Here is a 123,225-nt window from a genome sequence, read left to right on the forward strand (position 1 = left end):
AAGCTTTTATTTTGAAAAGTTGGTCATTTGGGTCAGAAGATTGTGCCGGCCGTTTTACAGACCTCTGACCTAATTGACATGCAATCTATAAAAAAATAACAACAGTTCATTAAATCATTCAAACTTATATATGAAACACACCCATGAACAGTAATGTAGAACATTCAGTGTCATTCTAGGAAAAACATTGACAATAAAACCTTGATTATGGATAAACCAGGTAAGATAAACACAATGTTTTCTAACTTCATTCTGCACCATAGACTGTTTATAAAAAGCTCTGCACACGATGTCCAGCACACAAACAATAATGAGTGAAAATAAAGTGTGGAACTGTTGGAGGAGGACTCTAGCCTGACGTTGTCAGACTCACAATTCTAGTCAGAATGTGAGTCTGAGACCGCCCCATTGGGCTGTGATTATGGGGCGTGTTTCAACTGACCAGGAACTAAAAGCAAACAGCGAAGTTCTTCAACATGGATGACATTAAATTAATAATTGAAGTGGAGAAGTACAGTGAGTTGTATGATCCTCGGAACTAGTTGTATAAAGACAACATCAAGGAGGACACATGTTGGGACGCTATTGCTAAATTTCGGAGCAACAAGTAAGTATATGCTTTTAATCTACTGGATCAACGTGCTTTGGCGTCGCCTCCACGTTCTCTGTTCCTCTTTCAAAATGAATGCCCTGTCGATGTCTTCTAAAACAGACTCAATGGCAGCATCTACACATCTCAGCTCTCCAGCGGCAGGCATGTTTGTTGAAAACGAATTCAACCCAAGGGCACTTTGATGACGTGGTTGATTACGTTGCCGTTAATCATCTGTCCATCATCGTATAAAGCCCGCCCTGACAATCTGATTGGCCAGGTCGGGCATAATTTCTCCTCAACGGAGCGACTCTAGACCGAACTTCCCGACCTCAAATGTTGTGGGCGGGACTAAATTCGTCTGGCATCCAGGCTAGGAGGACTCACTAATGATAAGGAAATAATCTGAAGCAGCTCCAGAGCAGCAACACAGCTTCTTCTGAAGCTGAAGAATAAATTATACATGGTGATATATGATCATGAAAAGATGCTGCAGTTGCTGCTTGGAGGGATTGAAGGATTTCCAGAATTGCAGAGTATATAGCAGCATGGATTTGTGAATGGCTTTAAAAGGCCCGGGGGGCAGTGAAACTGGCTAAGCATATAGGAAATTGACTAAAGGAGCAGGTAAGAACATCATATAAAAATGTTTGGGATCCTGAAAGTCTTATGTATTCCACGCCATCTGCTGAATGGGCGTCACAGTACATCAATAACAAACTGAACTCGAGGTCAGGCATGGAGCTTCACACATGACTGCCTCCTCACATAATACAGCTGAAGTCTATTTTATCCAACCTTGGGTGCGAATAATCCCTGCATATTAATTTTCCTCAAAGTCGGTTGCATATTGAAGCCTTATTGAATGTAATAGACACTGAAAATATATATATGGAGGGACAGTCAAGGTCTCTGTGGGATTTCTTGTGCACTGCGTGTTTTACTTAAGTTCCTAGACGGCCATATTTACCACACTCAGCACAACTTTCAAGCACACTTTCTCAGCAGCGTCTCTTGATGTGGCCCGAGGCCGTGCTACTTCTCCTTTTCATCACTGAGCTGTTTCTGACACACAGCAGAATGAGAGGCCAACTCCAAATTAGTGTCCTAAATCCACTCTCATTCACTCCCAAAGAAAATAAATCTGTGTCAGAGCGTCTGCGACCCGATGTTTGCCTCAGATTATGAGCGTTATAATTCAGCCTTGTTTACTTGGTAATCTGTCTGTTCCAGGATTTGGAAAATTATCTTCACCGTGTCAGGTGGTGTGTAAATTCAGACCGAGAATAGACAGTCAGGCCAGGCTGAGAGCTGCAGGATAAATAGTCACAGAGGATAGTAAACTGTGGTTTCAAGACTGGGTGTATTTCTGCAGTGATAGACATTGCTGGTGATACATAGATGTAGATGTTTCCTTTGGGAATCATTCATGTGTCTCTGTATTGATTGGTGCTGGCTGTCACAAGACCCCATGGTGTCTGCAGCTTCATCAACTGAGACAAACATAATTTGAAATATTTTCTGTGCTAATGCATAGAGATTATCATTCAAATATTTTGCCATCTAATCTGCGAACTTAATCTTTGGATCATAATCCTCAGTCTTGTGTGTTATTACATGTTTTTGTCCTCTCTGCTCTGCTCAGGATTATGTTTCTTACTTTGCCACTATTCAGTGTCCATAAACAGCCAGTTTAAAAACAAAACATTAAAACGATATTGTTGTTAGCCGTGTGTATTTTGTATTCCAGCAGTCACAGCTTCTTTATTTATTCCTTTAGCGTAAATTGAGTTAAAATGGGTCATTTATGAGTTTATACGTGGAAGCATCCAGAGGAAAGCAGCTTGGAGAGCAATCAATGAAGTTTTATCCTAGAACCAGGGAGATCCTTGTGCAGACTGCTGTCATGTCGAAAAGATGCTTCAGGCCTCAAACCCTGCATTTAATAAAATCAGATTATTGATCTTTTTCATTGAAAAGAATATACACAAGTTACATTTAGTTGAAGTGTCCCTGAGAAAATGGATCAAAGACTCAGAAACAACAGATTTTTTATTTCATCCTTGGTTTCATTTTTCTCAGTTCAGTCCAATAACAGTGAGGCTAAATTATAAAATGGCTCTATTAATGCTGTATTGATCCTTTGTGGAATATTCTTCTCTGCTGCAGAAGGACAGCATAAGGCCACATCCATACTTCTACATTGTTGTTTGAAAACGGATCAATTCTGTCACAAATAGGCCGCCAACATGACTGCAACCTTTAGTCAATGGAAACCATGAGGTAGACACTCACAACTGCTTGCTGATTGGGTCTTTTTCAGTCAGGACTTAGCCTTCACTAATTTTGTCAGGCTCCCATCACATGATCCCTTCAGGAAGAAAACAACCAGCAATGGCCTCAGCTACCAGTGTAGAACGCAGCATAGATAATCAATTAAAAGCATTGCTGACCTTGTTGTGCAGGTACATTCTGTGTTTTACAGTGTTACAGCTGTTTACATTACATAACATTTCACTTAGCTTACGCTTTTATCCAAAGCGACTTACAATAAGTGCATTCAACCATGAGGGTACAAACCCAGAACAACAAGAATCAAGCAAGTCCAATTTTCTTCAAGAAAGCCAAACTACAAAGTGCTACTTGTAATATGTAGACTTCCTGCTGTCCTGATGAAGCAAACAGTCTTGATTTTGTTGAGTGTTTCGCTCTCAGTGAGGGAGCAACCAGCTGATTGTCAGATGCAGAGCGGAGTGAACGGGCTGGGGTGTAACGTTTGACCATGTCCTGGTTGTAGACCGCATTCTGAGTGAGAAGGGGACGTATTCTCCTGATGATGTCCAGCATGTACCTACAGGAACGGGTTGTCCCAGTAATGTTGACAGTAATGAAGAGTTGACTGTGGAGTTTACACATGCAATGCAGGCAACAAGCCTTTATCTGAGCAATCTGCAACAATTCCCTTGTCCAGTGGGACGCACATGCCTTCCTGTTTATCACTGCATGAGCATGTCCAGGGTAAGTGACTGGTCACATGGTGTTTTTTCAGGCGTGTTATGGACTGGGATTGAGATTGACATGGAGCCAAAATACTCTTCTGAACAGAGATAGTTTGATGATAAAAATACACATATTCAAACAAAAATGTTGTAGTATGGATGTAGCCATGGTTTAGGTTCGGAGCTGGTGCCTTGCTAATTGGTACTCCAGTAGGGCAGGAAGTGGCGGAGAACCAGACGCTCCAGTGTAACAATGGTCTCTTTCCAGGCCACCCTGCTCCACAAAGTGCCTGTGGGTGCCTGTTAAAAAGCGACCCCTGGGTGTCTCGGGGTCAGAGCCCAGGTTGGGAGGCACTTTGTTTGAAAACAGACCGCAGCTCTCTGCCAAATGAAGCTGTCTCCATCAGGCAGCGTGGCCGCTGGGGCCCCCCGCTCGGTCTATGCCGGGGCCCCTCGTTCAGAGAGGCTAATGGGCGGAGACCTGGTTGTGTGCCTTTTTTGAAATCCTCCCTGGTGCCTGCTGTGATGCGTACTGCAGGAGTGGTGGGCTGGGGGCGCACACACGCTGCAGCTCCGCGCACACACACGCACACGCACTGTTTCCAGTGGGGGTTGGCACATCACGCAGCGCCACGGCCACTCCACTGTGTGTTTGGTGCGGACCGCTGAAACTTCCTCTGCGCAGGGACACGGAGAGCCGGACAGATCCATCCAGCTCGTCCCACACAGAGGATTGAATTCACGCTTTTTCTTTTCCTTCTTTCGCTCTTCCCGTTCCCCCCTCTCTTTTCGCTTCTCTCTCCTCCCTCCTCCTCCGGTTTCGTGTTACAAAGCCTTGGGAGGGAGTTGCGCGGAGAGCCAGTTTCTCTGTGTGGAAACTGAATGACAGGATCAAATGGCTCGATTCGCCTCACAGCCGGAAAAACAGAGAAAACCATAACAGAGGCGAGAACTGAGACACAGAGGGAGACTTAAAGAGAGACTGATGAGGATGTGGAATAATGTCTAACTCCGATTGAGAGCGAACCGGCCCGAGATAACGGAAAAGAAGAAGGGATAGTGGATGTGTCGGGGAGGAGAGCGCAGGACGCGTCGGCTGGAATCATCCCCACCATCACAGTAATAATAAGGTAAGTTTGCAGCCCTCGTTTGTTCTAACGGTGCCCGTGGTGCTGTGGGGACTCAAAGTGGACTGAACGCAGCGCACCACCATCCTCACCCCCGAGACTCCACATCTCCAACTGTTGCCACGGAGCCTCCGGGTTTTTTCTTGGAAATATACGACACGTTGCGCTGCGACGCTTTCTCTCTGCTCGGATGACCCGGGTGCTGTGTAGGTTATTTCGTGTGTGTGTGTGTGTGTGAGTGTGTGTGCGCCTCACACCGACGTGCTGCAACTTTATCTGCGATTTAAGCGCAGTGTAAACACAGCGCAGTGCGGTCATGAGCTGCTGGACCGGGATCAAGTCTGTGGATCTACAACCAGACTGCTGCTCCGCTGTCCACTCGTGATACTGTGTTAGTGCTGAAGCCACTTCTCACTTCACATCTGCTCACAGTTTATGATTATCCAGCATTAATTCACTATGTGTGTGTGTGTGTGTCTGTGTGTGTGTGTGTGTGTTTGTGTGTGTGTGTGTGTTTGTGTGTGTGTGTGTGTCAGATGCCCCTGTGATGAACTTTAAGGCTCCTCTCTTTGTTGGATAGTGTTTAATAGTTAGCCATCAGTATAATATTACATGTAACTGCAAACAGCACATGCAGTATCCTAACTGTCTTATCCCACTGCTCAGACTGCAGTACTAAGGAAATGATTTAAGTAGCATCAGGCACTGATTTAAAATGTCAGTATAACTTCAGTGGCATCGACATCAAACGTATTCTTAAATAATAACATGAGATATAGAAACACATAAAACATGATAAGATAATTGATCCCACACTTTGGAAATTCACTTGTTACAGCAGCCGAGATCGGTCAGAACCAGTAAATGGTGTAGAGCATTTGAAAGTGTCAAATATAAATAAATATAATATCTTCCTCTTTAACTATAGTAATCTGCCTGAACACAGAGTTTATACTTTCAGATGATGTGCTGACATGACACAGTATTCTCCACACAAACAAAGTTCTACAGCACATTCAGCAAAACCTGTGCGTATGTTTCTAAATGTTTAGGTTTTAGGTTTGACATCAAATCAAGCCGTCCTATCTATTTCCTGTTTCCTCAGATGACACTCAAAAGTGACGCTCTTACTCTGACAGACTTGAGATATTACTTGAGAGCGCTTTTCCTCCGTATCCTCCACCCCCTTTCCTTCCTTCTTTCTTTTCTCTTTTTTTGCTTTAATGAAGTAAGTATTAGCTTCAGTTGAGTGATTATTGTAATTACTGGGGAGGGAGGAAGGGGCAGGCGTCCACACTGGACACGGAGCATGGGCTTGTGTGAAGACGTGGTAGTTTTAGGAAGAGGAGGAGGAGGGGAGGACGGCTGGAGGGGGTCCGGCCTGTTTTTCCTTTTCCTGCCTTTTTTTTTTTTTTACAAGCTGGATGGTGCCTATGGCAGTTAAATAACAGCCAGTACGGGGGGAGCGTGGCCCTGAAAGCTACGGTAAAGGATGTGGGTGAGATAGTGAAGGAGCCATGTGGGGTGGACGAGGAGGGAGGATGACTTCATATGAGCGTTGTTGCACTTAAGGATCAGCTCTCTGTTGTAATTTCAGTTTGTCATAAGATTTCTGTCCCTCTGTAACTTTGTGTGTGTGTGTGTGTGTGTGTGTGTGTGTGTGTGTGTGTGTGTGTGTGTGTGTGCGAAGATTAATGAAAGTCATATTCTAGTCAAATTCAGCTTTAGCATTTAGCTGCAGGTTGACATTTTGCAGAGTGGTGGGGACGCAGTGGAGATGGATCCTAACAAAGTTTAATTACACACTTTCTGGTTTGTGTAGTTCACAGACCTCTAAGAATTCAAACACTGCTTCACATAAACACACAAATTATATTGTACAAGGATGAAGCAGGTTATGAGGACAAAAGTTATAAAAGCAATGTGGTTGGTTGGAGGAGTTGTTCTGACATCTGCATTAACACAAGGCTGGAAAAAAGCCTTGAAAATTCAGGACAGTTGCAACAAAGACACACACTCACACAAACACACACACACACACACACACACACACACACAAACACACACACACACACACACACACACACACACACGCTCACACACTGCAGCCCTCTGGCCCCAGATGTTAATACCTCCATTGAGAGAGCCACAGGACTCCTGTCGACTCGATCTCTTCATTGTGGGACACACAATGGACTCCACATCTTTGCAGCCAGGCTCCTTCCCATCCTCCCTCACACACTCCTCATGCTCCTCACACACACGCACAATTAAGCAGCACACAGTCAGACAGACAAAGAACTGGATGCAAGCAGGCAGGCTCTGACAGTCAGGCTCAGGCATACGTGTGCAGGTTCATACGTAATACAACTCAGCTTTTTAAAACTGTATTTTTGAGGACAAGTAAGACAGATGTCCCCTCTGGGTGTCGTGTTGTACATGTGCTCCTGCAGCTGCACATTTCCCTGTAGGGCTGCGACTTGACAGCTGGATTCATAACTGATGAATCTGCCGATGATTTTTTCCATCGGTCGATTCATTGTTTTGTCTAAATTACTGTAAATAATGATCCTATCTTGAAAAGACTTGTTTTTTCCAAAGAAAGGCGGCAAACCGTGACATTAAAGAAGCAGACAAAAAATTGTTTGAAAAGTGACTTGAATAACGAAGCAGTCATCAAAATACTCACATTAGTTCTCTGGTTAAGGAATGAACTAATTCCTTCACTGTAGGTGTCAGTGTGTGTGCTATTGTGATTGTGTGTCTGTGCGCACGTACTCTCTGTGACACAAGCTGTGCGTTTTGACACTAAAAGGCCAACATTGCATCATAGCCGTTACATCGTTGCTGCACCAGATGTCTCCTGTCTGCACTGTGTGTGTGCGTGTGTGCGTGTTTAATTGTCATCTCGGTGTCACAAGCATCACGTCAATGCAACAAACAGATCCCGTAGCCCACATGGCCTGCAGCTGAATGCACAGTATACTCCTGTGATATCGGGGGTGATTATGTAACTCCAAAGCGGCACACACAGGGTCGCACACTCGCACCGCTCAGCCCATGTTCACGGGGATGATGCTCTAACAGCATAAAGATCCCAGTCCACTGACGATAATGTGTTTGTCGATGGTGGGAGAAGATTTTTTTCTTTTCACATCCTCCACTGAGCAACAGCTGATTGTGCTAGCTTCCAACAAAAAGCTTTTTTCTCTTCAAAAACATCCTTTTCATCCCACCGACGATTTAACTCCTGTCTTCCCTGTCTCTACCAATCTTTTTAAGAAGACAATTTGCTTTTGTTTTTTGTAGTTTCAAGCTGGTGTCTGTGTTGAGCTGAGGAGAGTTCACATCTATCACTGTGACCACTGTGCCCTGGCGCTGCGTAAACAATATCGTGTTTTTAAATTTTTAATACTCCATTGTGTGTGTTGTGTGTGTGTGTTAGTGTGTGCGCATGTGTGTTTGTACTGAGCGCAGATATGGTTCATGGCAGGCCAGATGCAAGGTCAGAGGAGTAGACGCAGATGGGTGTTTTGTGTGTGTGTGTGTGTGTGTGTGCGTGGGCGTGTGCATGTGTGTGTGTGCTGGAGGGAGACAGCAGGAGGCAGGGCAGGGCTGGGCTGCCCAGGCTGATGTTTAGGAAGGGAAGAAGCTTGTTTATAAGAGCATCATGGTGAATGAATGGGCCGTGGTCGGCTGCAGGGTCAAAGTGATAGAAACCTTATGTCCTCATGCCCTCAGCTTGTTCGAGCCCGCCTCACCAATGCTATTGGCTCGTTATCTGGGACAAGACAATGTGTGTGTGTTGAGAAAGACGTGGATATGTGCACAGCTGTGGACTAAAAATGACACAGCGAAACTAAATCACACACACATTTTGACCACTGAAATGTCAAGGAGTGTTACACGTTAGCACGCCACTGTCACATTAGTTATGATACCGTGTGATTCCCACATTTAAACATGACTGAGACAACTTGGTCAATTAAAACCATAAACGTTGTTTGTTCCTCCAACCAGGATGTTGCTCCTCGTCCTTCCTCCCTCTCTTCCTGTGATGTGCCTTTATTTGGCCTTTCCTTTTTCCTGAGGAGGATTCATGCGTCTGAAACCAACCCCCCCCCCCCCCCCCCCCCCCCCCCCAACCAGCCTTTTTTGGGTTGTTTCATTGACCTTTCACCCCCAGGGCCCTAGAGCACGGTTTCTTTGTGCTGTAAACACGTGCAGCAGGAAATGGCCAAGAAATGATGGGACATTTAAACACCAAATAAAGAAAAAGAGAGACATGTTGATTAGTTGTCACATTAGAACCTGAAGTTGCCCACCTGTCAGTGATAATGTGGGAAAGAAAGCTCATTGTGTTTTTTAACCTTTTACAATGCGATATTCTGAAATGAGATACTACTACTAACAGTAACGTCTTAGCTATTATCAGGTTTTAGTTTTCAACAAAAGCTTCTGTTGGCACAGTTTGTTAAATTCAATTCAAACAACTTTATTTATCTCACCAGGGGCAATTCATTTGGTACAGTTTGTACAAAAACATGTACACAGAGAGGTTTTAGATAAAAGATGCAAGAGAAAAAAAAAATATATTGTATAAATAACAGAAAACAACAAAGTCAATGACATAATAAGTTAAAAAAGTGGATACAAAATTAAAGAGATTGCACAGGTATATGAATCTATACACAATTTAAAAGACAGATTGCAAAAAGGATAAAGGATTTGTTTCATGTAATTTCAGACAGTATATACAATACAATATATAAAAAAAAAAAATATATATATATATATGACTTGTCTCCGTCTACTGTTCAGTAAAAAGAGACACGAGTACAAAGGAAGTTATTTAAGTTGCATCAGACAAAGATTTAAAATCTCACTGTCAGTTCACCTTCACAAGCAGAACGTTGAGTGTTTCCGGTGCTTCAGGACTTTTTTTTCTTTATTGTTGTTTTCTCGTGTTTATGTGGAACCTTCTTAACACAGCCTGCAATTCATTACAGCCTTTTGCAAGGAGCACCTTCCTTCCCTCTGGGCATTGCATTGTGGGACATCAACGGCTCAAAAATCAACTATTTTATAGTGAACATTCGACTTAAGTTGGTGACACTATGAGCGGAGGAGCCTGTTCAGAGTTGTGACTAATCATTTGCAGTGTTTCTGTCTTTGACTGTGTGTCTCTTTACACTCTGCACATGGAGTGAAGTTTGTGAACATGCTTCCCAAGTTGCCCATATTATATTTGTCTTTGTTCTTTGGCAGCGTTGATGATGTTCGATGATGTTCTCCTTTTTGTTTGTGTTTTCTTTATTTACATTTGGATGACAAAAGTTATAATGGGAACAAACTTCTCACATTGAACGCACACGCACACTCACATGAGTAAGTCCCCCCCACCCCCTTCAGTGGCTTCATGGCCTGTTGAGAAGTTTTCGTCAGCCTCTAAGGATGGATCCAGAGGGTTTTGGCAGCAGCTGTGATTGCAGTCATTCCGAGAGGAGAGGCTTTTGCTCTTCTGCAACTTAGCCTTCCCTTTGAGCTCTCTCTCATTCCTTCTTTACCTCTCATCATCTATCTCTCTCAACCGTCTTTACACACACATCTTTTTACTTCTCCTCCTCCTCTCTCTCCTGCTCATTTCGGCTCAATTTCAACCAGCATTATGAGGTCATTTTTGCATTGCCAAAGAGTACGAACTCACCACTTATACAGCTCAACGTTAATTGAACAGACAAGTGCACATTCAGCTTATTGTGAATGAAAACTCTGCAAGGATAGAGAAAAGTATAGTATAATCCTTTTGGTGACTTTAATGGTAATGCCAGTTCCCCAGGAGCTGCCAATACTCATCGTTCTCTCAATTTCATTTCAGTCAAATGAAGGCTTATTGGTGTTATTGTAAAAATATATATATTATTGCCAATACATGCAACACACCCCTCAGAATATAGACCACAAAGCAGAAATACATATTTGTCATCCTCTATGAATGATGCAGCTCCCCTTTGGGGCAATCAATAAATTAATAAGCCCTGTGGGGGGAGAAGTGTTTCCAGGAAAGTCAGTGATGGAAAATCCAATATGGTGCATGCTGATGTTCCTGGAGGCCGATCTGTGGAGCCGGACTAGCTGGATGCACCAAATCCTTTCACTCTAACAACATTGAGGAAGGTTTTTTTTCCGGAATGATCAGTTTGTTTTCAGAAAATGTCCGATCGTGGTGTTGAGAGGCTTCCCTCAAATCGAATTAATGTTGTCTGAAACAGAAGAATGAGCAGATGGGAAGTATAATCCGTGCTCCCCGCCATGACGTGAAGGTGTGTTTGCTTTCTTCAGCTCGACCATCTTTCTCTGTTTGCCTTGGTGAGACCCACTCGGAGAGTTGGAGGTCTTTAGAAGGAGCCTGGTGGAGCTGCTCGGGGAGGCTTCAGTCCCTCTGCATTATTTATGGGTGGTAGAACAGAGGTGAAGGAGGCCACTGACCTGCTTGTTTGTTACCAGCTGACCACTTTTGTCCATCTGCTGCCTGCCTGCCTCTCTCTCTCTGTCTCTCTCTCTCTCACACACAAACACACACACACACACACACACACACAGACACACAGACTATCCTCTCTGAATGACTGTATCTATCAATAACAGCATCTCCACCCACGTTTTTTTATGTAAAACAGGTCACATGTAGAGTTAGAAAGGTTAAATGGATTCTTTGGAGGAAGAGTAGGGTTCAGTAAAACAATGTCATAAAAACTGATGACAGCCACAGTATCTCAGAATACAGTGGGCTTGACATTAAACTTTAAACACTGAGCGACTGCAAAGGTGCTGGCCTGTGTCTTTCTGTTTTCATTTTTATTACTCAGTCAAAGAAAAGCTATAAAGTTATTGTGCTCAGGCGTCAGGAAACTGTTAGCTCAGCCTCTCGTACCAGTGCACCACATCACCAACATTTTGAAGTTATTACTACCAAACGAGAATCAGCTCACTGAGCATGCTAACAATGTTGTCTGGTATTTGACGCTTGTTCAAGCTTTTTCTTATTTTTGTTTGGATGAAGATATTTTGAAAAAGAAGGTTGTATATCTATATATCCACAGAAGGGTGGACAAGGCCTGAAAGCAGGCTAGCAAGCTAACTAGTTGGGGTCTTTGCTGGTCACAGATTAACTTTGCTTGCCCTACATTGAAGAGACAGATATGAGAGTGGTGTCAGGAATTTATCCCACATGGTTCACTTAGAGCAGAAACAATCCATTAGTTGGACCACCATTATCTGGAACTATTTCGATAATCAGCTAATCGTTGCCATGTTTTTTCTGCCACAGTCTAAATGTGAAATTTCATTGACTTGAGCTACTCACTTGTGATTATTTTCCACCTTTGCTGTGTTTTACTGTAAATGCCAAAGACTCAAAAAGAATAAATTGTGGGTTAAAGACAGACAGAACAAGAAATCATGTGAAGGCATCACGTTGAGGAATTTTGTGGATGTGTATGGATAATGGATTTTTGGATGAATGAAAGTCTTTTTTCTATTTCAAGACATTGTGTAGCCCGAACATTAATCAGTTTATTTCAGAAACCATGTGCTTTAAACCCATGTGGAGCTATTCCTTTAAATGGTGCGTAATGTGTTAATTAATGATTTCTTGTAGTGGTACTGTCAGCTGGATTTTTGTTATCTTTGTGCAATGAGAGATTACCCGGTCTCTCCCTGCTTTCAGTCTTTATGCAAAGCTAAGATAATCACTGCTGGCTCCAACGTATTTAATATACCACTGCTGTATGGGAGTGGTATCGATCTGCTATCGGACTTTTGGCAAGCAAAGAGAATAAGCATATTTCCTAAAATATGAAACCATGCCCTTAATGACTTTTCACTGAGATGTAATATTTCCTGATGGATCATTACATTTTATAGTATCTGCATTTTCATAGTTGCATCCATCCATGTGTGGTATCTTTGGCCAGGCATCACGTCTTTCTAATCGTCTAATCAATTCAAATACATACTCAGGGGGAGAAATCTTCATTAAAATTCATCCGTGTCTAGTCAATTTCTCTCCGATGGCATCTCGACTCATCTTTCCCATTTCATCCTGTTTCCTGAATCAGCCCATCTTTGGCTTTGGTTGAAATTGTAAAGCTGGATTGGAGAGAGACGGCAATATGCTCGGCCAAAACCTTGTCAGCAGGCCAACTGTGTTTCGGGGGCACCGTAAGGTATTTAGTATGTATTCTGAGGCCCCCCGACGTGCCTGTTCATCGGCAGCCTGTTGTTTGTTGCGACTCAGCAGATGTTTTCTGGCTCAGTTGTCCACACTGTGATTTGTGTACAGAGGACTGCTGGAATTGTTCTGTTTTTTTTTTGTTTTCCTGGTTTTGATGACATGTCAAAGCTGTTTGGACACAGAGTGGAAGCAGAGGTTCCTATTCTTTACTCTCAGTGGCAACATTGCTTTGTGTGTATGTACTTTGCATAGAGTAGATGTCTATGCATAGTCAGCTCTTGCCTCTTACTGTTTGCAGGCTTTGTTTCTTAAATAGAGTATGCAAATGGCCTAGCAACAAAAGATAACGGTAAAGAATAGTGGAACATGGACTGGATATCTGAAATTGTGTGTTTTAATGTGTGTGCGTGAATAATGATGCAGATAAAGTGGGCAGTGGGAGGGTTTGGAGGAAAGTATGCCCCTACCCTCCTCTTCCCAGTGCAAACCAGAGCATGGTAGTTTGTTTTTATGACAGCCTTTTTCTGGCATTGTTCTGGTCCGATAGAGCTCACCCTCCCTACCGTGGGATTTGCCTTTAGCGGGCAGGAAGTGCTGGGAGCGCGCAGCTTGAGCACACGCATGCATGCATCACGCACACACATGCTCTTTTGCAGACTCCATCACATGCAGCCCCTCCCACGCTGTTGCCCTGCACTCACACATAAAGTTTGGAAAGGACAATAAAAAGTTGCCCCTCGGCTTGCAAGGCTGGTAAGCTACAGCTTATCCAGGAAGGAGCTGCAGCCGGGCTAATGGCCTCTCTCCGGGGTTGGCACTACAGAGGGGCCCATGAAGGATTATCAGCAGCAGGAGGGGCCCCCACAATGGCTGCTCTCTGAGAGCTGCGTTGAGCTAGTGTGTGGGAGTAGCTTAGCTTTCGTAGCTGTTAGGAGGCTGAGAGCTGCCCAGCCTATTTCCTGCTGTGTTTGTCTAGTGTTATCTTGGCCCGCAGGAAAATCAGAGTTCATTGTCAGCCCCTCCTAAATGAAAATATAGATGTTTTTCCAGTGCAGCACCTCTAATTGGAAATTCTAAGTGAACTAAGTGCTGTACTTCCTAATGGAAACTAAGCCCATCAAGTCTTACTGGGTAGTCAATGCTAGCCTTTATTTTTGAAAAATCAATGTTAGACCTGCAGATACTTGCTAGTACAGGGACCTTTTGGACAGTGTAAAGAGGATGGAAAACAGTGTGTGAGACACTGTTTAACTAGTCCCAGAGCTGATGTGTATATTTGATTCTTAATTGAAGATATACCAGCAACGACTCAACATGATTTGCAGAAAATTATTCCAGTTGCGTTTGAAGGGGGAATGACTCTTCTTGCCTCCTGACCGGCTAATCAGATTTTGCATCACGGATCCCGGTATGATGACTCCAGCATGATCTGATCCCATGAGTCACTGCTCCCTGTCTTCATCTGTAGCAAAGGAGAAAGTGAGGCAGCGTTCACAGCAGCTGCAAACTCCACTGCATTGAGGAAACCTGTCACTATTATTATTTCCTCCCATGAAAGGATTTATCTAACACAGCAATTTTTGCCTTGAATGAAAGACGAATACTAGCTCTATAGAATCATGCTGACATATCCACAATACCGTCCTCCTCATCTTCTGGTCTGGTCGCCTTATTGTCCACAGTTGATGCAATAAGATCTTACAGGCAGTAATAATACCTCATTAAACTCTGAATGTAATCAGACTGATGTAGCTGAATATTTGATTCTGATATGGAGAAATTGTAGGAACACATTGCAAATCATCATGCAGTCTACCTGCACACTACCCAGTTACTTCAGCATTGATACGGAGTCTATACACGGATTGCCAGGGTAGCTATGCCATCAACTTTATTAAAAGATGGACGACATGATGAGTGAAGTGTGTTGATCCCCCCTGGGGGCAGGCTCCAGTTCAGATCATAAACCCTTCTTGTGGATGGATCAAACTAAAGAGTCAAAGTTCACGCCAAAGCTGGTCTATGTTGTTTTTGGCAGTTGTATACATGTGCAAATTTTTTCCGGTAAAATTTGGTTTTAATTACCTATTCACTTGGCTCTATAGTAAAGGGGAGAACATTATGATAGACAACTGAGACTGACTAATGATGAGTCAAGCGCATGTATTGGCAGGACCTTGCAACCTGACCCATGTCGCTATTGCTCAGACTCTTGGCCTTTTTGCACGATGGCAGCATTCATATCCTGGTAGCATTTCTGGATACTAGGAGGAAGTCGAGACACGTTATCCATCTTTATATTTAATCTATGAGCTATATGGTAGTGATTCCTCATCCAAGTGAAGACAACATAACAGGAGCTGAAGCTCAGTCGTCTTCTTCTTTTCAGTAAACCAAACCAAGACGTCTCAGCTGTAAACCCTCTGCTACCTTCACTCTGTCACAGTGAATAAATGCAATAATGTAATCAAACAAGGCAAAGTGGAAGATAGATGGTTGTAAGTCCAGGTCCCTAGACACTTGTGTAAAACACACAGTTGCTCTGTATAATGTAATTAGAGAACATGAAGCCAATCAGTGGAGTATGATTAAATCATAATACAGTCTCATCACATGCATTACAGTTGTTTTATTCTGTCGCCGTTGTGTTATCAACAGTTGAAATCTGACATTTAACTAAAACAAATTTTTCAACCTTAAGGTTTCATGGAAAAGCTTTTGTTAAACCGTTGTATCATGTATAAATCCAGCTCACTTTCTTTAGTCCTACCACTTCTCTTTACTTTGCAAATCACCTCTAAGCTTTCTATTCAAACATCACTGCTAGCTTAGCGAGGCTTATGGTTATCAGTGCTTACTCTGGTTAGCACTTTATTAGCCTCACCTCGACTCCAGCTCTGTGCCCGGCTGCAGCTGTGAGAGTTGTGTTGCCGAGCTCTTGCTTTGGCTCATGTGCAGCGGGGGGGGGGGGTGAAAGAGAGAGAGACAGACTCTGTGTTTGCCCCCTCACCCCCCCCCCCCCCTGCTGCAGACTCACCTTTGACCCCCGGTGGCTGCACTCCCCCTGCTCTGTGCTGCTCCTTTCCAGTCCACTGCTCTCTGCATGATGTCTGACCGTCTCGATAAAGGGAGGGCTACAGAATAAAAGAAAAGAAAAAGAGATTGGTGCTCAATGGGATGAAGCTGCAGTAATATGACTGCAAGGAGATAACAACAGAGGAGAAAGACAGAGATTGTGAAAAATACAAGTTTTTGCAGGGAGGGGGGAGAAATGTAGAAAAGTATGCAGGTTGCCAGGTTTCGTCCACTCCGAGTGAAAGACAGAGATTGGAGAGCGAGAGAGAAACAAGGCTGCCCTGAGAAACCAAGATAAGAGCCGACCAGCAGTCAACAATTACACCAACATGGATTTCACCTTTCTAACTCTCTTCTTCAATCTTTCACATATTTTTCTTTTTGCTACTTGCTCATTCCCTTTTCTCACGTTTAGTCTGCTCTGCTATGTTCCCTGTGTGTTTTTGTACACACACACGCACACACACAGTATTCATGCTTTCAAAGAACATTGACTAGCATAATGTACTTTGGGTCTTAAGAATAAAATATACTTTATTTGAATATGATGATCTTATGCTACTAGATTACATTAGCATTAGTCTGCAAACGTTCTATCTTACAGCTGTTTGCAGTTTAAGATGTTAAATACAAAACATAAATAAAGACTGTGTATCAAAAGAAAAGCGACCAAACATAACTTGGTTTTAGTGTAATTTATGAGACTTTGGAAGCAAACAGTTTAAACAACATTGTACAGGCAACGTGTTTGAAAGTTGCAACAGGCTCAGTTATATTTTGTTCGTAAACGTCTTCTCCATGTGAATTCAAAGAAGTGAGTCTCCTTTCTCATGATTTTTTGGTTCAGGGCTGTTTTTGTGTTGAGGTTATTTTGTTGTGCGAATATTTGACATTCTCTGCTCTGACTGGAAGTTTTTTCTGATGTGTCCACCACCACATATGCAAATTGAAGAAGACACTGAAGAGAACTGGGAAGCAAAGATCAGGGCTTCCTCCATGTTGAAAAAGTTAACAACTCTCTGCTTCTATCTCACTGGAATCATGATAATCTCAATTGGCTCTAGATTGACAGGCCTGACTTTATCTGAGGATATTTTCAAAAGATTTAACCTTTGCATTTTTTGAATCCGTCAACCAGGTGTCGTTATCAATGAATAACAGCTTTCCCCAGTTCTTCCTTCTGAATGTGCAAACAGACCATTTGAGATACATATTTGATAACTGGGGTCGGGGGGGGGGGACAAACTCTTTCAAAGTGCATGTGGCATGTGCAGATTGTATAAAGATACGTTTATAAGAATAAATATCCAACATAGCGTGGACATGGTTTTCAATTATTAGAGAGGGAGCGGAGTTGCTTGCTGCATTTACTTGAAAGGATCTGGATACTACTTCCACAGACACACACACTATGGCAGCCCCTTAAACACACACTCACAGCATGTGTTATTTTCTCGGGCACACACACTCACCTGTACTTATACATTAGCACATTTCTTGCCAAACATGCACAGTTGCACGCGCACATTCTCTCTCAGTGGCATATGGAACAGTTTATCTTGCAGTGTTATTATTCTTTTTTTACCTCGGGCCTATTAGGCAAAATCTTTTTTAGGAACACTATTGAGAGGAGAGAAAGTCAAACTCTTTATCATGATTTTTTTTGCCCCAGGTTATACCAGCAATGGAGAAAACACACACACACACACACACACACACACACAAACACACACTGTGAGAACACTCATTGGCATTATGCATCACCTAGTCCCTTGCCCTAACCATCACAACTAAATGCCTAAGCCTAACCTAATTATAAAACCAAGTCTTAACCCTCAAACAGCCCTTTGAATTTGGGACCTGCCAAAATATCCTCACATTAATGGTACTGAACCAGAATTGGCCCTCATAACTATAGAAAGACACGCACACACACAGAGTCATAAACACACATTCTATGTTCAGAGCCCTCCTCTGCTTCAACAAGTCAAAAAATCGATAACATGTCTCCTAAAAAAATTTGAAAAACAAGAGACAGTGAGTGAGGGAGAGAGGTAAGCTGATAAACACACACACACACACACACACACACACACACACACACACACACACACACACACACACACAAACACTGAAAACAGGCTTTTGTCTTTGCTATGATAGATAGATAGATAGATAGATAGATAGATAGATAGATAGATAGATAGATAGATAGATAGATAGATAGATAGATAGATAGATAGATAGATAGATAGATAGATAGATAGATAGATAGATAGATAGAAAGAAGCATTGTAGGGATGCAGGATAAGCAAGAGGAGTCGTGTCAAATTGAAGCGACTGAGTTAAATTGCCTACCCTATTTAAAATTCATTGACCATCTCTCCTTCCCAGCATCCATCCTGTCCTCTCATATCTCTGCAGCTGACTAGCTCTGATTTGTGTACCATGATTAAATTACTCAAATTTGTCTTCCACTCCCTGTGGGAGAAGGCTATGCTTTTTAATTAATTGATTTTGAAATTAAGTTAGCTGCCGGGCGTTTGTGTGTGTAGATGTCGTTCTATAGATGTGTGTATAATTTGGGTTGTGAAGACATTTAGTCTAGTCCTCAAACCTCCAAAGGGCTGTTGGGTAGAATTAGGTTTGGGGTGAGAGAGATTGTGTTGGGGTTTGATCATTAGCAGTGATGGTTTTTGGTTAAGGGGCAATATGTCAATGAGAGATCCGAAACTATAGAAGGAACACTGGGCGTGTATGTGTGTGTGCGTGCGTGCATGCGTGTGTGTGTGTGTGTGTGTGTGTGTTCATGGCAGGGTGTTTGTGTCTGTTCACTGAGCTGTCTAACAGAGGGGCGGGGTTGTGTGTTTTGCTGAGCGTGTGCCTGTATGTGTATCTGTGCCTTTGTGATAATCTATTGTTACAGAAGCCAGACAAATGGATGACGCTGAATCTGAATCAGAAGTGTGAAAATGACAATGTGTGGTGTAACAGTGGGTTGTATACAAATGTGTTGTTCAGTCCAGCACTAGACCCCATAACTGCAAATTGTTGTTTTCACTCTTTTGTAACAATTGTATGGGGGGCTCGATATTTTACAGTTTAACCACACATGTATTATAAATAACATATATATAAAGGAAATACAAATATAACCGAATAAATACAACTTAAATTGAGTAAATAGATACGATTTGTGATGCCAGCATAGAATAAACACGGCAACTAATATGTCTGTGAAACGCTCATATTGGCAGATTTTTTCACAGAATCACAACATCAGCTGGGCTGTTATAGATAGAAAGATATTGACTGTTAGTTAGATTGGCATGTAAAGCAATTTAGAAAGTTAAGATTAACTGAAATATGTTAATATGGGTAGTTATTATTTATACTGAACATGTGTCTATGTCAAACTAAATGAAAAGTGTAAGCCAGAGTGAGGCTGTTATAACTGTGATGGAGGAGAAGTTTACACAATGCTTTTAAGGCTCATCAGAGTTTTATCTGTGTCACTTAGGTTTTGTCACACGTCCTCAGACAAGCCCTGCGGATAAAATTCAGAAAATTAGCCACAGACTTTATCCGCAGTTTGCCTTTCACACGTGCCGAACGCATCAGGAGCTTCTCTGCACAGACGCATTCACAACAACAACAAATCCTATGCATTATTAAGACGAGAGGTGGAGCAGCTGGGTGCAGCAGACAGAGGCAGGACCTCTGCTGCAGAGATCATGTGATGTTCTCTACAATACACTGACGTCAGCTCTTACCACCTCCAACTCTCTTTTGAAATCCTCAATGTTGTGTGTTAGAAGCGCCCCCCCCCCATTCACCTGCTGTGAATCTTGCGGCTGATCCCCTGCTGTGTTCATACATCGACTTTTCCTGAATATTTAATGGACATTAAACTAGGGGACCAGGCATAGAAAGTCTGCAGAAAATGCAGATCATCTCACTCTCAGATTTGCGTTCACACATCCACCTCCTCCAGTGAAAATATGGAGGATCTGCGGTGTTCAGCATGTCTGAGAGCAGCTTTACTGAGCTAACAGAGCTGTTGTGGTAAATGGAAATCAGAGTCGACATGAGGAAAAGCTTCTCTCAGTGTAACTGAGCCCCACTTCACCTGCGTTTTCAGGACCAAAGGCAACCTGCTAAAGAATGCATTCACCGTAGAAGTGTTTTTTTTATTCCTGTTGCTTAATTGCTTTGTTATTGATGTCAGTCCTCGTTTGTATCTCGATGTCCGTCCACAAAGGATGTTTGATGAAAGCTGTGGCAGCTTCAGGACAAAGACATTTAACTGTTGGATGAGTCTATTATTCCTGTGCTGATTAAAATTCTGTCATATAATAATAATAAAAATACGCTGGCAAGTCATAGTCATTTAAATGTGAGGCTTGTGTCAGGTTAATAAATGTGTGTGTGTTTGTGTGTGTTTCTGCATCTAATTATTAGTCCTTGTCTCTGCGTGAGAGTGCTCTGTTGTGCGCAGTGTCTTCATGTCGGTGACTTCTCTCGTTTGCATCTGCATGGACACTTGCTTTCTGAAAGCTGCTGTGTTGTTAAAAGCTTTGCATGTTGGGTAGCGCTCAAAACTGTCCTCTCTCGAGCTGCGTTCGCCATCGCAGCGTGTCGCCTCGAAGCTTGTAGCGTGTGAAGTCTGTGTCGCCGTGCAGCGGGCCGCTTTGTACGTCGCGGCTCTGGTGGTGGTGCTGCATGCTGTCGGGCCCATGCCGTCTGTCCAAGTCTGTGTGTCTCTGTTTCTTTGTGTCTGTGCCTTTTCCTTTGTTTCTTTGAGTTTGTGCTGCTGGTTCTTTGTGTCTGAGTCAATGTGTCTACATTAACCTGTGTGCTTTTTCATCTCTTTGTGTCTGGATGTGAGTGTGGGTGTGTGTTGTACCTGTGCCAGTGTGTCTTTCGTGTGTTTGTGTCCTTGACTTTGTGCGTGTGTCTGAGAGAGAGAGAGAGAGAGAGAGAGAGAGAGAGAGAGAGAGAGAGAGAGAGAGAGAGAGAGAGAGAGAGAGAGAGAGAGAGAGAGAGAGAGAGAGAGAGAGAGAGAGAGAGACTGTGCCTTTGTCTGAGTGCTTTTTGTCTGTATCTTCATTAGCCTTATTAATTATATATATCTGCGCATTTTGGTTGTCTGTGTCTGTCTGTGTGTATGTGTGTGTCTGCGTGTGCGTCTGTGTGTGTGTGTGTGTGTGTGTGTGGCCGTTACCACTATTATACGACAGAGAGACCTCCCGCTAGACGTTATAAACAACATTTACTAGAATCTCTGCTGGGTTAGTCTGAGATAGGACACAAACACGTGCAAACACTTTTGTTATGCTCTCCCAAAACCCTGTTTTTGTGAGTCTGTCTTGTCAAATCAGTGTGTGTGTGTGTGTGTTCATGTACGTGTAAATGTTGTAAGTGGGGACATTGGGTTGAGTCTCACTGTGGTAGCCGAACTCGAAGTCTCCACGAGTGCAAACTGCTTTTTGAGGTTTTAGGTGTGTGTGTGTTTTAATTAACAATCATGCCGCAGGGTAGTATCAAAATCTATTATTACCTTACTATTATTATTATAACTTATTGTTCAGCTGACGCTTTTATCAAAAGCGAGCTCCAATAAGTGCATTCAACTATGAAGGTAATCACATTCATACTCACATTCATATATATTCAGTTTGCCATATTCTTCTTCTGTCATACATTCTGCGTAACACCTCCCACACACACCTAAAACCTCGAAAGTAGTGTCCACCCATTGAGACCTGTTTTAAATATATCCAAGTGAGGACACTTATTAGCATAATGCATTCCCTAGCACCTTACCCTAACCTAAACCGAATTCTAACCCTTAACCCCAAAACCAAGTCTGAACCCTCATCATTGAGAAATTGAGGACAGGCCAAAATGTTCCCAATCTGTAGGTTGCTGGCTCAAAATGGTCAAATACACACACATACATTGGAAGTCTGTAAATATTATGAAGGCATCAGATGTTTGTAATTAGGAGTTATGCGTGTGTCTCCACTGGGCTGTAGCAGTAAAACATTTCAATATGCACAGACACATAAACTCTCAAACACCTAAGAGTGCACCAGGGTGCTGTCACCAAACCATGAAGACATCTGTGTATCTGTGTCTTTGGGAATGTGCTTGCTTTAGCAACTGTTAGTGTGGGCTAACTGATACCTTTGGTTCTAGCAACATGAGATGGGTCAGTTCCTCATCATTCATTTAAATGAGTCCCTTTATTTAAATGCACAGGGAGTCACAGAGAAAAGACAGAGATAGAGACAGGAGTGTGAGATTGACATCATTGTGATGTTCATGTCATAAGTACGGAGCTGGAGTTTATACATGGCCCGACTAGCTTAGCACAAAGACTGAACGCAGTTCCAAGACTTTAGATGAGGGTGATGCGTGATGAGAGACATGTGTAGGGTAAAAATATCAGCCCAGCCAACGTGACCAATCCCACCTGAACCTCAATATTATCCCGAATGTTTGGTCCAGACCGCATCGGTTTATTTATCCACTCTCTACAACATGGCTCATTAATGAAATGTTGAATTCTCATTTGTTAAAATTTGAACTGAAAGTGAAATGTAGATGAGACAGTTTGTTTTTCATAATCAAAGTAGTTCTTTCCAAACAACCGCCTGGTGCTGTGACTGTGCAACACGTCCCAAAGTCTGGTCATCACATGTCGGTTGCCAGCTTTGGTACAACAGCAGAGAACAAAAACAAAATCTGTCTCCAACAACTTCAGACATCTACAGTGTACCCAGAGATTCCGCACAAACCTCCTGCTCATAACTGTTTGAAATGAAATCATGATCTTGTTTTTGCATTTGTTTTTGTATTGTTTCCCCTTGCATGCATGTCTTTACACTTTGTGACCCCTGGCTTTAGCTTTACACTCAGTATACGTACATAATCCTTATTTAAGTCTTTGAGAGAAACCTTAAAAATGCTTTTCCCAATGTGTTGTATAATTTTGTGAGAGAGATGTGACTGAAAATAAACAGAGCTTCATTGTCAGGTGGCTGAATAGACGGGTAATGGGAGAAACCAGAGAGAGAGAGAGAGAGAGAGAGAGAGAGAGAGAGAGAGAGAGAGAGAGAGAGTCAAACAAACCAGAAAAGTAAAAGTCAGAGAGAAGTAAGTATAAAAGAGAAAATATAGGCTGAAATAAAGGGAAGAGAAAACTCAAATGGAGCGAATTGGGGGCTGCAAAGTGGCTGAGGCCATGAAAGAGATTCAGAGAGAGTGAGGTAGAGTGATGCAGCCGAGAATAGGAAAGGGGCAAATGCAGCAGATAAAAAAACTAAACCAACAGAGTCAGAGCGTGTGACTGTTGTCGTCAGCAGATCTCTGACTTTGGCTCTGTGACCACAGGCCTCCTCTGCACTTCATTTATTGTCAGTCTTTATTGGATTTCTTTGTACCACTCTCATTTTCCCCTTCTGTGTTTGCCACCCAGACACCATCATTTTTTTCCATTGCAGTAACAAAATGGCGCAGTTGAGTCCACTAAACTTGACTTAAAGGGCCAGGGAGCACTTGTCTCCTATATTTATTGTTTTATTTTTTTATCGGATGTCTCTTTCGTAACTCTTCATCAAAGTGCTTAAGTTGGTTTAAGCCCATTAAAACCCAATGGGCCGTGTAAAAAGGCACACATAAACCTAAGCGTTGTTTGAAAACGACCCCTTAAACCTGCGGGTTTCCTACAGAGCTGACAGAATTGCCAACCTCTACAAAATTTAAATTTGTCACCCTCTGAAGAAAATAGAGACATGTAATAAAAGCAAACATTTACTATTTCCTCAAACTTCGCCAAACTCGCTGAGATCCCTCCTCAAACACGTCTGTTACCGACTTAGATCAGCAGGTCAGCAGGAACAATCGTCTGGGTCTTTTTATTTTCATCATTTTTTCCCGTCTATGTTACACAGCTGTTATCTGCTTGGATATTAATCCCGTCACTTAGATCATCAGCCGTTGTCTGAAACACAACTCTAAAAACATTGTGGGAGATCAAGAGAGCTACCAAACAAATAAACAACATTTTCCAAAATGCAATTCTTGAAAAGGACACACACACGTGTCATAAAGGGTCAAGCATGCAGATACATTGCAGCCGGTCTTAAGGGGTTAAACTTTTGGGGTTTTCCATTGAATGTCTCAGTATATGTCCTAGTTTCTATATAATGTGACAGAAAAATAGATAGACGTGTTTTATTTGACGCAGTTTGTCTCAGCCTGTCAGTCTGTACCATAACAACCAGCTCACCTTCACTGCCTTCGGTTCCGTGCAGATGTGTCTTTCATTCAGCGAACTGAAGACAAGTTTCCATTTTAAACTCACTCTTGATTCCACGTTCGTCAGCGTGTGTCAGCTACCAGCGCGCTCCACATTTATTTGGAGGTAGGTTTGTTTGTGTTGAAATGATTCAAAATGGTCTACAATTTGTGACAGCTGATGGAAAGTGGAAAAAATGTTTCACAGCGACAAAGCTGCATGTGATGACAGTGTTTATGAATAAATCAGAGGTTCTAAAAGCTGATCTTAATGTTTCCGTTAGAGTAATATCAAGCTGATTTCATCGTGTCTCCGTCTGTGATTGTGAAGTAGATGAAGTAAGGATTCTCCTCCGTCGTGTCTGGGCTGTCAGCCTGTAAAGCCCTGCGAACTCCAATTAATGAGCTGCTAACCCTCCTTGCAGAATTTGGTTTGGTACGGTACTTATTGGCTGTCACATGTCACTAAAAGCAGCTAGAGTTTTCCACCCTTTAGAGATAACCTGCACCGAATCCAAGTTCAGCTTTTGCAATTTAACAGTGAAAGTAAAGAAAATGCTTTTGATCTACTGAATCACCTTTAAAAATCTGAATTAGCTCCATCTCTCCTCTCAAACCTCTCCCCTCCTACTTGAAGGAGGGAATTTGAACATACAGCATTACACAGGCAAGCAATCCATCTGCATCAAATGACCAGCAACTGCATTAAACAGGTTGCATTACACTTTAACACAGTTTCTCACTGTCCATTACTGCAGCATTGATTCCAGTTAGGCTCATATTGGAAATGGATAAAAGGTAAGGCAGCCCAGGATTTGAGCGGAGATGGTTTAATCTCGTCTCTGCCACTCTTGACAGTTGAAAAGCACGTTGAGCAACTGGCTCCCCGCCCGCTGTGATCTCATGACGAGGTGATATAATCCTCATTGGTCATGGGCTGCCAGTTGTTTACTGTTTAGTAAGCAGCCCAAGAGTGAGATGAATGTAAATGCCTGGCATCTCTCCACTGTTATTTTTAAACAAATGGTAAATTTACATATAAATATACAGGCAAAAAGGACCAGGGGTAAATATAGTCTTTCTCAAGAGCGCAAGAACACGTCTGTTCTTTTGTCCTGTGATGAGGCACCATAAAATGGACCCACACTGTAGACATAGTTTGTTGGGCCTTCCCACCTCTTCAGAGGTCTAAGCTGAATAACTCCTAATAACAACACAGCAGGCGTGGACGCAGCCGGCAACATCTGACTGTCTTTGCCATCTCTCCACTCCACAGCATTTAAAAGAAGCACAAAAAACCCTCCACTGAGTTGGAAAAATAAATTGCTTTTCCACGAAATGTTAAATGCAGCTTAACCAGCGCGAATGGTGAGATTCACCAGCTGTTCTGCATTTACTGAGCAAGACGATCCACTGAGGTTGAAATGTGTCACATGCTCTGTCCCCAAGCTGCCTTCGAATATCCGGCATGACTCATCATTTATCTTGTGACACATTTGACATCATGTAACAAAGTTACTGCAGTTAACTTTGTTTAACGGTAGGATTCATCAATCTGATCGTCAACCGCACCTTTTGCTCCTCTTTCTACTGCGAACCCACCAGCCATTAAATACACATCGGTCTTAGTACATAAAGCTTTTATTTGTGTGTTTTACGTGTGCCTAGTTGTAGTAAACACTCTGAGTTATGTAAGTGATTCCTATGAAGGATCCTCTGGAACAAGTAGTATCATGGGAAGTAATGTGTCTTGTACTTGGCAGCAGCAGCAGCAGTTTGTTGGGAAGAAATCGAAGAAGATGCATCTTGTGAAGCACGATCGTGACAACCAGTGTGGCTGTAAAGGGAGACGAGTGCCACCTACGGACACCCTGCCTCCCAAACAAAGACATTATGCAATGATCTTACCACGTATGATCCAGGTTCAGTGCAGCATTACAAATGCATGAAAAAGTACTGCTGCTGGATCTACTTCCCCTCATCTTCCTTCATGTCCACAAGCCTTTGAGCAGAAGACACTGAAATGAACACACAGTGTCCTGTTTGTAATGCGCATTGTGTCAAACTGTGTGGTACACACGCTCGTGTCTAAGTATTGTCGCTGTTGTTTCACGTGAAACTATGTTTCTACTGGAAACTATGTACCAGTAGAAACAATAAATATAATGTGCAATAGTTAGTTTACTTAGCTTCCAAGCTTCCTTTAAGATTTTCCAAAGACACAAAACTATTGTTTCAGTGTGTGCCTGCATGGACCTGCAAGTCACAAATTTTAGGCTGCAAATTGACAGTCAATGTGGACCCAGATGGACATAGAAGACAAAATATAGGCTATTTAAGGTCGACCATTTAGTGTAGTTGAGGGATCAGATTGGGACGCCCCCTGGATACTTTCTTCTGGAGATGATCTGGACGCGTCCAACAACTGAGACCTGCGGGCCAAACCAAGAACATGCTGGAGGGATTTTACTCTACATCCCATATGGTGTGGGAAACACCTCAGGGCTGGTTCACCAGAAGTATTGTGCTACCACGACCTCGATCTAGAGAAGCAGCAGACAATAAATGAGTGAATGAATGGAAGAGATTCAATATGATTCAGTGAAGAACTACATTGATTATATTTTTTACTTCCCCGGTGTTGGGATAACTTTCCACATGTTAAGACTTGTCTGTGCAGTGCTTTGAGGTTTGATCAAACCCGACCTGCACTCCACCACCTGTAGCAACACATTCTCAAAAACACAACCCCTTGTATAATCAAAGGATTTCTAATCTGCTGTTTTTACACTGTGCGCCTACCTGGCAAACTAGAGAGTATTCAGCTGTTTTGATGCTGTTTCCTGGAGCTTCTTGCTCAGAGGCACTGCAGCAGGCCACATGTCCAGGTCCTAGTGTGTCATCATAAAGAGCACAGATACAGTCACTCTCTCACTGAGCGACCGCCTCATGCATATCCTGAGATATAAACCTACATTAGAATAAACACTAATAAACACACACAGTCACTTGCACATAAACTCCAGCACACATTTCATAGGCTTTGATGCAAATTTGAGCTACACACTCAACACACGCCTGTCTACCTCCCCCCTCAGGCACATCTTGTAGAGATCCATCCCTCTCCCCACCTGTCAGTGGGAACAAATGAGCCGGAGCATGTTTCTTAGTGAGTGTCTGAGCGTGTGTGCAGGGCAAACCTCCTGTCTGTCCGGCCTCCCCTTCAGCTTCCCCTCACACACACACACACACACACACACACACAGACAAAAAAAAAAAAAACACAGCCTGCTCCACACTGTTACCCTCTGACAGATCACTGACATGCTGTCTGTAGGCCATCCTGCACCTTGCATGCATGCATGCATGCGTGTCTGTGTGTGTGTGTGTGTGTGTGTGTTTGTGACTTCAGACACCCCCCCCCCCCCCCCCCCACTGTGTCAGTCTGGCAATTGCCATCTTTCAAGGAGCTAAAGGAGGGAGGGAGTGAGGGCCTTGATGTGAGTGTGTTTGTTGTCAGAGGGTTTATTAATAAAGATGACCTCAGACAGAGATGCTCAGTGTGTGTGTGTGTGTGTGTTTTCCTCCCTCCTCTCTTTCTTCTCTCTGTGTGACTCCTCGCTTTAGTCAGATAATTATATTTTGAGATGAGGAATTCCATTCTCCTGTTTTATCTCCTTCTCCTTTATCATTTTGTGGCAACAGTCTGAAGTTGTTGCGCTTATTTGCGCGGGTTCCTAATGCGTCTTTGCGTGCATGCAAGTAATCTGTGTGTGTGTGTGTGTGTGTGTGTGTGTGTGTGTCTGTGTATATGTGTGCATGTGCGTGTGGTGGGGATAATCCGTCTTGATATAACTCCTTTGTGTCTCAGCATCCGTGGATGTGATTACGTGCTTCATTATGTCAGGCTGAACAGGTTGAGTCCGCTGTGTGCGTGTGTGTGCAGACGTCAGTCACCTGCTGTGTGTGTTGTGTGTTCTTGTGAGGAGCAGATGTCCTCACAAGAACAGAAAGATGAGTAATTTACTTCAGTAAGTGCAGAGCATTTCTGTCCGTCTGCATCACAGGTCAAATGACATCACTTGGTTAACAGTTAAGAGGTCAGTTCACACACTCACGTTTTCTCTTTTTTTAGTGGTGTCTATGGAGTCACTTAATGGTGTTGTTAGACTCTTGTTTGTGAGCTTTACAGAATTAAAAAAAATATTTTAATAAACTGAAATCCATCCCTTAAGTTGCCAGCAACTGTGCATGTGAGGGTAATTATGTAGGATTGTTACCGCTCACATCTAAAAAGATCCAGTATCAGTTCTGGTAGCTGGAATATTGGTACCCAATGGTACTTTCTTTCCGTGTCTTTGTACTCTCTATAATACCTGAAGTTGCAGTTTCACCTCCTGCTGTAAAACGCATATTCAAAAATAGTTGGAACGATTGGAACAGTCTATCTTCCACAGCAGTGGCTACAGATGTGCTGCTAATGTGAACTAAAGTGTTGATTGCTTCTCAAATCGAGTAGATTACAGGAAAATGCGTCGGCCCCTTCCATAGGCTCTCTCTCCCAGGTCATTTAACCAGCTCTCTTACTGATTTATTTAATGTGAGTCTCTTGGTTGTTCTGGTGTAATTTGGTTAGTATGATTAAAAATAGTAAGTTCAGTACCCAACCCTAGTGAATGGTAGTTGTTATGTGTACGTTGGCCCTGTGAAAGATTGGAGACCTGTCCAGGTTGTGAGCTGCCTCTCGGCCGGTGTTCCCACGAATTGGCCACAGCCCCCTGTGACCCTTAAAGCACAAGCGGTATAGCTATTGGAGGGGTGGTTCAATTGCAAGTGTTGGTAAACTGTATGGTGTCAGGTCAGGTTGAGACAGACATCAGTGAGGGAAGCTGATCTCATTTGTTTAGCTGTCAAACTCCCCTCGGTATCTGTCCCCCAGGGCTGGAGCTGGAGCTTGAGTGGGACAGCCTTCCCTGCTTTGGGCCCCCACGGGTCCAGCAGTTACCATGGAGGGGGACGGCAGCCTGTATATTGCCCTCGATCTACCTTGCAATAATGAACATAGAGGCCATCGGGGACAGGGTCCTCCTGCAGCTTGGATAATGAGATAATGCACCGACATCATGCTGTTCCTGTCAGCTACAGACACACACACACACACACGCAAACATGTGCAGGGGCAATTTTAAGTATGCACATGTGCACAAACTAAGCCACACAAACTCAAAACGCCTAGTAGGGAATAACTATGCGGTGCACGTATGAACACACACACACACACACACACACACACACACACACACACGCAAACTGACTCCCACACACTTACTGGAGTAGATGCATGAATTGATCCAAGCTCACATATATTACTCTTTAACCTTCCTCTCTGTCAATAATCTTCCACTCATGGGTTCCCTGGCTATTTGCTATTTCAGCGGCAGCTCCGACCCTCAGCCAGTTACATTTTGTTGGACAGACGGCCGCAGCAGTGAGATGAAAGCTTATGAAACAGGATATCCCTGCCTCTGGTTATTGAGCAGGAGAAGAAGATGAAGAAACCTCACATTTCCTATATGACATTGAATGAATAAAATCGTTGCTATACAGAGAAGCGCTGTAAGTTTACCTATTAAGCTAATTCTGTGGCAGGCAAGGCAATGTTTTCCACAAGTACCAACACAAGGCTTGATCTCAAGACCTCTCGGCTTTGTCTAGCTCAGAAAAAAACTAAACTTTTCATAAATGCCTTTTTCTGAATAGAAAGAAAGATGTTTTTCTCTAACAAGCTGAGGTCAAGAAACACCCTCTGCATTAATGAGCGTGTCAACCCTCAGCTGAAGACAGAAAGATAAGTGTGTGTGTTTGCAGAGGTAATTAATGATGGCAGGGATGCGGCAAAGGTGAGAGGAAACGAAGAGATGGGTCAGATTTTCTTCAGGATCTTCCAAAGACATGTAGTTGATGTTAACTGGGGACTCTAAATTGTCCATAGATGTGAGTGTGTATATGGATATCTGTCTCTGTATGTCGGCCCTGTGATTCGCTGGCGTTCTGTATGTTACCCACCTCTCGACCAGCCAATCCCATCTAAGCTGCTTGGCTCACCCAAGCAGTATAGATGATGGACGGATCCAAAACATTACATTACTTCAAAACAGTTTTTGCGATAGAATCAGAATCGTGTATTCATGACCACACAAGCAAGGTGGTGGAATTATTTTTTGTAAAAGCGCAAAGTCGTCAACATGGACAGTGATGACATTGCACAGTGACACTCAGGCATACATGGGCTGGATAAACAATATCCCAAACAGTAACATAACAGTGCAGAGAATTTCGAGTGCATGTACAGCCTGATAATAGCAGGCTGTCCTTATGGCTTTGGGGATGAGATGCTTTTGAAAACTGGTGATTTGTTGGACAAGAAGCTGTAGCACCTCTTAGTTGTGGCCCTTACAGTAACTAGCTTTCAGTGAAAGAATAATGAAGAACCCTGTCTTTCTTTTGACTAATATCCAAATACACGTACAATTTACGTGACCATTTTACCTCTGATCTGGCCTCTCACTAACTGAAATTCTTGTTGTAATTAAATACTAACTCAAATACTTTTATAAAGCTTTTCATACATTTTTGTCCATTTGATTGTATGATCTAATCACACTCTAGACATATGTCAGGCAGGTGATACGTGACTCAGTCATATACAAATATTTATCCGATCAAGATCAACTGATGATAAAACAAGCAAAGAGCGGTACAGTTTTTCACAGCGATCGACCATGGCATCAAAACAACCTATTTTCCTACCGGCTTTTATTTCTGCAACAGCAGTTTCCCATTCACACCCTTCCTGGACATTTGACTGGATGGAAAAGTTGACACCTATAACACATGTGGTGAGAAAAGCAGAGACCAGGAGTGAGAGAGGTCCAGTGAAAAGCCGTGCAAGGAACGAAGCAGGTTTTATTGGAGGGTGCCTCAGCAGGAGGGATTTGTCAGGCTTTACTCCTGTATGAGACAAATATTAGGGTAAATCTCCTCACAGCCCAGGGCCTTGTTGAGAAAAAGGGCCAAGCCAGTGCTTTACCATCACATCCTCCCACTTATGTAAACAGATGCCTCATACAACACACACACATGCATGCATGCACACACACACACAGAGAGAGCTCTCACCCCACTCATTTTACAGGGCTTTCCTCTTGTCATGCACCTCAACACTCGAAAGCACGCTCACACCAGTTCAGGTGAATGGACTCTCTGCCCCCTTTTTTTGCCCTGTTTCCAAACAGATATAACCTTCAATGTGCCACTCGTACATATGTTGTGGATATATTTACAAATGTGAGCGTTTTTCTTGCTGCATATGCTTCTCGCTCCGCTCAGCTCACACACCAGGTGCTGCTCCTGTGTGTTCTGGCATAGTGAGAATAATAATCACGGCTCCTCAGCTCAAATCCATATCAGTTGCCAAAAGCACCGACGCAGGCTCCGCTCCTCACTCAGGAAATGAGTGGATGACGGTGGAAAGGTCCCACTTCACTGAGAAAAAATATAAATCACAATAACTTTATCCGTCAACGCCAACAAATGCGGAGGATTTTGTTTTTTGTCAGTTTCGTCACAGTGCGGAGACAATAGGACTCCAAAGCGTCATTCACTCTGCCAGAAACTTGGAAGATGTGTTTTTCTGACTGACTGTGTTGCCAGAGGCTTGGATAGCATCTGTGCTGTAGGCTGCAGTAACACCGTTCAGAGCTGGCAAACAGGTCTTTTCCTCTGGCACTGAAAATGTTAGGGCGGTCATGAGGTATTGCAAAAAGTTTCCCATCCATCTTACCAATGGGTGCAACCATTATTTCAAAGTGTTTTTTTGGGGCGGGGGGCCTGTGCAGGACTTCATTTATAAATTCTGCTGTGGAGAGGATGTGTTTCTTTACAGCATATCGACACACGCATTGGTTCTTATCACCAAAAGCTCTCAAATCTAATTGTCTTTCCAAGGTGACATCTTGGTCTATGTTTTCTACGTGTATTGCTCCTCTTTTTCATCCTGAGATATGATGAGATATTAGCATTCTTTTGGTCCTTCAGTTTTGCGTCTGTCGCATGTTTAAAACAACATGTCCACTCAGTGGTGGCGAATCCTCTGGAAAACCTCCTGCTGTTTTCTTGCATTGTTTCACTCGGACATTCTCTGGAGGAGAAACTCCAGAGAATGTCCGCAGCAAATGACACAGACATAAAGAGATCTCAGTGCGTTTGTGAAAGCAGCTTCATAAAGTGCATACTATAAACATTTTTTAACTTGTAATTAATTATAAGCCATTATCAAGACCAAACTGTGGTCCCCCCCCCCCAAAAAAAATATATAATGCTAAATAAATGATTAATAAGAGGTCATATAGTCCAACAGGTCAAAAGGATTTTTCACAAATTGGCAATTCAGAAGTTACGCTTATTAATGGCTTTTAATTGATCTGTAAAGCTTTAGTCCATCATCTATTAACATTAATGAAGCCATTACTATGTCATTTAAAAAGGTACAAACTTTAACAAAGTATAAACTGCAAGTGCAGCCATCACTGTTAAAATGTCAGTATCTTCTCAAAAGTTCATGACATGAATAGTAGCGGAGACCAGAAGCAATATTTCAAATCCAGGCCTCAGCATGAAGAATACAGATGCTCCACCATCAAATGTATATCAGTCACTTCTGTGGAACACTGAATAATCGATCCTTCAGTTGAGCTTGGATTGAAGACTCTCATGAGGATCTCAGTGAGAATTGACTCTGTCATGCGGCGGCGCTGATAATAGGCCCCTGCGAACGGAGCCCCTCTAATTTTAGCTTGTAAATCACAACCCACCCACAGCCCAGTAATGGGCTGCACTTAGAGAGGTCAGAGTTTACGATTAAATCACTCTGGAGGACAAAGACTGTAAAGTCAAGCTTTCCAGCTCAACCTTTTGGGCTTTTGAAAGGGGTGCGTTGTGGTGGGCGTGTTACTGCTGTGGGTTGACGCTCATTCCTAACATCAAGCTCTGACCTTGGCCAGATGTCCAGCGGGATGGAGTGTGTGTGCGTTTGTCTATATGTGTGCGTCGTCGGCCAGGTTTTCACGAGAGCACCCCTCTAATAGGGACTGGCAGGCATTTTGTTGGGCTTTATTGCCACATGCCTCTTTCAATCCTGCTGCTGATTAGAGCTGCCATTACTGGCACAGACACACACACATGCACACACTCTTACGAGGCAGACCAACACACTTTGGCACAGGCTCAAAGCTCGGGCCTTTGCATGTGATTAGCATCCTATTGCGTTGTCTTGTGCAGAGATCAAACGGAGCGTGGAGTTGTGCTCTTGTCGAGGCCGATTGGAGGAAGTGACGGTTACATAGTTGTTCCACTTTTATTCGGCTCATCAGGGTGCTGTCAGCTTAGACAATGTCGGATTTGGTGCAGAGCAATTAAAGGCCTGGGTTGCCACAATTGGGCCTGATGGGGAAGGCTCATGTAGAGACAGTGTGCATCAACACACACACTTCGTCATTAGTACACACTCTGCCATGCTCACACACGTGGGTGTAGGACACATCCGCCCCCACACACATACAATAAGCATGCAGGCGATAAGCTCAGAGAGTGTAGGTTTAAACTGTTAGTCATTGCTGACTCACAAGCGGCTGGCTGGCGTCCACACAGCCACTCACTGTGCTGCCTGTCAAACACGCAACGCAGGCCGCCAGCAGCTGGAGTTGTATGTGTGCGCGTGTATGAGTGTGTGTTTATGTGTGCAGGTGTGTTTGAAATCCTGCTTTTTTAACAAGATACCCCCCTCTCCCCTTTTCCTCCTCATCCATACCAACCCTTTTCTGCCTTTTGGCCTTGTGTGTGTTCTGTTTGTAGCTGGACTGTTTATGTATTGAGTATATATGTGTGTGCACTAAGCTGTCTACGTGTGTGTGTGTGTGTGTGGTTGTGTGTGTGAGTGTGTGCGTGTGTATGTGTGTGTGTGGCGCCTTGCAGGGATTTGGCTGATGTTTTCTCCCTGGATGAAGCCAATGGAAAGCTGAGGTCTGGATGACTTACTTATTTAGGAAAATTCTCCCAGAGATGGCCAGTAAGCTGCCGCGCTGTCACATAGTTGCACATGTGTGACTGTGTGTGTGTGTTAGTGCGTGTGTGTGTGTGGATGTCCCAGCCAGTGGCCTCAGTAGCAGTAGTATATTTAATTTTGGAGAGAGACATTTTTCCTAACAGCCATTAAAGTTATTCTGCTGCTGTTCAGGCTTCAGTAGACGTGTGGCCGGTTCAGTCCCAGGTGTAGACGCACACCGTCGGGTTAAGTGCTCTACCAGAGGATATTACACACTTACACACATGCGCTCGCTCAGATGGGCAGTTGGCCATGGCCATGACGTCCTTGATTAGGTCTAAAATTCACTTTCCAGCACATTTGATTAAAGTAACTCAATTTTTGTGACCCAGCCATCAAATAGTTTCAGATGCTCTTGATATTTTCTTGCAACAGGATTTATCCAAGCTTAGGGTGTTGTCTCCTTCTAGAAAAACAAGTCAACAGTAGGTTTCATATGGTCCTGCCAAATGAAAACCAAGAAGGATTCAATTATCCTTTATGGGTCATTTAGCTACTTCTTAGGTTAAATACACTGTACAATATGTGTTGGATGGTTTGAAAACTGCCTTGTCACCAAAATAAAGCAGGTCCTTTCCTCTACTTCAATTGCTACAGGAAGTTGGAGGGTTCTATACAATGTTTTTGTGTGTGTATTAGCATGGAGTCAATAAAGTCTGATGAACATCACAGCTTTTCCAGTCGATATCGTGCAGAGCTGTGTGCACAGAGTGTAACTGAGTTCCCGGTGTCTACTTTATTGACAGCAGGGAATGAACTGTGATGTTGTCAGAGGTTCTGGTTTTGCTCCCTGTGTGTAACACTAGCCAGCCCATATATTACCGACAGCACCCGCTTGGCCCTTGGCACTCTCAGTGTGATTAGTGAGCCACTGATGCTGACATGAATCTCAGCCTCCAGACACAAACTTGAACATAACACACAAACACACACACACACACACACACACACACACACACACACACACACACACACACATTGGCTCTGACTTGGCAGTTAGTTATGTGATCTGCAGTGTGAACCATAGGATCCAATGAACGTGAGCCTCGAGCACTGAGGTGTGTGATTGCGATGAGATATGTGAGACCTGGTACGTCCGAGAGTGTGTTTTCATGTGTATAATTCCACAGTAAACCCAGGCACATTTTTCACATTAGGCTCAGTTCTGGTAAACTTAACTGCGTTTATGCCATAGCAACAGAAAACCACCAGAGGAACAGAGAGCTGCAGAGTCCAAAGCAGAGGAAGATATCGTTGCTTGTTAGCCATGTTGCATCAGCCTGTGTCAAACTCGGCTTCACAAATGAGGAATGTTTTTTCACACAGTTGTGGTTTCGATTCATGTTTAGTGTAAACTTTTTGAACTGTTAACTAATGGGTTTGCCTGCAGAGTTGTCTCCCTCAGAAAGCGGATTTCTTTCTTTGGCATCTCTTTGAACGAATGTACAGTCTGAAAAACTAAATGCTAGAGGGGACTAAGTTCACAGAAGATATAAAGATGTTTCACTGATATACTACATATTTGGTCAAATTGAGTAAAGAGCATTACATTTCAAACCTAATTACCTCCACCAAGGAGGTTATGTTTTCACCTCTGTCCAAGTGTTGGTTTTTGAGTTTGTTACACAATAACAACTTAACAGATTTGATTAAAACTTGGTGGAAGGATGTGGTGTGGATATATACATTGTGCGGCCAGTGTGCGGATTCCAAGAATTGTGAGATAAAGTGTAATACAACATATTCACCGATTTCTAAGGCATATTAGGGATCTATGAGTCTGTTTAACCTTGTGCAGCTTGTCTCAGTTTCTGTGACATGTTGGGCCTTGGCCGAGATATATGGTTGAGTTTGTATACCACATAAATAAGACGGTAGCTAAACAAATCATAAGGCAAACATAACACCAGATACTTGTGAAAGTTCCTTTGTCTTCTTAAGCGGAGCGGCACTAAATGTAATCTCTCATTCTTATGAACGTCATGTGATTCGATGTGCTAAAAGTCATGCTGTCATGTCTGGGCTGATCTTTGTTCCACCATGCAGCTCATTTCAGCACTTTATTGTCCATATTGTAAAGCTACAGACCCAGGGAGTGAATTTAGATTTTTTGGTGAATTACGCCTTTAGTAGTCAAATCTGTAAATACGAAAATGATTGTGCTTGTATGATTTATGATTGGATATGGGTGCAGTTGTTGTCTGTAATACACAATAATATGACTGAAGCAGCCAGTCTCACGTGTGCACATAGAAGTGCGCAGATACACACATACACACACACACACATATTAACACACATACTTCAATTCCCGTCACTCATCACCCCTCTTTTCTTCTCTTCGTCTCCCTCTCTAGCCCAATGTGACCTTCATCTGAGTTGCGTGCCTCCATTCAACATTCACGAGGAAGACAGAAGCGAAAAACAACTTTCTGAAGAGGAGATTAAGAAGAAAGCACAGAGAGGCGCGAGGGAGGAGAAGAGAAAAACAAGTAAGAAAGTGAAAAACAGAACGGAGGCTGGAGGAGAAAAACAGAGCAGCTTCTTTTCTGCCTTGTCGGAAATCTTCTTCTGCAAACGGCACGACTGGCAGAGCGAATTAGACATCAGAACAGAGGAGGGAATATTGAGGCATGTAAAATGTGCAAAGAATCAAAAGAAATAAGAAAGTGAATATGAGGGGGAGAAGGGCAGCCTCTCATGAGGGGCGGCACTTGTCAAAACAGGATGTGGAAATTGCAGATATTTTCAGGTGATCCTAGAAAGAAATTATTCCGTTGCAAGAGAAAGAGCCGAGAGACACCTGAGCTGAGAGTTCAGAGAAAGCAAACAAAAGGAGGGAAAATGAGAGAAGAGGTTGAATTTGGATGAGATGCTGGATTTCAGATATCAAGGCGTTTTGTAAAGAAAGATGCTGAAGGTGTGAGAGTGTGTGTGTCTAGTGTGCACGTGTGTTGATCACACCTTTTTCGGATTAAGAGTTCAAATGAGGTAGCCAGAGTTCGCCTTAAGCATAGAAGTGGAACACAAACAAGAAAGAAGGAGAAAGAAGAAATGAGAAATGACCACGCACATAATTTCAAGTTTAGGCTTACAGAAAATTAAGCTTGTGATTTTCGCCAAAGTAGAAGGCTATAATTTCAACTTTTATAGTTTTGGTTTGATTTACCCACTGAAATCTCTGTAACCAGTGTCCGACAGCCCAGCCGCCTCAATCCAGATGAGAGATGTTGATCAAAGTTGTACTTCAGTTATTACCGTGCGCTCATGACAAATTTTAGTAGCAGTAAGTGGTATACACAGTAGCCTTTCCTGCCCTTGTTTTTACCACTCAGGCTACTAACAGGCTGCATTAATCCAGTAAATGGTGGTTTCTGGGGTTGTAAGCCCAATCAAATTGGTATGGCCAAGGGGAAGGTGCTCGGTGAAACCAGGGGGGGCTATATCCTTGCCAAAGCCAGCGTCTGATCTTGCCTGTGATAAGTCAGAGGATCTGCAGACATGAAAAAAATACCTGAGAACATAATGTATTGAGGAAAAAGTGAGTGAGAGAGAGAGTTTGACAGAGGAGTTTATAGACTATATGGACGAATAGCTCTTACAAATTGAAGAGCGAACGAGGACTAAAAGAGAGCGTCAAAAATTAGAGGAGGGACAATAAGCTGCTGCTCAAGTGAGAGTGAGACATCTTTTATCTTAGCAAAGACCCAGGGTTAACAATAAGAGGCTTTTACAAGTGAAATAAAAAAACTTTTAGTGGATATTTTTCATGAACAGTCGCAGTTGCCTCATAGTATTACATGGTAGCCACTGCCGGCAAGTACCACTCACTTACAGAGCCATGTTGATAAAAGTATCGGCCAGATTAATAAATACCAGAATAACCCCTCAATGCCAAGAATGGCCGGTGCTCTTTTTAGAAAATATGTAAATGCAGCCCTAATAACCAGGAGTTATTATGTATTAAGCATTTCAACTAACAGAAAGATTACATTACTTGAAGAATCTATCAGAGCCCATTTACTTTGATGGCCGCATCTATAATATAGTATCAACAGCCATGCTGCCTTTACTTCTGAAACCAAGCCTATGCCCTTGTCATCGTAGAACACTGGATATCACTCTGTGTGATATGTATGCCTGTGCGGCGTGTGTGAAGGGGAGGGGGGGGTAGTAGGTGACCATCTTTTGTTTGAAGTCTGTGATGAAGGGCTCTCTCATATACAATCAGTTGCCTGTTTGATCGAGCGGCCAGGAGCTTCATTAGACTTTAGTAAATTGCCTTGGTTGACAAAAGTAATTTGTATCCCAACTTTCACCCACAGAATACAGAGACATGTGGGCAGGAGAGGGACACACACACACACACACAGACACACACACAGACACGCACAGACACACACATAGACACACACACACACACATTGACACACGTAAACAGAAAGGCGAGAAAAAACAGCCTCAGGCAACACTGCTCTTCTCCTCATTCCATGTTTTTTTCTCTTATCATGTGTGTATCTATCTCTCGTCTCAATTCACTGATGCCTCGTTCTCTCTAATAATTCTCCCCCTCTCTCTGTCTGTCTCGCACATTTCTATCTGTGTTTTTCACAGTGCGCGTTTATCTCTGCAAGGATATTGGTTGCCGATCATAAATAGCTCTTCTTTGACAGGCCGCCATCATAGACACCAGGAAGGTTTGGGGGAGGGAGTGGTGGAGGCGAGGGGAGGGGGGGGGGGGGGGGTTGCAGGATATGACAGTGAGAGGAGAGCGATGGAGAGAGCCATAGAGAGAGGGAGGAAGAGGAAAAGCAAGAAAGATAGAGGTTGAGGTTGTGCACATAGATGAAGCGTGAGATGCTTCAGGTATTTGGAGATCCCCCCCCCCCCCCCCCCCCGCACACACACACAAATTTGCAACAAATGTTCACGTAGCCTTATGGACTTAGCCTCAGGTCTGCATTCAGAGAACTTCTTCAGATTCTGAGCAGTATATGACCTTTTCAATGTCATACACATATAAACTCATAAGTACCCTGTGACATTCATACACACACACACACAGACACTGGTTCCCCAACATCAGCCTCGATGAGGTGAACGTATTGGAACCATCTTCTTCCTGCATTCCTCCATCTTCTCTCTCTCCACGCAGCAGCAGCTCTTGACTCTCTATTGATCCCGGCTTATCTTCCCGTAAACCTGGACCCCGTTTCGCTGCTCCGCGTCTCGCCACCACCTCCCCTCCTTTTCTTCCTCATCATTGCTATCGATCAGCCCGTGTGTTCAACAAAGTAGAGAGCAGGCAGTGGTTAATGTAGAGCCGGGCCGAAGGATTGCTGCTCATGGTTTGCGTATCACCTTTCCCACCTAATGGGCCCAATCAGGCTCTAATAGACCCTGTGTTAGTGCACTCTCGTCTCACTGCTCTCCCCTTTCACTTCTCCTCTGTCTTTAACAAATGTTTGAAGGCACTGTAAGTCTGCTAGAGGCATTTTTTGCTGATGAGTGTTGATTTCGCCAACTGATCAGATAGCTGTCGTTTGCAAAAAAAATTTAATACATTTATTCATCCAGGAAAGGATTTGCCTCTGCTGAGTGTGCACGCGCTCGGAAAAGTCCTACTTTGAATTTGGGCAACTTCTCAGTAAGGGAAGATCACCTCTTCTGTTTTCTCCTTACCCCTCTCAGTCATTGTTGAGATCAGTGTTGACAGAAAGAAACTTTCTCATAATAACATTTTTAGCTGCATGCAAAAGTTGATGAGACTGCCATTACCTGACCATTGCCATTTTGAGAGAGGAGTTCAATCATCACAAAAATGAAAAGTTGAATTCATCAGAAGAGCTTGTGCTGTTGTGGCCTTGGATGGTCCCATGTGACAAGAAGTTTATAATTGTTAATACAGAAAACTTTTAACAGTATTGAGTTTGTTAACTTGACTGCCACTGTAAAATGTGCATAGCATTTTTACCAAATGTTAAAAAGCTCTTTATCTAATATTTGTGATATTTAACAAAACATGCACAGTGTCACTATAATGGACAGCTGACTCTGGCATTGCTCTCAATGTACTTGTGTAGTAAAAGAATATTCAGCGAAGATTAAGATGAGAAAAAATCGGATTGAGAGAAAAGATCTCATTTGGATTTAGAGGATAATGAAAAAGTGACCATCCCTAAAATGTCTATTATGAGCTCTTACTGTGCAGGAAAATTTACGCTAAGTTGAAGTTGAACCACTAGACTAGCTTGCAATTTGGATGGTTTGCAACAGACACTTTGGATAAAAATGTTGTAGATTTGTTTTCTACTTCCTAGTTTAGATCGTTTGGCCCTTTATCTTCATATCCTTACCTGATTTACAAATGACCCAAGCTCTAATTAGCTGAAATTATGCTTATGTACAATACAACCCTTACTTGTTTTTTGTGTATATGTTCAAGGTTACTAACTATTATTATTATCTAAGTTTTTATCCATTTATTTCATGAATACTACACATTTTATGTTGCTGCTCTTATAGCTTGAAAAACCTTGTCCTGAACTCACAAACCTCACAGCAGAGCCTGACCTAAACAAACTCTGAGGTACATGAGCAATTTAGTGAGAGAAACGCTCTGAAGTCAGATCAATCTAAAAGGTGAGGGTGGTTGGGGTATTGGATGGAGTTAAAGGAACTGAAAACAGCTGCACTGAGAGTTGATGCATTCGGAAAGAGTATCAATATGGGCCAGTGGTGCAGATGGGCTGCTTATATGTTCAGACAGCATATTAGACATGAGACCATGAAACAACTTTTGCCTCCTCCAAGTTTCCTTGAAAAGCCAAAAAACTAGAACAAAGATGAATATACATTATAACATCAGTATTTTATATCCCTGAATAAAAGACCATGAAAGCTTCAGCCCACAAAGTTTCTCGGACCCTCAACATTTACACTACAGTCGGCTGTCTCTCTCTTCCTTTCAGTCCTGTTTTTCCTCTGTTGCTTCTGACATTCTTTTCATCTCTCTGTCAGTGTAACCTCCCCCTCGCTCCCCACCTTCCTGCCGCTGAGGTGTGTGGGCTGTTTCTATAGGAGTCCAGCTAGGTGTAACCTTTCTGCCCTGTGGCACCTTACTGGGATCCAGGGCTCCGGGCTCAGCGTGAACTCCTGAACTTGACCCGAAAGAAAAGCTCGTAGAGCGCAGAGGGGAGAGGACAGAGAGAGTGGGAGGTTAAAGTGAAAGAGTGCTATACTGGACAATTAGCCCCCCAAGGAGCATAGTAGGCGGTCTCCTCAAGCCAGAATACACTGCGTGTGTTTCAGTGACTGGCATCCGGGGAGAGAAATTGAAGCCAGAGGGAGATAGCGTGTGCGTTGGTGGCATAGTGTTTCGCAATCACACGCCCAGCGGTTGTTGTTCCAAAGTGAGACAGTGCGCCGGGTGCCCGTAGGCCTCGATACGACCACTCTAATATTCAGAGCTGATTACGGCGCCGAAACATACAGTGGTGAATACTTTTTAATGAGCTCTGAAATACAACAGAGAAAGTTTTACAGCTTTTTTGTTTTTCTGGATCTGGCTGGTGGAGCAAAAGAGCATATTTGATGCATGCACTGGTTTCAACATATATGTGTTGAGATTGAGGATGTGCGCACCAAACATGTGATCAAACATTCCTTTAATGTTTTGTGTGTGTGTGCAGTGTATGTGCCTGTATGATGCTCATTCATATAGGTCTGTGTGTGCAAATGCATGCATTGCATTGTGTGTGTGTAGTGTCTATATTCAGTCAGTAAACTGAACAAAGTATAGCCTTATTCTGGATTTGTGTGTTTCTAAGTTAAGAAGCCAGTTAGCTGCCTTAAGCAAGTCTGATCGACCCATGACTACACAGTGATTATGGACTAGTGTCTGCACCCTCACACTCACACGCAAACACATGTGCACTCATATATGCGCATCTATTACTTGTCAGAGTGCTATCCCAGCATCCCCTGGGCCTGCACACAGGGGCAAGCAAGTCAACCCAGCTAGTGGGCACGTGAGTTTTCCATTTTCTCACCGCACGTGTGTGCTTATCAGAAAAAGAAAGTCAACCACTAAAAGGAAGAGGGAGACATGGAGATCGAGAGGCTGAGAGAGAGGGAAAACACAGTGTAACTGCACATCCACTAAGTAACCTGGTTATTGTTGACTTTCTGCAATAAGCACATTTCTTTGATGTCACATAAATGAATACACTGGTCTCCTCAATCAGGTTAAAGGATCAAGCAGCTATAGACTGATAAACTCGCATAGACCTGTATGTCTTTGAATGGCATGTGTATGCCATGTAATGAAAGATAATAACCACATATAACCAGTAATAAGGAAGCAGATGTTCAACCGACCAATCAGCCGAGAGGCCAGTCCAGATGTCTGTGATCTTTGAATTGGTAATTCTGTAACAATTCTGACATTTAGATGGAACACTAAATTAAGGATATTTATAAAGGAGCTTGAGAGCAGAGAGAGTGAACCAAAACATTCAGGTTACACACTGTCAAATTAAAACATTTGCAGAAAGATGATAAAACGCTGTAAAGCTGAAGGTACGATAACGTGTCCTTTCAAATTACATGCAGCCATCTGAAACCATTGTGAAAATACATTTTTGTTGGTGCAGCTTTAATACCTGATCACAGACTTGTGAAATTATAAGGTCATCATTTTGTCCTTGGATAATGTCCAGACTGTTCCTGGTAGCTGCATCAAATATATTCATACCCGTCAAATCGAGTCTCTGGTATCGATGAAGCTTTTGTCTCTGATTAGTTGTGAAATACTGTAACTCCATATCACATCCACCCCCTTACAAATCCCAAAGCACAGATGATCTCGCCATCTCGTTAACTGGACGTCAGTCTCTCCGGTTTCATCTCGCCCTCTCCTCTTCTACGGCTACCTCAGGTCTGAGCAGGTGTTTGGCTCGCAGGCAAAGTCCAAATCAGATCCTTTTCATCTGGAATCATCTGGAGCCCCCTGGCACTGTTGGGAGAGATCAGAGTGCCGATCAAAGAATTAGAAGCTGACCACGCCTGGACAGCGGACATGGAGCGGGCGGTGGTGTGTGGTTTGGTTGGTGGGGGATGGGGGTGAGCGAGAGCTACAATAGGGATGAAAGCTTGAGATGGAGATTTGAAGGCCTGCACAGTCTCCCAGGGGAGAGACATGAAAGAGCAGGGTACTGCGGGGGGAGGCAGCAGGGAGAGAGCCTAAGATGTTACACTGCAAGCTCTCATGGGAGTTTTTTTTTATTTTTTTGACATTTCCATTAATTTGCAGTAGGTTGTTTAAAGTCAAATGCTGTGCTCAGTTCCGCTTCAGTTTGAGGTAATTATGACGGGAAGCGAATTCCAATCACCATGAGAACGGAAAGTCGATGACATTAACTTGATGCATTTGAAATGCTTGATGCCGTGCCGCTGGTTAGCAAATCATTAATTGTATGCTAATAAAGGAAATCATGCGCTCAGGTGCATGAAAGTTGATGAGCGGTTTCAAAAATGCTTTAAAGGGGTTTTTCAAACACCTTTTTTTTTAGGACTTGAACATTGTGTCGGGGTTTTCAGAAGGACATGACACAAAGCAACACAAAGCACGATCACAGCCTTTCACATTCATCTTGTACAGTCACACGTTCACACTCTGCATGCAGCTGATCAAACCGCTCTTTGATTATCAGTCTTTCATCTGTGCTAACTCAACACAAACACAATGCACACAGTGTGCCAGAACCAACCCCCCTACACACAAACACACACACACACACACACGTTGTTCCATAAAATGAGGAAGTCAGCATAAGCACATCTGTAGCATCTGTATTCACAGATATCCTAGTTAATGCTATCTTTTCGATGCAGACTCTCTCAGGCGTGGTAGTGCTTCAAACCGTGCAGACTATCAAACACGCACACATACTCTACCTGCTCTAAGTGCTCTTCTGTGTCTTAAAATGAACACTCAGACGCTGACAGCCAATGTATACCTACTTTTTTAAATCAATGCGGAAGGCATGCAGAAGCTGTGTAATCTAATCTTTAGGCAATGAAATACGGGAAATAAGGGAAACCGTATCCACAGCGCAGGGGACGATGTAACCTGACGTCTTCTCTCATTTCTGTGCAGCAGTGATTTCAGTATAAAGCTGCTTTCAGACATGCGCTGAGGTGCGGACAATTTACTGAAATGTTCTAGAGAGGCTAAGAGTGAGAACGCAAGTGTCTGAGTCAGTTTGTATTTATACATTGTTTTCTAGGCTTGAAGACAGTTTATTGCCATTCAACCCTTCATAGACACATCCATACAGTGCATCAGCACTTTTTTCCAGGGGCTTTCGCCAACTAGTATTTTGGTAACACACACAGTATAAATGCCCACATCAGCTTAGGACAATCGAACATCATGTTGGCTCTGTGTCGATTCTCCATAGAACGTGATCCAGGCAGTGTGCATGATGTGGTAGAGTGTGTCCATACCTGCTACGTTAGCCCCACTCTTTGAATAAAAGCATCAGCACTGTTCATCTTTCCTGTCAATACTTAAGAAAAATCTAAGATAAGTGAAATGTAGAGCAGTTTTATGTTTTCATCCAGCCCTGTTGAATGCATGGCTCCACAGCACAGCGTGAATAAGTGAGAGGAAATAACAACAAAAAAATAGACTCCACGTTGACTTCCTTCACTTCACATCCCCCAAGTCATACATTTAGCAGGGAGTGCTGTAACCTGATATTTTTTTGATAGTTGTGATTGTATGAGACACATGTAGCTTGATTCACAAAGTCAGGACATCAGTGTTAGTGAGCAGAAGGATCCAGAGTCATGATCTGAAATCATGGATTAATAACTTAATGTGATTATCAGTTATTGTGAAGAATAACAGAGACAATCACATACTGTACACACACACACACACACACGCACACACACACACACACACACACACAAACACACAAGCAGTGGCACTGCTAAGGGGGAACAGGTGGGGACACCTTGATACAATAAAGGCTACAATCAGAGTCTGTCCACTTTTTTTATTAAAACCCTTATTTAGTCAATTAAGGCACAATTGTAAAAACTGTAACAGTCAATATAAGATTTTCATCTGGCAAGATGCGGCCGCGACACTTGGTGAGTTTATGATTATATTCAAGCCGTCAAAAAAGCTGTCAGCTTTGCTTTGACCTCGTTGTATTTCTCCGGAAGTTTTCTCCAGTCGGTCTGAAACTCAGCAGTTTCCCAGAGCTGGATATCGAGGTCAGCACTGAAACTCTTCTCCTGTACCAAGAGCTCCAGATTTTGATTTAGCAGATTCTCTTTCTCCTCTGTGAGATCGGATTCCCGCTCAGTATATTGTCATCTGCTACCTTTTTCAAATTTGTCATTGTCGCCACTTCCTCACTGGGCGCCTGATAGTCGTTGTTCATGATGAACATTTCTTTAATCTTCTGCAATTCTTGTCTGCTCTTTTCTTCATTCTCCTTTGCCCTCAGTTCTGCAAGGTACAGCAGAAAATGTAGCTGTTAGCTGTTAGTCATTCATCTCGTGTGCCATTATGGTCTCTTCCTCGATTAAATGCACTGTTGAGTTTAGTTGTTCAGGTGATTACTCTGTATATAACCCTTTGATACACAAACTATGTAAACCCTTTTTAATGCACCACATGGGTCAAAAATGACCTGTATTGATTTCCTATGCTATTTCATGCATGGCTGAGTGCTATATTCGTTTCCAGCCTATTCTCCTGTCTTCGTATGGAAAAGGTTTCTTTGATGCCATAGAAGATGAGTCTATTAAGGGCAGCTAAGTTTTGGAGGTTTTGGTTCTATGGTGCTAGATGAGAATAAATAATAGTGTTTTATGTTCAAGGGATATTCAAAATCTGAAGTACATTTCCTGGTTGTCTGTCCAATTGTTGTTTTAAGACATTATCTATGTGTGTACTTAAATGCAACTTACCGTCCAAGCCCGGCCGAGCCCCATCAGAAACCGACCTGCCAGGCGATCTGTTTTATGTAACTGAATCCGACCCATCTCCGTGTTTTCCAATCACATGAAGCATAAAATATCAGCTACCATGTCTGAACCTGACCCAAACCTGTATATCAGTGATTCTCAAATGGGGGTACGCGTACCCCTGGGGGTACTTGAAGGTACTCCAGGGGGTACTTGGGATTTTTTTTTTTTATATTTAAAATTAGCATCCATTCAAAAATCCTTGAAAAATTGTTACTTAACAAATATTCAATATAATATAAGTGTAAGTTTATGAACTACATTTTATATTCAGTAGGCTTTTCAATTTAATTATCCTAAAAAAACTGAATCTCCCCCATACCGATGGTTTGACCCAACCTGGCACACGCCACCGTCATCACCTGTCATCACCTGCCTTGAAAACTTCAACAATGGAGTCGAGTTGAAGTGCAGCAGCAATACTGCTGAAACACGGAGGGACAAGTACCAAAGAAGGCAAAACCAGAGCAGAGAGCCCCCCCAAACAACACCGTGAGAGCTTGTGCCTCTTCGAAGGGGCGCTAAAACGTAAAAGTTTTCCGTTGTGAAGTTAATGATTCATAACAAGAAGTCCGCGTCTCTACCGGTACCCTTTCAAAATAAAAGCATGTAATACAAAAGCGGAAATGAAATTGTATGACCTTAAAGCGAACAATTATTTCACAATAAAATTACAGAAAGGCACTTCACCAATATTAACATTAACATAGATTGGATTATTTACACTTTTTTGTTTTTTTTCTGTGGGGAGAGATTAGCCAGCAGTGGCATTAAGCCACCACATCTTCAGCGGTATCTCCAGACAAAACATGAAAGTCATGTTGCTAAGCCACCTGAGTTTTTTAAGAGGAAACTTTCTGAATTCAGGTCATCTCAAGACACGATGCGAAAAGCCTCCCAGAAGCAAGCGGAAACAAGCTACCTGTCATTTTAAGATGATAAATATAAAAAAAAATATGTTTTGAGCTAATCTTTTATTTAAAACTAAGTTAATGATTATTTTTTTGGGAAGAAGTGTTTAGCTATAATTAAGTTCATGAGTTCAGTTTGAGAACATATCTTTATTATGATCCCAAAAGAGGTCACTTTAAGTTGATAATTATTTTGATGTGCACAAATCTTTATTTATATTGAGATAATAATAAAAGTCTTTAGTTATTTTTATATCTTTTTATCTTCAAATAGTTCAAGAGAGACCACTACAAATGAGCAATGTTATGGAAATAGATGGAGTTTTAAATTTTAATGTGTCTAGTTACAAGGCTTAATAAATCCCATTACATCTTTCTTTCAACCAAAAATGCTTTGCGCTGGTCAGGGGGTACTCGGCAGAATTTTTTCTTCAAAGGGGGTACGTCACTGAAAAAAGGTTGAGAACCACTGCTGTATATCATCCCAAAATGCCTGGCCCGGGTTCCAATGGGCTTGGCTCGGGTATCATCACTTTAATCTGGAACAAGTTGATTGATGGAGTGACAAAAAGCTGACACTGCAATGCACCAGGGCGTTGTTAACACTCATGAATTTACTTTAAACAAACTCTTATTTTATAACTACAATACATTTTACATCCATGTCAGTTCTGAAGCATTACTAGTGTTGGCTTCAGTACTGAGTGGCTGTTAGTGCCTTTTAGACTATCTTTGTGTCAAGAACTCCACCTTGAATTCTCCAATGATTCATTGTTGAGCATCAGCTATAGCTATTCAATATTACTCAACTATTAATACACCAGCACTGCGCCAACTTCTCACCCTGTTGATTTCCTAGGGAGGAAAAGACGGTATAAAAGCTTGGAACCGCTGTCATCCTCCTGTCCAGAAGGTGTGAAATCGTTTGATCCAGCTTGTTCTATTTAGGTGAAACGGCTTTTGTGTGAGTGAGAGATTGCACTTGTGTGTGTTTGTGTGTGTTTATTTAAATGCTGCTGGTGCAATAAAAGGTGGAGGGATAAGGGAGGGTACGGGCTGCAGGCAGGAAGGAAGGAAGGAAGGAAGAGAGCTGACGGTAGCTGCTGTGTTTGTTTTACAGGGAGGCGAGAGAGGAGATGAAGGGTGGGGGGCTGTCCGGTGGTCCATCCATACATAAGTGTATGTGTGTGTGTGTGTGTAGTGGGGTGTGGGGCAGTTACGGGTTAATGGACATTAGGTCTGTCCCACTATGATAGTAGTCTGAGTGGTGGATGCTACGCCCCGGCTCTCTTTAACTTACAAAGGGGGGCAGGGGTTGAGGTTATAGGTCAAACAATGCCTGTGAGGACTAGCAATCAGCTGGGACAGCAACAGAGGTCAGTGTGTGTTTTTTTTTTTGTGTGTGTGTGTGTGTGTGTGTGTAGTGATATAGGAGGATGGGAAAGAAAACGCTGCCAGGAAAGGTGAGGTGAAGAAAATCAAGGGCAGGAAGAGGACAGTGGGAAACAGAGAGATGCAGCGGTGAAGAGGAGAGGGCAGACAGATTGGGTTCTGTCTGTCTGCCCCGCCCCCCCATCCGCTCTCTTCGAAGAACCCACCCCGCTTTGCTTCTCTCTTGAGGGACTCATCTCACCTCCATACACTCATCACGTCAAACAAATGCACGCTGAACACACGCAGGCGAAAAAGACGCATGTGCACATGAAACAAAACTCATCGACAGGCGCAGCCACACCAAACCACTCAGCAACCTAATCAGAACATGTGGCCTACATCTCCGCATGGTTTATTGAGCTCTCCATTGTGGAGCGCTGACTGACATTATTAGGCTGCAGTGTCTCAGCTCATTAGCTAAACCAGGCTCAACAACACCAGCAGCTAAAAGATGATTTGATACCGCCCGCAGAGTTATGTGACACGGCAGGACCTTAAAGAGGACGTGGTGAGAGACGGAGCAGGCGAGTCAATTTGTTCGTCTGCGGTGAGGGAGGCTCAATCTCGCTTTTAATGGCCCAGCGTGGAGCCGTAAGAGTCGCTTTGATATAAAGAGAAGAGGAAGGAAAAAGTAAAAGAAAAATACATCATAGACTGACTCCAACTATCTCCCCCGGCGTTCATATAGTTCCCTGAAGATATAGCCTGCAGATTCAGTGTGCAATATTATCAGCAGAGTGGTGTCAAGTTTAGACAAATATTCAGCAAAACTGAATGAAAAACCGAACTGCAGCAAGCCAGTCTGTCCTTAGTTGATTGTTATTGCTCCATAGTGACTGACTGGATTTTATATATTGGCACTGTATATACTCCCTCTGCTTAATGCTATTAAAGCAGCTAAATTAATCACACTGACTGAATTGAGGAGTGTGCCTTTGCTGGTTAGTAAAAAAGTTTGCACAGCTACTGCACAAGCTAGTGGGGTAATCTGTTACCATGTTTATTGACCACTATGTTATATTACAGATGATGGTTAAATGTAGTGCATTTAGTCGATTAATGTATCACGGTGCACTTTGAGGCAACTTAAACTGACCTGGCTTAGATTTTGAGCCACTTATAACTTCTGTTTCAAGAGATAACATATAAAAGTTCATAGAGCATATGTGTTGTGCTACTTCTGTATTTCTTCTAAAGTACATTTTTTACACTGTAGTAGTCCTTCTTGCATTTAGCAGCTGTAACTGTGTTTATTTCAGTCTGGATAATGTGTTTGATTTCCTCATACTTTTCAACAGTTTGCTCCTTGTTTGTGAAATATGCAGCTCTGCTGTTAGTTCACTCGTCCATGTCTGTGATTGGTCACATGCAGTAAGCCCCACCCCGTCAGGCGCTCAGATCTTGAAGAGGGAAACATGACTAAAGCCTGAAACATGCTTCTGTGTTTTCACGGGCCCGTAAGCGCAAGAGCCCTTCCGGGTCCCTTACGTGCTTATGTATCCCTCCTTACGTGCTGACGGGTGTCGACCCCCTTTTCTCAAATTTACGGCAAAGCTCCGCAAGCTCACTCAGCCCGCAAGGCTGTGATTGGTCTGCTCTACATCCCTTCTGGAGCTGCATTTCCGGTTTCATGTCCCATAATACCGGCAGAAATCACGGAAGATTTAGAAGAACGAATATGGACCAAATAGAAGAGCACTTGGCAGAAGATATCTGATAGTATGATCACTTGTATAACCTGTCACTGACTGGTGGATTTGTCCGCCAGAAAAAGGCTACGAGGAGCCGCAGTGGCTATGTAAATAAACAATCGACGAAGAAGAAAGAAGGCGTCTCTAAGGTCATCTTCGACAAAAAGCATTACTCCGCCTAGTGTTCTGGCGCGGAATGGCTTTGTAAGACGCGCAACGGTACGGGAAGCATGAATGAAAACGAGTCTTGCGCCACAGCGGCGTGAAAAGACGCAGACGCAGTCGCAGAAGCACGTTTCAGGCTTAACCGAGTTGATAACCAGCTTCATGTGACCGTCTAGCCTGATCGCAATCGTTTGGTCAAGTTCACCCGGATATTCTGGGTAGGTTGAACTCGCTTCATAGTACAGTCCCCAGATTAGAAGACAGAATGTTCCAATGTTAAAAATGTAGGTTTAAAAGTTTAAAATGTCATGGGGGGGTGGGTGTTAAAAGTAGGCGGGGGGTCCCTCCATGCATAAGGTTTAAAAGAAAAACAGTGGACAGGCTCAATGTTCAAATAGCTCTGTCTTATAGGTGATATTTCATTATGACTTTCCAAACCATTGTTTCCTGGATTTGAAAATCAACATTTTGTATAATTTACGATAGATACCAGAAAAGAGTAAACAGAGGAATATGAAATAGTAAAAAGTTATAACAAATGGGAAATAAACAGTAAAAACAAATGAGAACAAGGTTAAAACTGACGCTTTTGTTGTTAAAGGCAGAATCTCCGTGTCCTCCAACGTCCTTTTCATCCTCATCTTTCCCTGTAGTGTTTACATGCTGCCTCTTCACTTAATCTGGCCTTTAGGATGCACACTTCCCTTTGTTACCTCTCTGCGCAGACTTAGAAAAGTGCATGTGGAGAAAGGGGGAAAAAAGGGATGAATTGCAAACCATGCAACATCTCCAGACGTGTTTTTTCTTATTTTTCCATAACTCTCCTTCCTTTTCTTCCTCTTCCTTTCAGCCAGCCCTTCATCTCTCGCCCCCCCCCCCCCCCCCCCCCCCTCGCTCCCTCCATCTCAATCTCTTCTCGGCTCACTCATGCGTTGGCCGGCAAGGCCTCCAGCATCGATCCAATAAAGCTGGTAGTCGGCACTGCAAGGCTTGGAGAGCTTTCACCCAAACCCAGCATTTAAGCACGCTCATTTAACAGCACACCGCTATGATCTGATCTAGGGGTGGAGGGTGATTTGAGAGAAGCTGGGGTGAGGGGAGGGTGGAGGTTTTTTCTTCCCTCTTTCAGCCACTTGTTTTCCTCTCAAAATTGTTCAATAACAGTTACATTGGTTCAATTATGGCACACAGACACGAGCACATGCACACAGACGCACACACACCTCAATATCTTAATTATCTCCACTGCCAATCAGCCAAATATACCAAATGTTTAGTTTGTGTGTTTTTTGCCAGCACACACAATTATTATTCACAAGTGGGAATAGATGAGGGGGAGGGAGTAGGAGACATAAAATGTGCTACATATCGCAAAGGTATCTTTCTTTCTTTTGCCGAGATAAAGTAAACAGATTGACATTTTGTGCCCATTAACAAGTCAATGGGTTCCCTTCTCCTATGAGCATGACAAAAACAACAGTCATCAAGACCATCTTAAAGGTCCAGTGTGTAAGGTTTAAGTGAAAGGGATTTGGCAGAAATTGAATATAAAATAAGCTGCAGCATGCAGCCTCACCAGTAGATGTAAAATACTTGAACATGTAGTTTTTCTACATCCCAACTTCTTGGCACTGAGCATCTGTCTATGTCTTCTAGTTGGAATTGAGGCCTGAGACTACTCTTGTTAAATCTTCAATTGGATTCGCTTAAAAACATACAGTGGCACCTTGTTGGAATATATTAGAGAACATTTATGTATAAGAAAGTTATAAACAATAACAATATAAGCTTACACCTTCAGAAAATATAGATTATTAGAGGAATAAAGCCTTAGCAGGATGTGAAAAACATTGTCCATGCATTTATAATCAGTCAACATGACTACTCTATTATTGTTAACAGGTCTCTTTGAAAAATTTAAAAAACTTTTGCAACTCATTCAGATCATGGATAATATCATTTCTGTCATTGTCTGTCAGAACATTTCAATATAAAAATGTTTGTCTATTAAGCAATGGCTGGATTTGGGCCCAAATACATTTCTGCTCTGCTGTTAAGTTAAGAAGACTTTCCAGATCATCTGGGTCAGCTCTGCTTTGTGTCCCAAGAGTCAAAACTAAACATGGACAAGCAGGGTTCAGTTTTTATTCTGTGTGCATTTTGTATGCCCTACAGATATGGAACAAACTCCCAGAGAAGTAGAGATCTGCTGCAACTCTTAGTTATTTTAAATTTAGGCTGAATGTATTTATTTTTGCCACAGGCTTTAATAAATAAAATATGTACATGTATATGTAAAAAAAAAATGCTATGGTCTTATTTTAGTTTTTCCTCTTTAATTGATGCTGTTCATGTTTAACGTCAAGTAAAAGCCTTGTTGTTGTAATGCACTTCACAAATAAACTTGCAGTGTCTTGCATCATCAAAGGCATCATTTCCCCTCACTGATATGCAGCAGCAGAGGGTGGGAAAGCTTACAGATTATATTTTCATGTGTGCATTTTGATACTTATGAAGACAGACGTCCTGATAGGAATACCAATGTTAAGAAAGATCCCTAGATCGTAATATCTGGAGTAGTTAGGTTTAAGCATTAACGTTACACTTGAGTTGGAACTGTGGGTGACCTTAAAGGGGACATATTATGCCCATTTTTTAACAAGTTTATATGGTTCCTTGGGGTTTTAATGAAATGTCTGTAACATATTTTGGTCAAAATACCACAAGGATTGTTTAAAACAGCACCCTTTTTACCCTGTCTGAAACAGCCCTCCTCAGATTGACCTGTTTTGTGTGCGTGTTCCTTTAAAAGCTCATGAGCCAGTTGGCAAAAATGAAGTGAAGTGCTTTGGCAAATATCGTATCTATAATGAGTGTAGGGGGGGTGGGGGGATGAGATGGGGGGCAGAGACTGATACGGGAGCGCATTCTCAACACTCAAATCGCAGGAGTTGTTTTTTTTAGAGTTTTTGGGTCGGTAGACATGCCAGATACCCAAATTAACCTGTAGAAGCACTAGCAAAGTGGAATTTTCATAATATGTCCCCTTTAAAGTTAAAATTAAAGTATCAGTTTGCCAAATCAGAAAAACATATCTACTTACAACTGCTGGGGCTAAGCCATGACGATGTATTTTATTTTGTGCTGGGGTTTAAAGATATCCATCACAGGGACTTCTTCTGCCATTTGAATAGAACAAAAGAGCTGTGAACGCAAATTTCTGCTCTAGGAACTAACGACAATTAAAAATTACATTTTAATTTAACTGTGTCCCCACTTTCTAGGCAGTGTTTCACAGACCATACCATGGAGAATTATTAAAATAACTACTTTCTACTGAAAATAGTCCCTATATTAGAGTGGAGAGAATATTTTGCTGGTAATTCTAAAGACTTTAGTATGCTTCTAACAAAAATGCTCATTAGATTATATAAGTGTATGAAACCCCCTTTCAAGTGGTGTTATCATTTATCTTTCCTAATTCTTCACACAACGTCTTTACATGTGTTTAACCCAGATGGACACCATGAATGCTGTTGATACGAGGCAGCTTGAATTGCTCAGCATGTGTACAATTAATAACTGATTGCATCCTTCCACCAAGTTTCATGGTAATCTGTCCAGTAGTTATTACAAAATCTTCTTAACTAACAAACAGACAAACATTAACCGTGGAGGCAATGAAACTGTCTAGATTTCCTGATGTATATGACTATCTGAAGGGTTTGTAGAAGACCAAGCAAACAATCCACTTGGCGTCATTGAGCTTAGAGGTTTGTCAGCACAGGTGGCTAGCAAACAAATCCACTCATAACAGCTGTCCAATATGCTAGACGCCGTAAGGAGAAGATGTGTCAATGCTTTTTCATGCCACTTATTGATGGCACAGAGTTAAAACTTAATGATGATATGACATAACGCAAAGGATTGAGGGCTGGCAGGTCCTCCCAGGCATACAAAACCAAATGCAGTTTCATTGTGTGTGTATGTAAGCACTATTTTAATGTGAAGTTCCTCTTCTGGCCCTGTGCATCAGTGTCACCTGCAGCACAGTGATAAGTCAATCATCCTGTGCTGTTATTAGACTGTAATGCCACTACAGCTGCACACTTGACATGTTCATTAGGTATGAACCGATTCATTTTACAACACAGTGCTTTTGGACTGTCCTTGCCTCAACATTCATTTCCCAACATGTTGGTGTTTGATGCATTGCCAACGCCAATTAACTTTGATAACTCAGCCCCAGTTTAATATGCTACTGATGAATTGGCTTGACAAGAGTGCAGCGATAAGCTATTTCCGAGCTTTTTGAGTAGTGATAGCTGGATTATCAGTCAGTATGAGGGAGGGACAGCAAAACTTTCCTGTATAACCCCCAAGGCTAAAAGTCATTAAAATGTTTGGTTTGTTTTGGTTGGCAGAAACTCACTCTCACAAGCACAAACACAGATTATAACAATGTCCTTGTTGGCTTTAATGATTTGCACCACTCATTTCTGTTTTGTGGATTTCAATGACCATGTTCGATTTTAAAGTACATGTTTTCAGAGTGAGGAGTTTATCTTTTTAGTGCAGCTTGAACGTGGGAACTGTTGTGTGGCTGTTTGAAAAGTGGGCATGTTGTGAATACTGTTTTGACAAAATCGTCTCTGATAAACAACCAAGTCAATAAAGGAAGTGAATTGCTGCCTCCCGCTGATGTGTTGCTTATCCTCTCTGTGTGGCAGGCGGCCAGGACCCCCACTACCCTCTCTAGTGGCTCTGATCAACTGATTGATCCCTCGATCCATCACTCCACCCCAGTTCCGACAAATGGGAACTGACATGGGAGGGATGAAGGTCTTGCTTGTGCTGATTCTGATTGGATGGGAGAAGGCGATGGGTCTCAACTGGAACCCAATGCCGCGCAAGACTGTTCGATACCAAGGTGAGTTTGCTTTGTGTTTCCAGCTGATAGCTGGTCCAGCCTCAGTGCCAACTGAAACTTTGCTGTGAAAGTGAGATTTAAAAATCGATTAGCTGGTTCTTAATATCACAGTAAAATCAAAACAATATTTTCTAAGCTCCAATCTTATCTCACTGTGCTGATTGTTTCTTTTTACCAACTAAATATGTATCAACATTTCAAATTCCAAAGTGTTCTTCTCCTGCTAAACTTTTTTACAACTAGTTAAAACACCCATTATAAAACAGTTATTGACTATTAGCATAGTTAGCTGGTTAGCTAGTATGTGCTTCGAACTTCTTTAGCCCAGTTGAACTCCATGAATGCTGTTGATAAAAGTCAGCTTGGCGTGCACAGCATATGTATAATCAATGACACTCTTCTGTAACTCTGCTATGCTAACTACCTTATAGTTACCATTCAAGTGTAGTTTTATTTGACATAACTCTTCATGTTATAGAGCCCGAGAGATTGGTCCTCAACATTTATGGAAATATTTGTGTAATTGAATAATTTGCACAGGGCTGTTTCTCAGAGCTTGGTAGAGGAGTGACTACATGCTAGCTAGCATTAGCTCTGCAAAATTGTCTCTGTGGTTTCTGTAACATGTCTCATTAGCTCGGTTGCTGAAAGACAGTCACAGAGTTCATTCAAATGGGTTATTTGTATTACTAATGATGTTACCTTTTTCCACTTTGGTCTCTCTGGCCATCTCTGCCATTGATTGTGAGCACTGTCATGACGGGTTGTTATTGATGAAGATTTTAAACTGCAGGTCAAACAAAGGGGTTGATTTACTCTGCTAAGGTTTTCATTGATTACAGCACATCCATTGGATATTATTGATTGTCTTGGGATGAACAAACCTGAAAGGATGTCCAATATATTAGTGGAGCCATTGATCTGGTCAGACATTTGATACAAAACCAATAATTATTTAAAAAAATGCATTCCATTACATCAATCGGGAAGGATTTCTCATGATTTCAGAGATGGATGATTCTGCTAAGAGGCCCACATCGACCCTCAGTAAAACAATACATCAGTCTAATCCTAGCGCTCAACTGTCTTTGCACTCTTTATCTTGGCCCTCCTCTGCAGCCAGGCCCAGCTTACTTTACTGAACAATGCCAGTTGTTGCAAGCGGAGAAACAGTCTCGCTTTAATCCCTCAAAGGGGAAGTGTTGCATTTCTCTCTCTTGGGGATTATGGAAATACCATAAAGAGAGGGAAATCCTATGGGGGAAGCTATATTTTCTCACCACCTATCCCACCTTTCATCCATTATCTATCTTTCCTTTACGTTTTTTTCAACCTCTTTCTGTTTGCCTTTTATCCCTCCCCTCGCCATTTCTCTTTGTACGCCGCGGCTCATCGTATGAACCAGAAATGCTCTTATGGCGTTTGCACAAAGAGCTCCGATTTCAGCCACTCTCGAGGAGAATGGCGTGTGGTGGTGTGTGGGGATATTTCAAAAGCTGCTTTCTCATACCGCTATCACCCTTCCCCCACTCTTCCTCATTTCCCCTTTTTCCATAGAGCCCTCTTTCGTCGTTTTTTCCCTCAATGCTACAGGCATCACTTACTTTGTGGTGGAATGTTAGGACAGAGACTGGGGGAGAAGACAATTGATAGGGAGTCATTGGTTTCTGGTGACATGCTCCAGTGTGACAATGTGAAGTGTTGGCAGAGAGCAGTCCTGATCCGTGCTGCACTTTGGCAAGCACACAGCTGTGGCACAAACATATCAGACAGGGCAAACGGGGACAACCGCACACACATGGTCTCATATGGAAGGGGAAAAAAACTTGTGCACCACCAAAAAGGATCTCATTTTCAGTAAATAAATTTGCCTGTAGAGACGAGATAATGTCCCCTCGCTTCGAGTGCAGCGTTGTGGGTTTTTTTCAGCCTCAGAAATAAAAGCCTTTTCGAAACACAGGAGAAGGGAGATCACCTCACTTGTATCGTATTGATTTGAGTGTGGCACTTGAGTGCAGAACGATTTTTGACGCAAATTGATTTGCATTTGAAACAAGTGGGATTATCTTACCTGTTGAGAGATTTCTCCACTTGGTTAAAGAGAAATGAGATTTCAGGCTCAGCACTGGGTAAAATGACTTATATGGATGGTTTCTTGCTACGGTGCTGAGGAGGAGATAGGAACCAGACGAAATGGAAAAACAAAGCTGCAGAAAGAGGGAAGGACGGATTGGAGGCAAGAAGCACAATGAAAAGAGAGAGAGGAGATAGAGAGTGGAAAAAAGCCAGAAAGAGAGAAAGGTAGAGAGACATAGGGAGACTTGGCAGAGAGAGGCAAGTCACTAACTACCTTAAAAGGACAGAAAGTAACTTCAGACAAACGACAGGGAGAAAAGAAAACACACACAGACAACCACACTCACACCAACACACACTCTGCAGGCTGTTAACCATTTGTTAGATTTTTCATGGAATCATCTCACAGACACACACTCAATACTCATACTCTCACATGGGTTTCTGTGTGTTAACTCCTGTTTGCATGCAGCGTGACTTTTCAATAAAGAGGAGACAAGACGAAAAGGAATAAAAATCTGAAGAGTAAAAGAAATTGAGGGCACAGAGGGCACGTATGTTTATACCTGTTTGTGTAGAGAGGGAGTGAGTTTGTGTGTAGCTGTGAGTCTGTCTATCTAATCCCCTTTGTTTATATACGTGTATGTGGGTGTGTGTAGTGCTTAGGCTGGCAGTCCGAGGGATTTGGCGTATAGGGGAGTGTGTGTTCGTGTGTGTGTGTGTGTGTGTGTGTTTGTGTGTGTGTGTGTGTGTGTGTGTGTGTGTCAGAGAGAGAAAGAGAGAGAGCAAGAGGCGAGAGAGAGTTGGGTGGGTGATGGTGGGGCAGAGATGGCTGAAGAGATAATATCCTCCATCCAGCAGCACATGAGGCCCACATGAGGTTGGAGAGGACAACAAACATATGCTCTCCCTCTCGCATTCTCTCCCAATTATTCACTTCTTCTTGTATTTCTTTTTAAAAGCCTCTTGTTGACATTTGAAGTTGCAAGCTGTTGTTATATTCTCCTCACCGCCGCCTCGTCACATTTATGTTGGGAAAGGAAAAAATAATCACTGTCGACTCCTAATGAGACATTTTATGTACCCGCTTTATGTAGGGCCCTCGTAGCGCTGCTAATGAGCGTTGTACATTTACATACTTTCCACTAACATGGTGCATGCATCTTGTTTTCTTTTGCACTTTTATGTGGGTTATATTTTATAGAAATATTGTACAAGTCTCTCTTTCATAGTTTGTTTACTAAAGGTCTTCTCATCCTGACCTTTTTACTTATTGTTGCCTACTAAGATTAGCATCGCGTTAATCTATCTTTAAGTACTTTGTGACTTACCGACCTCCGAACCCCTCGGTATGTACTGGAGACATACATCTTTAACTTCGGCTCACAAATGCATATTTTTCTCTTTTTTCCCTCTCTCTCTCACTCTCTCACTGCGATGGAGATATTTTCAAAAACGTTGCAGGAATGTCAGATGTGTATCATAACAAGTGAATCATAATCTGGAATATTAAGTTAGTAACTGATAAAAACACCAAAATCAAAATAATGTCTCATTCTGAATAAGGCCACTAGGTGGTTTATCTCTCTCAAGTTAAATTCTTGACTGGGTCTTATAAACTATGACGTAACTTTACCTGGTGCCTCACACTATCATTGTCACATCACTTTTTCTAGAAGAAGACAAATGGCAGCAGCCTCAGCTACCAGAGGTGAATGCAGTGGATAACAAATTACCAGTGGTAAACTGGGTAGTGTGCAGGGTTTCTCTCCTGTCGGATTCACACACACACACACACACACACACACACACACACACACACACACACACACACACACACACACACACACACACAACCACACATTCATGCCTTAGCCCAGCCCAATGACAGAGACCAGTAAGCCAAAACTATGACAAAACGCAGCAGCTGTGGTTTAAACAAAGACTGAAAGAATGGAGCAAGAGAAAAAAAGGTGAAGAGAGAAGAAGAAATAGAACTTTTTAGAAACTTGATACTTTGTTTGAAAATCTTGCCAGCTTTTATGAGCCCTGCGTCTTTAAGGAAAAGCCAAAGCAAATGTATGCCTCTTGATTTAGAAGAAGAAAGATAGAACGAGAGATGGCGGGAAAATAAAATAGAGTAAAGGGAGAGTAGCAAAGGGCTGGGCCTCTGACCTCCAGAAACCTCTCTCCCTCCCTCTCTGTCTCTCTCTCTCTCTCTCTCTCTCTCTCTCTCTCTCTCTCTCTCTCTCTCTCTCTCTCTCCTCTCTCATTCTGACTCAATCTAAACCTTTCTCTCTTTTTCGTCCTTCTTTCTGTAGCTCTGCCGTATCTCCTCAAACCCTCCAATTACAGTAATGAGTGGTTGAGATCGAGGCAGCGCAAGAGGCAGAGAGAGGCTGTGCGTGACTGGGAGGATAGATGCGCGGGGGGGAGGAGGGATGGAAGATGGCGATTCATGACCAACTGTTTATCTGCATTGAATGTCACTCATCCCCTGACCCCGCGCTGATTGGTCAGTGAAGATTAACAACTGGGACCAGATGTAGGGACCTGGAGTGCTCTCCATCTCCGTACTGACTTTGTGGCGGCTAGTGGGCATGTGGATTCAAAAGAAGTCACAATGTGAAAGGTTGTATTTATCCTGAACACCTTCGTGTGGCAGCAGCACCGTGGCTGAAACGATGTTAACTGCCTCCAACGTTGTATTAAAAAATCACTGCCATTTATCATCCTTATCCTTAAATCAATAGGCACTTGGGGTTTGGTATAGTTCACGTGATAAATTCACAGAGTCGCTTCCAGATATTTCACAACACGAAAGGTAAGACATCAACATAGTATCACAAGTAATGGATTCACATTCTCTGCTATTCGGACATTTTACATGATGAAACCTGATAACGCCACAGATGTTTCAGGTTTCCAGGTAAAATATGAATTTCATGTGTTTTCTCCTGGTAATGATGCATCATGATTTCATATCCTGTTGCTCAGGAGGTAATGGAGGTTGTCCACTATGCACAGGATCGGTGGTTCAATCCCCCGGCTCGTCCAGTCCTCAATGCCCAGTGTTCTTGGGCAAGGTTCCGAAACCCCAAACTGCCCCCGACAGCTGTACCAACAGAGTGCAAATGTTGTGTGAATACAAATCACTGTATATAAAAGAACTGTATTTAATGTGTGTGAAGGAGCGACTACGTATTGTGGAGTGGTTGATGAGATGCTATACAGTTAATTAAGTGCATCAATTATACAGTAGATTGACAGGGAAAGTAATTATTTGAATCATCTATATGAAGGGGAAATCCTTTCCTGTGTTGCAGATGTGAGGATTTGCTGATTTTCTCCATTTTACACTGAACTTCAAATCACTCCCATTTTAAATAAGATTTAATGAACAGTACTCAGGCCGCTTTTGAACAATAAATGATTGACAGATTCATCAGATATGAAAATAACAGTATTTCTCACTACAGTGGTTTGTAGTATCACATTATCATTATTATTCCAGTCGTCAGTCTGGTGTTTTGTCCTCTAAATGGCTTTTCAAAAAATTTAACTTTTCGTGACTCCACCACATATTATTAGAATAATTTCTAAAATGAAACTACAGCAGTGCTACCCATCACCATTGAGCTCTGCAGGCTCCTGTCTCTCTCTCTCTCTCTCTCTCTCTGTCTTTGTGTGTCATCAACACCACAGCAGAGTAGAAAGGGGCCTAACTCTTCGCAGCTGGTGCCCATCACAGCACCAGTCATACATGCCCGACCATGACGCTGGAATGGAAAAGCCTCACTTGTGGCATCAACCAGCACTTGATTTTGTTCTGCTTCATGTGGATTGCAAGGGTGCCCCCCCCACGCCGCTTTCCTTGCCCCTTCCCTCCCGCTTTCATCTCCTCCCTCGTCACCCCCTCCCTGAAAACCACCAGCCCCCCCATTGGTTCACTCGTTCACTTGTTGTGTTAATCCACTCTTAACACTTCCTCTCCTCCCACTCTTCCCATCCCTTCATCGAAGACTCATCCAATTCTGCTGAATTCAAATCGCTTCATTGCCATGACTGTTTGTCAGACACAACAATGATGAACCTGTATAGGAAATACAAAGAGCACAAAATCAACAAACAAGGGCTTACACATTTGAGCCATGCAAAGACAAACAATTATTCTGCTAAAAACCTTTAATTATGTATTCATCAACAGCTTTTATTCTTTAGAGCATATTCTTTCAGACATGAATGAGTTAATCACATGGCTTTTGGTGTCACAGTCTGAATAATCCTATGAAAATCATTCATTCCTAATTTATAACAGCATAAAAATATGTTAACCCAAATTTTGCACACAATTGGAAAAGGTACTTTTGCAGATGCAGCTGTGTAGTCATGTATATCTTTCTCCTTCTTGTCTCCCTCTATCTTCATGCTCTCATTCTGTCGAACACCTGACTCTCTTTTGAACTTGTCGTCTGCTCGGCAGACAAAGATTGTGCATCCACATGGGAGTGTGTGTGTGTCTTTGTGCGCTCCTTGTTGTTTCTCTCCCTCCTCAAAGAGGGTACCTGTTCAGATGAAGGTCTGGCGGAGCTCTTCGTGCACACTCGGGTATATCTGCATCTTTGTGTGCACAACGCAATGCACAACGTCTCTCCCTGTTCCGTGTCTCTGTCTGTCCCTCTGTCTGACTCTGCCTCTCATTCAGTGTTTGTCGCTGCTTCAAAGCTCTCCCTAAAATAGGCCCTTAATCATAGTTTGGTGTGTAAGTGGCTCAGCGGTTAGGAGCTATAAGCAGAGGCCGGGTGTATTTATAGCAGGCAGGGAAGGGAAGGCTGGAGCACCACTGGAAGGACGATGGGGTCAGATCACAGAGGCATGGCCCAATTTGAGACCTTTTCAGCCGGCCATGAAACAACTGGAACTGCCCCTTGTCCCTCTGTCCACCTCTCGCTTCTCCTCCAAGCCACAGTGGAGCTCTGCTTGGTCCGGCTTGGTTTGGCTCCATTTGCTGGTTTGGATGATGAAGCTGCAACAGGACCTTTAGTCTTTCTACAAAGACGCGTGTGCACATCGAGAACATATAAGCCGCTTTCAGTCACTCCTCCTGGGCTCTCACAACGGCTCCTTTGGGGTTTCTGTGGACTTTTTGCCGGCTGGAGAAGTCTGCAGATAGTCCAGAGACTCTCACTCGTACATTTACATTCACACATTCAGCCCCTCTGAGAATCTCCAGAGGCGACATAGAGGATGCCTATTGTGAAAGCTATGGTCCTACATGTTGTCATAACCTACTATCAGCTACAAGTTTTAGCAAAAACAGTTAAAGCAGTAAATCACCAGACTTGTTTTGTTTTCGTGTTTTAGCCAATTAACCACATTTGTACATAGTTCTCATTATCTCTGACAGTGAGAGAATCACAGCTTGATTTCCTTTCACTGAACCTTTAGTTTTAGTTCATCAACTTGCACTGCCTTAAGACTTTCTCAAGACAGCTCATCCATCAAAGTGAAAAAACGTTTGTCCCTGTTGCTTAATTCTAAGAAGATATAACATTCACTGCATTCGGATTGGCTCCTGAAGTGCCTGCTTTTATTGCAGCACTGAAAATAATTCACATTACTCTTTTCGTAAAAACAAGGTTTTCCTTCTACATGGCATCATCCTCATCCAACAGGAACGGTGTGAAAATTCTCCCCAGTGAGTTGAAGTTTACATCCGGAACTCAGACATATCGTCTGCCAAACATCAAACACAAAACACATATAATAAGTTAAACAAATGTGAGTCTTAGATGTTACAGTCTCCGGCAATGCACCCAAAGAACCTAAATGTTCTAAACTCAACTGATCAGAGTACACAGCAGTTATCAAGGCTGAACAAATTACATTACAACATCATGTACTGCAGTTTAGCACAGGTTTTTTTTATGTACCTTTACTTTACCAAAGTACTTTCATTTCATGGTTATTTATACCTCAATAATTACAATGCATTCCAGAAGGAAACCTTTTACTTTGCACCACACGGTATTTATTCAGCAACTTTAGCTAATAGTTACTCTGAAGATTAACGTGATAAGTGTATGGAAATCCAAGGCTTTGCTGTAGAATTAACTGTTCAACACTATAGAGTTAATATTGACTACACCTCTGCTGTGTCAGCACTCCATAATGGTTTAGGCTGCTCACATTATCGCTGCAGGGGAAGAAACTCTGGATTTGTTGCATTTCTCTAACCAGTCGTCTCGAATTGCACGAAGCCCAGGATGCTGCGACAGTGCTCCTGAAAAATGATGTCGGAGGGGAACTTGTTCTGGTGTAACATTTGCAATCGGGTAGGAGATAGCTGTCATTTAAAAGGCTCTTTCCATGCCAGGAAGGTGCCACAAATAAAAACGATCCAAATATTCGTGAAATCTCGCCACCAATCAGTGTGTTAGTTGCACATTATATCAACAATAATTTATCAGTAATATCATTCAGAATAATCTATCACTTACTGGGGCCATTTTCTAATTAATATGTATCTTATTGTTAAACCTTAAATTTAAAAAGACATCGTTACAATTTGAAATATCTGTTAAAGTGATTTGCAGTTAAGTTAATGTTCCAGCCCCTTTTCCATTGTGACCTTTTTAAATGAAGCAGTGTCACATTTTGAGCTTAAAAAATAAAAGGACAGGGAAATAAATATTCGATTTTTTTGCGACAGGTTTATTTATTTATTATTCCTTAACTCATTTGGTGACCTTTTTAAATGTAAAATATAATCTACACATATTATATAAAATGTAAAAAAGTGCTTATATGCCTCATTAAAAGGCCAAGTATCGAATATTGATAGTGTCTGGATAAGCTAAAATGATACACTAAGATTGCATGATTTATATCAAACTCAGACCTGTACAGATGATAACTGCATGTTGTCTTCATGTTTCTTATAAATCCCCAATATCTCTTCATTTAATCCTGTTTCCATTCAAGTGCACACCCAAATGGCTGCCACACTATTTTTGTCTCTTTCTAGTACCCTTCTTTTTAGAGCCTCACCAGCATCAGAAGAAAAACATAAGCACACCAACACACACACACACACACAGAGGGAGAGAGCAGTCCCATGGGGCCATCTTTTATCTTAAAATGTATTTTATTTTTATTTGTTTATAAACATAGAACATGTTGAAGAGAATATTTAGTCACAAAAATAGGTAATTATGAAAACTGACTTTGTTTCTGTTCTGAGACGAGAGATGGCTCAGGTGATGAAACCACATGTGCACTTCTCACAAGTATGTGGACGCAGAGCCCCCTGTGTGCACTGTGAACCAAGCGGGACCTGAACCGCAATATTATTCAAAATATTTTTGTGTGAGCCTGGTCCGGAGTGTCCGGTCCTGATGCATCCCGTCAGGCTCAGGTCGAGTCTCCACAGATGATCCGCTGAGGGTTCACCTGCAGTGCTGTGTTTCCAATGATGTGCAGCTCCAGCTCAGATAACTCTATAAACCTTCTTTTTCTTTTCCCTTCTCTCTCTTGCTTCTGTTTGACAATATTTATTTGGACTTCAAACCAGATCAAACAATTTTTTTACTTCAATAATGCGACTTTCTCCTGATACAGCTTTCACTGAATATGTAACTGCACTGCATCTTATATCCACTGCTGACACTACAAAATATAACTTTTTTACGGTTGAGTCTGGTGCACCGCTGCCCTTAGCTATTCGTTCAATCATTCCTGGCTTGTTACGTGTTCTGTTCAGTCTGTGTCATTGTGTGTGCACACGGTCTGCAGTCTCATGCCCTTCTATGGGCATTGGCGTGGCGTTTACCTGTGCTAATTGGGAAAAACTGGCACACGCTTTCAACTTACAAACACATGCCATTCATCAATATCATAACACAGATGCAAACAATTCTGTAGTTTAAGAACGCGTCATGAATCTGAGGTAGAGCTTTCTAAGAAAAGTTCTTATCAAAGTAAGTCAGCCCACCCCTGCACACACATACACTCAGCATGTAAAGTTCTAAAATAATACTGGTCCGAAGGTTGAAGCCGTTTTAGAAGTCTGACAGACATTGATGGCAAGGCTGATTCTTTCCAGCTAACAGCACACTGGCAGGATTCTGTGTGCTGCATCTCAATAGATGCATTCAGAACAAGGTTACTTCTGCGATGTGCTTCCTTTGTAATTTGGCTTGGTGCATCTTAATAAGTCCATGCTGTTCTTTTCTTTTTCTGCTCAAGGAGGATGGCTCTTTATTTGCTAGTTAATTATGCTTAAATTCAATTCCATCCAGCTGTAAAAACATCTTCAAAATTCAGGTTTTTCCAAAGCCTACAGACACTGTTGATTCAAATTTAAACTCTGTCTTTTAAAAATAAACCCACTTGTTCGCCTGCACAAAAAACTCTGATGAACGACATGTGTGGACGGCCTTGTTTCTGTCACAGAGAAAAATACACCCAAGCAGGTTACAATCTCACACTTGCACACTCGCGAACTCGCACACACACACACACTCACACGACATGTAGCCTCGGGGCTGCCACAGTGTGGTGGCAGATGGTAAGTGCGTCCGCCCGTATTGCTTCTTAATGACAGAACTTAATGCTAAACTTTCCCTGTGTCAATGCAGAGATGTTGAGTCACTGAGCAGGTACCCTGAGAACTATTCTGTGTGCAATGGGTCTTTTAGCTTATAAATAGATTGTATATATTCAGATTTGTTCGTAGCCAAGTTTGAGATTTTGTGCTTGTGTTTTTGTACATGCATATGTGTGTGTCTGTGTGTCTGTGGAGTATTTTTCTGCCTACCTATGTTGAACATGGCAGATGTGCTCCTTTCTCCCCTGAGGATGCCGCTTCTCTCTCTCTCTCTCCCTCTCTCTCTCTCTCTCTCTCTCTCTCTCTCTCTCTCTCTCTCTCTCTCCCTCCCTCTCTCTCTCTCTCTCTCTCTCTCTCTCTCTCTCTCTCTCTCTCTCTCTCTCTCTCTCTCTCTCTCTCTCTCTCTCTTTTCACTCACTCTCATCATACCCTCCAATGTTTATACACCGCTGCTCTTCAGATAATAAGCTGACTTCAGTACTTATCCCCCTTCCTTCCTTTGGTTGCTAATTCCCTGCCCTCTTCTATCTCTCCTTCTCTTTCCACCCATCTCAAACAAGCTGTCTTCTCTCTGGTTTTTTAACCTTCAGTTGTCCAGATTTTCTCAGTGAGGTGGTTTTGGGAATCTTTTCAGGGTTTTATTGCCCCTGGAAGTTTGAAATGTTTGTTTCAGGATTGTTTCACCTGAAAATATGACCTTTTAAATGATATAAGTCCTTAACATTACTAAAAAAGAACTCAAATTACCCAGGGGCCACTGACCACATTGGTTTTCCAAAAAATAAACACATTCGTCCCCGTTGTTTGTTCATATCTGATAACTTTGGGTGTTATAAGCTCACTAATTCTTCATTTGAAATCAAAGACAGTTGTTATGGTTTGATTCTGCAGCTTGTCCAGAAAATTAGGTGGTTGTTTTCTGAAATAAAAGACTGAGGGTAAATAAAAAAAATTGTGTACATAATTAACACAACACTGATTATTTCGGGCCTCGTGAAATTGTCTTAAAAGGCAGATCCGTTCTCGTCGTTGGGCTGCAAATTGATAATGTCAAAGATTCTTGTTCGTCTATATTTTGCTGGCACGGTTGGTCTGACATTTTCAGGACAGAAAGAAACTGTGTTCAAACCTTTCATTTTTCTGAGCACTTTTAACACTGATGTTGACCTTTATTTTTTATTTTGGCAAAATGGTCAATGATTCAGCTGAAAGCAACTCTGATTTTGAAGGAGGCATTTGAGGAGATCACCTTGCATGCAAAGTAACAGATAGAGATGCCTTTAAATGAAATGGCTTTGCATTATCATTAACATTTTTATGATTAAACAGTTACACCATCAGACTCACACAACCCAGCACAGCTCCTTCATCTTGTACGAGCTCCTCCACGTATATGTCTTATTTAGTCCCAACTAGGCCACAACGTCACATGAGCGTTTAGTCACACCATAAATCACACTAGTTCCTGACGTTCCCTCCATGGATTTCAGCTTCTATTTTCAGTCAGGAAGAAACAGTGAATGAAGTGGAAAATATTCATGCTGTCGGAAACCCCAAAACCAGAAATATTCTTATTCGGTTTATGAGATCACATTTCCTGCAGTGCGGGCTGTCGTCGGCTCGGGTTTTGCACACATTCTATCGGCCTAGATAGAGTGAGAGAGAGAGAGAGGGAGAACAAGGTGACATTACAACTAACACGAGTGTTGATAATGAAAACTAAACATCATCCTTTCTCTTTCCTCCTATCTCTGTCTTGCTTTCTTTTCTACTCTGCGCCAGTAGTATGTCTATATGCTAGTCAGGGGATTTGCAGTGTGTGTGTGATTGTGTGTGTGCGTGTGTCTGAGTGAGGGAGAAAACAGCAAACCAGCAGGTGCATCTTTTCAAAATGTTAATGGAAAAAAAAGCTGCATGGTTTTCCAACAAATGCAGATGGGACCGTGGAGAGAACATTTTGTGATTTTCTCATAATCTTTTCGAGATTGTTTGTGTCGGCCTCGGAGCTGCAATAGTGAGAAATGACCAAAAATAAAATCCTGGCATAAATCACGTCACTTTGGCTCGGCGATGTCAAAGGATCAATAAGTGGGTTTAAAGGGGGCTAATATTCCGTTAAGACCCTGAATGATGGCCTAATCAGAGTAATAGGCCTCATTTGGGCCTTGTATTAATATGCGATCTGCATCTGGACGTGCACCCCAGATAATGAACAATCTAATCACAGCCACAGATTTATACCCATTATTACTGTGCTTTATATAAGCATTCTTATGCTCGTCATTCTGCACACGTTGTCACTTGGATCACATTTTCCATTTGCAATAATGCTCCCAGATCCAACCCTAAATCCCTGCATTGTTGTGTAAAGGTGTTCTTTATAGCCTGGATTAAGCTGCTACGGTTCGATAGAAGGTTTTATTTAATGCTGCAAGACTGAGTTTATGTCTTCGAACAATCTTCAGCTCTAAAACACTGTGGTGACTCGAGGCAAAACATACGATTATTGATTGATTTGGCCATTGATTTTGCTTAAGGGAATTTACTTGAACAAGTGTATGATTACAAACATCTCCGCATCCTGCTCAAACCCAAATTCACTTTTAAAACTCACATTAAAGAACAGGCGAGCACCTTTTGAGGATTTGTCGGTAACGTGTATAAAAAACTGGAATTCTACAGATTACACAGCCTCTCTGCAATTCCCAGAATATGGTGATATTATCTGTATTCATTAATATACTGCTCTGATAAGCTCTAGATGCTTTTGGATTCATTGCTGGTGGCTGTAATGCTCACACCACCGCACCCCTCATCAAAACAAGGGCTGGTCTCAGAGAGCATCATTGCTTCTTGTTTATTTGCAGCTTATCTCGCTTCTGACATGCAGATCTGAAACTTATCAGACTTGTCCCTGAAGACACGCCTCTGCTCCAGGTTCTTAAAGTAAATACAGAGCTTAGGAAGCTTTCAGTGCAGCGTTCCATCCTGCAGTAATGATTTACAACAGATCTCTGACACAGATATTGTGGGAACTTTCAACAACTCATTAGGATCTGATGAGTTATAACTGCTCACATTTCTGTTGTGATTTTGTTACTCCTGTTTCTCAGCGTATTTTATTGAGGTCAAGTTGAATCTTGTAGACATTGAAGTGCACTGAGAGGGCAGATATCTAGCTGTCTATTCAACTGGAAATCACTAAGATCCTTCTTGCAATCAAAAAACATTCATGTTTAAAAAATTGCCACACAGGGGCAGTGCAACAACCTATGTGGCAATCTGTTACCATAAAGCAAATACGACAGCAAAACTCTAGTGAAATACAGACATTAATAAAACATAACTATTTTGTGTCATGTTTCTGTCCACCTGGCTAAAGTATTGTAATATTGGCTTCCTCCTTTTAGCTCAATGTTTATTCCTTCATGCTTGCGTCTGCTCCTGCCTTATATTTTGGGTTGTTTATCCATCTGTCAGTCTGTATGTTAGTTCATACGTTTGTCTGTTTTTTCGACAAATCTGGCACAAACATCGCGTGATATGAAATGTCCTGGAAGATAAAATGACAGCAAAGTCTGAGTTCAACTTCACTGTGACATCATAAGGCTCTGGTCACCTTTCTGGCCACTATTCAATGGATGGCGAGTTTGTGGGTTGGATGAGACATCAATTCTAGTTTAACCCAGAAACTCTTTAAGGCTCCTGGGTCTTTACCTGCTAAATGCTATATTCACCAGCAAGCTGCTAACCTTGTCCCCCATCCTTACATGGGCAGCTATTGCACAAATGGTTTAGCAGCTGCTTGATGATGTTGAATCGATACACTAAAGTTGTGGACGTAAAACCCAAACATTGGGCGGGACACTCAAGTGGGTGTCAGTTCATTTATAATTTGTACTTTTGCTTTAAGGATTACAGAAAGGACCAGGAACCAGGTGATGTTTTCCCACAAGGGATTGGCGAGTGAATGCAATCCCCTGTGGTTGAAGATGAAGTGATGATTAGCTGGCCATAGGGTTCAAATGTTCAAGGGCTCCCAGAGGTTGTGACTGTGTAAGGTAGCTTCTGATCGTTCTGTGATTCACTACACTGTGCTTAATGAAGGGAAGAAATGTGGGAGAGATGAATGACATGGAGCTATGGGCGGTGAGCGAGGCTCAGTGGTGTGAATAAGCAGTGACATCGACAAAATTGCGAAGTGTGAAATGTTCTTCTCAGGTCTGTCGTTTGTCAGCAGACCAGCTGAGCGAAGGAGAGATTAGATATTTTGCACGTCACTCGTTATCAGTAACCTAATGCTGTATCTGTATGTTTTTTTTATCAGATGTGCTGGACAGCATGGCCAGGTTCAGCACCCAGGGAGTGTTCAACTACAGCATGCTGACTCTCTCCGACCATGAGAGGGTCCTGTATGTCGGAGCACGGGAGGCATTGTTCGCCCTGGACCCCAACGACATTAGCAGGCAACTACGGCCACAGGTAACACAAACAAACACACACACACACACACACACACACACACACACTTTAAAGGATTTATTCTTGACCAGTGTGGAGGATTAAAATTTACAAGAATTCAATATGGACAAGGGAGGAAAAACAATTATATCCTGCGACACTCCCTTACTGCCGCTGCAAACACCCACACACTTTGACAGGCTTTTATAGAAATGCAAGAATCAGCTCACATGAGAATGACTATCACAGAGCTTCATTCCGGGAGCGAATCAGGCTGACCTTCCTTCATTCTTTCTTTTGTTGGCTCAGTTGAGGACTCAAGGACATTTGAGAACTCACAACAAAATCTGGCAGATAATCAAAGAAATGTAGCACTATCATAATAAAGTCGAATGATTCCTGCTAGTTGTTGAAACTTTTATTGGCTCAAACAGTACAAACCGGGTAAGTACCTTAAAATCTTTCAAATGTAATTACGTTTTATGAAGGGTCAAAAATATGATAAAATTAATTAATTTCTCCTTCTAGCTATGAGCTTTATTTCCTACAATATATCAACATTTCCAAAGCAGAAAACAGACCTAGGAGTATGGTTTTATATGTGCTTAGTAAATCGTTTTTAAAGGGATGAACCAAACTGTTAAAGAATATTTCAGCCTACAGAAACAAAGCTTGTCCCAAAACTAACTTAAGTTAGTAGAAGGTCATCGAAATAAAGAAGAATACAGTTTTTCAATAAGCTTGAGTGCTACCTGAAATTCTTGACTATATTTGACCATATTTTATTTAATGTAAAAAGTAATGTCATTTGTTTATTATATGGATGATTAAGGAAGTTAAGCTAAGTAGCTAAACTAGCTGACAGGGCTATTAAGACAAAGCTAATCAAGCCATCATTCTTTTAAGCTAGCTACCCAAAAATGAAATGCTGACCACGTGAAGGCTGAAGTTATATTTATTGTATTCCCTTTTATACCCCATTTACATGATCCTACTAAGAATATTAATTATCCCAGTTTCCAGTTCTACTAGTTAATCAGGATTTATATTAGGTGAGGATCTTTGGAATCTGTTTACTTTTTTTCCTGACACTTTGCCAGGTCATTACTTTATCTGGAGGTTATTTGTGTTATTAGGTGCTAAAAGCCTCCACCAATAACAGTGTGAGTAAGCTGCCAAGTATTAAGATCGTAATATGTCTAGCTTCAGGCTCCAATATTTAACCTCCACCAGAACAAACAGACTCTTTCTCTGGGTTTGTGATGTTCTTTTTCAAGTAATATCACTGACTTCTTCTCGAAGTAAAATGTTTCCACTCAAACTTTAATGGTGCAGAAGTTTTCCCTGACTACATTAAATACTGTTATTAACCAAGTGTAGTTTCTCTCTACAATCTAACTGTCACACAAAGACTCGAAGATGAAGAGTTGAGACGTTTGCCCTCGGGCTGTAGCTCATTATTAGTTCCATGTGTTAAAGTGAGACAGAGAGAGAGGAGATTTATTTTGGCAGATGTCTCTTTGTTGGATGTTTGCCATCAACAGTGGAAGCTACTGCTACTTGTTGATATGTGTGGAACAAATGCATTTTCTTGGACTCACTGTGTCATAATGTTGGGAGATAGACCAGGGACAAAAAAGAATAACAATAAACTGTAGCTGGAGGTGTGCTTAATATAATCTTATATTATTCAAAATCCAAAGTCCATAAATATAACCACAGATCATGAAGATAATATTTCACAGCCACTGATGCTAATGATTAATTTAGTTATTAAATCTGAACCATTATAATCCCTGTACTTCGTCATGTGAAAATGAAATGTGCATGTTCATTGGACAGTATGATGGAGGGTAAGTGAAATTTCCTATGACTCGCCAGTAATATATTCGAAATTCTAACAGAATTCTTATTTAGCTAAAAAAAAAAAAGACACCTTCTATCTGGAAACATCTTTATGTTCCTGAATTTGCACAGATATTGGATATTACCAAAGTAAATTGTCATGGTCAACCAGGTGATTCAATATTTCCTATTCACGACCATTAAAAGTCACTATTATTATACCACATAAAAGTAAGTATTACTCAAGTTTACGACTACTGGTATGTGGCGATAACCCATTGTTTGATTGCTGTTGGTTTAAATCCAGTCGAGTAAATCACAAGTTTAATTGTGAAATCAGAGCAGCTCTCAGCCTGTAACGGCCAGTGTAATTATTTCTAATGATCCGGAAACGCCTCAGTAAATACAGTTCATATTTTTGACCTCTGTCAACAGAGCAAAGTTGAGCCGTGTGTGACAGTCAATAAAAAAACAGCTACTGTAAATACTACTGGATAGCAACGGTCATTGGTGAAAAGTAGTACATGGAAAGTGCACCTCTCATCTTTATGTTCTTCTCACTTACATTTATCAGCCTGTAGCTGGAGTCATACTTTATACGGCAGTATTTCTTGCCAGTCCATTTCTCCTTCCTTTCCATCCTGTCGACAATAGTGTGACCATTAGGGAGTTTCACTGCAGAGAGGGGGACCTTACACTTTCCTACCAATAATTGTTGATGGGGCTGACTCAGTAACACCATTGCCAGGGACTGAAACCACGTCTCTGAAGTGCTGCTTTGTCCCAGAACTACCTGGACAGCTCAGTCCACGGAGTATTTCCACTGATTTAACTGTAACATTAGTTCAGGCCGAGGTAGTTCAACGTGTGCTGCAGTCTTAACTCCTTTTCACCTACTTGATGGATAAAAACCTATGCACCTGCAAGCACCTTTGTCTGCTATAGTGCATTTATCATCAATTTGTACTTTTCCTGGTCAAAGTACACTCGTAAAATGGAAATATTTTTGTTCTATAATAACTGAATTAGTCTGTTGTTGTTAGAAAAGTTACAGGAGCTAGGGATCAAGGGTCTTTTAGCAACGTTAAGCAAAGTGGCAGCTAAGAAATAATGGCTTTTTTTTGTTTTCATCTATCTCTGCACACAATCAGACCATTTACTGTGTGTATTCATTTTACTGGTGTACACCATAGCCTGCATACAATGACGGACAATGTGTTCCACTTCCTCCCACTAAGCCAAAAAATGGATATGAACAGCACCATCTAGCGCATTTGGAGCCTGAATGTTCGATGTAGCTGTCGGGGTATAGAAGGGTTAGTGAGGCTGTTATATGCGTTGTACTAATCACGAGTCAGAAATATATGTCAATCATGACGTTTGCCCCATTTTTATATCATCAAATAAATAATTCAAATAGACTTTCTGGAAAAATGTACTCTTGCAGATACGCCAGTTTTATCAGAACTACCTAAAATGAGAAAATCTTCAAAATGTACTTTTTAGTCCCATCCAATAACAAGGAGGAGGCGGGATGTATGAGCTGTACTGCAGCCAGCCACCGGGGCGCAATAAAGACCCTATGGCTTCACTTGTTTGGAGCTCACATGTCGTCCATCTTCATACACAGTCTGGCATCTACACCAACAAATGAACATTATTCATTGATACAAAATATACTTTTATGTATTTTATTACTTATGGGTAGACATCATCTTTCCTAGATACATCACCTCTGTCTCTGTCGTTTCTCCAGATCGACTGGCCGGCTCCGCAGGATAAGAAGAGAGAGTGTGTTACCAAGGGGAAGAACAACCAGGTAATGTGGATTTTTGCTGACAGAGTTGCTGTGGTTACCTGTGGGGTTTTTGAGACAGGAGTTTATAAGAGCAACATTCCTTACGTATTTCATTACATCTATGAAGTCAGTCTAGGGTTTCAAACTGTAAACCTTCCAGTCCTTACATTAGCTCACACTGAAGAGCATCTCCAATCCAAAATCAACTTTTTAGGTGGTTTGATACATGAATTGTTTTGGCACGAACAGAAGGTATATGGAAGTCTTGTTGAGAAGAATATTGAGTATTTGATAAAGAGTTAAAGATTCTTAACACAATACGATTCAATACAATATATTCTTTAGCTATGCCACATTATATAACACACACTATAACTGCTGTGTGTCTACCCAAGTGTTGACTTATCTTTTCATCTAAGAGGCTATTCCTTTAGTGTATATTAATTTATACACAATATGAACCAAACGGAAAAGGTGCAATACAAAGATGTAACAAATCTCATCTTGATTTTTCATCTTATAATGATATTAAAAGTGAAGTAATTCAGCCTCATGCACAGAGAGTGACTCGGCCCCAGCTCCGTACTTAAGTCTCAGCAAGAGGCTCCCGCTGCTCAGGCTGCACAAAGTGCATTTGCAAGAAGTCTCTTTAAATATTTTATAGAATCACGCAGAGCTTTTTGAAATGGAGATAAAACGTCTCTCATTCCACAACAGCAACTTTTGATGTGGTTTTAAACAGAAGGGGAAATGGTTCGCTTTCGTGCTGCTGCAGCAGCAGCAACTTTAACTAAAATTGACTCCAACTGTAGTAAAAATACATGTGGAGGAATTAGATTACCGGAGGTTTCAAAATGCTCTGATGCAATATTCAAACTTCACCTCCAGAAAATTGACAGTTTTCCTGTTTGTGGTGGATAAAAATCATGCATGATGGAGATGGTTGTACAGAGCTAAATTATCTGTGAATGCTGATATACATATGGTAACAGGCATTTAGTCCACGTGCAAGAACAACCATATGGTGTTTACACAGCCCATCATTATGTTTAATGATCAGTCCTTTAATATGATGTTGTTGTTGTGGGCTTGAAACAGGCCCGTCTGCCTGACACATCACATCCTGATTATCCCCAGTGATTGTAGGAGCTGTAAAATTATTTAAAAAAACTATTATTGGTTGTATAACAGCCGTAGTACTGAAATTATTTTGCTGCTACAAAGGCAAGATCAACGGGACGCACTGAATAATTCATTCTTCCAGTACGAATCATGTGCGAGCATCTGTTCCCAATTCCATTCAAAGAGCTTTATTGTTCATCACAGTGCCAGCATTAAAGGGCACTTCCCATAAAACAGTGCATATATTATACTGCTAATTGCTCACATATCGTTTAAATGGAAACAATCTGTCGCTTTTTAGTTTGGTGTAAAGGTTGCTGGTATAATGTGGCTGTATCACTACAAGATGTGTTAAGATTCTGTTCTCGACATACATGAACTCTTGCAAACCAATGTTTAAGTTGTCTGACGTCATCCAGCAAACCCAGAAACACATAAGAACAAAATCTTAGATGTGTGTTCAGTGTTTTTCACTTTACCAATTTTTAATAAGGAGACATTATCTCAAATGTTATCTTGTTTCAAGGTTATTGAGGCATTTCAGGTGAAATAGGATTTAAATGAAGTCACAATGAAGGATAACAGTAAACCTAAATCTCTGAGGACATGTTACTGTACTTAATGGAGGACTGCACCTCAGCAGAGGACAGAAAAGCACTGTGGTTATTTGACAACCACTCTAATTCCTCCACAGACCGAGTGCTTCAATTACATCCGCTTCCTGCAGAGCTACAACCACACACACCTCTACACGTGTGGCACGTACGCCTTCCAGCCCAAATGTACCTATGTAGTAAGTATGCATCTATGTCCATATGTGTGTGTGTATGTTTATGTGTGTGTGTATGTGTGTGTGTGTGTGTGTGTGTGTGTGTGTGTGTGTGTGTGTGTGTGTGTGTGAGTGAGAGCATGCGTACTGTAATATGTATGCTTTTCCCCAGGTAGTGAGCCATAGCAAACCAGTGCTGACAGGTGTCAAACACCGACAAAATAAATATAAATGGAATGGAAATATTAACTCACGCTGTGTCACCTGAATGTGTGAATGCTAGTGTGTTACCGTGTATGTGTGTGCGTGCATACATGTGACACTGATGTGACAGGACAAAATGGCGAAGGGTGAAGCTATGGTCCTTGTAACTGACAGATAGAGCTTGCTGCTGTGTCATGTGGGTCAAAATACACACTGGCCTCAAACCAACCATGTCCCTAATTGTGTGCGTGTCTGTCAATGTGTGTACTTTCAGAATGCAGACTTGTTTACCCTCAACAATGCAGCTCTTGAAGATGGGAAGGGTAAATGCCCATATGACCCTGCGAAGGGGCACACTGGCTTGATAGTGGGTAAGTTTGTGTGTTAGTGTAATAATTATAATTATACAGGTAAGTATCATTTGGATCATTTCTTCATATGAAATATAAACAGACAGGTGTTTATGAAAGCTGAAGATCCTCATCTTTTTATAGCACCAGCAGAATCACAGGTTATGCATTAAATATCCACAAACCACTCGCTGCAACATTTCCCATCTGATTGTCCATTCTTACTTTGGGGCCTCTCTGCTGAATCACTGACCTTCTCTCATTGTAAGCCTATACAATAGTGTTTTGAAAAAGAAACAGTATTAAAGTAAAGCTTGTATTTTGTTGGTACAGATAAGGAGCTGTTCTCTGCAACGCTGAACAACTTCCTGGGTACTGAGCCAGTCATTCTGAGGAACCTGGGCCAGCAGCACTATAGCATGAAGAGCGAGTACTTACCTGCCTGGCTCAATGGTAAGTTACACAAGGGACATTGAGAGAAAGCAATGAGTAGACAAAGAGTGAAACATTTTTGCAAAAAAGGAATTGATTAAAATAACATAATCATTTTTTTGGCGGGTGGGCATTGCTCAAATTAAGTGGGGAAAAAAAACTAATTGCCAGTCTGTTATTTCTCCCAGAATTCACAGTTCACTAAGTAACGATCATTTGCTTACTGTTGCTAAACCTGTGAAGTTTTCAGTGAGTTTTTCACATAGAAGTAAACAACAGCAGGTTTTTCATTTCAAGTCAACCGTCACTCCGTATTTAACAAAGGGGTTGAAAAACGCATCTCCAGCTGTCTTATAACGGTTCACATGTTAAAACGTCTACTATATGAAATGTTTCTAAAAGGGCACTTAAAGGCTGCATTCACGTTAGTATGCTAAAAGATGGTTAAGCTAGCATTCTCACAAGTTAATGGTGCAGTTAGAAGAAGGAACAGCTTTGTTCTGGTACAGCAGAGTGGTCGGTTGTGTTGTGTGTTTTAGTCACACTGACCCATCGCTCCTCCAAATATGGACTTCTGGTTTCCAGAAACCTGTATGGAGCTGGACAAAATGCCCTCAAGACTCAAAAGTGCAGCTCACATACCGATGGGTGTTGTCACTTTTTTGAGATTAAGATTTTCTTTAGTTGTCTGTGTGTGTGTGTGTGTGTGTGTGTGTGTGTGTGTGTGTGTGTGTGTGTGTGTGTGTGTGTGTGTGTGTGTGTCTGTCTGTTGGTTTTGTCAAGGTGATAAAAGAAAACACCACGCCAGACGACAGTACAAAGAAATCGATTATCACCTCGTCCATTGCAGTGTGCTGGGAAAGGGTTTAATAAAAATTATACTCAGAAGAAAAGTTGAATTGATGGTAAAAAATGCTTGTTTGGACTTCAGGAGTCTTAGGTTTAGGTTATTTTCTTTTTGTATTTCCATTTGTATTCAAATTATAAAAATCGCATAAGGCTTGATAGTGATGGACTTTTTAAACAGGCTTTCACTTTTTTTAAAGTACCATAAACGTGCAAAAGAACAAGAGACTGAGTTGCAGGAAATGAAATCGGGGTCTGCGTCAGCAAAGGATCGTTATCTTTCGTGTGAGTGTGCCTGTGTGTGTGTTTGTGTGTATGTGCATGTGTGCCTGTGTGTGTGTGAGCTGGTGGAGTTGCAGCAGGAAAATGGATGTTGAAAGAGCGTTAGCATCGGCAATGAAAAGATTGAGCTGAGGAGAATGACTGTAGAGGAAGGAAGGAAGAACCCAGACGAGGCAGAGGTTTGCATGTTTGATGTAAAAGTTTCTTATTCTGGCTGATGCAGATATTTTAATAAAAACTAGACCGGCAATTACACAAGCCTTGCTTTAATTTAAGCTACTTCTGCCCAGTTTTAAATAATTTAATCGGCCTGGTTTTTGAGTTGTAGTGTCCAATGATGGTTCAGAGGTTTTTAAACTGAAAACAAAAGCTCATCTAAGGAAACAATGTATCCTTGTAATAAACTTTGCAAAAAAGTCTCAGTTAAAGCCTCAGTAGAAAAAAGTATTTATCTGCCTTTGAACCTAATAAAGACCACATAAAGAGAGAATCTTAGAAAGACAGCAGCAAGGGACATGAGAGAAAGTGAGATGGACAAAATGGACTGAACAGGGAGCACTGGCGAGACAGAGAGCAAGAAATGACTGGAGGAGAGATGAGCCGAAGGAGAGAGTGATAATAGAAAAGAGGTGAAATGGGTGGCAGGGAATGAGATGGAGGTGTCAAGCTTGAGTGTCTTTATGTGTGTGTTTGTGTGTGTGTGTGTGTGTGTGTGTGTGTGTGTGTGTGGTGTGAATCAGTCCACATGCACCTACGGGCTGAAGCTGTCTATTTATCCTACTCTGACTTACATATGTCTTTACTAGCTTGTACTTTCTCTGAGACTCTCTCTCTCCCACTCTGTGTGTGTGTGTGTGTTTGTGTGTGCAGAGCCAGACTTTGTGGGTTCAGCCCTGGTGAGGGAGAGCAGCGGCAGCAAAGAGGGCGACGACGACAAGATCTACTTTTTCTTCAGTGAGCGAGCGTTGGAGCTGGACTGCGACACGGAGCTCAATGTGGCCAGGGTGGCCCGCGTCTGCAAGGTAACACACTAATCACAACTGAACTCAGCGCAGATTCAATTAGGAATCTCCTAAAAAAACACCTTATCCTCCCTTTCAGTGCTGTGTACCTGTGGACGTTTATTAATGAGGGAAGCAAGTGAAAAGTACAAACTAATTCAAGCAGTAATCAATCTGCGAGTGACTATTTAAGATTAAGCAGGACGAGATCTTAACGTGTTTCATAAATGCTTCACTTGAAATCAGCTGTTTTCTGCTTCCTCCAGCTGTTTGGACAGATGTTTCTGAACACTTCATATTGTTATTGCACTGCATTTCTTCTGTTCATCCAATATGTCATGTGCAGGCCAAGGTAATGCTCAAAAAGTAAGAACAGTCCTCAAACTAAAATAATGAATTTGGGTAATCTGGGACTTTTATTCCAATATCTCGTTCATATTATACCTTTCTGTAATCCTTAAAATGTTTTCTAACCACACCAAGAGAAAGAATGGAGATATTCTACTCAGAGGAGTCCTGGCACGACATTCAAATTTGACTCCAAACAGCATCATTTACAGCGTGTTTTTAGCCTAAATGTCCCCTGTGATCCACGCCGCAACACGGTTCCAGAGGAGGATCACATCTGGCAATTTAGCCTAAAAACATGGTGTACATGACACAGTTTCAAGTGACTGGCATCACATGATGTCCATGCTAAACCTATAGAAAAGTCTTGTTGACTAGATTTAGTTGGAACAGGAAATAAACAGACTAAAGCTTAGGTGTCCACGATTACCCAAATTCACCAATAAACCTAAAACAAATGGCTGCATTAACACCAGCACTATGTGAAGACAATTGCATCGACATTGATTTATTTGGCAATTAACATATTAACTTGCTTAATGAATGGCCTTGTTAGGACTATGGATTAGGTTCAATATATCATTGTGATCATGCCCAGACATTTGAGGTGCTTCTGGCTGTGAGGAGTCAGTCAGTGAGACTTTCTTTTTATTATGTATGATTCCAGTGACCTTTTTTTGGTGACTCAAGCAAGAGTTTGATGTCATATTACAGCGACTAACGACAATATAATCCCAGTCAGTACCCTTTAAACTGACTAGAATAGCGACAGATTGTCAGCAGTCTGCAGAGTTGTGTGCAATTGAGTGTACAATATATGCAGTGTTTTATGGGAAGTTCCCTTTCATGTTGCTGTGATGAACCATAAAGCTCTTTGGATCAAATTAGAGACAGATGCTCGCACATGATCTGTACTGGAGACTTGGGCGATGAATAATACAGGGCGTCCTGCTGATATTGCTGCACAATGTCTATCTCTCACGTAATTTGAGTATTTGCATTTATAATTCCAGTTTTTTTATGGCTTTAATCACTGAGCGTAATGAGAGCAAATCTGGTGACTGGGCTTCTTATGAATCCAAAGAATAAGCTGCATTTCAGCATCTCAGGGTCCAGACACTCTTTTTTCCAACATGACACTAACTCAGGCTAATCGTGTGGAACAAATGTATATTGTTTGTTGTTCAGATGCAAAGAACACAATGTGTGTACAGAGGCATACATGAGGTGAATGTCAGGCTAATGAAATGCAACATTACCAGCAGCAGCAAAACAGAGCAGAAAACTGAAAAGACGATCAGGATAAAAATGTAAATACCATCTTTAAAGCAGAAAAACATCTTGAACTTGGATAGAAAAGTCTAAAGGCCAGAGATGCAGATTGAATGACAAAACATGCCAGGTTCCCGTGCTGCCTCTGCCTCTTCTGCCTCCTCTGCCTCCTCCCTCCAGGCTTATCTTAACATTTGATGTCGGTATAGCGCCTCCATTTGCATTAACATGATTTGATTGGCTGGTGCCTTCAAATTGATTCAAAAGTTGAGCTCTTTTCAACTTCTACCGCAACAAGCACAAGCAAAGCCATGCAATGTAGCCATAGCGCATAACATCACCCCTTTCAAAATCAATAAGCAGCGTTGAAGCCTCCGAGGCGTATGTACGATGACTTTAGTTGCACCTCATAGTGATGTCAGAATGTTCTGACCAAACAGGTCAGGTTGAACTTTGAAGACGATCTCTGTCTGTAGCTCTACTTTTTCATATAGCTCTTTCTTCTTCAGAGAACATCTGCACTCAGGTCACATTCACATTTCTCTCACTGTTATCAACAGTTCACCGTCTGTTTCTGGGATTACTGTGAAGGTACCTGTACGGTAGACAGCAAAAACAAACGTGTCTCATGATGAAGTCTCATAGTGGGACAGAGGTAATTGGGATCTACAATCACCATTAGTTAAAACGAGATTTAGTATATATATATATTAGACATATATGGGTGTTATGTAGCCTCATGAGGAGTACCCCTACATGTATAAGTATGACATAGTTAACGGAGCTGGGTCGCTTCAAACAGTTTCCTCTTGTACTGCTCATCTCTCTTCTCCCCGATATGGGGTCATCTGTGTCTCCTGAACCTTCTTCCAGCAGTCATAAGATTTCCATAATGCCCACCATGACTAACCATCTAGTTGTCTCCTGCTTTACTGTAATGTCCCTTCTCACTGCTGTGACCCTGAGGTCTCAAGGTTCCACATCACACTGTAAGCTGAATGCTGGGCCATGATTGGCTCCTAATCTGGTTACCACGATATAAAATCACCAAGAAATACGTTTTCCTCAGTACAATGGGTGGATCTGTAAACACAACTTGTCCAACATTGCACAATGAAGCTTAAACATTCAAATAAAGAGACAAATTAAACATTTACCTGAAAGGAACTTATACATAACTGTTCCATTTCATTGATAACACCGAATGTGTCTTTTCTCAGGGGGATCTGGGTGGTACCAGGACCCTGCAGAAGAAATGGACCACCTTCCAGAAAGCCCGTCTGGAGTGCTCCCTCCCAGAGCGACACGTCTCTTTCAACAACCTGAGGGCCGTCTTCACGCTGCCGGGGCAGGACTGGCGAGGAACCACCTTCTACGGCATCTTCCACGCACAGTGGTGAGTTCGAGCAGACACTGTCATAGACATGAAGCGGTAACTCTTCTGCAGTAACCTCGGGTAAATGTGAGTCAATTAGTATGTCTGCAATCTGCTGTCAGGGCAAGACTCAACATCACCATGCCGACATGCCAGATATTGGGATTTTAATAAAATCATGAGTCAGACATGATGGCTCTTATTATGTTCTTTGTGCGATTAGGAAGTCTAGTTGCTGTGTAATTGGGCCCTTAATGAAAATTAAGTGGATACAACTCAAGTGTGCTTCAATGTGTTTTATTGGCTTTGTTAGAGATTTTCTGGCATCTCTTTCCAGTTGATAGTGAACCCGTTTACTGACTGATTGAGTTAAACACCCTTAACACTGTAATATGGCTATTTTGCAAAGCAAACTTTTATGTTAAACTCTCTTTCACACACAAACAATTGTTTAAGTAACTTTTACTTGAACAACACCATTCTTCTCTGACTTCTCTGAAGACTTGATCGCCATCTACTGGCCCGGCATGCTTTATGAGAATTGGTTGCTATTCATAACGATAGTCGTGTGTGGAAGGAGATTTTTTTTAACTGAGGGGCAAATATACATTTTCACAGTAGGAACACAACAAGAAGCGGACAAAGCGGACAAAAAGCTTTGGGAAATTTTCCATTTTAAATTGCTGGTTAAATTAGCCAAATCATTGATTCATTGGTCTAATAATAATTTATCTCATCTCTTACTTTGTATTTCAATTTGACTCTTGAATATTTACCTCCTCCTGGGAGCAGAAATCCAGTAGGTCACTGGCTATTTTTGACTATTTGTGGAACTGATCATAGCAAAAGAAACGTTATTGTGCACAAGTAGAAGATGAATGAGATTCAAGATTAATTTAATAATTAAGGAACATAGATTGTACAATGTAATAACAGATGTACTGCTGTGATTTGACAACAACAAATCCCCTTTATGTAACAACTGACGACCTGACTTTTTATCTGGACAAATGTAAACAGGAGCAACAACCGCACAATTCACTGGACAGATAACATGCTCAACATCTTGACATTAAAAACTCTACATCTGGTAAACACTGTCCATCATCGATGCAAACACAATGGAGGCCTCCATCCGCCTCCACATAGTGCGACAGATACATCTTGTTTGTTGGGTCTCTGCAAAGATGTGGGCATAACAGTCACCAATCTCCCATTTAGGAGGGAGCCTGAGTCCCGCCTCATCCATTTTATTTCCCTGCGACCTGATGTCAGCCAGAAGTAGGCTGACTAAATGAACAGCCTTGGGTCCAAGCTGACTTAGCTTTACTCTTATCCCGGGTCTCTTCGCTCTCGTTCTGGGTCTATGCCACAGCTTTCTGTGATGTTTTCAGTCTGGCAGCTCTGGCTGGCTGAAGGATACAGAGGGTGGAGATGGTTTGAAGATCCTCTGCACCTTATCCACATCACTGCAATTCCTTTTCCAAGATTCTGTCATATGTTATTATACCTCATAAATAACCTTTATTTGAAATTTAAGATGGAAGACATTTTTAGGGCTATATTTAGGGCTTGCATGATAACACAAACACCAAGCAACAATGGTGTAATTAGAAGGGCTGATGACACTAACTTAGTTATAGTTGGGGGCCGTCTCATTATATTTGGAATAATGAATGGCAATCGTTGAACCACTACATAGCATCAGTGTGTTAATGAGTTACTTATCAACAAAGAAGAAGGCTAATGGCACAAGGTTTCCTAGTAAAGGAAAGTTGGAGACTCACCCTCGTCATCCTGTGGGCAATGCCCTTTGATGTGAGTCTTTTGTGTTCTTCAATAGGTTATCAAATCACAAAGTGAACCAGCTTTGAACTTCAAGCTTTGGTTCTTCATTCAGAGCTCCTACTGCTGGGCCGGGAAAAAAAGGCCTAATCATTTTTCTCTGTATGAGTCGCTGGGGGATTCTTTAAAGCCCTCAGGCTTTGATAGAGATAACATTAAGATAATTGAACATTATGTAAATGATGACTCGCAGTTCGAGTCTCAATCTGAAGGAAACTGCAAGCTTTTTAACTCGCTAACACACCAGCGCTGTCCTTTGGGTTTGATGTTCACCCTTTAAAACCTATGGCTCTGCGGCTAAGTAACAGGACCTGACAGATTGCAAAAGCACTTTCCTCACTGGACAAATCACATTATATGAATTAATGGACACAATCTCCTTTCCTGTTGACAGCTTTCCCGAAAAAATTACTTTTTACAGCAGCACTTGTAAAATGTCGAATGTCCCAAGCAAAACCTGCAAAAAGACTGGAACTGTGGGACCAGTGGGACTGGGACAACATTTATAATGCTTGTTTTAGAGCATAAAGCTTGGTTAAATATAAGTTAATGTCAACATGTGAGTCACTTAAGCTGCTTTCAGATATGCACTGAACTCCATATCATCTCCTGACATATTCTCTAAAGGGGCTTTATATGAGAACGCAAATGTCCAAGTGAGAGGTTTTCCAAACCAGCCCCCCAGTAAAAACATCTGAGAATGTCCTTATGAGCCCACATGAGACACCAGTAGGTCCTCTGGAGGATTCACTGCGAGTACGTGGGCGTGTTGATGATGTTTATAATACATGGCAGACACAGAAAAAAAGAGAGATTTATGTGTTGTTGTAAACTTATCTGAGCAGAGATTCTCCTCCTGCGTTGTTCATATGAGAAACTCCAGAGATAGGTCGGACACAATTGTGTTGACGTTGTCATTCATGTTAGAAAACTGGCTTGAGAGCTATGTGAAAAGCAAATGTTATCATTCAAGAAAATGAGCCTGGAATTCAAACCAATGAGTAAGATAAAGATGAAGGGCCTACTAGTATGATTCAATGAGTCTGGGTCATGTGTCAATACTACATTTCGGGTTCTGAAATTGGGTTGGAAGAGATCCCATACCCTTAACCTTACCATTGAATAGAATGCGTTTCATGAATCATAGCACCGGCTGATTGATTTCACTGGCCTATGAAGGAGGTGTATCACATGAATACAGTTTGAACAGCACTGCAGAAAGAGAGGAGATGTCAACACATTTAATCATTTCCGCTTGCTCAATAGTGGCAAGTTCAGGCTTCAGGGTTCATATTAATTTACTGCACTGTGATTCCTAAAAGTGTTTCAAAACATGATCATTTTGACTTCATTGTCCGTGGGTTCGACCTGCAACTAATATGGAAGAACCAGTCTTCCGTTTTTGCACTTTGTCCTGCTGCTATTGAAAGTCACATTTTCCACGGGGAAGCGAAAGCTAATCTGTCTCACAGTTTTAACGGCCTGTGCACTAATTCTCCGCCTTGCTGCCGTCTTTCAGGGGAGACGTAGATGTGTCGGCTGTATGCCAGTACCAGGTCGGTGATGTGAAGAAGGTGTTTGAAGGATCCTACAAGGAGTACAGGGAGGCGTCTCAGAGGTGGGGACGCTACACCGGGGCTGTCCCTGTCCCACGGCCTGGATCGGTAAGAAACTTGGAACGCTGTAATGGCACATGCAGATATTTTCAGACAACTTCAGGAAGAAAGAAAATAGGAGGATTATAAGCTCTTGAAAAATGCCTTTTTATGCAATGATTTGGTGCATCTGCTTTTTGATCTACAACTGCATCATAAAAGCAGGGATGAGTGGGCAGGAAAAGGATGGAAGTGAAATAGAAGAGAGCGAGGGAAGTATGGGTGGTATGGTGATGGAAGTGGAAAAACAGCAAAAGCTGGAATGACATAAAAAGCTAAGAACGTAATGATCCAGGACGAAAGGGAAGGAGGCAGAGGAAGGGGTGTAGTGGCAGGCGGAGGTGAGAGCAAGAGCAAGGAAAGATGGAGAGGGGGGCAGTCACAGCTCAGCCAGCTAATCATGCCAGCCTACGCCAGCTGCAGCTAAGAAGTTTCCTCCTCTTTCTCCCTCTTGGCCCCTCTCACTCTTCCTTTCGTCTTGTCCCTCTGTTTTTTCTCTCCTCGCTCCATTTCCCTCCCCTGTCTCTCCGTCCTGCTCTGTCTGTGCTGCAGTGTGTAACCAACTCAGACAGGGAGAGCGGCTACAACAGCTCACTGCAGCTGCCCGACGCCACGCTCAACTTTGCCAAGAAGCACCCACTGATGGAGGACAAAGCTCTGGCACGCCCCCTGCTGCTCACCAAGGGGGTCAACTTCACCAGGCTGGCAGTGGATCGGGTTAACGCCCTGGACCAGCGGGCGTACAACATGCTCTTCATTGGCACAGGTACATATAACACTGGGGATTCCATTATTGGGGAAAACACAACAACCTTTTTTTATTTATATATAAGCTATCGATCAAGGTTCTGAGCATCCATAAATTCTTCAAACTTATTCGTACTTTCCCCTACAATTTCCTCATCTATATTAGTTCATATTTTTCAGAGCTTTTTAGTTCAAACTTCAAGTTTCATGCTCTTTTCTGACCTCAAAGTTTTGTGTTGGCGGGTGATGCGTGGAATCTTCAGAACTGGAGGGCAGCGATGTCACCTCCTCTTCAGCCCATGAACACACTGACATTTCAGTGCTAATATAAAAATATCATAATGTGTTTACAGGGTTTGCACTTACAAGTTAGAACAGAGCCAAGAATACAGAAATGTTCTCTGGATAATTTAGCCCTTTTAAAGTTGTTTGAGATTAAGCCTCTTTGTTTTATACAGCAGGCCAAGAGAATCCCACTCTCTCCAGCCTACAGCTTTAAAGATGACATTTGTGTTGAATCATCACCCGCAGAATCCAGTATATACATACATTAACTGTACACACACACACATGTTTGTTGGGAGCTCCTTACAATATATAGTACATAATAATGTCCCAATACAGAGTGTATGAAAACAGAATCTATTAAATGTTTTTATTGTCAATGTGGAATTGGAAATACATTTTAGCTACACTCATAGTCTCTCTCCCTATTTCCCTATTCCATTATTGTGTGGGGGGTGCAATGGTGGGGGTGGGGGGTTGAGGAAAGCTACAGACAGCATGTGTTGTAGGGATAAAAGTGAACAGTCCATGGCAGCAGACGGGGACAGGTACTGGCATTAGGAATGGTGACACAAACAACCCGCCATCTGGCCACACTTCAGATGGGTTTCTATTAATGGCTTGATTTGCATGGTGAGATCCATCTTCACGCATCAAAAGAAACATCTACGTCTGCACGACTTAATTATTAACTCTGATCAGTGGCCACCGGCCCTTATGCAGGTGTCCTGTTCTGGCATGGAGCTGAATTTAGCCGGCCCTCCCAGAAACTGAATGTTGAATAACACAGATCTGACAGTGGATTCCAGGCAATTTGAATGTAACCAGTCTCATGAATGGAGAGATTCAACTAATTACCATTCAGACCACTGCAGCATCAGGGTGACTCTGGCAACCCACAGTGTGACAACAGCGGACTCATGGCTTCTCTGCTGGCAAGCAGGGCGGCCAACCCGAACACACCAACACACACACACACACACAAATTGAAACGCACACATACATACGCAGATTCGCACACTCACACTGTCTGAGCCAAGGGCAGTCGTCCCCACTTGTCGTGCTTCACAGCACAAACTCAACAGGGCCCCTGGCAGACGTACGCTCATGGTGCCAATTGGGCTGTGGGCTTGATTAGCTATTAGCTGCAGCGTGGTGACAGCTGATGTGTGAAAAGAAAGAGTGGAGGCGCCGGTGGAGAAAAAACAGGACCTGGAGAAACCAGGAGAAAAACCTGGATTGAGGGATTAAATGACACAGCGAGAGGCGAGCGTGATGATATGTCTGCTGCTTGCTATGCAGTGTGATGTGTGCATGTGTATTTCCTCCTATTAAGCCTCCTGTTAGCTATAGGGTCCACGCTCGTATAATCTGTGACAGTCTCTTAATGGAGAGTACCATACGGGAAAAGCATGAGTCACATGACAGATCAAGGTCACCCCGACAGCTGTGCCTGAAACGCCTTTCATCACAGGGGGACCGAAACTTGTTCACAATGCCCTGCATGAAAGACACACAGGATCTCCTCTTCCATCTCCTGCAGCACCAGCTCCCCATACACACCCTTTGAAAAAAGTCTTCAAATGTCTTGGATAATATCACCTTTACCCGAGGTGCTGAAAGGCCTCTAACAGCGTCTCCACTCCTAAATTCACCCTTAAATTGTTCTTTGCTGAGCTGGACTGGCAAATGCAGCTGCAAGTTTTGGCAGCCGAAGTTGTTTTCTCCCTCATATTCCATCTTGCTCGGTTTCAGGGTGGCATGACATTTCAGTGTGAAGAGTTTGACAAATTGAAGCTGATGAAGGTTGCAGACAACTTGATGACAGTAGCTTCATGAAGTCACAAAGAGAAACTTACATTTTTGTTGAGAGCACTTTCTATATAATAAAACAACACAAAGACATAGAAGAAAATCCTCACAATTTATGAGAACAAATTTAAAGTACATACATACAGACTTTTGATCCAGTGTATTGTTTGGGAACTACTACTTCCAACTTGTGCTCATTAATAATCCTTGCATCTATAAGTATCACTACTATTATTTGGATTATAACTACCAGTCTGACAGTTGTTGTCCGTGCTCTGTCTCTGTCTCTCTCTCTCTGTATTCCACTTCGTTGCTGCCTACTCACTGTCTGTCTCTCATGTTTTACTGGAGCACCTAAATATCTTTAAACCAGCTGCTCGGTTGTTAACAAACTCAACAAGAAAAGCTCTGTCACAGCCGCTCGTCGCTGCCCACCAGTCAGTTTAAAATGGATCTTACTGATCACCTATAAAACACTCCATGGTTCAGCCCCCAGTCAAATCGCTGAATTACTGCTCCCCTGTGCCCCAGAGTGCAGCTTCAGATACTCTGGCACAGCTCCGCTGGCTGTTCCAAGGTCCCAGCTCAGGACTAAAGGTGACCAGGCTTTTTCAGTCAAGGCCCCTCAGCTCTGGAAATCTCTGCCCCAGGACCTGAAGCTTGTGACATCTTTTAAATCACTCCTTAAACCAGAGTGGCTCTCAGTAGAGCCCATACCTCCACCATGGCAATGGCATATGCCTTCAATTAATTCAAACTGCACAATTGCAGACACTCATAAATATAAGTTGTCTAAATATGTATAGCATAAATTTGTTAATATCTATAAATGTTTTCTGACAAACATCTCACCTGTGTCCCATCCTGTCAAGATTTGTGGAAATCGCCTCAGTCGTTTTTGCATAATACTGCTGACTAAAACAATACACAACCAACAAACAAACAAACAGGCAGGGGCCAAAACATAATATTATATTATTTTAACAAAAATTTTAGGGATTCTAGTACATCATTTTATATCCTACATACTTTTTTATCATTTGATTGCTATTGTTTTAATACTGTAATTTAATGTTTGGATTCCCTAATCTCATTTGCCTAAGTGATGAAATATTGTAGAACCTTTTCAACCATGTCAAGCTCTTTGTAACAGTATCATATAAATAAAGTTATTATTTGTTTGACCAACAATTTTCCTATTGTGACAAGTAAAAGAAAAGGATTAAACCTTTAGCACTGCATTAACATGATTGAGCTTTGGAAGGCACGTGGGCATTGGGCAGTCGCTGTAGTTTATGAGCTGCAGCTAAAGAAAGTGTTTGTTAGCAATTTACGATGAGTTTGTTCTTAAATATTTAAACACGTTGTCACAGCATCAGAGGTGTGTGTTTGTGTATCATAATATATCATCATTAAAATATTTATATGAGCTGCTCGGCACTCACAGGTGTGAGTTGCTGAATATTTTAGTAAATCATCAATATTTAGGTAAAGTCCTGTGCACTCACAGATGTTTGTTTACACATCTTGAATATTCGAATTGACTGGTGCGCTGTCATAAGTGTGTGTGTGTGTGTGTGTTAATTCATTATTTATTATTCAAATGAATTTTGTGTGTGCATGCATAGTTTTTGATATCATATCAATGGTATTTAAATGAGCTGCTCAGCTGCCGAAGGTGTGTGTTTTTTGCGAATGGTTTGTAGTTGGATTCATCTCAGTTTTAGAACTATTAGTTTGAAAATACATATAGATGTGCATGTCATGAAAAAAAGTGAAATTGAACTGAGAGTTTGATTGAGCACAACAGATGTGAGCTGACTCTTCTTTCCTCTCCGTCTCTGTGCTGCAGCGGACGGCTGGCTGCAGAGAGTGGTGATCATCGGCTCCGAGGCCCATGTGATCGAGGAGATCCAGCTGTTTGAGACAGGACAGCCGGTGGACAGCCTGACCATCTCCCACTCCAAGGTAAGGAATCACGGAGTGTATGTCTCGCAGTCATTGTCAGACTCTGAGATGAAAGTACCAGTAGGACTCATGAAAATAGTATTATATCCCTGGGGGGGGCTCACTTTTAGGTCAAGGACATTATCTTTTGATAGTGTTAGCAGGGTTAGCTTGAATTGGGCTAGGCTACAAGGCTACTGTGGGGCGGTGTGGCCTAGGTGGTAGAGTGGTGGTTCTTCAACGAGAAGGTTGCCGGTTCAAATCCCACTCTTCCCCATCTGGATGCCGAAGTGTCCTTGGCAAGATACTGAACCCCTAAAATGGCCCCTCATAAATGTTTAGTGTAATAATTGTAAGTCGCTTTGGACAAAAGCGTCAGCCAAATGACATGTAATGTAATGTACTACAAATCGTTACTAGAAACTCTGCATTGCAATAACTGACTGGAGGCATATATTTTTTTATATCCGAGGCTGTGCCACACTGAGAGTGTTTAAAAGACATTCCCGTTTTATTCGCTTTACTATTGTTGCTTGTGTAATTTTTTAATAAAGATCATTTAAAGAAGGAGGAGCAAGTCTACACAAAACCTGATAAATCAAGCAATATGCCAAATTGCTAAAGGTTTTTGAAATTCAGCAAGTTTTTCTTATATTTGTATGTTACATTTATTAAATGATTTAAATGATTTTTATAGCTACTTGAGCAGTAATTCTATTTGGGTAATTTTTTTTTTTTACATCTGTTACATTCTGAGCGTACGGACATCATTTCAGCATTCACTGTTAAAATTAGCTGATATGCTTAAGATTTGCACATAAGGATTTGTCACATTAAATGTTTGCACCGTTCCTTCCCTGTTTTAGGAATCTCCCGACTGACCAGTACATGTGGTTCTGGTCTTCATTTGACCAATTCCTCAAAGCAGTTCACATTTATGTTGCATCACTCGTTCATTGGTATTCGGTGATATCAGCCAAACTATGTCCGTGTTGATCTGTTAATGCCCTTTTTGGCAGACACTTACAATCATGGCTAGGCCCGGTGGCACTCAGCAGATGTTTTTTATCAACACTGCCCTTTTTCAGATCAAGTGTTACCTCGCCTCATGAATCCAAAACTCTCTTCACAATCACAGTAATTACAACCCTTACCACGGTTGGGGAATTGAACCTCTGCCCCCTTTGTTTTCTCAAACTCCCGGCCCTGTCAACTGAGGCTGAGTGTTGATTCCGGCTGCGTCCCCGTGGCTCCTCAATGACATGTCTGCAGATCGATGCAGTTTTGATGGGGTGTGCTCCGCCCGAAAGCCTACTGCTAATCTCATTATTGCTGGCTTAGCCGCGACCAGACATTTTATAACAGCTTTTGAGAAAAAAGAGCGCAGGCCAGATTGGATTGGAAGAGGGTCGAGGGAGTGAATGTTATTGTAATTGAGAGTCATTATCCCATTATCTCCTCTAACCCTGAACTGAGTCACTCTCCCTCTCTTCCTCTCTGTTTATCTTTCCTCTTTTCCTTTTTATTCATCTCTCTCTGGTTTCTGTTTCTGGATGGCTGGATCTGTTCTTTGTCTTCCTTCCTCTCACTTCTTCTTCTCTCTCGGTTTCTCTGTAGAAGTACTTGTATATCGGCTCTCGGTCTGAAGTTCTCCAGCTGCCCTTGGCCAACTGCAGCCGCTATCAGTCACAGCCAGACTGTCTTCTCGCCCGGGATCCTTACTGCGCCTGGGACAGTGAGGGTCGGGCCTGCGTCCGCATCGACCTCCATCGCAGGTGAGACCCATGTGCATCCATTAATACCAAGAAATATAGATTCCAACCAGTAGAGCTTTCAGAATGTGTCCTCTGATGTTGATGCCTGTATGTTTTATTGAATGCATATAAGCAGCTCCTTACTGATAGCAGACTTTCAAAATCCTCGCCCCTTTTTTTGGACAAATGACACATTGTAAGCACCGTTAGCAAACAAACTTTGACGTCTTCTTTTTGTTCTTTGGCAAAATAGAGGAACAATTTTCAGTGGGAGGTGGAATTTAACATCATTTCTAAAGTTGCACTGTGTATGCCCAGTTTAAAAGGCTGATATATCAGTCTAATTAAGTACATTCAAATGTTATCTGTTCCTTCAATTTGGAAATTATCTTCTATAGGATTTGGTTTGAAGTGTTTTCTATAAATTTAGGTTATTTTGAGTTTCGAGTATGAGCTCGACACACATACATATATTGGTCTACTCTTGGCTGTAGCACTCAGGATGGAAACGTCCCTGAGGTCCATTATTAATGTTCCGCTCTGCTCTCTGCTGTTTCCTCTCCAGCTCCCCTTCCTCCCTGTCACAAGACCTCTTGCTGGAAAGGTTCACCCGGGGAAAAACCAAGTTCGATAAGCCTGTCTCCATCCCCAGCCCCGGTGAGTATGGAGCCACATCTCAGTAGTGGCCCCTTGTGGGAATTGGCTGTCAGTGCTGAATGCAATTTGGGAGCAAAGAAAGAGGACAATGAATATATTTGAATTGAGCTGAAGAAGTTGAATTAATCAGAAGAGAGCTTGCCAGTGTAGAATATGATTTGGAGAAATTATGACTTTTAACGCACTTCTCCTGTGCCCCTTCAGAGCACACCCGTCTGAGGAACGTAACAGTGGTGGTGGGCTCTGACATGGTGCTGCCTTGCAACCTGGTCTCCAACCTGGCTCAGCCCTTCTGGGTTCTCAACGACCGTGAGCTCCAGCTGGGAGACCCAGAGGCTGGAGGGCCACGCTTTGACCGTACCCTCAAAGCCCTCGTCATCCCCGAAGCGGGCCAGATGCAAGCCGGTCGCTACATCTGCTACTCTGAGGAGCAGGGAGTGAAGTTTCAGACAGAGCGCTACCAGGTGGCTGTCGTCGCCAGTGCCCCGGTATTCATGGAGGCGCGGGCTCCAGACAGCAGCATGGGGCTATTCTGGGTGCTGGTCATCACACTCGGCGTGGCGTGCCTGCTGCTCCTTGTAGCAGCCCTTTACCTGCGTAGGAGGCTGAAGCTGGCGTTAGGAAAAGGAGCAGACATGAAGCCTCTGGAGAGCACCCTGGTGTATCCCATCACTCTGCCCAAGGAGCCACCCACCTTTGTGCCGAGCAAGATGCCCAGCGACGAGGACCGCTTTTGGGAAACAGGTGCCAACTACTACTACTCGGACGGCTCACTGAAGATCGTTCCCGGTCACGCCCTGGCGCCCAACAGTGTCAGCAGTACGGCGTCGCCCAGCGCCATTCCCGGCCAGCCCATTCACTCCCCCAGCCGTCTCAGCCTTACCAATATCCGAGGCTCTGGTAGCAATGGCTACATCCGCCTCAACCTGAGCACAGCAGGGGAGGAGAGGGCTAGCGGAGCTGGCGCTGGGGGCGGCGGACTGGGAGGCCTCGGCATGGGCGGGAACGACTACTCCAGCCCATTCAAGGAAGAGCTGAGACGCACCCTGCAACAGAGGAGCGTGCTGCCCGACGCAAACCCAGAGGAGTCGTCCGTCTAGGCCCGTCCTCCTCTGTCTTCATTCCCTGAGTTGGAAAAACTAAACAACCAACCTACCTCCCTCCTTGTGAGGATGCCTGCTCTCTCTCTCTCTTTCATCGACAAGCTCTCAATTCCCAATGCTGTCTTTCTCTCTCTCGCTCCGCCGATGCCCGTTAGGTTCACTGTAGACTTTTAGAGCACACAGCATGTTAATTATACGCACTCATACATCGTGTTCGCCAACACTCTCTCCTGTAATTATTGTGTTCTGGGCAGCATCACCACTTGTGTAAATTGTGTTAGTAAAAAGCCTGAACGCAAAGGAGAGCACCTCCCGAATGGAAATCAAACAAATGGCGTTTCGTGTTTCCTGAAGGGCACATTTCTTTTAACGATGAGCGGACCAAGTGAAGCTTTTAGTCCCCAGTTGACGAACAGAAAAAGCAACTGACTGGAAACATTAAACTGATTCTCGTTCCCTCTTTTCCTTTGAGACTGTTTCAGCTTACTGCACTTATAAACTGGAAGCACGTTTTCCGTTTTTGTATTCGTGAGCCATGAGTGTGAGAGCGGAATAAAAAGGCTAATTAATCTCGAAGCAAGTCGACAATCAGGTCCCTTCAGCGGGAACCCTGCACGGGACAGAGAGGAGAGGATAGAGAGCAAGAGACAAAGAGAGAGGAAATTAAACGGAAAATTAAGAGAATCGTACCGAAAGGCGCATTGAAGATGTTTTTTTTTTAATGAAAGACAATCTCTCAAGACTTTCTCTGCTCAATTTGTGAGCTTTCTCCTGCATTGTATTTACCCACGGAGGGAGTGCTCGATCCCTTCCACTTTCATTTGTTGTGATGGTTGGTTTGAACGAAGACATTTCTTGTTGTTCTTTACTTGTTCCTTTTCTATGTCTTATGGACTACAGCAGTGTTCAGATGATTGTCAAGTGACTGATGCCCCCCTCCCCTGTGATTGACTATGTGAGGGCAAGCACTTACAGTCCTTGTTCGGCCCTGCACGGTGACCCCCTACTGCACGTTCAAGTCCAGCGTACAACAAGTTCACTCCGAATTACATTTGCACACTGTACAACTGACATGTGTTTAGGTTGGGCTGTTATGGACGTTTACTTTCCTTAAAAAATAAGAAGAGGCTGTTTGCATTCAGCTCTTAGCAGCGGAACAATAGTTGCGCACTTAATTTCAAATTGAAGTTAACATGAAGAGATGACGCATGGAGAATGTAGTTGAACCCTCACTGTTGCGACCGCTGTGGATGTCCCAATAAGTGCTTTATATCTTTTGTGTTTGGTGAGGGTGGTAATTTACACTGCCAAGAAGGAAACTACCCCTCCCACACACACAAACACACATTTTACACACATTCAAAGACCTATGAATGCCAACCATCCTGGACTATAGTGTGTTTGTGATGCCCCCCTCATGGAACCCCTCCCTCTTACCGATGCCCAGAGACTGACCCAGGGCCACTGTGGACTCATACAGAGGAAGAGCACTGTAAAACACACCAACACAAAAAGAACAGATACACACAGTCTCAATGGAAGAATGGACAGACAGACAAACAGACAGAATGCTGCTGTGCTGAAAAACTACTGGCTCCAGGCGGAAAGCAGCCATTTCCCAGTGACAGGTATTATTCCACCTAATTAAATTCTTGCAAACAGATTTGGGCAGACTCCTAACCTTTAACGATTTCCAATTGAAATTGTTGGTTTTAGTGCTGCTCTGTGTTGTGTTTAGAATTATTCGGTTTATTTATCGGGCTTATCTTGCGTTCGCTTTTTCCAATGTATCCCTGAAAGGAATTATACAACATGTTGGAAAATATTCGTATTTGCTCTCTTGCTTATAGTGACATGAGAACATAAACTGGATGTAAAGATAGACGACGTGTGTCCACTTCAGAAATAATGGAAAAATAACCTGTATAGGAATGCTGCCATCTTGGGCCGATGACGTCATTTGTCGACAGCGTAGACATATGGCATCATTGGCACAGTAGATAGGTGGGTGGAGCTTCGTAAACAAGGTCCAGACAATACATGCAGTCAACAGATCTCAAGACAGTCTCGTTGTGAAGTTTCACTCAATTTCTATAGCATGCATTTTGCAGCCATCCACTAGGGGGCAATCAAGACATGAGCCTTCATGTCATCCATCTTCATAAAACAATCTACCTGTCCATTGAATATCAAGCTCCATCTATCATCCTGTAAACTTAAAAAGCAGCCTCTTTCCAAAGTTTAATAATTAACATGTTGTTTGTTTCATCCATCTAAAAGCCAAAGTGTAAAATCAGTAGCAAGTCACAGACTCCAGTCTCTGCTCCAAGACAAGAGATTAAACAGCACATAATCTCATGGCACACCGCAAACCGTTGTTTTACATTTAGGTTTTGTGCAGCTTAGAGAAACAAGACATAATGTGTTAATTAGTGAGCTGAAGGGGTTCTGGTTGGTATTTGCTCTAATTTAGACAGAGCTAGGTTTTCACTGTTTCCAGTCTTTAAGCTAAACTAAACAAACCATCTCTGGCTCCAGTTCTAAACAAAAGACACGAGAGTCAAATGCATGTTTTCATCTTAATCTCAGCAAGAAAGCGGATATGCCTCCTCCCCAGAATGTCAATTTTATTTAAACGATGAGACAAGTCATAATTGGTTGATGATTTGGTTGATTACCACTGTCATTGCTAATTAAAGCATTAGAAGTCTAGCAAGAAAACTGGTCTTATAGATAATATAGAACAGTGCAGTTACAGAATTTGCCATAACATAATAAGTTCATGTAGCCTGGTTTAAGAATGTCAGATCAGCATATCTATTAAGATGATGGAATTTTCGTCCACAATTAGCATGTGTTTTATAATGTTAGCCATGTTAGTGGTGCAGCTCTTGGTCAGTTGGTCCAGACTGGACTTGTTTTAATGAATTACCACGAAATGTGTTTGAGACATTCTTGGTCGCTTTAGGATGAATTGTTGTAACTTGATGATCTTGTGCCTATTCCTTCAGCCACACCACAAGGTCACTTCATTTCATTATCTTGTTTTATGAGCAGATACCAGTAAAACCCACAACCCTCCCATCAGCCTTTGCTGTACTTTATGATCAGAGCTAACTAGCTAATGTAACCTTGCGTAACATTGTGACGTGACAAACCGTATATCTTCTGAGGTTAGCAGGGGATCACGTTTATGATAGTTTTTAAGTCAAAGCACCACTTTGCTCCAGTTCCGTCTCACACACTTCCTAGCATGGATGAAACCTCAAGTCTTTCTATATCACATGTTCTGCCCTATATGACCGGTCTCCTTCACATCTAACGTTCTACTTGTGTGCTCTTTTATTAAAGTTTTGAGGGGCGGGTGCATCAGAAAATCTTTCATGGCTGGCAAGAGATAAGAAAAGGGTCGGCACACTGCCTGAAGCTCCCAGTCAGAACATTTTATCAAAAAGAGAATATTTCAATCTGCCAAAGATCAAAATGGGTTGACCACGGGAAGACCTCTGTCTGACTGAAACCTCTGTTTAATTACGATTTTATTCCTGCAATATTCAGACAGGATACTGGACCTTTTTGTAACGATCTCTGTATATTTTTGCATAATTTCTATTAATCTGCAATTAATCAAGGTATAATGATGTGTTAGAATGAGGCACCACACTAAATTATTGAATACACAAACGGTAATATAATCATGTCCTAAAAAATTACAACCTAGTTCCTGATGTAATTTCAATAAAAAGATTGAAATACAGCCCAAACTGCATTTGAAAGTGATAAAGTCATATTGAGCCGAGCTGTTATTAACTTCACATACTTTTGTCTTCTTTCTGTCCTGTTTCCATCAGGGGTGGCTAATGTGTTTTTTGGGACGTGTCTGTTTGGACCAGAGGAGCACAGCAAGAAGGAAGGAGAGGACAGGACTACTCTGTTTTGTCCCACTGTGTACAGATCGCTGAGAGAGATGTAGAATATCAGACATGATCCCAATGTCATGGAGCTACTCAGCCATCAGCTCTCCATCCTCGCGTTGCATGATCCTCTGCAAGTGGAGTGTACATCTTTGATATGATCATCCTTGTACAAGTGCATCATTTTGACTGATCATTTTTCTGACTTTTACAGACACTCATATTGTGGAACACTAATGCTCTCTTTGAAAAAAAAACACAAATAAAATATGTCTGATTTTAATGGTTCAAGGGTTGTACAGGAATATTCATGGCTGCATTTCAACTTGTTTACTTTTTCTGTGCCTGTTCACCTTTTGAAATAAGCCAAAGTAGACTGCAGTTGCTTTGTTCTTGTTGACGTACTTTAAATTAAACTTATTTGATTCCTGATCGATATTTAAATCTCGGCAGTCCGTCCACTTTGCTACACTGAGCTGATTTCCGCAATGTTTTCATCACATTTTTTTGAGCAGCAAATTTTCCCCCCAAGTAAACCACAATGACGGCTTGATGCTGACTGACTTCCTGTTTTGTTTTTTTCTGTTTACAGTACAGTGAGTAGTGATCTGCTGGATCTGATTATTAATGCCCTCACTTTTATCAAAGGCTGAATAACGTACCAAAAATTACCCATTATTTAATTTGTCAGCTCCTGAAAACCAAATAAGTAAACGCTGATCAGTGCTTAACTGAGCCCACTTTATAGTATTAATTTCCCTGAGGCAGAAAGATAAAAACAAATTGCTCTTTACACTGGTAGTTATGTCTTAATAGATTCTCTATTTACAATTAGGCTTTGACTTTAATTTAACATGTTATGAAAACAAAAGAAAATGAAAACCGGCATTGGGCTTGAAAATAAATGCTTATATAATGCACACAAGGTGCATTTCCTAAGTTCTTACTCATTTGTTAGCTCATAACATTTCTTTCACATGAGGCTTTAAGCTCTGCTGTTTTCTCACGTTATTATTTTCATTATTTTAATATCAGCCCAGTTTAATTTTGCCCCATTTGTTGCTGGTCTATTAGTGATCTTTTATGTTTGTTTTTAAACTATGTTAAGTAACTTATTTCACTTGTACAAACATTGTTGATATTTATTATCATTGTACATATGTCCTTATTTTTTATATGTGTATATATACACAAATAAAAATAGAGATATACCTGATGTGTCCGAGTTTGTTTGTTAAAGTGGAAGTTTGCCAATTTTTACACATCAAAATCTGTTGCAGGCTGGACTGGGTTGATGATAACAGCTGCACAGTGTTTTCTGTTGTTTGAAAGAGATTTGTTAAGTCTGAGAAAATAAACCTGATGTCAGGAAAAGTTTGGTTTATTCTTTTTGATCAATATGTTTTCCCAATGTTTAACACTATGTTACTGAAGAGCTCCTTTAGCTCATATTTAGGATAACATGTAGGCAAATACATTTGCTTCCTGTGGCACAGGAAATCCACAGCATGGCTTTGCATTGAGTTCAAAGTAGGATAACTTGGACACAAATCATCTGCATATGCATCGTGAGAGTAGTTATTAACATACTTGCTTTACAAAATGATGTAAAGCTTATCTCAACAGAGCTTCAGAATAACCAATGAACCCCCAGCTACGATACGCCGACACATCTCTGACAATCCTGTGTCCGCTGTAACAATTATCTGCAACTGTTGTGAACGGTGTCGCAGGAAAAATTGTCAGCAGGCGCCCAGAGATGTGTTGAGTAAATGGTTGGAATTTCCTTTATAGAGTCAGTATTATGATGATAAAAAGAAGAAAGAGGAAGAACAGTGGCAGCTCCACACATCTCTTGGTTCTAATATAAAAAATATTGCAACAAAAAACACTTTTATTGTAATAGATTGTGTTAAATGACATAAAATTAAATAATGTACCTCTAATCAACACATTAGGGAATTGACAGATGGTGTTGATGGTCATCACCCTTTAAATGGGGACAGAAATAATTAAAATGATAATTACGATTACAGTAACATAACAAGGGCATTGAAGCATATAGTAAAAAACCTACACACACGTTAGTGCTGCCCGGTGTGAGTGGGGGCACGGCCGCACTTATACTAAAGCAAAGTAAATATCCCAGGTCAAGTTGAACTCCACATGAAGCCTTGCTTGGGATTTGTTTGCCACAGGAAGCAAATATATTCATTTTTTTGTCTTCCTGCTGGTGCTGATTGGAAGTGAACTAGGAGGCAAAGTTTTGCTGCTGATGCATTCACGTAGGCGTAACCGGGCCAATTTCCTGTCTTTACATTGACTTTGCATGTGCACAAACAGTTCGCTTCGCATTTGCTGTGAATGCAGCATTAGAGCGTGGTCATGCCCACAGCGAGAAGGTGAACATAAAGTTGGCTTCCTGTTCCAAAACAAACTGGCAGCGTGGCTTTGAGTTGAACTTTGGTGAACTTTGACCCGGGATATTCACTTCACAGTACAGATTCAGTGATACTTCACTGCTGAACATCTCGAGCTGTTATATTTCCCCAGTGTGTACTGCCTGACAACAACAACAGCAGTGGAGCTTCCTTCCCCGGACTCGCGCAGCCTTGCTTGGTGTCAACAGAGGAGGCCACATGCTTCATGTGGTCGATAGTCCCAGCTGTGGAGCGAGGATCCCTGTTGCATCTGATCTCTGTGTAGTCAGCTGCACCACAGACTCTCAAACCTCAGAAAAGGAGGAACTCTGTGGGAGTTTCAGACAGTGGGTGTCTGTGTGGGTACAAGGTTTACTGAGCTTTCCAACACTTCACCCACCTGTTGAGGCTTATTGATTTTTGAAGCACAGAGGAGACTGCAAGTGATGTAAACCAGTGTAATACACATCAAATATGATGGTTTTAATTGAATAGATTTTTAAGAGGCGATTGTGGCTAAGGGGGTAGAGCGGAAGGTCTGCAGTTCGATCCCAGTCTTCCCATTCTGCATGGCGAAGCCCATAGATGTTCACTCAATGGATGGGTAAATTGCCAAAAAACTGTACTGTAATGTGCTTTGAGTGGTCATCAAGACTAGAAAAATGCCATATAAATACCGACCATTTACCATAACTGCTTTTCATTAGGTGACATTCATTTAGTTTCATGATGGTGACCACTGAAGTTCATTTGAGATCTATTTACATCACATGTGCCCAGGTGTAACCTGAGGCCCCTGCTCGTCATTAAAAGCCTCTGCTGGCGACCAAGGTGAGCAGGCTTTTGCTCTCAGAGCTCCCACTCTTTGGAACAAACTCATCATAAAGACATCTGTTTGGCAAACTCCTCATCTCTATCTATCTATCTATCTATCTATCTATCTATCTATATATATATATATATATATATATATATATATATATATATATATATATATCTGTCTATCTGTCTGTCTGTCTATCTATCTATCTATCTATCTTTATATATATATATATATATATATATATATATATATATATATATATATGTCTATCTGTCTGTCTGTCTATCTATCTATCTATCTTTCCTTTTTTCCAAAATATATATTTTCACCTTTGACTTTAAGAGAGCACGCGCTATCCTGTCTTGCTATTGGCCAGTTCATATTAAACGAGTTCCGGCTATCGTTCCGGTCCTTCTCGGAGCCCGAACATATGCAGAAGTTAGTTCCGCTGAGCGATAACGTTTCACAGTCACTGTCGACGTTTTTAATAACCAGATTATTTTTCGTTCATTCTTCATATTTAAAATAAAAACATTTTCCCCGTAGAGTGCTTTTAAGTAAAATAAGTGTGCACTAGATAGGCGGAGTTCTTCGCGGAAGGATCCGCACTCCGCCGGGCTCTCGTGTGGAGCGAGATTTGAATTGCTCTCTGCTGCCCCATTTCTAATCGTGTTTTATTTTTAGGAGCATGCGAGCCATTAATGGCCTTTTTATGAAAAATTTGTGTTTTTTATATTAATAAGCAGCAGACCCCTCTATTTTTTGTTCAGGACTTTCAAGGTAAGTGTTTTATTTGCCGTCACTTATTCCTCTTCGACACTAGTGTTGACGCTGCTAGCTAACGTCTCTATGAAGCTCCTGTTAGCTTGAAGTTAGTTTTTCTATTTGGTCAGTAATAGCAACGCCTTTCTCCTTTGTTTTCTGTCTTTGTTAAACTATTACTGGGTCACTTTTCGGTCACCAGTCAAACCACAAACACAGTTTGTCAGTGTGAAGCAGACGCAAGGGGATTTGAGTTAAGCTAATGTTCTCACGTATGTGAAGGATGGTTGTCAGGTAACTTGTACCACCCAGCTAAAGATGAGGGAACACGACCGCGTCACGGAGTATGGAGTTTAGTTCCTCTACTAGATGTTAATTTCAATTTGACGGTAACTGTATGAGTTACAGGCACGACTCGTATTGGAACGGTAAAGAATGGATAAGCAGGTGACTGACTGCTCATCTGTTCTGATCCATCCTAACTTGGTAACTACTGTTGTCACCTTTGCTTCAGCTGCTCTTGAATCCTAAGATATATGCCATCTGTGCAGATGGAAAGCGCAGAGATGAACCCTGTTGACCCAGAAGGACCTCATAAGGACGAGATGTTGCCCCCCTCAGAAGAGAACACCCTTCCTGTTTTAACCGTCACCCCAGACCCCCTGAATTTCTCCGTGCTCACCTCCCGTGGGTTTGGCATCTCTGTCCAGAGCTTCACCCCAGCGGCCTCATCAAACCACAAAGGTGAGAGGACTGGTCCTTGTTCCATGCTGAACAGCATTGTCAAGATACTTCTGATTTGGATTGATTCTGCTGCTGTGCTCAGCCACCACTGGCCTCAAAGCAGACTTCAAGAAAAGCTGTAGAAATGCTGTAGGATTATTATTGTCTGTAATATTAAGAAATAAAATGTGATCATATTAAATCATAGTTGTCCTAATTAAACCATGGTCAGAGTTGTGACCAAAACAGCACCACTTGTGCATATATTCAGAGTCCAGAGAAGACGAGGGGTTTCTCATACACAGTATATTGCATGAGGTGAGTCTTACTAAAGTTTTGTTCTTCTCCATCTTGCTTTAGATAAGTCTCGTCTATCACAAATGAAGTCAAGGCGGCGATCCGGCATCGGTGTCCGTGGTTCACCAGAGACAAACTCCCTCATCCGCTTCATGGCACAACAGAGATTGAAGACTCCAATAAACTACCAAACTCCTGAGGTGAGAGGCTCAAGTAGTAGCTCAGGAGTTATTTGCACTGATCTTGCACCCATGTCACATCATATCAGAGTGTCAGCTCTGTGTGATCAATACTGAAACATTAGTGAGACTGTGCGGCATACCTTTAAAACATTTCTGTGGACAATTTTAGACATGAAATCTTGAAAATGTCTCGACCAATCTCTGGAATTCATGTCTGAAAATAGTCAGTTCTCTCCAGCCTCACCAGGGGCCTCATGTATAAAACTCTGCATAGGATTCATACTAAAAGTGTACATGTGTACAAACGGGATTGAGATTGATAAAACCCTGAACACACACAACGAAAGGTAATGTTACCTATAAATCAAAGTCCACCTGGAAACATGTGTACTGGGATCTGTCTCATACTCCAAATCCACATCACTAGCAAACACCTTGATGTCAGTGTTGAAGAAAGACAGATTTAGTGGCCACAGCAGTGATCTCATTAATACAGAAAATACACTGATACACTGCTGCTTCTGTTAATACAGTGAATGAGAGTGAGTTTTGTCGTATCTCCTGAACGTATTTTATCATCCAAAACTGCAGGATTATTACATTCAGACAGCTGTGATGTCCCCTATCTATACAATTTAAGATAATCATATTTTTAAATGATTAAAAGGGCTCTACATAGAGAGGCGAATGGTATACAGTGTTAATCATACCACACACATACCTGTCGGTTAATAAACCAGAGTTGTGAGTACTTGGGGTGGTTAGGCTTCCGTCGGGTCGGTGTGTGTGATGCTGGATTCAGTTCAGCTCAAAGATCCAACATCACAGATCTATAGAATCTATATCAGCTGAGTCATCATCACGGGACAAAAAATCCTTGTGATCGCTGAACCCTCGTTTCCTTCTCACCCTTCGACTCCACACTTCCCTATCAGTGCCAGTGCATTCATCACGCAGAATTACACTAAAGTATCACCACAGTATTTATATATTTAGAGCAATCGGACCGATTACTTCACACATCAGTGAGATCCTAACCTCTACTCTGGGATATTATTTGGAAATGGAAGTTTGAAAGTAAATAGATTTTCTTTATTTTTAGTAAGAGATCTCCTGTGCGCTCCGATGATGGCAGGTTCACTGTAGCAATTTTACACACACAGTATGAAAACTAAAGTTAAACTTGTTGATACGCGCACTGTGTTGGCAATTATTCAAAACTATTAATGACTTGGCTCTGTAACTCTGCTGTTTATCTCAACATAACTAATTTTCCTAAGTTGTTGTATTTCTTTTTCAATTGAAGGCTCATATGGAATAGTTATGTCGCGCGAGCACAAATAACGCTGTCTGATTTAATATAAATTATGAAGTGGATCAATAATCTGGCTTCAGTTCACCACCTCACGTCTGCATCGTAATTTTCTTGTCTCTAAAATGTTCGTACGCATGGGTCAGAGTTAGCGTACAAGTGAGCACATTCTCCTGTCAAGTTTGTTTTTATAGATCGTGGTGTGTACGCAAATGTTATGAATGAGACCCGAGGTGATAACAGATCCGTTAATATCAGATCAACCAACTTGATCCACACATTCTTTATGCATAGACACGCAGTGAGGTATTGAAAACTTTTAAACCTATTCAGCATAGTAATGAATAAATATTGACCATGAAACATGCACTGGTTACATGTCTGTCTGCTGTGAAGTTTTGATAGAAAAATATATCAAGACAAATTAGCTTTGTTAAAGCAAACGCCCTTCAGAGACATAATGTAGTCCTTCACATCAGCTTCAATAAAATTCTTAGCACTTGTGCACTGTCCATTCAAACTGTGCTTGTTATCTCAATAATTTTTCAATCTATTATTCAATCATGTATTTACCACTGCACTGCTGTGTTATGACCATATTTGTCAGATACCTGATCAGAAAATACTGAACACTCATTAAAATAGATTGCAGTCACTCATCAAGTCATTAGAGAAATCTAGATGTAATAAATACAAGAGGCCTCTAATAAATCCTCCATTCATGAGGGTTTTAATGCTCAGGTCTTATTGAAAAATTAGGGACAACTCTCAGTATTACCCTGAAAAAGACTATTTAAATAAATCAACACCTCAATAAAAGCTGATCATTATAATCCTCATAAAACAAACCTTTATTTAATCATTGGCACAATATGCAGGTAAGAAAAACACAGAGAATGTATTTTTTCCTCACCGCAGAAAATATTTGAAATTGTTGACCGGTTTATAAAACTGTCTGGAATGTTAATTTAAGCCATTTCTAACTCCTACGGGGTCACAAAAAGGAAACATGTTACCATGACAGCAGCGGTGCATAAATGACCTGTTCCATGTTCCTACATGTCGCGGTAATAAAAACACAGATGTAAACAATGACCTTAATGAATCGGACTATTGAATAGAGCAGAGCCATCATAAATGTTTTCGGAAACACCTGGACCTCTCTTACTGGGACAGGTCAACATGTCCGTTGAGAGAAAATTATGCTTATATATAAAATCACTGCACTGCGACATGAACAGAGTCTATTGTAATGCTTAATATTTCCGTTTAAAACTGTGGGGGTCCATCGAGGCTTCGATCTGCTGGATATGGCCAAAGATTATTTCAAGACAAATGTGTTCATTTTGATAATCAATGATTGTCTTTATCATAAATGTTGAAAGACTCATTATTGCTCCTGAGTGAAGGTTGTAGGTTCTCTTAAAAACATTTTATGGGCAGAGAAAGACACTTGCCAATTTAACAGCATAACATTTTAAAGGTTTGAGGCAAAGATGTTGTGTTTTACTTTCTTACTCTGCTTACACAGTGCATAAATATTATCAAGATATGTACTGGATTTTTGCTTTGGATGAAAATAACTTAAATGTTGATATTTGTGGGTGTTTGTGTCATAAAACAAACCTTGAGCTGACCAGTGTGAAGAGAAAGGTCATAGAGTGAGAAGTGTAACACTTCAAACCCTTATTTCTTCTGCCATGTTGAATTCATTAACACTAAAGTAAATGTTAAGTAACAGAGGGTAGAGAACTCATTAAAAACATCTTTTGGTCTTTTCAAACCACTTCTGCACCCAAATCCACTTCTGTTTGCCTTCATTATTGTTAATATGCTCCAAACCATAATCTGTAGTTGTTTAAGATTTAGCTGGACTAGGGTTAGACAACATCTGGGTCTTTTTTTTTTTTTATGTTGCTGGGTTTGTTGAGACAATATTGTTTGTAGTATCATGGCAATCAACACTTTGATTTAATTTGAGACACAATGCTGTCAGATAAAGCTGCAAATGAAGAGGAAACGCAAGGAAATGTGTTTGTTATCTCTGACCATAGCAAAAAAAAAAAATGCTAACATCCACTGCCACCAAATTGTGTGCGTTGTACAAACGCTGATATTTTGTCCCGACTTTTGTGTCTGGGATCGACATCAGCACTTAATGTAAGAAGTTGTCGACCTTTGATAAATAATGAACACACTATCATCATTTTTATTGGTAATATATATCATGTCACTATAAAACTTAAAATTACTATAGTTTATGTATCAGTAATTTGTGAACATTTACAGCACATTTGAACAATACCGTGATAATACGGAGAACGGTGATGATTTTGTTCTGTTATCGGGATAAAAAAAAAAAAATACAAAGCGTCCATAAGACATCTGTCCTGATTCACTTTGTGTTGAAGATGACATATGTAGAACCAATAAATGGAAGGGGGCGGGCACTAAAAAGGGTGAGTGCTCCAGGCTCACATGGCTTGTTTTGTTCAAATTTAAGTTGTGTAATTTTCCAAATGATAACAAAGCTCCTCATATTTGAAACATTGTGAGGCTTTTGTGGACAGCAGTGACTTTTACCATGCTGTGGAAGTGGTTTAAGAAGTTTCTGTGCACTTTTTGTAATTTTTTCCACCGTGAAAAGCAATTGTCTGGTCGGCAGCTGGTGAGTGTGATAATGAAGAATTAGAGTTTGGCTCATATTTAGCTCAAAGGAAAAAAAAACGTCACTGTTGAGTGGATGGTAATGACAAACCCTAGTATTTCTAGATTGTTGTGTTTGAAGGAGAATGTGGTATATGTGCTGCTTCTCATTAATACCACTCAGAAGTCTATGTCAGGCTGTATCACTGAGCAGGCATGTTTCTTTTTGCTGTCTCACCCCTCAGCCTGTCAGTCACAGCCCCCTTCTTCCCCGGGTGGCGTCCACTCTGAGGCAAAAGATGGCCTCCTTCCAGAGCCTGATGGATGTGGAGGAGAGTGAGGTCTGTGATCCGATGCCAAGACAGGACGGCAACACTGGAGGATGCATCAAGACAAGAGATTATCTGTCTGGTGAGGCCGCCTCATTGCTACAAGATTAATAGTTCCATCTCCCAAAAAAGGATTTTTACCAGCAGGACGTCTTCATGATGTCTGGAGGCACTGTTAAAAATCTGGAGTTTAATGCATAGCAAGGTTTAAGCACGAGTCTGACCACATATCAGAGCGCTTGTTCCGTTTGAGCTTGGTCAGCCTCTTAACTGCACCAGTTGCTGTGCTGTTTGTTGCTGATGAGTCTTTATCTGCATCCTTTTGATCAAGGTTTTATTTACATTTGCTGTGTGATATTTATTTATTTAACGAAGGTGTCCCCAATTCCCATTTGTTTCTGTTTGTTTATGTAATGTTTATTTTTGATGGGGTTATTTTTCTCTCTCTTGCAGATGGAAATGGCAAGGAAAACCTCCCACCACTGATGATGCCCTCAGCCAAGAAGAGGAGGTGCCTGGCCCCCCTTGAAAGCTGCGAAGTGGAGATAAGAGAGGCGAGCGCTTCTGTCCCCCAGTTCAAGTTGAAGGAGCAGGAGGTACGCTCAGTCAGAGCCTCATGTACATAATTTATATACATGTACTCTGATTATTTGTTTCTCCTTTATGAAGGTAGATCACAGTGGTCCACAGGAATCTTTGACTATAATGATCCAAAAGACGAAAAAAAAAAAAATCTATGAAAGTTACATAGTTACATTACATTTATTTATTTATTATTGAATATTCTGCATCTATGGTTTTTTGAAACGGGATGGATTCCCCGCCGAAGGATTACCATGTGTCTTTTTTTCTATCCTTCCAAAAAAAATGCACATGCTCTCTAGATGGATGTTTTAATAATAAGGTGTCAGAGGAAACACCACCGCACTTTTCCACAGAGGTACTAAAATCAAGGTCCCTGTAGGACATGTGCCCATGTGAGAACTGTTCTTGTTGTGGTGCAGTGCTGCTGAATGAAAACAGTGGAAATTCTTTAATCATGTCCACAGGAGGATGAAGAATTGGGTTTGAAACGAGGACTTTCAACATCCAGTGAGACTGTGAAAGAGGCCCAGCCTGAGCTTATTTCCCCTCCTCTACCACCAGCCACCTGTTCCACTACCAACATCCAACAGGTTTGCTTGTCTAAAGCTGTATCAGAGCTGTATTTCTGTGTGAACAGAACATTTCCTTCAACCACAGCACCACTGGTGAGCTTTTATTATGAAGAAGCTCTATTGAAAGCAGTTTATTAGTCACTTAGGTCACTAACACAACTAAATGTTTCAATAGGTATATGAAGTGTTGATATTAGAAAGATGTTTTGGATTAAGGAACTAATTGGGCCATGGTATTGACTACCACTATTTCAGTTCATAATTTGTCTATCTATCTCAATCCAAACCTATAAAACTGACTAATTCACATATTCAATTGTTTGTTTAACTCATCCACAAACAGAAAAGTAAAAACAATATTATGCAGTTTTTCAGGAAGTTACATTATAGAACTGATCTCGACCAGTCAGAGTAATTTCTTAGAGTCCTGACTTGAGTAAGTCACTGCACATGGTTCACATATAGTTTGTGTATGTGAGATCAGTTTTCTCATCTAACTCCTCAACATGAAAGTCAACGAGTGTATTTCCCAAACTGCTGAACCTTACTTTTAAATATTGCAAAGAAAGGAAAGTAACAGAAACATCTACTTTGAGCTTCATGAGATGAAAAGACGAAGAAGCAGAAGGGTACATTCTGTTGACCTTGATTCCCATGTACCATGTTTTCTAATATAAGCTATCTTTTAATAACACTGACTCTTACTTAACTGTCTGTATTGTGAAATCCACCAGACTACAGTCACACAGGATCTCATCTATTCTCTTTCAACAGGATGGTTTCTTTGAACTCCTCAGCCTCAGCCAACCACTGGCGGCTGTCTCCCCTTTCCACTTCCCCTCTCTCCCTGGTCTGTCGGAGATGAAACCCACAGGTAAATACACACTATGCTCTGTTGCCATGTTAGAGGAAGTGGCCTTTTCTCTTGGTTAAGCCTGGCATTTTAGGCCAGGATGAAAAGGAATGTGTTATTGGGGTCAAACTCACTAGCACTGCTATTCTATGAGCAAATACAGCTTTCCTCATTTTGATACCAAAGAAATTACATAACAGGTGTTTTTGAAGTTTTCCCAACTATAAACAAAACACCAACAGCCTTAGAGTTAATCATTGTTTATAAAGGCAGTAAAAATATATGATTTAGTGCTGAATTCAAGGTTTTACTCTGCACTCTGTGCAGGAGATGACGACTCCACTGGGACCTCTGCTGTTAAGAAGAAAAAGAGGGTGCACTTTGGGGGTCCGCTCTTTCCTGAGTTCTTTGATAAGAACCTTCCCCCCAGCACCCCGTTACAGAAGGGTGGCACGCCTCTCCGAGCACCCACACCAGGTGGGTGTTTACAGCTGCGCTCACTGCTGAAGACCCCGCAGAAGAGTGAACCGCAGACCCCACAAGCTCCATCAGACCTCTGCAGCCCCAGTATCTTTGGTGCCTCCCCTACACTCGCAATGCCTCGCAACTTCAGAAGGCAGTCTGTGGACGAAGACAGTGAGGAGGATGGAGAGGTAAACAGGCTGCCAGGGTCGTTTTGATTGTGTGTGTCATTGAATAGTAGTAACTTTGTTAAAAGTATAAATGCTGGGTAGGACATCTGCAAGTATGTGAATCTATGTACTACATCTATAAAAAAATATTTTGCAGTAGTTACTCTTTTCTGCCAGTGTAAAGTTCGCTAGAGCCGGCTTATATGGCATGAATTTACTAATAAGTAATACAGCGATGTGAACCATGTGCAGGAATGAAAGGAAGTAATTGTTGTCTGTTCCTAGATTGATTCTTTTTCAGTTATGACAGACAAATTAGATCGTAAAAGAAGTTCTATTGCATTTATTCTTTGTATATACTATATACTAGGTATAGGAATCTGTATCGGAACATGTCTAATAATCAGTTTACACTGTCACAAACATCCAGGAAACTTGTTCAGCTTAAATTGTTATTAGTTCTGACATGGCTACATGTGATTCTTCTGTTGCCAATGCTCAGTTTTAGAGTTGTATTTAGTCTTGTTGTTGTAGTTCTGTTTCATAATTGTGTATAACTTAGATGAATCAAGATAAAATTCACTATCTTGTCCTGTTAATTTCATCACAGAGAAATGTTGCTTTTCTTTATTTTCTCATTTAAGGTTGTTTTCCCTTCAATGGAGGAGATTGACTCTGCAGTGACAAGTGATACAGGTTCATTATTACACATTCACCCTTGAGAATAACAATTGGTTGTCCTAAGTATAACTTAAAGAAACTCGGTTTTTATGTAAACAGCTCTTCATATGTGTTTACAATTTCAGGATATCTGTGGGACTCCAAGCCACTGAACTTAAACTCTGCTTTCCACGAGGAGTCTCTGTCTAAGATAGTGACAGGTGAACTGACTGCATTTATTTTCTTTTGTTATCGCTTCATGTCTTCATTCCCCTGTTCTCTGCCTTCTTCTGTCTCCTGATAAAACCATCAGTGTCAAGCTACAATAAGTATCAGAAATTAAATTCGGTGTACTCAGTATTCTCATTATAGAGAAAAGGCTACAGAAAAAGGCAAAGTGTAGAAACAGGTTTCATAAAACTCAAATGATAAACATAGTTTACAACAAAGGTATGTGACACATGTTACATTTTCTGTTGGTCATCATTTGCCATACTAATCCATGTAATCCATCCTTGGTCATTTCAGAGTCTGAGACTAAACCCAGCTCAACCTCTCAGGTGGTTGTCCTGGATGAGCCAGCATCCTCACCAGATAAGAAGAAACCTGAAACTCCAGTTCCGGTCAGATCCAAGAGGCGGAGGAAAAAGGTCTGATATCGTTGCAGCTTAATATTTTTATTTCGGATTAATTTTCTTTCATAGGTCATTGTGAGCAGATTTTATATATTTTTAGCAAATTTACTTTGCTTCACATTTTTACAGTTACTGTCTTAAAATTGCCAAAGTAATTGCCACTCTTCATTCTAAAACCTCACACCGTTTCATTTCATGTTATAAAATACATTTGTGTCTTAGCAGCGCGAAGCAGAGTTTGAATCTACAAGTGAGGCTCCAGCTCGCACCGGCAGTCGAAAGAGAAAGGTCTGCTATTATCACAAACTGCTCCCAGCTTGATCACACTTCCAGAAATCTCCATGTACCAGACTAGATTGTCTGTTTCAATAAGTCAGGGGTCATAACATGCTCCTATCTATTCGACTGTTTAATTCTACTGGATCTGAACTTAATCAGATCTGAAGATATCCACTTTATGTGTGTGTGAGAGAGACTGTGTCAGCGACACTGTCTTATATAACGTATCCTCATGCCAACTCTGCATCCCTCAGCAACCAGAGGAGAGCGAACCTGTGAAGAGGTCGACACGCTCTGCTGCAAAGACGGCCTCTGGGAAGATGAAGGTGAGCTGGCAGAGTCTGCTTCTTTGATTTCTCTTTACAACACTTCACTGAGGGACCTGCAGACGTTTCTGTCTTGGAGGCAATCATGGAGCTGCACAATGTGACTACAGCTTACTTCGCCTGAGTTAAGGAAAAGATGTGTGAGGGAATGTGTGTTTATGCGCTCCTACACCATTGCAGATTTATCATGATCATTAATCATAGGATTTCTATTATGAAATCTTTAAAGTAATTCAAGTTGTGCCAAGAGTTGAGAAGCTGCTCCACTCTCACAGATAATAGAACAAAGCATTTTGACATGGCTCATAAATGAAGAGTGTTTTTTTACAGCTTTATTATGACTCATGTAATCATGTTAAAGCATAAGGTTGATCATACTTGGTACTCTGTATTTTAATGTGGTAACAGCAGGTATGGAAGCATTTTATTTTCTGTTTGTTTGTCCTTGTGTGTGTCTGTTTCACTCTCCTGATTGTCATATCTCACAAACCTATCATGGGAATGTTCTCAAATTTGGCAAGGATGAACTGAATTATGCAGGTAAAGGGTCAAAGTCGCTTTGACCTTCCAATGTTTGTGAATTTAATACATGAGAATGCCAGAAGGAAATTATTATGTTTCCCATGGGTCATTTAAAGTGCTTGAATTTTTATCAATTTCGGGGCAAAAGTGGAAACTTTAAGTTATTTTTTATTTATTTTAAAGTCATTTTAGAAAAAATGCTTTGTGTCTCCTGTCAGCCCTCACCTCTTCAACTTGTAAATATTATAAATCTGTCTCTCTCGCTAATCTTCCACAATGTATTGTTTTGCTGTGTTTGTGAAGGCAAGTGACCACATAGTCTCTCATCATTGTAACACAGGACAGTGTTCAAGACCATAGGTCCTGAGCTATGCAGCAATGTAACAAATGCATTCACATACAGCCGCTCAAAAAAATCATACAAACAGGATCTCAATGAACAAAATATTGATGTTGAAAATCTTTACTGATGTACATTGTGAAATTCATTGAGAACAAAAAACATAAAGATGGTCAATGGAAACCAAAATCATTGACCCCTTGAGGACTGGATTCAAAATCACAAAGGGAAATGTTGAAATCACAGGCCGATGCAACTTGGGTGAATTTTCATCACTACAACTCTTAATGTGACTCAGGAGCGTGTATGGTCCCCACGTGTCTTTATGCACTCTTGACAACACTAGGCATGCTCCTGATGAGTGGGCGGATGGTTTCCTCGGGGATCTCGTCCCAGACCTGGATCAGGGCAGCAGTGACCTCCTGGACACTTGGTGCCAATGGATACACTGATACATAATGTCCCAGTCGTACTCAATTAGATTCAGGCCAGTGAGGGTAAATCAAAGGCATTGTCCTGCACCAGGAGGAACCTCAGGGCCCACTGCACCAGTGTTAGGTATGACAATGGGACTGAGGATTTCATCCCAACACTGAACTGCAGTCACATTACCATCAGCTCGCATATGGAGGTCTGTGTGACCCTCCAAAGATATATACCTCCCCTGACCATCAATGACCCACCACCAAACCGGTCATGCTGGATGATGTTACAAGCAGCAGAATGGTCACCACTGCGTCTCCAGACTCTTTCACCCTGTCAAATTGTCTCAGTGTGAACTTGCTCTCATCTGTTAGAGAACTGGGCGCCAGTGGCGGACCTGCCAATTCCAATCAAACTTTAGAGTGCAGTGTTGTGAGCACAGGTCCCATTAGATGATGTCAAGCCCTCAGTCCACCCTCAAGCAGTCTGTTTCTGACAGTTTGGTCAGAAACATGCAAACCAGTAGCCTGCTGGAAGTCCTTTAGTAGGACTCTGGCAGTGCTGCTCATGTTCCTCCTCGCACAAAGGAGCAGATACCGATCCTGATGCTGGGTTGATGCCCTTCTAAGGTCCTGTCCTGCTCTCCTTGTGTAGCGGCCGGTCTCCTGCTATCTCCTCCATGCTTTTGAGACTGTGCTGGGAGACACAGCAAAACTTCTTCCGATGTCCAGCATATATTTATCTGTGGAGCCTGAGTGGGCTGCAGGTACCGCCTCATGCTATCACTCGTAAAAATGGCAAGAGCAAAATGCAAAACTAGAGAAAAGTCAAAAAGGAAGGATATGGACTGAGATGTGATCTGTAGCAGTGACTTGCAACCAATCCCTTTTTTAAGTGTTGTCTTGCTGTTACATCTCCATTGTAGCTGTTTTACTTTCAATTTGAACCAAAGCTGCTCAGACCTGCTCACGTAGCAAATTGTGTTTCCACAGACAACCTCCACAGCAGCGCGTCGCTGGAACAGGGACGTGGACCGCTCCCTGTACGGCTCTCGGGACTACGCCTCTAAGAACCCCAACCTGAGTCCCATCACTGAGAGACTGTCTTTCATCAGTCAGTCTCTGGCTGCACCGCAGGCTCCCTCTGCAAGCTGCACAAAACACGCAGGTAATAACAAGCCTTGTCTTAGTGTTTAAGAAGCAGTAGTTAACTAAGCTCGTTTACTTTTCTGTTGGCTGGAAAAAACATTTTTAATCCCAGTATTTTTGTTAATTTACATTCTTCTAAAACAACCAACCATTTAAAATCAGTTTTCAGTACATCTACCATTTCTCCCAACAGCTCCAACCCCAGAGACTCACCTGAACCTAGACACTGCTCACAGCATGGAAGCGACAGATGAGCTCACTGTGACACACGACTTGAGTAATCCATCAGAAGACTCCGTCAAATCTCCCAAACCCAGTAAAGAAAGCTGTGTGAGGACCAGGAGGCTGGCGGGACAGAGGTCCAGAGGGAGAGGAACGATGAAAAGGAAGGTCAGTGTTGCTGACTGCAACCTACTCTGTGAGGAGACTGGAGGACTGACAGAGGAGCACTGTGAAGACCCAATCACTACAAACCCTGTGGCATCAAGGGAAACCCCATTGGGCCACACTGCACCTTATCAGAGAGAGGAGGACATAGAACATGAAGCCAAGATTCCTGCAGATATACCCAGCACTAACTCAGAAGGGAAGTCAGGGTGTCCTGCCAGTCTTAATGCTCTCCTACCTTCAGATGATGAACTGAATGACTTGAGTGTGCCAGCAGAGTTCTCAAAACGAAAAGCCGAGGGCAGGAGCAGCTCTGTAAACAGTTCAGTTGACCAGGAGCAGGGGGACCAGGTACAGGAGCACCAATCGAGCCATGAAGGGGAGGATAACCAACGGGGAGACCAAGCCGAGAACCTGCATGAAAACTGCAGGTCGAGCTCCGACAGTCAGGAAGAGGAGCAACTGGTAAATCCAGACCTGGCTCCCTGGCAGGCTGACTTTAATTTTGAAGATGTATTTAAATCTGTCGCCACTAGAGGGCAGCGCTCTGTACGCCGTAGCTTGAGGAACCAGATCAATGCAGCCCAGAGCAAAGGGGCAGGTCTTGCCTGGATGCCTAAGACCTCACCCGACTCGAATAAAGAGTCCCGAAGGAAAACGCGGGGCCGCCGGCTCAGCGCTGTTCTCCCTGCCCAACCTTCAGTCTCTGAGGAGACACAGGACAGCTCTTCATCAGACTTCAAATAGACAACATGGGACTCTGCCTGCTTATTTAAATGAACACAGATTAAAGGGAACAATTGATATATTGATTCCACTGTGGTACAAACCTCACATCCCTGTTTTCTTGAAATTAAATGCAGCAGTTTTTCCAAAGAGCAACCTGATTGTTTTCTGTTATCTAAAACCTGTAATGTTTTCTCTGTGTGAATTATTAGAGCTGACTAGTAATTTGTAACCAGATTCCTGCTGGTAACCAAGCCGGTCAATACACAGAGCCCAGTCATGGCTGCTGACCACCTCCCAATCAATAACTACCCGCTTCTCAGCTGGTAATCAAAGTGCATCTTCAGTCCCCCTCTCCAAAGTCACTGGATGAAGCACGTCCAAGTCGATACCTATTCGTTGAGGATAGATGAACATGGCTTTTTACGGGAGGAGGGGGTGGATGGAATTCCATCTATAGATGGACAGAATGAAAGAAATAGGGTAGGAGGCAGTGAATGAGCCTTAAACACAGAAATCAAATCAATAGGCTCTGGTAACTGTGTTTGTGGCTGCTGAAATGTTTTTATCCCTGTGAAATGTCCATAAGACGCCCCTGTTTCACCCTGTTGTTTTCAAGTCAGTTTGTAGACTGATGATGATTTCCAGTCAAGTTGAATTTGTCTTGTACATTGCATCAAATTAAACATGACTTGGTGTTTCTACTCAAAGTGTACCTTGCTACTGTTACAATGCTTTACCAGATTGCGTTAATTTAAACAGACAATTTTAAGATTAGTTTGGCAGTAATTCAACTAGGTACTAAAACGCCTATCTCCGCACATATGAGGTTCCAGCTGTTCAAACAGCAGCTTTCCCTTCACATTAACCAGAAACACTATTGCGTTATAAATTACTATTCTGATCTACATTTGGAACCCAGTCAAAAGTCTGGAAGTAAATTGACCTGTGACCTTAGATTCCAACAGTCAGAGATTGAAATCAGCTCCATCCGTGTGTCCGAGAGGAACGGAGGGAGCGCTAACAAATTGAATTTCACATTCAGTTCACACAGGAAAATTGGCTACTGGAATTATGTAACGATGTAATCTATCCATCACAGGGTAATTGACTCGTCCCGTCTACATCAAGTCGGAGTTACTTGGCTGAAGGACACCAGAGCGTTCTGTGTGCTCCTGGTATGTGCCAAGGTCTCTGTATTCTCATGGAAGATGGATGGACACAATTGCAAACCAAGTCATGCAGTGCTGTCTCCACCCAGTGGGACTACGCTGCCATCTGGTGGCAACTTTCAGAACTTGCACATAACCAGTTGCTCGTCGAAACAGTCAACTTGGTCACCTGAGAGTAGATGAAAGAGGAGCTGACGTGATAGGGCAGAAACTACAGCTGAAGTGCTGTGTCTTTGTGTGCCACTGCTGAGCCCTTGAGACCAGTTTGTGTGTGTTTGTGTGTTCTCTGACATCGTGCTCATTTAATGACTTCTGATTCTTAACTGGGAATACCAGAAGTGTGCAGTTATACTGTGGCACCTCTGTACAAGTCGCTGAGGGATGTTTTCTGTGTGTGTGTGTGAGGGGTGTGAAGCCGAGTCCCCTGTCCCTGGCAGACGGGCATAGTGAAGACGGCTTAACACAGGAACAATGGGGTCCTTTGACCAAAACGACGCCCCCAAGACATGTGGCCTCCTATTACCGTGGCAACCCCCCATGGGACAGGGAGCGGGGCTGACAGCTGGAGAGGAGGACTCACAAAAATGGAGTCCATTTCTTTGCACTGAAACGGCCCTGACTCTATATCTTCTCCCTCTCCCTGCTGTCGTCCTCGACTCCAGGCCCTCATGAATGTGGTTACATCTCATTTTACTGCCTCATGTGATTGACTTTATGGACTTGATTCATCACCTACAATTCATCTAGACCTAAACAAGAATAACCCACAGAGACAAAAATAAATCAGCGTTTAATTGGCCGTGATGGCTGTCAGTTATAATAAAACATTGATCTCCTTGAAAAATATGCGCCCGGGCCCGGAGAATTTCCCATTCACTGCATCTGATTTGACAGCTCGTTTTACAACGGATGAGAACTTTCTGTGCAGACACAAAGAAGCGTAATAAGTTAATTGTACGTCCAGATTTAGAGACTTTGGTCTTTCAATTAGTTAATTAGTGTCTGAATGGTATTAAGTTGTCCCGCTGCCTCTGCCCTTTCAGCGCTCTGAGCTGTGGGCCCTCCATTATTGATGCTGAGAGGCGTGCGCTCTAAGCCCTGCACTACTCTCCTACAGGGCAGAGGACGGCAGGAGCAGGACAACTAAACAGGCGGGACAAACACAAGAGACCTTCCAGCTACCTCTCACTTTGGTTTGCTGTCCTGGTGTGTCTGCATGTTACTTATCACTGGGGCTGCAACTAACACCTCTTTTCTCCTAACACTTATCAGTTAATCTGCTGATTATTTGTCTGTAGTCCCGAGAAGTTGTATTCAAGTACTCTATTTTGAGATAGGAAAGACATCTGTCACTACCCAGATATGAAGCTAAAATATCTTGGATACTAACGCTGACATCTTGTGCATCTGTAACCAGAGTCTGCACAGTGGCGATCGGGGGATGGAGCCACGCTATCAAGCTCCTGTCGACACATAGATTGACCAATCGCAAGTCGCACTGTCAATCATGATGTCTCTGCCCATTTTTACATCATCAAATAATTAAACCAATCTTGCCTGAAAAATAAACACTGCGACAAACATCAGTGTGATGACGGCAATTGAATATGACAAACTAATTTATTCAATATGAACATAGACTTTTTAGTTTGGTCCAAGTCCCATCCCCTTAAATGGAGTTAGGGTTTGTTTTTTTACCTATACTGCAGCCGGCCAGCAGGTGGCAAATTAGGTGCTTTGGCTTCACTTATAGAGAGCAATCATGTCATCCATCTTAATATACAGTCAATTGTGAGGAGTCTTATAAATTCCCTCATGTGATGTTTCCAATGATGATGTACACCCCTGACTAAATGACTGTCATGTTGCATTGTGGGTAACATAGACAGCAGGTTGTGAACAATGAAGAATTCTTCAGATAAAAAAACACCTTTGATTCTGCGGCATCCACTGTGATCCTTTTCCTCCTCATTTAAGTCCCACTTGTCTGTGAATGAATTTACTGTGATAAAATCAAACGGCTCAGATTAAAAGACAACCCACTGTTTTATTTTGTTCCAACTTGAGCCTCCAGAGCTCGATGCAGAGATCCTTCAGATGACTGGAAATCTACTAAAGGGATCAAAAACATTTCCACATAAATATATTCCTTCATTCAGAATCAGTGACATATCCTACAGAGCATTATGTAGTTGTGCTATAAATAATCCTCACTGTGTAATAAGCCACTTGTCAAGTGTGGTACAGCAGCTTTTACAAAACACTGTCACTGTGTTTCAGATTTTTCTGTGAACACGTGCAGAGCGAGGCCAGAGCAGGAAAAGGTGTCATCGAGTTTGTGTCTTCCAGAAAACAGGATTCATGGTTCATTATTGGATTTTTTATTTTTGCTACAGCTAAGACCATTGTAAGTGCAAGTGCGTGTGTGTATGTGTGTGTGCGCACCTTACACTGAGCTGCCCAGTAACATACCTGAATACATCTTTATACATGTCTGAACTTGTCTCAGTCTTCACTGATACAATGTGGAAAACACGGTCTGCAGGTGGGGAGCAGAAGATTCTGTTTGAATGTCATCTACACACTAACTCATATACAAAAACAAATGATTTGACCATCTGTCCAAATTCAGTGTTGTAGGAAACCTGGATTTATTAGACTGGATTGTAGAATCCTAAAGATGTAGAATGTCAGAGCAGATCTTTCACTCAAGAAACAAACAGAAAATAACCATGAAGATCTGTAGTATCTTAGTTTCTTAAGTGAAAAAGGTTGCAATGAAGATGCGAGGCATGACACTCGGCTAAGGTCCAGGTCAGAACTGAACCTGCAGCTGCTGCACGGGAATTAAAACCTTAATTTGATCAATGCATCAAACTATTTATCCCCAATAGCTGCAGTCAGCACAATAAGAAAGCTTGTTTTTCCTGTTCCACTGTTTATCCAAGTTCACTGAAGCTCGTCTCAGTGCACAGTACCCTGAACTGGAGAATCAGTTGTTGTTGCCGTTATGGTATTGATAACATTATTTAAATTGAAGTTTCCCATCTGCTGCTTAACTTTATTAATATTGAATGTATCTTGGGTCCAAATTGCTCCCTGGGCAAAAACAATGCAAATGTCAATGTGAAGCCAATAACATGAACGGTTTTCGAGACGTGCTCCACATACAGATGGATAGAGATCTCTGGAGTGGATGGACAGATATATAGATGTAGTCAGGACTGATCATGTATTTTCCAGCACTGAGTTTGCTATTTTATTTGATCATTGACCCATTTTATATCCACAGAGGCCTCTTGGAAACATCCTGACATGGTGATGTAACTATCATGGAATTCCTGCAGGGTTTGAATCTCTTCACATGAATTTCCTCCACACTCCAGAAACATGCATTCCCTCTGGACATTGATGTGAGTCGTTCATGTCTGGCTCTGTGTAGTGGACTATGGACCTGTCCAGGGTGTGAGCTCCCGTCAGCCTGTTGCATGCTGGGAAATGTTCCAGACCCACTCCCTCTGTAGGTTTTTCATAAAAGCAACTATGAGGAAATAAACAACAAAAAGTGCTGCAGTGCAGATCTGCATCAGAAATGCTCAATGATATTAAAATCTTTTCTACCTGACGCATGCTGGTCCCGGTGGTTGAAGTCCGCCGAGGCAACATCATCAACATGGTGTCTCCTGTGGAAGCAGCCAGTCTACCATAGCAACTAGGAGACAAGAACTGTTGCTATTTCTTGAAGAAATCCCCGAAGAGATGCTCCATCTTCAACTCTGCTCAACTGTGTGAGCATCGAGCTGAAGGCAGCAACTACTTCTGCAAAGGGGCCTCAGAGATTTAGTTTAAGAAGTGTTGCAAACTCAGTGCTAGTAAATAAAAATATGTTGCACTCATAAAACAGGGCTCTTCACAAGACACGTTTTAAAAACAAACCATAGTAATTATAAGCTGAACATGTATTTTAGACTCGATACCTAGTAAATATGGCATGGTCAGTCTGTCATGAGACGTTCAGGGTCCCCAGGGGATGAAAGCGAGAATTCAATGGTTCCCTCCTGTTTCCTGTAGTACCACCATGAAGGCAATAGTTGCAGTTTTGAGTGAAAAGCCTTGTTTGATTTATGTATCGCAATCATACCCATAATCTCCCGACCTTCCATTAGCGTCAACTGCTGGTCAGAGTTTTAAGGTGTCCAATACTTTGGTTTATGATCAATCCTTGCCGTAAATTAGCTCCCATCAGCCTCAACTGTACTTTGTATACCACACTAAAGTAGAGTTGAGGCTGATCGGAAAGTGGGAAAGCTAAACACTGTTCTGATAATTAGGCATGATATCTGCCAGCAGGACTTAAACGTCTAATTTAAGTTAAATATTTGCATTTTAAATTAAAGTGTCCATAGACATCGACCATGAGCTCTCGTATTGGTCAGCTCAGTTTGTTTACTGGCTGCTATAAACTATAGATGCCATAGAAAGATGGATTACATGACAGCGCCTCAAAAGTGAAGCCAAAGTCTCATTCACCACCTGGTGGTTGGCAGCAGTACAGCTCAGAAATCCTGCATCCTCCATGTCATGAATGGGACACGGACCAAACGAAAAGGTCAAAGAACACCTCAAATAATGTTTTCTCAAGGATGTTTTCTTTCATTTTAGATAGTTCTTATCGCACTTATGTTTGTTCATATCTTAACTGTCCTGGTAAGTTTGGTTTTATCTAGTTGATGTTATAGGAACATGACTGACAGCTGAGGTTTACATGGGACACAGGCTTATATTAGAATATTTTGTGCACAAGTTGCCTGCTAAATGCAACCAAGCACTTTATCCACCAAGTTCAATCAAAGTATTTTTGCAGTGGCTTTAGCTTTCAGGAAGTTGCAGTAAAAAGTCAGTTAAGCTACAAGCACGACTGTGTAAGTGTTTTCACTGAACCCTGTATATTTTCTGTGTATTAATCCCTGCACTAATAAAGCCCTCTCAGAGCCAAAGGTGACCTGATGAAGATCTGCAGTGGCTGGCTCCTCTGTGAGAAATGGGCCAGGCCGACACGTGTCAGCCATGATAAATGAGCAGGTGTTTGGGTCGGTGTTAAGTAAATGGAGTCATTATTGATGACCTCAGAGCTCCCTGTGTGTTGCCAGTATCACTGATGACTTCCAGGCCCTCGCTCCAGTAAAAGGGGATGTTGAGACTCTGCGGGTCAGGGAAGGACTCACAGCCCCAGGGCCAGACTGGAGTGTCTGCCATGGTGGGGTTAAGTTGAATTTCTTGGTCTGATGACCTCAGAGCAGGAAGTTCACTGGCACGCATGCAGGGCTGCGTGGCTCTCTGTGGACTCGCTGTGACTTGCTGCTGTCACAAAGATAAGAGCTGAAAGTTTCATTCATGTTTTTTACATAGCTTTCGAGATGGCAGTGTCATTTCACCCTGTAATATCTGCCCCACAGAATGAATGGATTTTACATTTTACATAGAGGACACATCCTGAGGAGGTCTTTGTTACAGTTATGTGATATGTGTCTTAACATTTGGTTGCCTGAACACCTACAGTATGTCTGGTTTTGATTTAAACTAGTACCTCTAAACCTGCCTCTTTGAAATGGGATATTTTCTCTGACTGTGGTAATGCTGGTTGCAGCTTTATTGCTGAAACTGTAAACATGGCCCTCAGTAATGGAGGGCATATGAATATAAGCAAATAAAGACAGAAGGCAAGACAAGGACATCACACTTTAGTGCTGCTGTACAAAGAACTCTTCACCTGTCTATTCAAAATTCAGAGAAGCTTGCCTTAGTATGCAGAAGCCTGTACTGAGAAATCAGTTATTGTGAACACACTGTTGTTGTGATCCACAACGTCACTGGCGTTGATGGGTCCCAGCCATCGCTGCCACAAAGCACAGGTCATCTGTTAAATCAAACTTTATATTGAACCTATCACGTGTCCAAATTGTACTTAATTCAACAGTGTAATTCCTTGGTTCCTTAACAATACAACCAAGTGTGAAGCTGATAAGATGAATGGTTCTCGAGTATGCATTCTACATACAGACAGACATACATTTCTGGAATTAGTAGATAGATGGTGATCAAGTGTTATACCTCCTATGTATGTTAGCATTCATCATTGTAAGAAGGTTTGTATGATGACGTTATCATTTAGCTCAAAGCACCACTATGCTGAGGGGAGCCAATATACCCCATGTAAACTGCTTGTCCAATAAACTTAGACATAGAAAACCTTATACGTCCTCTGAGAGGTACTTTGTGGTACAGCACC

At 42.0% G+C, this 123,225-nt stretch overlaps 2 protein-coding genes across 4 annotated transcripts; both read left to right on the top strand.

Annotated features, from left to right (window-relative positions):
* The first annotated feature begins 4,236 nt into the window (after positions 1-4,236).
* On the top strand, positions 4,237-99,393 carry sema4c (sema domain, immunoglobulin domain (Ig), transmembrane domain (TM) and short cytoplasmic domain, (semaphorin) 4C). The gene is made up of 17 exons (XM_062384671.1): positions 4,237-4,721; positions 36,853-36,987; positions 55,475-55,674; positions 70,686-70,840; positions 74,421-74,483; positions 76,279-76,377; positions 76,832-76,928; positions 77,241-77,360; positions 79,338-79,489; positions 82,309-82,484; positions 85,828-85,972; positions 86,516-86,729; positions 90,660-90,775; positions 92,372-92,529; positions 93,074-93,165; positions 93,370-95,896; positions 98,120-99,393. Exons 3-16 carry the CDS (start codon positions 55,560-55,562, stop codon positions 94,263-94,265), a joined length of 2,598 nt encoding a protein of 865 aa, XP_062240655.1. The 5' UTR covers positions 4,237-4,721; positions 36,853-36,987; positions 55,475-55,559; the 3' UTR covers positions 94,266-95,896; positions 98,120-99,393.
* A 2,653-nt stretch (positions 99,394-102,046) lies between these two features.
* cdca2 (cell division cycle associated 2) lies at positions 102,047-116,477 on the top strand. Of its 3 annotated transcripts, none has more exons than XM_062384895.1 (15): positions 102,047-102,205; positions 102,739-102,931; positions 103,271-103,407; positions 107,593-107,758; positions 108,130-108,272; positions 108,726-108,851; positions 109,608-109,707; positions 110,014-110,339; positions 110,963-111,014; positions 111,125-111,199; positions 111,507-111,628; positions 111,836-111,901; positions 112,147-112,218; positions 114,496-114,670; positions 114,845-116,477. In XM_062384895.1, the coding sequence occupies exons 2-15, from the start codon at positions 102,739-102,741 to the stop codon at positions 115,783-115,785; spliced, it is 2,694 nt and encodes an 897-aa protein (XP_062240879.1). In that variant the 5' UTR covers positions 102,047-102,205; the 3' UTR covers positions 115,786-116,477. The 3 variants fall into 3 exon arrangements, with proteins under 3 accessions (XP_062240879.1, XP_062240880.1, XP_062240881.1); XM_062384896.1 differs by having other exon boundaries at positions 111,839-111,901; XM_062384897.1 differs by lacking the exons at positions 102,047-102,205; positions 102,739-102,931; positions 103,271-103,407 and adding an exon at positions 107,012-107,369.
* The last annotated feature ends 6,748 nt before the right edge of the window (positions 116,478-123,225 follow it).

Source organism: Platichthys flesus, chromosome 3 (assembly GCF_949316205.1).
Source record: "Platichthys flesus chromosome 3, fPlaFle2.1, whole genome shotgun sequence".
NCBI classification, from domain to species: Eukaryota; Metazoa; Chordata; class Actinopteri; order Pleuronectiformes; family Pleuronectidae; genus Platichthys; species Platichthys flesus.

Coding starts and splice junctions, on each gene's coding strand:
- sema4c (XM_062384671.1), top strand. CDS start 55,560: ATGGGAACTGACATGGGAGGGATGAAGGTCTTGCTTGTGCTGATTCTG. Junction 92,530..93,073: donor CGCATCGACCTCCATCGCAG/GTGAGACCCATG, acceptor TTTCCTCTCCAG/CTCCCCTTCCTCCCTGTCAC. Junction 93,166..93,369: donor TGTCTCCATCCCCAGCCCCG/GTGAGTATGGAG, acceptor GTGCCCCTTCAG/AGCACACCCGTCTGAGGAAC.
- cdca2 (XM_062384895.1), top strand. CDS start 102,739: ATGGAAAGCGCAGAGATGAACCCTGTTGACCCAGAAGGACCTCATAAG. Junction 110,340..110,962: donor ACAGTGAGGAGGATGGAGAG/GTAAACAGGCTG, acceptor TTCTCATTTAAG/GTTGTTTTCCCTTCAATGGA. Junction 111,015..111,124: donor TGCAGTGACAAGTGATACAG/GTTCATTATTAC, acceptor TTACAATTTCAG/GATATCTGTGGGACTCCAAG.